This window comes from Equus przewalskii, chromosome 10, assembly GCF_037783145.1.
Source record: "Equus przewalskii isolate Varuska chromosome 10, EquPr2, whole genome shotgun sequence".
Taxonomy (NCBI): Eukaryota; Metazoa; Chordata; class Mammalia; order Perissodactyla; family Equidae; genus Equus; species Equus przewalskii.
In genome coordinates, this window is record NC_091840.1 from 56,170,041 (window position 1) to 56,314,219 (window position 144,179).

The 144,179-nt window shown below is 45.7% G+C and overlaps 1 protein-coding gene and 1 long non-coding RNA gene across 2 annotated transcripts; one reads left to right on the forward strand and one right to left on the reverse strand.

The window, feature by feature from the left end:
- Nucleotides 1-2,308: 2,308 nt before the first annotated feature.
- LOC139073970 (uncharacterized) lies at nucleotides 2,309-42,466 on the reverse strand. Its single transcript, XR_011523210.1, has 3 exons — nucleotides 42,338-42,466; nucleotides 3,307-3,371; nucleotides 2,309-2,491 (listed from the first exon to the last, which is right to left on the reverse strand). It is a non-coding gene; the product is annotated as an uncharacterized lncRNA (long non-coding RNA).
- On the forward strand, nucleotides 42,054-83,568 carry HS3ST3B1 (heparan sulfate-glucosamine 3-sulfotransferase 3B1). Its single transcript, XM_070561139.1, has 2 exons — nucleotides 42,054-44,562; nucleotides 79,611-83,568. Exons 1-2 carry the CDS (start codon nucleotides 44,009-44,011, stop codon nucleotides 80,227-80,229), a joined length of 1,173 nt encoding a protein of 390 aa, XP_070417240.1. The 5' UTR covers nucleotides 42,054-44,008; the 3' UTR covers nucleotides 80,230-83,568.
- The last annotated feature ends 60,611 nt before the right edge of the window (nucleotides 83,569-144,179 follow it).

Here is a 144,179-nt window from a genome sequence, read left to right on the forward strand (position 1 = left end):
CGCAGTGGGTGGGTGCTGGGGGCCAGTCATCTTCCTTGTTTCAGATCCAGGGCACATGTTCCCTCCTTACCGGGTTCACGCTGCAGCTTAACCATTGCCCACAATCCTGCCTGGGCCTGCATCCTGGCTCTCATGCTCACTTGGCGAAAATCTCAGTCCTGGTGAGAGCCGCCTTTCTGCCACACACACCTGCGCCTGGCCAGCTGGAGGCGCTGGAGAAAACACCAGAGAAAACACCAGCGGTGTGCATCACCGCCCTGAAGCTCCTGCTCAACAGCTTGCGTGTGGCCTTGATGCTCTGGTCCCCTGGCTCCCCTCTTAGCTGCGCATTCCACACATTCTCCCCTCTCCTCGAGCCCACACCTCCTCCCCTCTGCTCTCGATTGGCTGATGACACTGCCTCCTACTTCTCTGAGAAATGGAAGCAATCAAAAGCGAATTTCCACAGCCTTGTGACACGTCGCCCGCCTCCCGGCATCTGTCTGTTACCACAATGAGCTGCCCTGTTCCTGCCGAAAGCCAGACCGTCTCCATGTACGTTGAGTCCAGACTCCTCTCGTCTGCTCCCAGACATCACCCCGGCAAGTTTCCTCTCCCTTTCCTTCAACGCTAATTTCTTATTGCCTACTGGGTCTTTCCCACGAACGTACAAAAATGCTATGTCTCCCTTTTAGAAAGAAAGGAAAACAAAACAAAACCAAAAAAAGTCCCTCTGCCTCCACTTCCTGCGCTGGCTGCCACCCTATTTCTTTGATCCTCTTTGCAGTGCAATATGCGAGAGTTGTCTATACTTTCTATTTTCAATTGTCCTCCTCCCATGCCCCCTAAACCCACCAACCAGGCTTCCGCCCCTGGCACTCGGTGGTAACTGCTCTTGTCAAGGTCACCATGACCTCCACATTGCTAAATGCAGCAGACAATCCTCCACCCTCGCTTTACTTGACTCCTCAGCAGCATGTGACCCAGCTGTGTGCTTTCTCTCCCTCGATTCACTTTCTTCTCTTGGCTCCTAGCACACGGAGGCTCCTGGGTTTTCGTCCTACTTCACTGGTTGCCCCCATCAGCCTGTTTTGCTGGTTCTTCCTCTTCTCCCTTAATGTTGGAGGGCTCCAGGCTCAGTCCTTGATCCTCTTCTCCTTTTATCTCTACTCATCCCTTTGTCGATCCCATCCAGTCCCACGGCTGTAGACACCATCTGTGTGCTGGCCACTCCCAAATGTGTCTCCGCCTTGACTTTTCCGGCTAACCCCGGACTTGTCTATCCACCGGCCTTTCAGTGCTTCCACTCAGATGTCTGAAAGACACTGCAGACTCAACAAGCCCCACTGAGACTCCTGCTCTTCCTCCAAACCTTCTCTACCCAAAGCTTCCACATCTTGGCTGATAGCTACTCCATCCTTCATTTGCTCAGCCGAAAGCTTTACACCCTGCTCTCTTTCTCTCATACCCCTTGTCCAGCTTGTCAGACTGTACCTTCAGAATATATCCAGAATCCGGCCACCTCTCCCTGGCCAACCACCTTCATCTCTTGCATGGGTTGCTCCAACCGCTCTCTTTGCTTCCAGCCTTGCCCCTCTACGGGCTAAGTTGACACCACCACTGCAGAGATCATTTTAAATCGTAAGGCAGATCACTCCACTTCTCCACTCCTCGGATCTCCACCCTGCAGTGGTTCCCCAGCTCATTCAGAGTCAATGGCCTTCCAGCCCCACACGATTAGTACCCCGCGACCCCTCTGACCTCGCCTCCCAACACTCTCCCCATTGCTGTCTCTGCTTCAGCCACCCTGGCCGCCTTGCTGTTCCCCACAGGAACCAGGGTGGCTTCGGTCCGAGGTCTCTGCCTGATCCGCCCCTCTACCTGGCGCTCTCCTCCTCCGACCCCACACAACCAAGGAGCCCCTCCTCTCCTGCGGATCTCTCCTCAGTGAGTCCTGTGAGCTCTGCAGTCTGACCCTGCCCAGCTCCGTCACAGCGCCCCTCCCCTTGTTCTACTTCCTGCCACAGTGCTCAGCACTTTCTAACGTTCTGGATAACTGACTTGTGGATTATGCTCTTGGTTGTCTGTCTCCCTCACTCCCTCCTCTCCTCATTAGATTGTAAGCGCATTAGGCTATGAATCTTTGTCTGTTTGGTTCATTTTTCAATCTCAAGGTCCTAAAACAATGCCAGACCCATCGTAACCTCTCAACGAAGTGTTATTGCATGAAAGATGTTGAGAGAGCGGCGAGTCTTCTGACTAGAAAATGTTTTCATACAGCGCATTAGTCTTCTCTTACTGCCTAACAAATTACCACAGACTTGCAGCTTAAAATAACACACATTTATTATCTCAAATTTCTGTGGGTCAGGAGTCCAGGCACAGCATGGCTGGGTCCGCTGCTCAGGATGTCACAAGGCTGCCGGCAGGTGCTGGCTGGGGCTGCGGCCTCCTCAAAGTCTCCACTGGAGAGCCTTCCAAGCTCCTCCTGGTTGCTGGTAGGATTCACCTCCTGTGATCGAAGACCGGGGTCCTGTCGGTGGGGGCAGCTCTCAGCTCCTGGAGGCCACCCACACTTCCACTCCTCACATGGCCCTCTCCATAAACCCTCTCATAATGTGGCAGCTTGATTCCTCAAAGCCAGCAAGGGAGAATCCCTCCAGTGCAGGACACAATGTTTTCACGGGCATGACGGCTCATCACCTTGGCCGTAATCTGTTGTTCAGAAGCAAGTCACAAATCCTACCCACTTTTATGAAGGGGAGGCGATTAAATAGAGTGTGAACATGGAGACATGTAATTTTTCTCTCCCCTCCTCCAACCTTTTTTCCTCCCTGTATTGCATCCTTTGTCTGCCACACAAAGGACTTTAGAAGGTGTTTCAGCTAGGATGAGCTAGGTTATGCTATGCAAGAAGTAACCCCAAAATCTATTGGTTTATTATTTTTTAATGTACTTTTAAAAAATTTTTTGTTCAAACCACGTGTACCACAGGTCAGCTGGGGGCTCTGCCACATCTCTCTGGACTCTGTCACCCAGACCAATAGAGGAGCCATCATCTTAAACGTTGCTGATTACTGTGGCAAAGAGAAAGAAAGGCCTAGAAGGTCTCCCATTGGCAGCCAAGTGCTCCAGCTCACCAATGTTACACCTCACTTCTATTCAAAATGCCCCGCAAGGGGGCCGGCCTATACAATCTACTGTTTCTAAGGGCAAGAGCTGGAAGGGTTGGAGGACAGCACCCCTGTCGCCCCTAGAAAGCCTCTTTACTGAGATGTGGCCCACAGGGAGTTTGTCAATAAAGGAGGTTCAAAGAAGAACAGTTACCTGAAGGACGTTTCATGTCAAGCAGATAAGAGTTACAGAGCTCTCGGCAGTCTGCAGGGGTCCAACTTCAAGGTAAAATGTTCAAAATTAGTACTAGATCATTCACTGATTGGTAATAATGAAAAATTAATAAAGGATGGCTAATTGCACCTAAATGTGCTTGCTGCTTCTTTAGGGTTCTTGTTTTTCATTTGCGTTTGCACTTTGTTTTTTTAATGTACCACAGATGTCAAAACTTAGCTTCCAAAGTATCTTGTCATCATTGTTTCCTTAATAAATTCTGATTGCTCCTGAAGAAAGTACGTGGTACCCGGAATGAAATATTACAAATGACAGTCCTGCAATGTGAAATATCTGAGTCAAAGTGAGCAGGGGTCCTTCTATCTCTGGTTGGGACATTGGAAGTCTTTGTTACCTTGTACTGTAGTGGTTGGTTAAATGTTGGGTTAGGTATCTTGAAACTCAGCCCATAGGCTTTCTGGAAGCTACGAATTTTGGGCTACTTTCCAAAGACTTGCTAGACAGAGGAAAAACCTGATACAAAATCTAAAGTTCTTTTCAACTCTGATATTCTTAAATATTCTATTATGCTCATCCTTGAGCAACTCATTAATACATCATCAAGAGAACTGCCTTGTGAATTGCCCTAAGCTAGTTTTATTCATAACCAAATATTGCCATTGTGACTCAAACTTGTAAACTGTCTCGAACAAGATTCAACAGTGACAACAGACCTGGTTGTGAGTTATAACCCTGACTCTACTACTGACACACCAGGGAGGGCAACTTGGGTTTGCCAAAGGTCAGCATGTGCCTTGTACTACATAGGTACAGTGGTCACTAGGTAGACACCCTCTATCCGTTCTACTCCGAGGGCTTAGGCTCCCAACCCAACCATCGTGATCCCACTTCATTGATAAGGAGTTGGTTTAAGAATGGGCATGTGACTTGATGCTGGCCAATGAGATGTGAGGGGAGTGTGCTAGGTGGCTTCTGGGAAAGGTCTCCTCATTTGTAAGAAATGGGGCCCCTTCTCTTCCTCTAGGCATGTGGTACCGGGATGGGATGTCTGTAACTATTGCAGGGAGAGCAGAGCCAGGAAGCCTGCGTGAAGTAAAACTAGGACCTCTGGACCTACTGTTATTTGAGATAATAAATTGCCTATTGTTTAAAACAATTTCAGTCATTGGCAGTCAAAAGCATCCTAATTGACAACATGAAGGGAAATTGCACAGCCCCTTGCCTATCTTCATTTCCACACGGCGACTATTGGAGGCCCCAAGGAATGTGCTCCAGAAGCTCTGAGCCTGGTGCCACTTTACCAGCCAATATGGACAAAGGGACAACAAGGCAGATGGGTAGGCAGCTTCCTCCGAACACTGCATGGTAGAATTGAGAGACTACGCTGAGCCCCTTGGCCACTCTGCACCAAGATCACAGGCCAGTGCTCACCATCCGTTGTATTAACTATTGCCCATAATCTTGATCTGTAAGATGCCCACTAGGGGGGCTGGCCCCGTGGCCGAGTGGTTAAGTTCGCGCGCTCCGCTTCAGGCGGCCCAGTGTTTCGTCGGTTCGAATCCTGGGGGCGGACATGGCACTGCTCGTCAGACCACGCTGAGGCAGCGTCCCACATGCCACAACTAGAGGAACCCACAACGAAGAATACACAACTATGTACCGGGGGGCTTTGGGGAGAAAAAGGAAAAAATAAAATCTTTAAAAAAAAAAAAAAGATGCCCACTAGGATTTTCCCACCTAATTATTTTGGATCTCATATGGTCACTTGGATGATCACAATTCCTGATATATGGATGGATGGGGCTGGAAGGTTAGCTCAAGAGTTACAGGAAGCAGGGATGCATCTGGGGCCTCTTTTCCATCTTAAAGTGCCAACAGGGATTCATAAACTGCAAGGATGTGAACATGCTCAGCAGACATGGACAGAAAGCTTTTTCTCTTTTCTGCTGAGATGGGTCACAGCTTCCATGGCTACATTCTAGGTCTTAGAATAGGGTTTCTCATCCCCAGCACTACTGATGTTTTGGGCCAAATAATTCTTTGTTGTGGGGGCTCTCCTGTGTATCATAGGATTTTAGCAGCATCCCTGGCCTCCACCCACTAGACGCCAGTAGCATTACCCAGTTATGAAAACCAAAAATGTTTCCACACATTGCCAAATGTCCCCTGGGGACATAATCACCCTCCAGTGAGAACCACTGTCTTAGAATGACTCTTAAGTACCCATGGATAAAATATATCTATGTAGTGGACATCCTGTTATTTTCACCCTCAAACCATCCATTCACCTTTATTCTGTTAACAGCACCCTGACTTCTCTGTGCAGAACCACCCCTCTTCTGCTCTCAGCCCACTGGGCTTGGATGGGGCTGGCTCTAACCAGGTACTACAGGGGACTTGTTACCTGGGCTTGATCAGTGGGAGTATAGCATCCTCTTGGCCACAGTGATCTGTTCAGGACTGGTCATGTGGTCCAACTCACGACCCTGAGAGTCAGGTCCAGGACTTTGCCTTGAACTGTTGGACTTGCACTTAGGAGAATATAAGCCTAGAATTGCTGGCTGTCATCTTGTCACTCCAAAGAGAGGGCATCTCTGAGGAAGTAGCCACCACAGATGAAAGGAGAGCAAAGAGAAGGCGAGAGGCTAGTTCCTGACGACATTATCTGAGCCCCTGAATCCAGCAGTGTCTGATGCTAGGTGTCTCCCCTGGAACTTTCTTTTTCTTTTCTTCTTTTTTAATTGCAGTAACATTGATTTATAGTATTATATAAATTTCTGTGTACGTCACTATCCCCTGGACTTTCCACAATGTTCAGCCAATCGATTTCTGTTGGGCTTAAGCTGTTTGTGTTGTGTTTTCTATCACTCACAGGGGATCCTTCCTGCAGCATTTGGGGAGGTTTGATCCGCTTGCGATCTGTAATCTGGCTTCATCTTCCCAATATCCATGCCTTTTTCTGCATCAGGGTCATGGATTACCTGAAGATAGCGTGTCTCTCTTTGCTGGCTTCCCTACCTTTAGGCAATTCTCAAGGATTCTTAGGGGTTGAAAGACAAGCTTGAGGACAGGGAGAGGAGTTCACTTTAGAGGAAGCGGGACTCTCTCCCTCTGGGCCTAGAGAGAAGGGAAACCGATGGGTGAAGAAACAGAGGGTATGATGGTTAATTTTATGTGTCAACCTGACTGGGGCATGGGATGCCCAGAAGTGTGGTTAGATATTATTCTGAGTATGTCTGTGAGGACGTTTCTGGAGGAGATAAACATTTGAAGCAGTAGACTAAGTAAAGTGGATTCCCTCCCCAATGTGGGTGGGCCTCATCCAGTCTGTGGAAGGCCTGAACAGAACAAAAAGGTGGAGGAAGGGAGAATTCACTCTCTCTGCCTGACTATCTTCAAGCTGGGACACCAGTTTTCTTCTACCTTCAGACTGGAACTTAGACCAGCTCTTCTGCTTCTGTGGCCTCAGACTCAGACTGGAGCCACAGTCATGGGCCGCATAATGACGCTTCGGTCAATGATGGACCACATATATGACAGTGGTCCCATAAGATTAGTACCATATAGCCTAGGTATGTAGTAGGCTAGACTATCTAGGTTTGTGTGAGTACACTCTATGATGTTCCCACAATGACGAAATCACCTAACAACACATTTCTCAGAACGTGTCCCCGTCCTTAAGTGACACGTGACTTCGTAGTCTGAGCTCCCCTGCATCTCCAGCTTGCCAACTGCAGGTCTTGGGACTTCTTATCTTCCATAACCAAGTGAACCAATTCCTTCTCATCAATCAGTCAGTCTTATTGGTTCTGTTTCTCTAGAGAAGCCAGACCAATGCAGGGAGGTTTGGGCAGCACAGATGTGGGAGGAAGAAATCTGTGCCTTACTCTGACTCTGGTTCTCTTTCCCATACCTGTTTACACTTCTCTGTTGAAGATGAGGTCACCCTGGCTACTAGCCTTTGCCACTTCACCAAAGGGAGCCTAGTGCCTTAGAAAGAGTCAGTGGAATGAGTAGGGCATGCAGACACAAGGCTTTAAAGAATTTTTTTTTCCTCCCCAAAGCCCCAGTGCATGCTTGTATATCCTAGCTGTAAGTCCTTCTAGTTCGTCTGTGTGAGCCACTGCCACATTATGGCAGCTGACAGACAGATGGTGTGGTTCCACTACCGGGAAATGAACCTGGGCCATCGAAGCAGTAAGAGCACCAAACTTGAACTACTAGGCCAATAGGGCTGGCTCTAAAGAATTTTAATAAAGTCAGTACGTAGTTGGGAATGACTTGGTAGCTTCTACATTTGTTTTGGGGGACACCTTTTATGCCTTTATGTCATACCTACATGTGACCAGAACTGCCTGGACAGGAGTTGCCTAAGCTGAAAAATAAAACAAACATATTTATATGTAAATTTTATAGACTCCTCCCAAAGCACTGTCTTTATTTGTGGGTTATGGGCAGCTAGCATTATATCGAGAAAGACTGATGATTACTCATAAAACCTGGATGGTTTCCTATGTCTAGAGCAGGAAGATTAACAGATTTTGAGACTCCCATAAGAGATGAGGCCCTTACCACCTAGAATATGAACATAGGCCCACACAGGTTTGCAAACAATTTCAGAGCGCCCATGGATTCCCCAGAGAAATCAGGCTACGGGGAGAAATCAGACCGTCTCTGACATGGTGAGGTGGTTTCTTCACAGAATTTTGCCCTGTTCTTTTCAAGTGCCTTAGTTCCCCTGACACATGCTTTATCTCAGGCAGACTGCTTCAGAAGTTTCAAAGAGCACAGAGATTCCTTCAGTCCACGTACTGATGGAAAAATCATGCATTTAGGAGTCAGATCTGAATTCGAGCTCTGGTCTGCCGCTCAGCCGGGTGACTGTGGGCATGTGCACCACCTCTTTGAGCTCCAGCCTGTTTCCCCATCGGTACTGTGGTACAATTCCTAGCCATTTCAGAAGGTAAAGGAAGGATTGCAATACGGTCATGCACCACCCAACGACATTTCGGTCCATGATGGGTATACCACGGTGACCCACAAGACATAAGGCTACTACCATAGAGCCTAGGTGTGTAGTAGGCCATCCTGGCTACATCTGTGTAAGTACACTCTGTGATACTCATACTATGAAATCACCCGACAATGCATTTCTCAGCATGTGTCCCTGTCGTTAATCAACGCACGACTGTAAATATTTGTATTCTTTCCTCTATACTGTGCTGCCTCCCTGAACTTTAAGTTTGACTAATAATTTTGTCGAATTGCCCAATTGTTTTGGCCTCATGCAGACACAGCCAGAGGCTATGAAGTAGAACAAGATTGACAACAAAATCATAATGCCTTGAAGTGTAGGTGTAGGCGTGTGTGTGTTTGCATGTCAGTGTCTGGCTGGGTTTCCTTGTTTGCATCACCCACTCATGCTAGGCAGCTGGTGCTTTCTCCTTCTGCTTAGGTGCTGAGGTCACGATCTGCCCCCACTACTTCTGTCTTCACACAACAGGGCCTCCTGAAGAGGACCCAAATCTCCTCCACGCCCTGTTTCCTCCTAAAGGCTTCACTGTGGCCTTTAGTGTGCCGTATTTCTGTCCTCGTCTTTCAAGGGCACCAAACAACACCTGCTGACATTTATTGAATTGAATCTTCAGCTCTCCAGCTTTCCCTTTCTCTGTGCATGCCCCTAAATTCTCATGGCTCCCCCTTCATGCAGGAGTCATGGTTCAGGGTGCGTAGGCAGCCCTTGCTTCCTCCCCGTGTGTGTTAGTTTCCCGGGACTGCTGTGACAACACACCACAAACTGGGGGGCTTAAGCCCCAGAACTGTTCTCTCACAGCTCTCAGGGTCAGAAGGCCCCTGTCAGCATCCCTGGGCTGAAGTCGTGGTGTCGATAGAGCTGTGCTCCCTCTGGAGGCGCTAAGGGAGAATCCTTCCTGGCTTCTTCCAGCTTCTGCTGGCTGCCAGCATTCCTTGGTTTATGGCTTATGGCCATATCACTCCAAATTTTGCCTCCTTTGTCACATTGCCTTCTCCTTTGTGTATGTGTGTCTGAATTCTCCCTCCACCTCTCTCATACAAGGACATGTATCCTTAGTTAGCACTTCCCCAGATAACCTCCCCATGTCAAGATCCTTAATTTTATCACATCTTTTGCTATGGAAGGTAATATTCACAGTTTCCGCGGATTAGGGCCTGATATCTCTGGGGGAATTTTTCAGCCTACCACACTATAGACAGCCCCACTGAAGGGGTGTGCCCAGGGGGCTGTGTTATTCCAGGCGACCCTATCTACCTGGTCACGGCTGGCTGGGCAGAAGTGGACTCCTGACTCAGGAGAAAGAATCCACAGGCTGGATGGAGTTAATCAGATAGGGTGCCAGGGGCCCAGTTTCAAATTCCTGGGAAAAAGAGTGTCCCCAGCAGCTCAGACCCATGCATTAACATAGTATATGTAAGGTCAGGAGGTGGTAGGCCATGGTGGCAGCTTTACCCACCTGGGTGCCAGCTACAGGTAAGAGACAGCAAGGGCACGAGCAAGGGCTGGTCCTGAGTGGAGAAGGAGCAGGGAGGAAATGCACCCGATGGCTCAGACAAGAGAGCCCTCAGCCCCTGAGAAGTGAAAGCCTTCTTGGTTCTGGGCTTCTGGTTCTCGTCCCCTGTGTGAGCAGCCCACTTTTTGTCTCTGACACATGGACATCCATGAAGTTAGCTCTTGCATCCTTTAAAAAAAAACCCTGCTGTATTTGAAGTAGGTTAAGTTAGCTGCTGTTCTTCGCAATCCAAAGACCCCTAACCCAGGCTCTCCTCTCCATCTCTCGTGGCCTCGGTGGGGCCCCCTGTTTTGTTGAGGGGAAACTCTCTTTTACCTTAAACCTGTCTCTACCTCTTCTCACTTCTCGCTCTAACTGCAGCATCCCCAATGGCGTCGACCCACCACAGGCGCGCTGACGCTCTCTCACAGGGAGAACGGAAGGGTCTCCTTCTCCCCCTTCTGCCCCTTCTCCACATCTAGATCAGTCACTCCCGCCAGTTCCCCATTATTATCACCTGAAATTCAAGCCATTCATCTGTTCAATTCTTGCCAAATAATCACTGCTCACAGGCCCTTCCCACCAGAGCTCGTCTCCACCTCTTAGATCATTTCAACCCTGTGTTTATCCTTCTTTTTCTCTTTACATCCCCTGCCATAATCCGCATTGACAACAACATCCATCTTTAATGAACAGTAACCCCTTTGATCTCACGGCTCCCAGCCTCCCAGCCTTGCTTGATTTCCAGCTCCACTTCGCATCGCCACCCACAGGCAGGGCTGCGTCCTTAGATCTCGTTGCTCGCTCCGTACAGGTCCGGAAGAGGAGTCATATCCGACACACCTTTTGCCCACCTCTTACATCCTTACCTGCCCTCTCTCTTTCTCCCTTTCTGTGGACAGCTCCACCTGTGCCTAGCCAGCCCTTTTGTTCATTTCCTAGAGCTGCCATAACAAATTTCCACTAACTTGGTGGCTTAAAATGATGGAGTTTGTTCTCTCCCAGTTCTGCAGGTTGGAAGTGTGAAATCATCGTGTCGGCAGGGCCTCACTCCATCTGGAGCTTCTAGAGGAGGATCCGTTCCTCACCTCCTCCAGCTGCCCGTGGCTCCAGGCATTCCTTGGTTTGCGGCCGCATCACTCCACTCTCTGTCTCTGTCTTCACATGGCCTTCTCCTTTGAGTCTCCTCCCCTCCTCTTACCAGGGGAGGATTTAGGGCTCAATCCTAATCCAGGATGATCTCTTCTCAAGATCCTTAACTTCTGTAAAGACCCTTTTTGCAAATAAAGTCATGTTCACAGTTTCCAGCGGGCAATCTTTTGGGAGACTGCCATTCGAACCACTGCACCTCTCCCGTTTCAAATTTGAAAAACACGCCACACTGTAGGGCCTGGGATCTGGCTTCCTACAGCCAACAAGGGGACAGGCAAAGCAAGCTGGATGTGTGAGGAAGTAACTCCCAACTGACGAAGCTTGACCAATGGAAAACAAGAGAAAGAAGAAACCAGGGAGATGAATCTCGCCCTCCCTGGCCCTCCTCCCACCCCGCTGAAGAAGGCTTACATGTTCCAGCAAGCCTGCCAGCCAAGCTGCCCAGCTCTTCCAAGCTCTTCCTGAAGACAACCCCTTCACCCCCTTCTTCTTCCCTCACCTCGCTTCCCACTGCGGCTCATTCACACCTCCCAGGGCTTGTGCTCTCAAATAAATTGTTAGCACCTTATTCCCTGTCTCAAGCTTTGTTGTCTACAGGAATCAAGCTACAACTCTAGCCGCCTATGCCCTGAGTTTCCATTGAACGGGAAGTGGCACCCTGATCTCCTCAGATACGTTCTTGTTTCCTGTGCCCCTTGTTTCCCACCACAGCTGATTGAGTGAGAGGTCTGTAGGCTGCCTCCTGCCCTGTTGGAAGCTGTGTGATGGACACAGCCAGCAGAGTGAGGAGAAGCAGGAAGGCCGGGAGAGGAGGCAGGAGCAGAAACAGATACGAGAATGACACAACGCTGGCGTAGGATAATGGGGTAGACCACAGAAGAGATTACTGGGGGCTCGTGACTGGAGAGAGGCAAGAGGAGGAGGGGGACAGGTTGGGCAGCTGTCCCTAGACCTTGAGAGATATGAGGGTGACTGCAGAGTGCCTCCCGCACCTCCTTGGCCCTCGGAGTCCGTACGTGAACTCCTGCCACTTGAGCTAAGGAGGGCATCCTGACTCCCGCAGCCTAAAAGAGCTCACTTAACGCGATTTCCTTGGCCCTTACCCTAGCTGAAGGCCCACCAAACATGCTCTTGGCTCCACCAGATGTTTAATCATTGCGCCCTTCCCCAAATGAGCCACTTTCATTTTACCCAGTTCACCACTTCATGCCACCATCATTGCCATCCGAGGCTTTCTTCTCCTCTCAGCTTTTTTCTATGTCACTCTTCAGTCTTAGATTCATAGATATCTTCTTCCCTCTGCTTCTTTTTTATTGTACACACATAAAATTTAGCATTTTAACCATTTTAAGTGTATAGTTCAGTGGCATTGAGTACATTCACAATGTTGTGTAACCATCGCTACTATCTGTTTCCAGAACTTCTTTATCATCCCAAACAGAAAATCTATACCTGTTAAATAGTAACTCCCCCTTCTTCCCCACCCTCAACCCCTGGTAACCTCCATTCTACTTTCTGTCTCTTTGAATTTGCCTATTCTAGCTACTTTGTAGAAGGGGAATGATGCAATATTTGTCCTGTGGGGCCTGGCTTGTTGCACGTAGCACGTTTTCAGGTTCATCCATGTCGTAACACGTAACAGAACTTCTTTCCCTTTTATGACTGGATAACATTCCATTGCAGGTGTGTGCCACATTTTGTTCATCCATTCATCAGTTGATAGACACTTGGGTTGTTTCTACCTTTGGGCCATTGCGACTAACGTGGCTATGAACACTGGTGTACAAGCATCTGTTCAAGTCCCTGTCAGTTCTTTTGGGTATATAGCTAGGATTGGAATTGCTGAATCAGCCAGTAATTCTATGTTTAACTCTGTAAGGAACTGCCAAATTGTTTTCCCAAGCAGCTGCACCATTTTACACTCCCACCAGCTGTGCATGAGGGTTCTAATTTCTCCACATCCTCACCAACACTTATTTTTCATTTTATGTTTGTTTTTGTTTTATGCTAGCCATCATAATGTGTGTGAAGTGATATCTTATTGTGGTTTTGATTTGTACTTCCTCAGTGACTAATGATGATCTTTTCATTTGCTTATTGGCTATTTATATAACTTCTTCAGAGACATGTCGGTTCAAGTCCTTTGCCCATTTTTGAAGTGGGTTGTTTGTATTTTTGTTCTTGAGCTGTAGAAGTTCTTTATATATTCTAGGTGTTAATTCTTACCAGATAGATGATTTGCAAATATTTTCTGCCATTCTGTGGGTTGTCGTATTCTCTTGAGAGCGTCCTTTGATGCACAAAAGTTTTTAATTTTGATGAATTCCAATTTATCTATTTTTTCTTTTATTGTCTGTGCTTTTGGTGTCATATATAAGAACTCATTGCCAAATCCAATGTCATGAAGGTTTTCCCCTTGTATTTTCTTCTAAGAGCTTGATAGATTTAGCTCTTAAGTTTAGGTTTTTGACCTATTTTGAGTTAATTTTTGTGCATGACATAAGGTAAGGGTCCAACATCATTCTTTGCACGTGGTTATCCATTTTCCCGGAACTAATGTTGAAAAGACCGTCCTTTCCCATTGAATGGTGTGGAACTCATGTTGCAAATCAATTGACCACATAAGAGAGGGTTTATTTCTGGGCTCTCTATTCTATTCCATTGGTCTACATGTCTGTCTTTATGCCAGTACCACACTCTATTGATTACTGTAACTTTGTAGTAAATTTTGACATCAGAAAGTAGGAGTCCTCCAAGTTTGTTCTTCGTTTTCAAGATTGTTTTGGCTATTTAGGGTCTTTTGAGATTCCATATGAATTTTAAGATGGATTTTCCTATTTCTGCAAAAAATTCCCATTCGAACTTTGATAAAGGATTGCATTGAATCTGCAGAATGTTTGGGGTAGTATTATCATCTTTACAATATTGAGTCTTCCAATCCATGAACACAAAATGTCTATTTATATCTCCTTTAATTACTTTTAACACTGTTTTATAGTTTTCAGTGCACAAGTCTTTCACCTCCTTGGTGAAGTTTTCCTGTGTTTTATTCTTTTTAATGGTATTGCAAGTGGAATTGCTTTCTTAATTTCTTTTTTGGATTGCTCATTATTAGCATATAGAAATGCAACTGATTTTTGAGGGTTGATTATGTATCTTGCCACTTCGGTGAATCTGTTTATCAGCTCTAACAGGTTTTTGTGGAATCTTTAGGATTTTTCTACGTATAAGATTATGTTATCTGTGAACAGAAATCATTTTACTTCTTCCTTCCTAATTTGGATGCCTTTTATTTGTTTTTGCTATCTAGTTGCTCTGGAAAGAACTTTCAATACTGTGTTAAATAGAAGTGCTGAAAGTAGGTCTTTGTCTTGTTCCTGATCTTAGGGGAAAAGCTCTCAGCCTTTTGGCATCGGGTCTCATGTTAGCTGTGGCCTTGTCATATGTGGACTTAATTATGGTGAGGAAGCTCCCTTCTATTCCTAGTTTATTAAGTGTTTTTTTAATCATGAAAGGGTGTTGAATTTTGTCAAATACTTTTTTCGGCATCAATTGAGATGATTATGAAGGTTTTTTTTCTCCTTCATTATATTAATGTGTATTACATTGATTAATTTTCATATATCAAACTATCCTTTCATTCCAGGAATAAATCCCACTTGGTCGTGGTATATAGTCTTCTTATTATGCTGCTAAAGTCACTTTGCTATTATTTTATTGAGGATTTTTGCATCAATATTAATAAGGGATAATTTCATTACATCCCATAAGTTTTGGTATGTTGTTTTTTCATTTTCATTTGTCTCAAAGTATTTTTAAATTTCCCTTGTGATTTCTTATTTGCCTCATTGGCTGTTTAAGAATATGTTGCTTGAACCTGTTAGAATGGCAAAAAATATCCAAAACCAAGAGTGACAAATGTTGGAGAGGCTGTGGAGAAAAGGGAACCCTCATACACTGTTGGTGGGAATGCAAACTGGTGCAGCCACTATGGAAAACAGTATGGAGATTCCTCAAAAAGTTAAGAATAGAAATACCTTATGACCCAGCCATCCCACTACTGGGTATCTATCCTAAGAACCTGAAATCAGCAATTCCAAAAGTTCCATGCAGCCCTATGTTCATCGCAGCATTATTCACAATAGCCAAGTCATGGAACCAACCTAAGCGCCCAGCAACTGATGACTAGATAAAGAAGATGTGGCATATATATATACAATGGAATACTACTCAGCAACAAAAAAGGACAAAGTCATCCCATTCACAACAACATGGATAGACCTTGAGGGTATTATGTTGAGTGAAATAAGCCAGACAGAGAAAGACGAACTCTGTATGACTCCACTCATAGGTGGTAGTTAACATACGGACAAAGAGAACTGATCGGTGGTTGCCAGGGGAAAGGGGGGTGGGTGGAGGGCACTAGGGGTGAAGTGGTGTACCCACAACATGACTAATAATGATGTACAACTGTAATTTCACAAGGATGTTAACTTGCATAACCTTAATAAAACAACAACAACAACAACAACAGAATATGTTGTTTGATTTCCATGTATTTGTGAATTTTCCTATTTTCCTTCTGTTATAGATTTCTAGTTTCATTCCATTGTGATAAAAAGATATTTTGCATGATTTTGATCTTTTAAACTTATTAAGACTTGATTTGTGGCCTAACACATAATCTATCCTAGAGAATGTTCCATGTGCTCTTGAGAAAAATCTGTATTCTGCTGTTGTTGGGTGGAGTGTTCTGTATGCCTATTAGGTCTAATCGGTTTATACTGCTGTTCAAATCCCCTATTTCCTTATTGATCTTCTGTCTGGTTGTTCTATCCATTATTGAAAGTGAGATATTGAAGTCTCCAACTATCACCAGAATTATCTGTTTCTCCTGTCAATTCTGTTAATATTTGCTTTGTTAATTTTGGGAGTGGGTGTCTGTTGTCTGGTTTGTCTGTGTTTATAATTGTTATATCATCTTGACGAATTGACCCTTTTATCAATATATAACGTCCTTCTTTGTCTCTTATAATAGTTTTTGGTTTAAAGTCTATTTTATCTGATGATAGTATAGCCACCACAGCTCTCTTTTGGTTACTATTTGCATGAAATATCTTTTTCCATCCTTTCGCTTTCAACCAATTTGTGTCCTTAGATCTAATGTGAGTCTCTTATAGACAGCATATATTTGGATGATGTTTTCTTCATCTACTCTGCTTTTTGGTGAGTTTAGTCCACTCACATTTAAAGTAATTACAGGTACAAAAGGACATCTGCCATTTGCCATTTGTTTTCTGTATGTCTTATAGCTTTTTTGTCCCTCATTTCCTCCATTACTACCTTCTTTTTTATTTAGCTGATGTTTTTGTAGTGATATATTTTGCTTTCCTTCTCATTTCCTTTTGTGTATGTTCTATAGATTTTTTTTGATTATCATGACATTAACATTTAAAATCTTAAAGTTATAACAATTTACTTTTAATTGCTATCAACTTGACTTCAATAGTATATAAAAACTGCTCCTATACAGCTGCTTCTCCACCTCTTTATGTTATTTCCGTTACAAATTACATTTTTATACATTGTGGTTCCAACAACATAAATATTTATTTTTATGCATTTGTCTTTTAAAACATGTAGAAAATTCTAAAAGTGGAATTAAAAACCAAAATTACCTTAATACTGGCTTTTATATTTGCCCACATATTTACTTTTATTGGAGATTTTTATTTCTCTACACAGCTTCAAGTTGCCCTGCAGCATCTTTTCATTTCACTCTGAATAAGTCCCTTCATTATTTCTTGTAGGGCAGGTCTGGTGGTAATGAACTCCGTCAGCTTTTGTTATATAGGAATGTTTTAATTTCTTGCTCATTTTTTTTTTGGGGGGAGGGGAAGATTAGCCCTGAGCTAACTACTGCCAGTCCTCCTCTTTTTTGCTGAGGAAGCCTGGCCCTGAGCTAACATCATGCGCATCTTCCTCTACTTTATACGTTGGACGCCTACCACAGCATGGCATGCCAAGCAGTGCCATGTCCACACCCGGGATCCAATCCAGCGAACCCCGGGCCGCCAAGAAGCGGAACTTGCGAACTTAACCACTGTGCCACCAGGCCGGCCCCAATTTCTTCCTCATTTCTGAAGAACAGTCTTGCCAGATATAGAACTCTTGGTGGACAGTTTTTCTTTTAGCACTTTAAACATATTGTTCCTTTGCCTTCTGGCCTCCAAAGTTTCTGATGAGAACTCAGCAGATGATCTCATTGAGGATTGCTTGTATGTGTTGTCGCTTCTCTCTTGCTGCTTTCAAGATTCTCTCTGTCTTTGTCTTTTGACAGGTTAATTATAATGTGTCTTGGTGCCAATCCCTTTGAATTTATCCTACTTCAAATTTATTGAGCTTCCTGGATTTGTATGTTCATGTTTTTCATCAAATTTGAACTGTTTTTGGCCATTATTTCTCCAAATAATCTTTCTGCTCATTCTTGGACTCACATAATGCAGTGTTGGCCCATGCATCTGATGGTATCCCACAGGTCCCTTAGGCTCTATTCATTTTTCATCATTCTTTTTTATTTCTACTTCATACTCAGGAATTTCAGTTGTTCTATCTTCAAGTTTGCTGATTCTCTTTTTCTGGTTCTTCACATCTGCTGTTTAACCCCTCTACTGAGTTCTTAATTTCAATTATTTTACTTTTCAGCTCTAGAATTTGGGTTTGATTCTTTTTAATAATTTCTGTCTCTTTAATGATATTCTCACTTTGTTTATACACCATTTTCCTGATTTCCTTTAGTTCTTTGTCTGTATTTTCCTTTAATTCTTTGAGCATATTTAAGATAACTGTTTCAAACTATTTTCCTAGAAAGTCTGATGTCTGCCATTTTGCAGAGACAGTTTCTGTCAGTTTATTTTATTCCTTTGAGTGAGCTATATTTTACTGTTTCTTTGTATTCCTTGTGAATTTTTGTTTTTTAAAAAAAACTATTATAGTGTAACTCTGAAGATCAGATTCTCTCTCTTCCACTGGGTTTGCTAGGATTTTTTGTTTGTTTTTTGTTTTGTTTTGTTTTATTGTTGAAGGATTTTTTGTTTGTTTTTTGTTTTGTTTTGTTTTATTGTTGAAGGGTATGATAGCCCATCTTCCACTGGGTTTGCTAGGATTTTTTGTTTGTTTTTTGTTTTGTTTTGTTTTATTGTTGAAGGGTATGATAGCCCATCTGTTTTGAGACTTTTCTAAACTATTTTTGCAAGGACTATTCCTTGTCGTGTATGGTCGCTGAAGTCTCTGTTCCTTTTTGCTGATGATTTGACAGAGATTTCCTTGGGTATCAGGAACTAAAACACACACACTCACACAAAAACAAAACATCTCTCCTTGTCTTTGCAGATGGGCTCTGTGCTGGGCGCTCCTTCAGCTCTCAGCTAGGCTCACACTGAGCCCAGGGATCAGCCCAAGGTGAACTCTTAAGGTCTTTGTAGGTCTTTTCTGAGCATGTGTCTTGCCCTGGGCATGTGCATGGCTCTCTAAATCCCTCCACATATATGGCAGTTTTTGAATGCCCTAGTTTCCCAAAGAATCTCACCCTAGCTTTCCCTCCAGATCCTGGTAATCCATTGTTTGTCTCAACCCATCTCTTGCCACAGACATCTGTGGGTCTTTAGTCCACCTTTTGGTTTTTATGAGCAGTGTCCACCATTCATCTTACCTGAGCTCCAAGTTAAGTGAAACAAAGATGAGTGCCTTGCATCAGGTCCTTCAAGTATCCCCCAGACAGGTTTAGAACAGACATACACAAGAATTTGTGAATGAGATCTCCTCTGCAACCTCCAGTTTAAAAGATGGGGTATCGAATTGGGAATACAGGCTGCTGCTACTTCAAGACTAAAGCTGTGCTGGGCCAGGGAGGGACTGGGGTGAGGGCAAATAAAAATGCCACAAAACTTTCCTACCACCTTATAGATGGCTTTTCTTCTTTCTATTTTTGATTTAGTGTAAATATTTGACTTTTGTCCCAAGTTCTGACAAAGTTGATTCAGTCAGTTTCTGCTTTTTTTTTTTTTTTTGGTTTTTGTGGTAGAGCAAGAGCTTGGAGCTTCCTAGTCAGCCATTTTTCTCTGCCCTTCCCTCTAGTTTTAGCACTCTTTCATGTGAAAAAGACCAATCACATTTTCTGAGTACCTCCTATGTGACATAAGTACTAGGGAGATTACAGCAAACAAGGTGGACACAGTCCTTGCCCTCATATGGCAAGAGATCATAAAACAAATAACTGAGATAATTGCATTTCTAATGTGCACCATGAGCTGGGGGAAGGCTAATATAATATAGAGAATGACAGGACCTGGTGGGGTTTGGGAGTGTTGTTTTTCTAGTATGCCAGGGAAAGGCTCCTTGAATTGGGATATTGAAGTGAGAAAGCAGCCCACTCAGTAAAGAGTGGGGACAAAGAGGATGCCAGGCTAATGGGCAGCACTGGTCAAAGCCATGATGTAGAAACATGCTTGCAGGACTGAAAGGCAACCACTGAAATCGCAGGACCCTGAGTAAGGAGAGGAGGGCGCAACACGCAGCAGGGGAACAGGACAGCAGTTGAAGCCCACTGGAAGTTCAATGGGAAGCTGTATTTTAAGCAGAGGAGTGAGACAATTTGATTGACCTTTTAACATCCCTTGTTGCTGAGTTGAGAACTGAGTGGAGCATGGTTTTGTGGAAGCAGGGAGGCTAGCTGGGAGGATGTTTGTAACAGTCCCAGAGAGATGTTATGGTGGTGTGCACTGAGGCGGTGGCAGTGGAGATGCAGGGAAGAGGAAGATGTGGTTGTGTTGTGGTAGAGGATGTGGCAGGACTTCCTGACGGATTGATTGGATGGATGAGGGGATGGGCAAGGGAGAACTTAAGGACAATTCCTAGTTTTCTACAGGTGATGACTAGATGATGGTGCCACTTACTGTGGTGGGGGAAGTCTGAGAGAGAAAGAGTGCTCTCAATTTATCTTGAAATATCTATAAGACCTACAAGGGAAAATGTTGAGAAGGGAGTAGAACATTAAACTGTGGTTCAGAGATGAGAAGACTGGGCTAGAGATGTAAATTTGGAAGTCACCAAAATATAAATGATATTTAAACCCATGGGAATTAATGAGATCACCTAGGGAGAGCATGTAGAGAGAAAAGAGAAGGGACAGCTCAAACCTAACATTTAAAGGTCAAGCAGATGAGGTGAACCAGCAAAGGAACTGCCAAATGTTAGCAGGACCCTAAAAGGTGTCCAGAGCAGAGCCCCTGAGCCTGCATTCACTGAAACAGACTTGCTCTGGAATCACCCAATGGCGTCTAATTGCTCGAATTGCTTAGATCGTATCTGTGTTTACACTCAGGAATTATGGAAGGCGAAGGCAGATGGAAACGCTGCTTTAAAAGGTCAGTGAATCTTCCTGGGTGGGGCCAAGAGATCCCCAGAGCTTCTTCCAGATCTTTGCTGCTATAATGACAACCCGCTGTGCAGGAATTATTCAGGCTTCCTCAGGTGCTTTAGGAAGTAACTCTTTGTGTCTGAGCCACCAAAAAGGGAAAAGAGGGCTGGGGGAGCGGGAGAGAGGTTCCTTGTATACGGCTGTCTCAGTTTCCACCTGAGTTCACTTTTTGCATTTACGTACTAAATTAGTATGCCTTTTTCCCTTTTATAATGAATATATGCCTTTATAACATCCACATTTAATGCTGTCAAGATTGCTCTGGGGCCAGCCCAGTGGCATAGCGGTTAAGTGCACACATTCCGCTTCAGCGGCCTGGGGTTCACTGGTTTGGATCCCGGGTACGGACATGGCACCACTTGGCAAGCCATGCTGTGGTAGGCGTCCCACATAGAAAGTAGAGGAAGATGGGCACGGATGTGAGCTCAGGGCCAGTCTTCCTCAGCAAAAAGAGGAGGATTGGTGGCAGATGTTAGCTCAGGGCTAATCTTCCTCAAAAAAAAAAGATTGTCCTGTAGATTGTGAGCTATGTGAATGCCTGGACTGTTTCCTAGCACAGTGCCTACACCTAGCCCAGGGGGTAGCTCAAGAAAGGCCACGTGAATGAAAGAATAAACAAATGAATAAAGGCTCTGAGCCAGAGGAGGATCCTAAACTCATTTGCTTTAGAATCTAGAGGGTCTAAAGCAGACCACAAACTGACATTTTCCATAAGTATTTAAATTGTTGTTACTCTGATGCAATAATCCAGCATGTTTAATTACATTAATTACTTTGAACAACAACAATTTGTTGGCCACTTAGTGTAGGTCTAGGATGTGCGAGGCACCAGGGCTGGGGTTGGAGGAGGGTTTACACAGACGGAGAAGGGTTGGCCCCTGGGTGGTGAGCTAAGACACGCACAAACAGAAGAAAAGGAACAATGCAGGAGCGGTCTGGGCATCTCCCTAAGGGGAGTCCTGGGTCCAGAGGCTCTCGGGTGGTAGAACAGAGACATGGGCGAGAAAGCTCTGCGCGGCCTCTTTTGCTGAAGTCTTCAGTACATAGCTGTATATTCTTCATTGTGGGTCCTTCTAGTTGTGGCATGTGGGACGCTGCCTCAGCGTGGTTTGATGAGCAGTGCCATGTCCGCGCCCAGGATTCGAACCAACGAAACACTGGGCCGCCTGCAGCGGAGCGCGCGAACTTAACCACTCGGCCACGGGGCCAGCCCCCGAAAAGGAGCGTTTTGACTCAGTGCACACAGAAGTCCTTTTGACTCTAACATTGTTATTTTCCTTGTCTTCAGGAACCATCTGGAAGGCACGGGGGTCTGCACGGGCCAGAGGTCAGAAGGTGGAGCCCCACAGGCCTCATCTACTTGTGTTTGGCTCAGATGTTAATAGCCCTCAGGGCTCTTTTTAAATTCTATTTCAAATTTGTAACATTTAAAATCACCTCATATTTAAAATGCAGGAAATTTCGCATAAAAATCCAGTTTTCCAGGTTTGCTGGGAATCAGATCTAACACCACCAGGAAATGCTAGCTCAGAGGTGGTGGGTGCTGCTTTCTTATTTACTTTGTGCCTCTCGATGGTTTCTTACCTGGCCTGGCTTGGTCTAACTGTCCAGCAAATTTCAGAACAGGTATCTGGAACAGGAGGAGTGCAAATTTATCGGGCAGGCAAGCGATTCTCATGGGGTACGTGCGTCGGGTGGAGAATGGGAGAGTGCTCCCTGGTGGAGTAGATCAGAATGTCAGAGCATGTCTTCAATCCCAGAGATTCTGCAGGCGCCCTCTTCCCACTCGTGGGGCACCATGAGCCTCAGCACAGATGAGAGCATCCAGGTAGGGGGAGGTATGCAATGATCATTTACGTAACGATGAGAAGAGCTGGCATCCATTGAATGCCGGCACAGGCGTGGCACTGCCCTAAGCCCTTACCCCATTTTAAAGATGGAAACTGAGGCACAGAGATTAATAACTTTCCAAAGAATCCTGGGATAGCAGGTGACAGAGCCAGACAGTCTCACTCCAGATGAACTCAAGTTGAGAGCCACAGGTATACACAACCAAGAACCATGGGAAGTCGCTGGGTGGGAAGGTGATGGGTAGAAATTGTGTTGGTGAGCAAGATGAATCTGGGTGGACAGAGCAGAGCCTGGGGGCTAAATACCAGTCGAACTGACAGTAATGGCTAGAAAAGCAATTTCCAGCAGAGAGCTTTTACTCCACTACAGTGTGTTACACACTGTTAACCTCCTCGAGACAAATTCTTCAGGAAACCAAGTAAGAGGCAGCCCTGGGTTTTATAAACCAATTTCATTTTGGGTAGATTTATATTTGTGCTTTTGTGCCTACCATATGGAATGGAGTTGAAAGTCTGATAATGGCCTCTGGAAGTTTAAAAGCTGAGTGGAACACTCTGGAGACAAAGCCCACTATTCAGTAACGTAACTGATTTTCATGGATGGCATATGAAAGCATCTTTATTTTATACTCACACTCTTTAATTCACAAAAAGTACCAGGCGTCCCTATTTCAAACAGGTTTCCCAAAAACTCAAAGTTAAGAAACTCATAAAGTGCTAATGGAAGTCAACAGGAAGATAATATTCCTTGTATGGCCGATTTTCCCTTAATGCACTTAGCAAAGCGAGGGAGACGGCCGTAGCATTTATGACGACAGGAAGCTCACTCATCTATCACTTCAGCCTGTTTGGTGACTGTTGGGAATTGAAAATGAGGAATAGGTTACAAAGGTGATTTCCAGAGGGAGAAAGAGTGGAAAACAGAGAAGAGTGCTCAGCAATGAAAGAGGGAAACGCACTGACAGTGAAGTGGGTGTGGAGTGACAGCAGCAGGGAGAGTAAAGGGACGGCGAGGCATAGTGTGGAAACCTCCGGGATCAGCAGCCTTTGGGATGAGAGAAAGTGAAGGATAGTGTACATGTGCATTGTTTAAAAGCAGGCTGGAGAACCTGCTGACTATTCACAAAAACAGGGTAGCAAACCCCTGGCTGCAGGGAAAATTCCAGGGTGAACATGTTTCAAGATTCAGAAAGGATCACAAGTTACATTTCAATGGATTTGGTTTGAGAAAAATCCCCATATGACTTCAGCAACTGTAGCTGTTGGTCAGTAAAACACTGTGGCCAACAACGTCCTGCTGCTTTCAGAGGAACTGGATGGGAATATCTGGTAACTATATGCAGACCTTCAGGACAGAGCATAGAAGAACCACCGATGCTCACAGACACAACTGAAATTTTCCTTTCAATTAAAACAAGATTCCTTTTTAGCCAATAAGTACGTAGAACCTGGTTCACAGGCTCTCAAACTGCCACCTGTGACTTCAAAAGCTCCTTCAACTCCCTGAGCAATTTACTGAAGGGTGTCTGCACTCCTAGGTGTGGTTCCTGCCATTTCCAGCCATGCTCTCTCTCCTGGAAGGAGGGGTCAGTCAGTGAAGGTGGGTTTTCAGAATGGACCTGTCCACATAGGTATCTCTCAGGCCTTGTGGCTGTGATAGGGGAAGTGCGGAAAACGTCCTATTTTGATGGCTGAAAAATACTGATAGGTCAGGATTTTAAGGGCATAGATAGGAAATCTGAATTTTGGTTCAATTTTTAAAATTAAATATTGATGTGACTGAAAATTCTTCATCTGTGTTGCTGCAGATAAGTCTGCTATCCTATAACTGGGCCCAAGTATACTCTAAGGCACACTAATTATTAGGGAAATGAAAACCAAAAAAACCACAATAAGATACCACCTCACACTGATTAGGATGGCCACTATCAAAGTAACAAGTGTTGAAAGGATGTGGAGAAAGCAGAACCCTTGTGCACTTTTGCTGGAAATGTAAAATGGTACAGCGGCTATGGAAAACAGTATGGTGGTTCATCAAAAAGTTAAATATAGAATTACCATATGATCCGGCTATTCCAAAAGAATTGAAAAAAGAGTCTTGAAGAGATATTCGTGTGCACCCTTGCTCATGGCAGCATTATTCACAATAGCCAGACAATGGAAGCAATCCACATATCTATCGATGGATGAATGGATAAACAAGATGTGGTCTACAAATACAATGGAATATTATTCAGCCTTAAAAAGGAAGGAAATTCTGACACATGCTGCTACAACATGGATGAACCTTGAAGACATTATACTGAGTGAGATAAGTCAGACACAAAAGGACAAATACTGTGTGATTCTACATACATGGTCCCTAGAGCAGTCAAATTCATAGAGACAGAAAGTAGGATGGTGATTGCGAGGGACTGGGAGAGAGAGAATGAGGAGTTATTGTTTAATAAGTATAGAGTTTCACTTTTGCAAGATGAAAAGAGTTCTAAAGATTGGCTGCACAACAATGTGAATGTACTTCACAATAGTGAACTGTACATTTAGAAATGGTTAAGATGGTAAATTTTGTGTTATGTATATTTTGCCACAATTGAGACAAAAACAAAACCCTAAAGCAGTGGTTCTCAAACTCAGGCACACATCAGAAGCTACCTAGAGGTCTTGTTACAACACAGACTACTGGGCCCAGCCCGCAGAGTTTCTGCCTGTTTTTTTCAGCAAGTTCCCACATGATGCTGATGCTGCTGGACCAAGGACCACACTTTGAGAAGCACTGCTCCAAAGGTTCCATAAAATACATCTATTTTTTCTTTCAAAAATAATGGGACTTTGGGGGCTGGCCCCGTGGCCGAGTGGTTAAGTTCGCGCGCTCCGCTGCAGGCAGCCCAGTGTTTCGTTGGTTCGAATCCTGGGCGCGGACATGACACTTCTCATCAAACCACGCTGAGGCAGCGTCCCACATGCCACAACTAGAAGGACCCACAACGAAGAATATACAACTATGTACCGGGGGGCTTTGGGGAGAAAAAGGAAAAAATAAAATCTTTAAAAAATAATAATAATAATGGGACTTTGAATAGGAGAGTGAGGTCAGCATCATGGCAGAGTGAGATTTTCCCTTAGTCTCTCCCCACTAAGATACAATGAAAAGGACACTATAAACCAACAGAGGACATTCACACAAAATAATAGATGGCTAAGAGATACACACAGCCATACGTCTGAAGGTGGGGGTGCTGGACACCCCCAGGAGGAGTGGAAGGAGGTAAGCAGATCTCCTTTCCCTCCCCAGCAGCAGCAATCTAGGGTATGGGACCTCTCGTGGTGGCCAGTGCATGACTCCAAGAGGAGAGAGGGGAAAACGCAGTCCTCTGCAGGAATGCTTTCTCTCTCAAAGGTGCCTCCCAGCCCCTGGGAACACTCCACACCGAGGCAGCTAAGCAACTGTGGGAGCATCTCCAGTAAGCTGAACAGCCCAGGCTGGCAGACAGTGAGTGCAGAGTGGGATCGTGCACATGAAAGAAAGCACCCATCCCCCCTTCCTGCCTGGTGCACCAGCTCAGCCCATGGGCCAGAGCAGGGGATCCCTGCCAGAGTGCCTGCACTATGTGTGTAAAGCAGGGGAAGCCAGTGGGCAAACAGAGATGGACCCTAACAGCACAACTGCCAATGGACAGACACAACTGCTCGGGGGCAATGGGCTCAGAAATCACAGTTCCTGCTCCCACCAGTGGTGGCAGGTGGAATCTATGACCAGATACCATCACTGTGCGATGGCAAAAGTCCAACCCATCCAACAGCATGAAGAATTATATTAACACTCCAGACTAGAAGGAAAATGACAAGTACCTGAAGTCACAGTAATTTACAATCAAAATGACAGAGAATTCAAAATAGTTATCATAAAGAAACTCAATGAGTTACAAGAAAACTCAGAAAGACAATTCAATGAACTCAGGAATAAAATTAATGAACAGAGGGAAATCTTCACAAAACAGATTGAAACTATTTTAAAAAAAGATCATAAATGTTGGAGATGAAGAACACAATGAATGAGAGAAAGAAAAATCTAGGATCCTTAAAAAATAGAGCTGATATTATGGAGAACAGAATTAGTAATTTAGAGAACATAAATATAGAAACACTTCAGATGAAGGAGGAGAGAGAACTAAGACTAAAAAGAAATGAAGAAATTCTCTGAGAAATACCAACTCAATTAGGAAATGCAACATAAGGATTATAGTATTCTAGAAGGAGAAGATAGGGAGAAAGGAGCAGAGAGCTTGTTCAAAGAAATAATAGCTGAGAACTTCCCAAAACTGTGGAAGGAGCTGGAATTACATGTAAATGAAGCTAATAGCACTCCTAATTACATCAGTGTAAACGGACCTCCAAGGCATATATTGGTAAAACTGGCAAAAGTCAATGACAAAGAAAAAACATTAAGGGCAGCAAGACAGAATAAAATAACCTAGAAAGGAACCCTATCAGACTTTCAGTGGATTTCTCAGCAGAAATGTTACAGGCTAGGAGAGAGTGGAATCATATATTCAAACTTCTGAAAGACAAAAACTTTCAGCCAAGAATACTCTATCCAGCAAAACTATCCTTCAGATACAATGGAGAAATAAAAACTTTCCCAGCTGAACAAAAGCTGAGGGAGTTCATCGCCACAAGACCCCCACACACAAGAAGTGATCAAGAAGGCCTTCACACCTGAAAAAAAAGAGGGTTTACAAAGCCTTGAACAAGGAGATAAATAGACAAAATCAGAAAATTGCAGCCCTCTATCAGAACAGGTTAGCAAACACTTAATTATAACATTAAAGATAAAGGAAAGGAAAGCATCCAAAATAACTATAATCACTTCATTTTAATCACAAACTCACAACACAAAACAGAATAAGTTATGACAACAATAACTTAGACAGGGAAGAGGAAAGGAATGGAACCTGCTTAGACTAAGGAAATAAGAAGCTTTCAGAAAATGGACTATCTCATCTACAAGGTCTTTTATATAAACCTCATAGTAACCACTAAATAAAAAATCAGAACAGAGACACAAATGATAAATAGAAAACTGAGAAAACCATCACAGAGAATCGCCAAACTGAATTGGCAGTCAGAAATACCTGGAGCCAGAAACAAGGGAAATACAGAACAACTGGAAAACAAGCGATAAAATGGCAGTAGTGAGCCCTCATATATCAATAATTACCCTAAATATAGATGGATTGAATTCGCCAATAAAAAGACACAGAGTGGCTGGATGGATTAAGAAACAATACCCAGGAATATGCTGTCTCCAGGAAACACATCTCAGCTCCAACAACAAACACAGGCTTAGAGTAAAGGGATGGAAGATGATACTCCAAGCTAATGGCAAATAAAAGACAGCAAGTGTTGCCATACTTGTATCAGACAAACCAGACTCAAGATAAAAAAGGCAATGAGAGATAAAGAGAGGCAGTATATAATGGTGAAAGGGATGCTCCACTAAAAGGACATAACACTTATAAATATATATGCACCTAACACAGAAGCACTAAAGTACACAAAGCAACCATTAATAGACCTAAAAGGAGAAATTAACAGCAACACAATAATAGTAGGGGACCTCAACACCCTACTTACATCAATGGATAGATCATCCAAACAGAAGTCAACAAGAAATAGTGGATTTAAATGAAACACTAGATTAGATGGACTTAATAGATATATAGAGAACATTCCATGCAAAAACAATGAAGACACATTCTTCTCAAGTGCATATGGAACATTCTCAAATACAGACCATATGTTGGGGAACAAGGCAAGCCTCAATAAATTTAAGAAGATTGAAACCCTGTCAAGCATCTTTTCTGACCACAATGCTGTGAAATTAGAAATCAACCACAAGAAAAAAGCTGGGGAAGTGACAAATATGTGGAGACTAACCAACATGCTACTGAACAACTGATGGATAAATGGAGAAATAAAAAAAATCTGGAGACAAATGAAAATGAAAATACACCATACCAACTCATATGGGATGCAGCAAAAGCAGTCCTAAGAGGAAAATTCATAGCAATACAAGCCCACCTTACAAATAAGGAAAATCTCAAATCTAAACTACACCTAGCAGAAATAGAAAAAGAAGAACAAACAAAGCCCAAAGTCAGCAGAAGGAGGGAAATAATAAAAATTAGAGCAGAAATAGATGAAATAGAAACCAAAACAACGGAAGAAAGGATCAATGAAACTAAGAGCTGGTTCTTTGAGAAGATAAACAAAATTGACAAACCCTTAGCCAGACTCACTAAGAAAAAAAGAGAGAAGCCTCAAATAAATAAAATTAGAAATGAAAGAGGAGAAATTACAATGGACACCATAGAAATACAAAGGATTATAAGAGAATACTATGAGAAAATATATGCCAACAAATTGGACAATCCTAAGAAATGGATAAAGTCTTAGACTCATGCAACCTGCCAAAACTGAATCAAGAATAAACAGAGAATCTGATTAGACCAATCACCAGTAAAGAGATTGCAACAGTAATCAAAAACCTCCCAAAAAATAAAAGCCCAGGACAAGATGGCTGATTTGGAGAATTCTACCAAACATTCAAAGATTTAATACCTATCCTTATCAAACTATTCCAAAAAATCAAAGAAGATGGAATGTTTCCTAACTCATTCTATGAAGCCAACATCAGCCAGATCGCAAAGCCAGACAAGGACACCACAAAGAAGGAAAATTACAGGCCAAAATTGCTGATGAACATAGATGCAAAAGTCCACAAGAAAATATTGGCAAACCAAATACAGCAGTACATTAAAAGGATCATACACCATGATCAAGTGGGATTTATACTAGGGAAGCAGAGATGGTTCAACATCTGCAAATCAATCAACATGATACACCACGTTAACAAAATGAGGAATGTGTGATCATCTCAACAGATACAGAGAAAGGATTTGACAAGATCCAACATCCATTCATGATAAAAATAAATAAAATGGGTATAGAAAGAATGTACCTCAACACAATAAAGGCCATATATGACAAACCCACAGACAATATCATACTCAATGGGGAAAGACTAAAAGCCATCCCTCTGAGAACAGAAACAAGACAAGGGTGCCCACTCTCACCACTCTTATTCAACACAGTACTGGAGGTTTTGGCCAGAGCAATTAGACAAGATAAAGAAATAAAAGCCATGCAAATTGGCAAGGAAGAAGTGAAACTCTCACTGTTTGCAGGCTACATGATTCTATGTACAGAAAACTCTAACGAATCCATCAGAAAACTATTAAAAATAATCAACAACTACAGCAAATTTGCAGGGTACAAAATCAACTTATAAAAATCAGTTGCATTTCTATCTCTAATAACAAACTAACAGAAAGAGAACTCCAGAATACAATCCCATTTACAATCACAACAAAAAGGATAAAATATCTAGGAATAAATTTAACCAAGGAGGTAAAAGACCTATACAATGAAAACTATAAGACATTATTGAAAGAAATTGATGCTGACATAAAGGACTGGAAAGATATTCCATGCACATGGATTAGAAGAATAAACATAGTTAAAATGTCCGTACTACTTAGAGCAATCTACAGATTCAATGCAATCCCAATCAGAATCCCAATGACATTCTTCCCAGAAATAGAACAAAGAATCCTAAAATTCATATGAGACAAGAAAAGACCCTAAATAGCTAAAGCAATTCTGAGAAAAAAGAACAAAGCTAGAGGCATCACAATCCCTGACTTCAAAATATACTACAAAGCTACAGTAATCAAAACAGCACGGTACTGTTACAAAAACAGGCACACAGATCAAGGGAACAGAACTGAAAGCCCAGAAATAAACCCACACATCTATGGACAGCTAATCTTCGACAAACGAGCCAAGTGTCTACAATGGAGAAAGGAAAGTCTCTTCAATAAATGGTGTTGGGAAACCTAGACAGCCACATGCAAAAAAGAATGAAAGTAGACCATTATCTTTTGCCGTACACAAAAATTAACTCAAAATGGATTAAAGACTTGAGGGTAAGACATGAAACCGTAAAACTCCTAGAAGAAAATGTAGACAGTACACTCTTTGACATCAATCTTAGAAGCATCTTTTTGAATACCATGTCTACTCAGGCAAGGGAAACAAAAGAAAAAATAAACAAATGGGATGACATCAGACAAAAGAGCTTCTCCAAGGCAAAGGAAACCAGCAACAAAACGAAAAGACAACTCACCAACTTGGAGAAAATATTTGCAAATCATATATCTGACAAGGGGTTAATCTCTAAAATACATAAAGAACTCATACAACTCAATGACTTAGCCATAAAAAAAGACAAAATTGTCCCATTTGCAACATGGATGGATCTTGATGGCATTATGTTAAGTGAAATAAGCCAGACAGAGAAAGACAAACATGGCATGATTTCACTCATATGTGGAAGATACACAAAGACATGGACAGAGAGAACAGATTAGATTAGTGGTTACCAGAGGGGAAGTCAGTTGAGGGGTGGGCATAAGGGGTAAAGTGGCACATATATATGGTGACTGACAAATAATAATATACAACTGAAATTTCACAATGTTATAAACTATTATGACATTAATAAAATAAATAAATAAATAAAAATTTTAAAAAACAATGGGACTTTGCTGGAATTTTCACAAACAATCCATAGTACCTTCGTAGAAATAGCCTCATTCTCAATGAGGTGGAATTTAATTATTGCTAAACCTGTACAATGTGTCAGGCGTATTATTAGGCACCTTATTTTAATTTAATTCTTACAAACTATTTCATTTATTCAACAAATATACATTGAGAGCCTATGCTATCCAGGGCACCATGCCGGGTATTCAATGATAAACAAAGCAGGATTATTTCTAATGGGGGAGAATAATGACACAACATGTGAACAAACAAAATAGCAACATAGTTATAAATTGCCAAAAGTACTGGGAAGAAAAATAGTGGAGTTGAGCTAGAGAAGATAAACTTTTGATAAAAAGATCAAAAAGGAAATCTAAAGAAGTAACATTTAAATTGAAAATTGAAAACTAAAGATTAGAAAGAACTAGTTATTCAAGAGTGACCAAGAAAGCAATTATAAGGAGAGAAATCAGCACGTGCAAAGGGCCTGTGGTGGGGGAAAAATTGGGGATATTTAAGAAACTAAAAAAAGGCCAGTGTAGCTGGACTGTAGTGATTAACTGGAGTGTATAACAAGGTGAGTTGGGAAGGTCAGTAGAGCTGGAGCAGGCAGGAGTTTGTAAGCTGTGGTAAAGAGTGGGGATTTTACTTTGAGTATGTTGGGAAGACACTGGTGGCTTGTAATCGAGCCAAGATTAACAACCTTGCCTCATTTGCGGGCTCATAGGGACACAGGCTGCTGTCCCTCCGTCCATCACAGGATGGCCATCACCTTTAGTACCACAGAAGCAGGAACTGAGCCCCACTGAATGGATGTGAAAAGAGAGCAACACACCAAGGGGACTCAGCTGGAGAGAGAAGGAACAAGCAGAACCCCCACGAGAGACCCTTAGCACAACAAAACCATGGGGAGGACAGACAGACTTCAGTGAAGGAGAGCAATTTAGGACATGTAAGCACAGCACAAACAAGGCAGTGTGGGTTTTTAAAACCAACGATTTTGAACTAAAAATTCTGTAGATGAAGGAGAAGATGGACACTGGGAGTTCCAAACGAGTTGCTCGGATGACCAAGTGAAAGAAATATCTCAAAGAGTAAAGCAAAAATCCAAAGGAAAAGAAAAGAGGAAGGGAAGATGGATAGTTGGAGTTAGACCCATGAGATACAACAAGCCTAGCACAGGCGTGCCAAAGGGAGTGAAATAAAGGGAGGGAGAGGCAAGAACTCACCTAATAAAGGAAAATTGCCTTCGCGGAAGATCTGACTCTCCCCTGAGGAGCTTTACTAAGCTCCTGACAGGATTGTTGAGAAAGTTTCCTATCCTCAGACAAGTCTACAACTCCCGGAATAAAGAGAAATACTTCCAGCTTTTAGACAACACAGTTACTTAAAAGGAGGAAAAGAATCAGAATGGCACAGAAGTCAAAAGTTTCTGAAAACATATCTACAGACAAATGAGCTCTTTGAAAAAAAATAAGACTTTCCTGCATCTGAACATAACGAATTTAAGGATATCCATGGTTTCTGTTGTCAATTGCTGCATAACAAATCAGCTCAAAACTTCGAGACTTAAAATGACATTTTAATATTCCTCATGATTCCGTTGGTTAGCTGGGTAGTTTCTTTACTAGTCATACCTGTGTGGCTTGCATTAACTATATTTTCTTTTTTTTTGGTGAGGAAGATTGTCCCTCAACTAACGTCTGTGCCAATCTTCCTCTGTTTTGTATGTGGCACGCCTGCCACAGCATGGCTTGATGAGCAGTATGTAGGTCCGCCCCTGGGATCTGAACCTGTGAACCCTGGGCCGCCAAAGCACAGCACGGGAGCTTAATCACTATGTCACCAGGCCAGCCCCTTAACTATATTTTCTTATTTTCTGTCTTCTGGATACTCTGGCATCTGGGACCTCACTGAGCTGACTGGGGAGAGATTGCTCCTCCCTGGGCTAGCCATTTCTTGGAGACGGCAAAAGACTGCCCAGGAGGGTGCCTATCATATGCAAACCAACCCAGCCACCTCCTCTCTCTGGCTCTTACACTGCAGGAGGCAATATTCCTCTGTCCTAATCACCCAGGGCCAGGTACCAGACTACAAGGGACAGTCCCTATGCCCCAGAGCCCCCTGAGATTATTCAAACTAGCCACTCCTAAGCCTGCTTCCTTGCCTTGCATGACCTTTCCTGCAGAAACCACAATAAAGGCTCTTAATCAAGCTTTCTCTCACTCCCGGTACCTCCTGACCCACACTGGTGCTCTGTCATGTGCCTCCTGCTTCTAATGAACTGTGGGTAAGAACTTCCTCCTCCATGGCCATCATTCGCATGTCTGCAGGTCTTATAGATCCCGGATATACTTTAAAACATGGCGTCTTCCGTTGGAGGGTCAGCTGGGGGTTGAGCTCAGCTGAGTCTCAGGGCAGCTGGGATGGTTGGCTCTCTCTCTCTATGTGACCTTTCATTATTAGGAGGGTGATGCCAACATTCCAACATGCCCTAATGTGCTAACACTTCTCAAGCCTCCGCTTGAGTCATGTTTGCAGTTGTCTCATTGGTCAAAACAAGTCACATGGCCAAACACAGACTCAGTATAAGAGACGACTACATAAGGGCCCAGATTCCAAGTGGCAGGCTTTATGGAGGACCATTAGTGCAACAGTCTGCCACAACCATACAACACATGTATTCCATCTGGAATTTCCAAATCAGTAAAGCAATAAGGGGAGGAAACAGAGAAGCACAGTCCAACAGAAGATCACAAATGAGAACAAAGAAGCAAAGATAACGGATGGTAAACAGAATCTAGAATAAAATAGAAAAATGAGTCTGTGTCATTAATTAAAATAAAAAGGCAGACTCAACTGTCTCTAGAATATTTTATTAAAAAAAGAAATTGTGGGGGCTGGCCCCGTGGCCGAGTGGTTAAGTTCGCGCGCTACGCTGCAGGCGGCCCAGTGTTTCGTTGGTTCGGATCCTGGGCGCGGACATGGCACTGCTCGTCGGACCACGCTGGGGCAGCGTCCCACATGCCGCAACTAGAAGGACCCACAGCAAAGAATACACAACTATGTACCGGGGGGCTTTGGGGAGAAAAAGGAAAAAATAAAAAAATCTTTAAAAAAAAAAAAAAGAAATTGTGCTAAAACTTATGGATAGTGGAGTCACAGATGTTTCTTATATTATTTTCTTTGTTTTTCTATATGTTTGAGATATTTCCTAATTTAAAAAATATATATTTAAAAAAGAGTAAGAGAAAAAAGCATACCTCACAAGAGGAATGAGTTTAAAAATCTTATAACGGAGTGAGGAGTAGATAACACACCACATGCTAGTGAGGATGTCAAGCAACAGGAACTCATTCATTGCTGGTGAAAATGCAAAATGGCGCATCCTCTTTGGGAGACACAATGGTCGTTTCTTACAAAAATAAACATATTCTTACCATATGACACAGCAATTGCACTGCTTTGTAGTTACCCGAATGAGTTGAAAACTTATGTCCACACAAAACCTGCACGCACATGTTTATAGCAGCCTCATTCACAATTGCCAAAACTTGGAAGCAACCAAGATGTCCTTCGGTAGGTGAACAGATAAATAAACAGTGATACATCCAGACAATAGACTATTATTCAGCAATAAAACGAAATGAACCATCAAGCCATGAAAAGACATGGAGGAACATTAAATGTGTCTTGCTAAGTGAAAGAACCAGTCTAAAATGGCAACATTCTGTATGATTCCAACTATCTGACATTCTGGAAAAGGCAAAACTGTGGAGACAGTAAAAAGATCAGTGGTCGCCAGGGGCTTGAGGGGAGGAAGGAATGAATAGATGGGTATGTTTAAGGCAGTGAAATATTGTGTACGGTACTGTAATGGTGGATACACGTCACTACACGTGTCGAAACTCTCTGCATGTATAACCCAACGGGTGAACCCTAATGTAAACTCTAGACTTTAGTTAATCACAATGTATCAATATTGGCTGATCAACTGTAACCAATGTACCACCCTAATGCAAGATGTTACTAACGGGGACCTGTGTGTGGGAGTGGTAGTGGGGGCGATATGTGGGAACGCTGTATTTTCCACTCAGTTTTTCTGTAAACCCAAAACTGCTCTAAAAAATAAAGCCTATTAATTAAATAAAAGTTAGGAATAAGAATAATAATTCTCTAAACTGTCAAAAAATTATAAGTAATACAATCCTTCTGAAAACAAAGTCAAAGAATAGATTCAAGGGGCCAGCCCAGTGGCTCAGCGGTTAAGTGCGCACATTCCGCTTCGGTGGCCCGGGGTTCGCCGGTTCAGATCCTGGGTGCGGACATGGCACCTGGTGGCATGCCATGCTGTGGCAGGCGTCCCACATAGAAAGTAGAGGAAGATGGGCACGGATGTTAGCTCAGGGCCAGCCTTCCTCAGCAAACAGGGGAGGATTGGCGGCAGTTAGCTCAGGGCTAATCTTCCTCAAAAAAAAAAAAAAGAAGAAAGAAAAAGAAAAGAAAGAAAAGAAAAGCAGCCTGCTGATAGAGACCAGGAAAGAGTGAAGAAGGAAGAACAAAGTGAAGAAATAACAAAAAGGAAAACAATTGAATTTATTTTCAAGGCTCTAGTAGATAGGCTAACAGCAATTATACACACATAAAACCTGGAAAAAATCTAAGATTTAAAATCATCATAGAGAGAAGGATAGGTATGAACAACAAAGATATAATGTATGCATAATTAGTATTCTTGAAAAAATAGAACAAAACAGCAGAATACAAAGAATGCTCAATGTTACAAAACAAAGATATGTTCCTGAGAAGATGAAATAAACTGTAAAGCTGAAAAGTTCTGTTTCAATTAGAATTGATAGAGAAAAGCCACTATCAAGATGCAGGCTGGTGACGTTATTCAACTTTGGAAGTAGTCGGTAATTGGAATCCAGGTTTTGGACAAGCACGTGTTCCAGACTTTCTCCCTTGAATGAATTCAACCCTGAATATGCCACAGAAGCAAGAGATGCCAGTACATGGGGTGGAGGAAACATGAGAAAGCCTTAGGAAGGTAGAAGGCTTTTAGGTTTCACTGTGGGGGAGGAAGATGGGAGCCTAGAGTGGAGGAGGGACAGGTGCCTCAGGTGGGCCGGAGGGGGGCTCCTTCCCCCGTGTCTGTCCTCCACCAGCTCTCTTGACAAGGTAGGCAAGCAGCAGTCAGAAACACCCCAAGCTCAGGTCCCTGCAGTTCCCCTGAGAGGTGGACGATCTGAAGCTGGGAGGGCAGGAGGCTACGCAGGTGGTAGTTGAGTCCTGTTTATAACAGCAGAGCTGCTTTTCCACCCTGAAAAACACATGGAGGGGCCCAGGCTAGGGCCTGGGGTCCTGTCTTTCCCCAGCTACTTATTATCAGCTGATAGCCCCAAGAAGCATGAGCTCACTGAGAAAAATTAGACAATTGAGGCATGCAAACAAGCAGCTAAAAATAATAGACGCCAGATATAACATATACGATGATTGAAATATCGTACTCAGTAGATGTGCTGAGTCGCAGAATGGATGCCATCAAAGGATGAACTAGCAGCCTTCTATGCCGGGAGAAAGCAAAATAAGTTTCACAGGCTGCTAAGTGGAAAAAAGTGTAACCCAGGAATTTTATACTCAGCCAAATTTTTCTTCAAGTCTAAAAAGGCAACAGACAGACATTCTCAAGCATGCAAGATATCAAGAGGTACAGCATCCATAAACACTTCTCAAAACAATATCAACGATAGCCATTTATTCCATAATTCCAGCCAACTACAATATGTATCAAAGATGAAGCTCTCAGATGTCTTGGTTCCCTTGAGTCACATAAAAATAAAACTAAGAGTAGACAACTCATGGAATTGTGGCCAAGAGTGTAAATATTATCAACCTTAAAGTGAAATAAAGTATACACTAGTTAATTTCTTTAAGGTTAGAGGGGTGAAAACAAGTAAAATAAGTGTGCTACTTGATCCACTTTTCAAAGCAAGGAGCGAATAAAAACTATCTAACGGTAAAATATGTAGTTTAAAAAAATATGACTCCAAACTCATGCATTTTATTTTCTTCCTTAAAGGTACCTTTTAGGAAACCATACTCCCAAGGATAAAGAGACATTTATTACTTCAATAATTCCCTCTTTTTTTGTGTGTGAGGAAGATTGTGGCTGAGCTAACATCTGTGCCAATCTTCCTCTATTTTGTATGCAGGATGCCCCCACCGCATGGCCTGATGAGCAGTGTGTAGGTCCACGCCTGGGATCCGAACCCATGAACCCCAGGCCACTGAAGTGGAGGGCACGAACTTAACCACCATGCCACTGGACCAGCCTCTATAATTCCTTCATTTTTAAATTGAAGTTATATATAAGTTAGCATTTTTAAACACACCCACACACTGATATAGAATGGTCATGGCAGAATGTTACTATTTACTGCTCCCATTAGAAAAAATATATACTTGTTTTTGCATGAAATATTCAGCAACAGTGGTTGCCTCTGGAGAGAGTGACTTGGGGGTTGGGGTCAGAGAGTCATATTCAATTCTGCCTTTCTGACAAATTTGATATTTTCAGTGTTTGTATAAATTTTTCCTTCACTGAAGAAAAAGAAGAAAAAAAACTAGCATAATAAAGAGGAAATGAAAAGAAAGTAGAAACTATACATGTGTTTGGCTATGAAGAGGAGCGAAAAAATCGGACTGTGTTTGGATGCTGATGCAAACCACACCATAGAGAGGGAGAGTCAGGGTGGGTTCCCAGGCAAGGGTACAGGATGTTTGTGAGGGAGCGCCCTTGGGACCAACACCTGCAGGAGGGAGGAGGAGGAAGCAGTGGCAGAGCGAGAAGGCCAGCTGTGATGCAGGCCCAACATCATTTGCCAACCCCGAAGGAGACTTTGGAGCCGGACTGCCCTTCAGAGATGTCTGGAGTTGGCTGGGATGACCAGCCTTTACCACGCCCCCCCAGCCAGTCATTGGATGAGGACCACCTGGGGGAGGGGCATGACCTTCAGCTGCTGTCTGCAGCAACACTCAGCAACTGTGGAGGGGCTGACAGTGGAGGCTGTGCGCTGACAGCACATCAGCAGCTGGGGCAGCATGTCCTTCACTGACGGGGTCTGGGTGGCACATCAGTGTCCACCACAGGGAGAGAATGATGGCTCAGAGGCCAGGAGATGGGAAAAGAGACATCCTTGAGGTGGGAATGGCTGACATCCAGAGCACCACTGGCGGTCAGGCTGGCCTGCAGCCTCCTCCAGTGTGGCAGAGGGAAGAAGGGGATGGGGAGTGGGTGGAGGTCAGCATGGAAGTTTGGTGGTGGGAAGGTGTGACAATCCCATGTCAGCATCTACCTTCTCAGAGAAGCTTTGAGAAATGCTGTCTCTTGTGGGAGAGAAGGAAAAAATGCTTGTCTCGGGGATTCAGAAAGTGGGCCTCCTGGAGATGCGTGGGAGAGTTGCAGGGCGCCTTTCTGTGCCCAGAGGAAGTTTGTGGTGGGAAAATTGAAGCGGACCAGTCATCTCTAGAGTGTGACTTCCTCCCTCAATGCAGCGGCTCGGGCCAGGAAGGGTGAAGACAGAGTGGGCTTTGGAGGATCTCCATTGCCAGGAGAGTGTGATGGAGGAGGGGCGGGGCTGCAGGCATTTGCCAAAGAGGAGCACGATGATAGACAGGGGTACTGAGGCTCAGAAGGGTTGTGTTTCTTATTCAAAGTCACACAGCCAGGAAGTGGTTGGGAACCAGATGAGGAAAAGTAATGCAGCTCTGCTGAGTCACATGTCAAGGTTCCGGCTTAGGGCACACTCTGGGGAATTTGGGGAGAGTGTTATGAAAGGACTACTTACAAAGGAGCTGGAGGAGGACAGAACGCACAGGAACAGCATAGGACCTTGGCGCTCTAAAGGGAGCCGCCTTTACGGCCCTGGCCCTGAAGAGGTGAGGGGGACAGCCATTGCAGAGCCTGGTGACAGCAAGGCTGTGTGGACAGGACTCCCTGACACGAGCTGTGTCTTCCAGGAAAGGGAAGCAGCCAACCTTTGATGACCCAGCCAAGTGGGCGCCTGGGGCATAAATACCTCTCCCTCAGTCTCCCACCCCCTTCTCTGCCCATTTCCCAGAGGGCGAGGCAACCTTCGGCCCAGAGCAGGGCGCAGCGTGGAGGAAGGATTAGGAGTCAGCGCACAGCCTGGACTCCTCAGCACGCAAGTCTCCAAACCAATTTGGGCATCACACTTCTTTTACTTCCAAGACAAGAGCGATCACCCCTCTCGTGTGATTTGCAGAGGGCTCCCCGTACATGGCAGCCTCACTGTGAGGACCGCTGCCCGAAGCCCGGGCCGCGGGGCGCCGGGTCCATCTGCGGCCGCTCCAGACACGTTCCCTCGGGCGCAGATGGAGCTCGGCGCAGGGAAGCGGCTCCTTCCTCGGAGTGGAGCCTCCAGCCACCCCTACGAGGAATTTCTAATCCCCCGTCTGCGTGTGCGGGGCCCACCTCGGGTCGGGAGCTCCCCGTGCGGGCGGCGCCCTCGACCCCGGAAGAGAAGCGGGTACCGCGCGCGGAGACACCCCAACCTTGAGCGGCCGCAGGGGTCCGGAGAGCGCGGAGGCGCCGCAGGAGCCCGAGCTGAGGGTCGAGTCGCCTCCCCCGCGTGCCGGGGAGCCCGGCGGGCCCCGCCTCCCGCCGGCCGGCAGCTGCCGGAGCGCTCCCTGGCGGGCGGGCGTTGGAGCGGCGCCCGGCCCGGCGCCTTTGACCCCGACGCGGGGAGGAGGCTCGCGAGCTCGCAGCTGTGAACCCCCGAGGGACGGCCTCGCTGGCGGGGGGCTGCGGGCGGGAAGAGGGTACGGGTTCCGGTGACAGGAACCAGGCTGCGGCCACCGGCTCCGGCAGCCCCAGGAAAGGCATCCTCTGCAGCCCGGCATGGAGGCCCCGGGTCAGGAGGCGGAGCCGGCGGTGCTTGAGCAGCTGGGGGCGCTCCCCTCCCGAGCCCGGAATCAGAGACCCTTCAGGCGGAAAATATCCCGGGGATCTTTTGGCTCAAGTCCCCTCTTTTACAGATGGGGAATTTTAGGGCCAGAGAGTGACACGACTGGGGTCACACAGCGGGTCGTTGGCAGCAGGACCTGGGGGAAGAGGAAAAGGAGATGGCCCCTTTCTAAAGGAGAGGGGCTGCCTGCCAGATTAGAACCCTCAGAGGCCCTAGGTGAGCACCCCCATTAGGTAATCCCACACAAACCAGCCAAAAGAAAACATAAAGCTAGAGGCCGCCTGTGGCCAAGTGGTTAAGTTCGCACGCTCCGCTTCGATGGCCCGGCGTTTCGCCAGTTTGGATCCTGGGAGCGGACCTAGCACCACTCATCAAGCCACTCTGAGGCGGCGTCCCACATGCCACACTAGAATGACCCACAAGTAGAATATACAACTATGTACTGGGGAGCTTTGGGGAGAAGAAGGAAAAAAACAGAAGATTGGAAACAGATGTTAGCTCAGGTGCCAATCTTTAAAAAAAAAAAAAAGAAAATATAAACCTAACAGGTGTGCTGAAATTAAATTCGCTCCTTTCTAGATTTTCCGAGTAAAAAGAATCTGAAAAGTTTATCAAAGGTAAACCTTGCTCCCCGTTTGGGTGGCCGCGCTTTGCTGATGGCCAGGCTCTGGCGTGGGGGGACCCGGTACCGCTGAGCAATGGTTAAGGGCAGAGGTGCAAACTGGGTTCACAGTCAGCTTCGCCACCCGCTCGGTGCAGGGCTGGGCCGGGCCTCGGGTTCCGCATCCGCAGAATGGAACGATGCGGGAGAGGGCGTTTGCCAAAGACTGCGCCTGTAGCAGCAGCCGTGCGTGGGGATTTCGGGGCCCATCCCCAGCGCAGCGGGCGGAGCAGCCAAGCGGGCGAAAGGGCCACAGCGTCGGGTGGCGGCCCAGACCCTGTTGTGCCTGCCGCTTCAAAGCCCGCCCGGGCGCTGCTGGGGCCCCAGATGAGCAGCCGACCTGGGGCCGCAGAAACCCGGGCGGCGCTGCGCACCCCGGGCTACCGCATTGTTCCTCGTGGTGGCGACTGAACGCGCGCCGGCTCGACTCGGACGACGACTCGGCTCTGGGGTGCTCAGTCCTGCGGAACACTCCGGGCAATTTCCGACGCCCACATCTTAGCTTCCACTTCCTCCCTCCCTTCACCCCCGGAAAAAAAAAATCCTAAAATACCCAGCAGCCTCGATTTGTAATCGCTCACTTTTCTTTTGCACAGGACTTTGCTAACCCTTGGGACAGAAACCATTTTTATTCGGATTATCAAAATCTTTTTTGAAAAACAACTATAAGATTCCCACCCATCCAGGCCTGAAGTTAGCCACATGGGAGCTACGATTCGCCTGAACACACACAAATCATAAACCACCACCAACCTCCGCACAAAATCCACCAAAGTCAGCACACTCGTAGCAACCTAAACATCAAAGACAGTAACTTCATTTCCCCCCGAAATAACGTGAATTTGAAGACACACCCTTCGGAGACACTAACGTTTCCCCTCTCACATATCCAAAATAAAGGGTCGAGTAAGGCTCAGAAATACATTCTCATGTTTTAGAAGTTTAAAAAAAGCAATTAATTAATTAAATTTTAAAAACTAAGGGTGAATAAGTCACTCCGAAGAACAAACACAACATCCAGCGAAAGGGGAAAAGAAAAGCTGAAAGAAATTCCTCCTGCGAATACAAAAGGGGGAGGAAAATCCTCTGCCTAAATTATTTCCCCCTCAATAGTTTTGTAGGAAAATGTCTTGGGCTCAAGGTAGTGACAAGGAGGTCGCGCAGAGCACATCCCCGGCGTGTCGGTACCTCGGTGGCCGCTGAGTTATCTGAACCCTCCCGGGTCATCGCCGCCTCTCTCGGCACATTTTCGAACCCGAGGCCCTAAAGGCAGACTGACTTTCTCAGTTTGCTCCCGACAGAGGGGAACCGACCCCGGGTTAGGGCTGCGGGGACTCTGGACACTTGGGGATATTTACTTAGCAGGAAAGTGAGAGCGCGCGGGGCTGGCGGCCGGTGGCCAGTCCGGGACAGCGCGGCAGAGCGACCAGGGCTCAGGTCGGTTCCGCCGCGCCCAACTGCGCGGTCGGTGAACTCCAGCGCGGGCGGCGGCTCTCGGTGAGTCACCTGGTGGGCGACACTCAGCTCCGGGGGCCACAGTGGGGTTGGAGTCGGAGGGAACTTTCTGTCCCGGGATGGCGCGCAGCCGGGGGTTGGAGGCCGGTTGCCCCGCAGGGGACAGGTTGCAGGCATCGAAAACTGTCTGAACACCACCAGGATGAACTTGAGCATCCCGAGCTTCCTACCTCCAAACGCCGGGCAAGAACGCAGCAGGGGGCGGCACCGCTCGCCGCGCTTCCCCAGCAGCTCCTTGGAAGCTCAGATCCTCCGCCCTCGCCCCTGCCCGGGGCCGGCAGGTCATTTTACGAAAGGGAACAGGGGAGAGCGGCTTTCAGTGGACCTTTGACTATTCAATAAGTGCAGCTCAGTGATCGATTTGCTCCAAGTTGACGTTTGACTTAAAAAAAAATATCGGTGACCAAAATCAACACCTATTAGAGTAACAGGTCAGCAAACCAAACTGTCCGAAATGAAGGCAAATGTTGGCTTTAATATTTATTAAGGGAAAAGGCAAGATAGAATTTTTTCTTAAACCTAACGTCCCCAACAAACCCATGTCGGGACAAAACTTTCTACATGTGACTTTCACAATCACTTTTCGACCGTGAAACTTTACCAGTCTCCATCTCCCAGTTAATTCCTCCCTTCGCTCTCCCGACCTTTCCCCAGCAGTTTGGGAAGCTAAGGAAGATTTTTCCTGAGGACAGTTTACACCGATCACAGTTAACCGGCAGCCCGAGAGAGATCAAGTCCTTGCAAGGAATAAGAAGGAAAGACTTAAAATTAAAAAAAAAAAAAAAAAGTTGACAGTGATTTCCAAACATGTTTTCTTTCCATTTAAACTTCCTAAACCGGTGTCTGTCCGGGAACGGCCCCTCTCTGAGTCCCAGCGTGGGATGGGGGAGTTCGGGGGCTGCATACATCTCCGCGTGACTCTCGCTTCTCCAGCCCCCTCCCTACTTCACTACACACACACACATATCACGAGCCCGCCCGCGAAACATCTGGATGGGGATTCGCGTTCCGAAATCAGGGCAACTACAGCCAAGGCTGGTTCCCGGGGAACGAGCGCGGAAATGCGCGCGGGTGCCGGAGCGCACCACTCGGTAGGGGCAGAACTCTCCCAGCACTGGGTCACTCCAGCATCCTTCCCACCGTCTGCTCCTGTCAGCAGCCTCTGGCTCCGCCCCTCTGAGCCCGTCTCTTGTCCTGCAGCCAATAGCAATCCCGAATCGCTCTCTACCGCCCCAAACTCTTTCCACACCCCCACATACCGGGAGCCGGTTGGCTGCTGAACCCGCAGCGAAGCGCCCGTATTTGCATGGGGCTCTGGGTTTCTGGTAGGTGGAGCGACCCGTCACTCCGGAAGGCCGGGCCCGCCCACTCCAGCTCGCCCCGCGGCTCTGTTCCTGCGCAGTTTTCCTTCGCAGCCAGCGCCGGAAAGTGCCGGGGCTGCTCTTCAGGCTCAGTTCGCAGGACGGCGAAGGGGCAGCCCCGGAGAGCGGCCGTGCGCACTGTCTGGAGCGGCCAGGGCGCAGAAGTGCAGCCTTCTCCTGGCCCCGAGCGGGGCGTCGCGCCGCAAGAGCCGCCCCTCGGCCAGCAGTTGCCGCCACCCAGACTTTCGTTCCAGTTGCCGCTCCTCCCGGGCAACATGTCAAAAGCCGCCGCCGCTACGGCTGCCGCCGCCACCTGGGGAAGAGCAGCAGCAGCAGCAGCGGCCGCCGCGGGCGCGCGGGGGCAATAAACCGAACCACCCGGGCGTCCACCCGGCCAGGGAACTCTCTCCGCACTGACTACTCCGGCGGGACCCGCGCCATGTGCTGAGCCATGCCCCTCGCCGCGCCTGCGGGCAGCGCATGGGGCAGCTCCTGAGCGGCAGCCGATCCTGCCTCGATGTCCCCGGCCGGCTCCTGCCGCAGCCGCCGCCGCCCCCGCCACCGGTGAGGAGGAAGCTCGCGCTGCTCTTCGCCATGCTCTGCATCTGGCTCTACATGTTCCTGTACTCGTGCGCCAGCTCCTGCGCCGCCGCGCCCGGGCTGCTGCTGCTGGGCTCGGGGTCCCGCGCCGCCCACGCCCCGCCAGCCCTGGCCTCGGCTCCGGACGGGACTCCCCTCAGGCTGCCGTTCCAAGCGGCACCGGCCACCCCGTTGACTGCGGGCAAGGAGACGGCCGAGGGCGCCGCAAGCCAGGAGGAGCAGAGTCCCGAGGCGCCGGACTCTCCCAGCCCCATCTCCAGCTTCTTTAGTGGGTCCGGGAGCAAGCAGCTACCGCAGGCCATCATCATCGGCGTGAAGAAGGGCGGCACGCGGGCGCTGCTGGAGTTCCTGCGCGTGCACCCCGACGTGCGCGCCGTGGGCGCCGAGCCCCACTTCTTCGACCGCAGCTACGACAAGGGCCTGGCCTGGTACCGGTGAGTTTGCCCGCCAGGGTCAGGGGCGCCAGCTGCGCGATCCTGCCCGGGAGAGAAGAGAGACGTGGCGTGTGCTGGGGAAGTGACATGGGTACAGCCTGGGACCACCGGGGGAGGGAAGGGAAGCGCGGAGGAACGACCGCGCGGTGCTGGCCGGCGGCGCCCAGGATCCTGCCCCAGCCCGGTACCGGGTGCGCCGGGCTTCGCTCTCGCCGCAACCCGTAGAAACTTCTCGAGGTGTTCTGGCGGCTCAGCGGTCCACGGTGCCCTAGAATTCATCAGGCGAGCTCTCCTCAAAAGAGGGGGTGGGGGGGCCAGCGACTGAGACGGCGCTCAGGGAAGGGCGCAACCCTCTAACTGTGGTCGTGTCCCAAACGAAATCAATCCAGTATTGCTCGTATTATATTTTTCCTCTCGGAGCCCGGGACGTTGTGCGCCCCGCCGGTCGCGGTCTCCGCCCTAGACCGACTTCCAGAGCAGCTTCTGCTCCCCAGATGGGGATGGGGGATGGGAGCGACGCAGTCTGCGAGGTCGCGGGGAGGCTGTTAACTTTTTCGTTACAGTCCTTCTCCTTGCTGGAACCCGAAGAGGGTCAGACCGGCTTCGCGGGTGAGCAGCCTGGGCTCGGGAGGGTGAGCTGGGCGAGCGGCCGGCGCCTCCGCCTGGCGCGCGGGTGGCGCGCGGAGCGTGGAGCGGTGCTGGTCCCTGTCGGGCAAAGGCGCGCACTGCAGCCGGCGCGGGCGGCGCGCGGCTTTGAAGGCTTCGCGGCGCCCCGGGCGCGACCGGTCCCTTTCCGCCTTCTGCGCCCGGGCGCCGGGAGAACGAGGGCAGGGACGCGTGTGCCCGCAGGCCCTTTACACGTCCGGGCTCAGAGTATTCGGGGGCCCTTTGATTGAGAAATGCGGGTTGCCAGGAGGTCGGGGCTTCCGGAAACTTGGTTTTGGGGTCGTATTTTGGGTCCGGTTCCAAAGGGACAGCAGCTCCCGGGGTCATAATCGCGACCTCTGCCCAACGCTTCCCGCAGCTACTGGTGTTTGGGGTGAGCTGTGGGATGACCGAGCTTCCAGTGAGGTGCGAGTGGGCAGGGGGTCCAGACTCCGGCCTTGGGAAACCTCGTCGCTAACCAGGGGCCTGGCCAGCGGCTCCCACCCCTTCTTTCCGGTCATCACCCCCCAACCCCTACAAGCGCGACTCCCTCGAGTCCTCAGTACCCCCCCAGGTCCAGTTAGCCTCCAAAAGGCTTGAGACTATGGAAAACAAAAGGGAGAGTCGAACCGAGCCCCACTGCCTGCCCCCGTCCCCCCTTTCCCCCTTTCAGGACCCGGAGAGGCTGGCAGATAAAAGGGGGCTGACCCGGCGGATTAAAACCGCTGTCTTCCCAGCCTCGCCCCCACTTTTGTCCTCAATGTTTTCATTATTGTCAGGAGTTGCCCAAGTCTCGAAGTTAAGCCAGCCGTGACAGTCACCCTTCCCGCCGTCCCGGGCGGTGGACACCGGTGGTGGAGAATCGGGGCTCTGGAGTCCGACGCCTGCACTCCCGTCCTGGCTCTGGCAGCTCGCTAGAGGCGTGAGCCTCAGTGCTCTGTTCTCCGCAGTGGGTTCTCCACAGGGCGGGAAGGAGCGAACGCGCGGGTGCGCTAAGGTGCCGCCGGCCTGGCACAGGGGGTTCTCTCTAATTGTCAGCTGTTGTCTTTATCGATTGTATTGTTATTATTACTTCTACCCCCACGCCTCCTGCTCCTTCTGGGATGGTGATTCCGGGTGGCTGGGATGGCAGGCTATCGCTAGCTCCCTTGTAGTTGGAACCCACCAGAGGCCGGAGGCAGCCCGAGATTTTCTGAGATCAGACACATTGGGGGCCGGATTGGGAGGAACTGGCAGGAAAATAAGGGACTCCTTAATGTCGGGCGGCTTCAGAGGCACCTGGGGCAGGCTGTGGAAATCCCCACAGGAAGATGCGCGCAGTCTCTTAGGCGGCCGCCCTCCACCTGCCACGTTCCTTTTGATTGACTCGAAAACGCCCAATAAAGAGCCGAGGCGCCCTGGAAACCCTCACCGCGCCTGCAGCGGGGAGCGCAGCCCGGGGCCTCGTGCCGGACAGGCGTCCGGGGCGCCATGCGAGCGGCCGCGCGGGGCAGCTGGTCTGGGGGACCGCGGGGGCTGGGCCGGGCCGCGGGAGGTAGGAAGTTCATCATCCCCCCCCCCCCCCCCGAGCCATCGCTCTAAACTGAGGAGCTGGACCGTCGGGGCCCAGAGGCCCGGGGTCCGCGGCGCTGACCCCGCGGACCGGGCGGCAGGAGGAGCCAACTGCGGACACAGCGGCTCGCCCCGAACGCTGCGTTCCCGGGGCTGCTCCATCAGCGCCGGGCGTGGCCGCTGGATCAGTGTTTTTTTTAAGGGAAAAAAGTATTTTAAATACCATTTGCTTAATTAAAAATTTTAAATTAATGAATATTCTTGGATGTCTGGGCAGATGTGTGGACTTAATTATTTTAAAAGCTGCCGTTTTAACTTTAAACAGACACACGGGGAGGAGACGCTTGATCGAGAACGCTTTTCCTGAAATCCGGTGCCCAGGGAGCGCCCTGCCCCTCGCTGGAGTTCTGGCCGCTCGGCCAAGCCCTGGTGCTCGCCGGAGGTGCGCTCCATGGTGTCTCCCGCTCGTCCTACAATCAGGCAGCAGATTGCAGAAGAGTATAAATAATAATTACCCAGAGAGAGCTGCAGTTCAGAAACGTGGTTAAAACAAGTCCTCAAAACTAGAAAATAAGAGAGAAGGGGAGACATTTTGAAGGCATTAAAAAACTGTGGGCACGGATGGTTGAATGCGAGGGTCATCGTCCTAATGGACTGGAGAACGAGATCTTGGCTGTGTCCGAGCAAGTCGTTAATGGGTCTAATTGGTTGTTACACAGTCTTGGTAGTGGCCTAACCAGTAGCCCAGGGCCTGGACGGATTTGCATGAAGTCTCGGAATTTGATTGCAGTTCCTTCCACTTGACATAACCAGATACCCTCAGCTCCAACAGGGGAGATCACGGTGGGATGGAGCCCACCGTGCTTGCCACGCAGAGCTGACCTTCCCCCGCCCACAGAGAGTGGGAGATTTCTGCTCCCTTATCTGCTGCAGAAGTCCAACGTGCGAGTCCTGGCCCCTGCCGTCCATCTGCCCTGGAACCCAAGTTTGTTTCAGTCTGGGAGTAAGACTCTTGTGGGTTTAGTTGCCAGTTCACTGTCCAATTCTCTCTCTGAATCTGGCCTCCCCAGTTTAGCAGGTGCTGGTGAGCACCTCAAGAGTGGTTTCTCAGGACTTTTGTGAAACTGGCCTTTCTCTTATGCCACGGATGACACCAGCATTTGAGAAATCGGGGTTGTGGCTCAGGAGGACCTCACATATACGAGGGGAGAGAAGGAGTACCCTGTACGTTCATGCTCTTGAATATTGATTTAAACTTTGAATGGTCTCAAATTAAACATATACATTCTTTAGTAAGTTTCTCTTTTTGATTTGGCTTTAGTTTGGTAGATTTTCATGAATTTTAATGACCTCAGTTTGGGAATTAAGTTAGCCAAATGTCGTATGATTATTATTTTTTTTTTTATAGAAATATGCCCTGGATTTTACAGTGGCAGAGACCCCTTCCTCACCTTGACTCCTCTTTCCATTTTTGGTTGTATAAAATAAGCTGACACTTCAATGCTGTGGCCACATTAAAAAAAGTGTAGCGTGTGTGTGGTTTAATAATGTTGGTAGCTAACACTTACTGAATGTTTTCCCTCTGTGCCAGGCACTGTTTCAAGTTTTACAGGATTAGCAAATTTAATCCTCATTACAATCCTGTGAAGTAGGTACTTTTACAGATGAGGAAACACAGGCACAGAGATGTTAGGCAACTGGCTCCAGGTCTCACAGCTGGAAAATGGCAAAGCTGAAATGCCAACCCAGGCAGTCCGGCTCCAGAGGTCACTCTGTGCCACATTCCCTCGCTTAAGTGACCAAAACATAATGTTGGTCATATACGATGAGTTCAAAACTGGGTTTGCTTTAAAAGAGTTGGAGTTTCCTGATGTGCCTCCAGTGACCTCAGTGTGAATTGCTCACTTGGTCATTCGCTTTAAAAGACGGTATCAGCTCCAGGACAGGCCAGTTCCTCCACCAAAGTGGGTTTATAACTAGAGTGAGGCAAATTTCATCACTGTGGCAGTTTCATTTCTCCGCCAGCTCAGGACAGTTGCAGTCAAAGGAGTCAATAAAATGACAAAAATATCCCTCGAGTAGAAAAGCTGAGAAAACATAGCGAGTGTCCCCACTGAGTAGGTTTATTCTCTTCCATTTGCCCTTTTTTAAGGCTGGGAGGTGAGGGAGGCCATAGGGTTAAATGAGATGTTTCAACTCCTAGGAATGAATTCATTCATTTAAAAAAAGCACAGTGCCCTACTCCAAGACTGAAAACTTGTACTTAGTAACCAGAAGGCAATTATAGTAGATTTCTTTGCAATTAGATTCTAAAACCCAGTAAGTTCAGAAAATCCCCTTTTGGAAGCTAATAGCTGAAAATAGCAACTTTACATTTTTAACAAATGCTGAGAAAACTAATTTCTCCCCTATTTTCCTAGTCTGTTTCTACAAACTTGGTGGCAAAGCCTGTTTCTGTCTTCACTAAGGGGAATTTTAGATAAGATCTGATTGGGGATAATCCTTTTCAAAGTAATTGCACTTTCTCAGTCCTGGAGTTTAAGCCAAGTATGTCACTCACTTCAGGCTGCTGGGCGAAGATCAAAACTCTACATTTATATGCAACAATTTGAAATACCAACCATCGTGTTACAAAGCTGTCAAGATTTATTAGCAGGACAGAGTAGCATGTGTGGAACTCTGTTTTTAATTAGGCACCTAAATTAGACCATAAAATGGTTGATTAATCTTTTACAAGTTGAGGGGGAAATATAACATAAATTAACCTAATCATAAGTGTTTTCCCAGATGCTCTGAGTTAATAAAGTAATCAATATTTAATAGCAACCTATTGTTTAGATAAATAAAATGCTGAAATGTATGAATTAAATTACACTTCTTATCTTCCAAATGATACGTTAGAATTGAAGAGGTCTTTAAAAATTAGGTTGCAGCCCATGTGTTAAAAAATATTTATCAAAATGGTACCATTTGACTAAGCTGATTAGAGTTTCCTTTTTAATGGAGGCTGATTATTGAAAATTTACGATTTAATATAGACTAATATTTTTATAAAAGACATCTTCCCAGCTAAAGTTGTATTATTTGAAACTTTAAAATGAACTATCACAGCTTCTGTTTTTCTAGTTTGGTGTTTTCTTTTGTTTGAAGAAAAACTTTTAGATATTTTGGAAAATCAATCATGTCAGAACCTCATTCTGAATGTGTATGTTGATTTATCTTCTTGTTTAGAACATGTTGTAGGACATAAGCTTTTCTGATTATATAAGATGACTCTTTGAATCACTAAAATTATTTAGAATTTAAAAGCACACCAGGAATTTAAAAAAACAACCCACCAGCCAGCTAGTGTTATGAATCAGAGCAGTCGCATTTACTTAAAGCTTCAGAACTGAAATACGTGACCAAGACTGCTCGCCGACTGCTCTGTCAGTAGTTTTTGAATACTTTATGTTCTCACTCTATGAACATGGAAATTAAGTTGATTGACAGAAACACAAAATGTCCACTCTAAAGGCAGAGCATAATGAGCATTTCTTTTGCTGTGAATAGAGTTAGTTTCCAAATAGGGTGCTGCCTCTCTCATTTACCAGTCGGTGATCTCAGACAGTCAGGGAAATTTCAGTCCTGGCCGGTTATGATGGTCAGGAACCCCAGCAAAATGAATTTGCCAAGTATGGGGCATATTTTCAAGGGTAATGAATACAATATGCTGCCTAACTCAAATGAAAACATTTACCGTGACCAAAAAGAAATGAGATACTGATATCTTTGAAAACTACTTGTAAGTGGAGCATGAAACTTTTTTTTAATATTTAAGACATTTCATTGTTAGAATTCTCATATTCCTGTCAAACTATACCAAAATAAAAGTAGCATCCAATAGCATTGACGTTAATGGATATTGATTTTTCTTTCTGATTTTAGATTTGGGGAAAAGTTTAGGATGTGAGAAGCAATTACCAGCTTAATAATATGATAATAAATAATTTTCATTGCAGCCAAGAGGCCATGTGTTACAATACTGCTAATGCTAATAAAGCCCCCCATTAATTTTCTTTGCACATAGATGAGCGATATTTAATTTTCTTTATATTATTTCTATATCTTAAATTCTTCCTTTAAATACACATTACCGTGACTTGAAAAATATTAAAAATAGCATAGGTTACTGGGTCATTCAAAAAATGTACTTCATTGTGTCATGGATGAAACATGTTTAAATAGCAAAGCTATTTAAGAGTTTGTTGGCCTCCCAAAGAGAGCTGTGTTTGAAATTTATGAGTCCAGATCGGTGGAGACAGAGCTGGTTAAAGAGTGCTGCCAGAGAGGAATTTATGTTTTCTACCTGCATTATAAAATTGTGTGTATACACGCACATACACTTACACATGTTCACTGTGACTTTAAGTTGATAAATTTGTAACGGAAGAGAGAAACTCTTGGAACAAAATATTTTTCTTCTAAATACAGCAGAGGTGTTAAAATAAGACTTGGGGTTTAACATCAAGTTGACTCTCTCAGCCGAGGCTAGACTATCTCTTGCCAAGGAGTGAGTACTTTTAACCTCTTTTGACTAGGCTGTGAATGATTGGGGGCGGGTGATTCAGAATCCCTGTTTTCTCCCAAATCTTTGTCCCACACTCCGTAACATGGTTACACTTGCTTAGAACCCCATAAAATGCTGAAAGATTGTTCTGGGTAATATGAGGCTTGGGCAACAAATGGAGAGTGAAAAAAATAACTCTGGGAAGGGAAGTGAGAAGCGGCAGATTTTTCACGCACACTCTTGATTTAGTGAGTGGGGGCAGGAGCAAAGGTCTGGTGACAGAAGCGTCCGACATGGCCCCAGACAGGGCCACGTGGCTCTCCTTCGGGCAGCCTCCGTTCTGGAAGGGCGGCCGAGCGCCTCCGAGGCCAGAGAAAATGGCTCCGCCGCTGGGCCTCGGGAGCCAGTCGGCCCGGCCCCCGTGTGCGTGGGATCACTGCATCTGGTCCCTGGACTGCTGAGCCCCGGAGCCAGATGGCGGAGCGTCCAGCGCTGGGGCGGGGCTGGCGGCCGGGCTGTGCCTCCGCCCGCGCCCACGTGACCGGCCTGCGCTCGGCTCTCCGGCCTCACCTGTTGGGCTGAGCCTGGCCGAGCGGCCCGCGCTCGCGGTGGGCGGTGCCGGCGGACCCGGCCCCGCGCTGATTGGCCCGAGGAGCTGCCGGCACACCAATGGCGTCCCGCCTGGGCATAGCCCCGCCCAGAGGGGCGGGCGGAGCAGCCCCGGCCCGACCAGGCCCTGCTTCCCCGCTGCTCCGTGCTCTCTCCCGCGGGCCCGGTCCAGAGCCGCCGTCTCTTTCAGAGCCGAGTTATCAGCTGATCTACTGTGCTTCCTTCCTTTTTTCCTGTCTCTTTGTCTTTTGCAAGCCCTCCTGCACAAGTGTCCCTGCCTTCTGGAGGGGAGGTGTTTGCCTCTGTTGGGTAGAGCAGTGGGGACAGAGGCGACTCGCCCTCCCTGCCTCCGTGGCGTTGGGACGTGGGCCTGAATGAATGAATGGATGAATTCTTCAGAGCCAGACGAACGAAGTTTGTCCTTAGAGGTCTTATTTTGAGGCGGGGAGAGGGTGAGCTTGCTCGCAAGGAAGTGTAGCAATGGAGTCAGTTTTCAACCAGCACATTTCTTTCCTTTCTCTCTCCCCTCCACCCTTTTTCTTTGGGGGAAAGAAATATATAATCGTCAATTCACCGACTTCTGTAATGGGTGCCTGTAATGCGACCCACCAAATTCAGTAGAGAACCATACATAGCTTTATTTCCATAATGTGGGCCGTTAAATGACAGGATGAAGAGAAAAAGTAGGAAAGACTCGGATGGAGAGGAGAGTAGGGAAAGGAAAAGGCAAATAACTCAAGCCCCCTTCCAATTCCCGAATCCCGCTGGACTGGGGCAGAGTAGCCCACTCTCCCCGCTGCTCCCAGGTGCCCTTGAGGTCACACACTCCCGTGCGCCCCCTTCCGCCGCCCATGTGCCCGCAGTCTGTAGCTGCCCCTACCCGGAGCGGGAAGGAATGGCTCCGCCTGGGTGACCTGGAAGCGCCTTTCTGCTCCCCTACCTGCAGGGTGGCCGAGAAGGGGTCTCTGGGCTTACCCTCCTCTAGTGCTGTCGGAGGTGGAATCATGACCCGAAACAGCCACCACTGAGGATGGGATGTACACAGTGGCCCTGAGAACTCTGTTGTGGGTTTGGTTGCGGCAGCCTCTTTTTCTGGACGTTTTTACGAAGGTGCAGGAGATGGCCTCTATTAAAAGGGCAGGAAGCTCACGGAGGACATTGCTCATTATTGCAGGAGATGTTGAAGAAACACAGGATTTTGTCCATACTCCATTAAAGTCATCTCCCCTGGGGAAGAGGCCACGCTGAGCCAACAATTAGAGAACAGTAATTCACCCCCAGATCGCGCCGGGTGCCTTCCCCCGCTGAAAGCCCTCCCCTCCCACCCCCCTCCTCGCCGCTCTGGCTGGAAACTCGTCCTGGCTCAGCCCGGCCATTCCTCTTGATGTGTGTTGTTCGGTCCCTGGTGCCCTCCCGTCTGATTGTTCCCGAGTCTCCAGGCACTTAGCATATGCTAGTGCTGCCAGTTAACACAGATACACAAAGAAGTAAACATCCTGTTCCCAGCGAAGAGCTTTTACAGAAGCCCCAAGCGGGTGAGTGGGTGTGTTGGGAGGGGTTGGAGCCAGAGGGTAAGGTAGGGAAGCTGATCGCTACTTTGTCATTGACTCGAAATACTTAATGGAGGAAACAAAAGGTGACCATTTTAAGTCTTTTTTTATAATAATATGTTCTTATAAGTCATATTGACCTATTTTTTTCCACTTATCTAACAAGGATTTATTGAGCACTTACCTTTTTTTAAATATATAGACTTTATTTTTTAGAGCAGTTTTAGGTTCACAGCAAAGTTGAGTGAATAGACTGATTACATATCCGCCTGCCCTCGCACATGCACAACCTCCCCGCTGTCAACATGCAGTGTCAGAGTAGGACATTGTCACTGTCCAGGAACCTACCCTGACACATCGGTATCATCCAAAGTCCATACTTTACATTAGGGTCCACTCTTGATGATGTACATTTGGTGGCTTTTGACAAATGGATAATGACATGCATCCATCATTACAGTCTCGTACAGAATAACATCCCTGCCCTACAGATGTCCTGTTTGAGCACTTCCGTTTATCAAGTGCTGCCCCAGGCCACCCTTGTGGTGCTGAGGAAGTGCTGGAGACACGCACTTGTCCTTCAGGGGCTGGTTTTAGTCAGTGAACTAAAATCTACAGGCTCACACAGGTCTCAAAGCAATTTAAGCACTGATTTAAAAAAATCGTTAGTCCTGCCCAATCACGAATAAACCTAAAAACCATTTGAAGGAGAAGAGGAAGCATATAATAAAATAGTACAAATTAAGAAATAGGATTTTGTATTTTACTTTTCTAGGAGCTTTCCAAAGAGAGCTAAGGTGATAAGAAGGTGAGGGGGTGTCTGCTACCATGTGATGCCATGAGAAAGAGTGAGGGCCTGGGCTCATTTCCGCTTAGTGTGACACTTCTGTGTGATGGTCCCCGTTTCCCAGAGGAGGAAAGGGAAGCTGGCAAGGTCGCCTGAGGTCATACAGCTGGACCTGTAGGTGGCTCAGCCTCTTGAACTCAGCGCCTCCCTGAGGGCCCTTCAGACTCCACAACTCCTAGCTTCTGTACTCGGCTGACATTCAACACGATGTTCCTTCTAGACCAGTTTAAGACATCTCTTTTGTCGTTTCTTTCCCCTGAAAGACGCAGACTTTTCCACATAAAAGTCTCCCCAAGGGCCTGCCCGGTGGCACATTGGTTAAGTTCGCACATTCCTCTTCGGCAGCCTGGGGTTTGCCTGTTCGGATCCTGGGCGTGGACCTACACACCACTTGGCAAGCCATGCTGTGGCAGGCATCCCACATATAAAGTAGAGGAAGATGGGCACGGATGTGAGCTCAGGGCCAGTCTTCCTCAGCACAAAGAGGAGGATTGGTGGCAGATGTTAGCTCAGGGCTAATCTTCCTCAAAAAAAGAGAAAGTCTCCCCAGTATTATATTTTTTCCTCTCTTTTTCTGTCACTATACCTGCTTTTTCCTTTGCTCTCCACACTCAATCCTCAGGCCCATCTCTGTTCAACGACATCTGTGTTGATGGTGGCAGTCTCCATGCATGTCATCCTTGCACCAACCTGTCACTTTCACAGCATCCCTGTCACCCTTGCTCCACTGGTGAGATCTGTCTATTTGACGCCCCTTTGCTGAGCACCGCCTCCTTTCATTTCTTCATTTGCCAGCCCATCTCTTCTCTCTCACCTGTTCCTTGAAGCAGCCCACCACGACCACACCGCTCAGATTCTTGGTTCTCAGGATGACACCGAAACCCTCCCCACGCCCTACTATGGCCTGTTGCTTCCCTGCCGCATTACCTGACACCCTAAACACCTTTGCCCCTACGGGGCAGATATGCTGTTTAGTACCATCCCGGGCAGCCGTGCAGGAGGTCTGATCATAGAGCAGACCTGGCCCACCCTGACTTACGTCTTTGCCCAAGAACTTGGCCCCCACTCTGCAGCTAGCTCGCCCGCTGGTCACTACCCCTCACCCATGCCAGGACCCACTGTGTGCACTGGCCCTTCTGGATGGCATCCTCTCCCTTCAGGCACCGGTTCATACAGCTCCCCCACACAGGAAGAAGCTCCTGAGAGACTGTGACCTGCAGAGAAACACCACTCTCTTCGCCACTTCTTCTCAAAGTGGCTTTATTCTCTACTTTTCCCAAGACTTCCCTCCATCATTTCTAAGTGTCATGTGCTTTCTTTACTGTATCATTTGAAGAAAATCTCAGGCTCCATATTAGTTTATCTATAAATCTGGCCTATGGGGGTTTTTTTAGTCAAATGTTTATTTCACATATCTATAAAAAAGTTTACAAATCAGGAGTGTGCAGCCTGATGATTTTCACAAAGTCAACATACCTGTCTAATGGTGGTTCACGAACCCCCAAAGCCACCTTCCTGCTCCCTTCCTGTCACTGTCCCTGGCCTAAGGATAACCACTCTCCTACCTTTTACCACTGCAGTGAAGTTTTTGTTTTTTTTTAAAGATTTTATTTTTTTCCTTTTTTCTCCCCAAAGCCCCTTGGCACATAGTTGTACATTCTTCGTTGTGGGTCCTTCTGGTTGTGGCATGTGGGACGCCGCCTCAGCGTGGTTTGATGAGCAGTGCCATGTCCGCGCCCAGGATTCAAACTGACGAAACACTGGTCCGCCTGCAGCGGAGCGCGAGAACTTAACCACTCGGCCACGGCCACGGGGCCAGCCCCTGCAGTGAAGTTTTACCTGTTGTTGAACTTAATGTAAATGAAATCCTAGAGCAAATATTTGCAGATTTTAAAACCATGTAAATTCATTGCCTATATTGACAAGATTCAGAGATTTCACATACAAATCCACATTTTCTGCTTCTTTTATAAGGATGCTGACAGTACTAGGCCTGCCTTTCTCATGGCAATAATGAACTGGAACTGGAGAGCAGCTAGCCTGTGAATGGGAACACGTTCTCTTCCATTTGCCATGGTCCCCACTGCTCCTTATTGTCTCATACTTGGCCAGCTTCACTTAGTTGTTACCTGTCTGGTCCGAGGACTAGATCAATGCTAGACAGAGTGGGGAGCTACACAGTTGCCCCCCTTTTTTCTCAGGTATGCACTATTTCAGGATTGAATTTCCTCAATCCAGGTCACCATGGGCATTCTTGTTAGATTTTGGCATTAGCATTTTTCTATTTGACTTAGTTTTTATTTTACACCTCTCTGGGGATCCTGGAAGAGGCTGCATGGAGGTCTTTTAAAATTCTTCTGTTTCTTTAACTGGTTCTTCTTCCATGTGGCCCCCCAATTGGGGTCAGCCTTTTGCTACAGACATTTTGTGACCTTGAGCAAGTCATTTTATCTCTCTGGTGTCAACATCCCCAAGTGTACAATGGAGATGGGCCCACCCATGCTTCCTAAACCTGTGCTCAGCAGACTCTGGTGCAGGACCACATTTGTTCCCAATCCGTTGTGGACTGATATGCTGTCCTACTGTGCATGACTAGTACACACCCTATGCTATATGCCTCCTGCCACACGATTTGTAACGCCCATGCTGGTCTGTACCCTGTCCCATAATCTCATTCATCAGGGCCTTAGACGTTGTAGCAATGTCAAATTACTTAATAGGTTTAAACGCTTACTCTCAGATTTTATGTTTATCTCCTTGAGGACAGTTTGCAGGTAGTCTGAGGACCACGCTTCTGAGAAGTACTATCTCAGGTTTTCCTACTGAATAGAAAGTTCTGGAAAGATTAATGGGTGACGTGTAGAAAAAAAAATGGTTCCATGTTAGCATATTAAAGGCCTTGAGAAGTACTATAGCTCAAAACAAAAAATAACAAAAATTTGCTTAATTTTCTTGAACCCAGTATTTCCTCTTGAGTACAGAATCCTCTTCATTCCATAGCTACCGATAGCCTGAGGAGTCGTGTTCGTCCAGATGCGAATTTGGGGCATGTTACTGGAGCAGGTCTCCAGGGTTCCTTGCAGTTTGAAGAGTTCGACCCCTGACCCCGTGTTTGTCCACCTTTCTCTGGGGGAGCAGGCCGCCCCATCTTACCACGTGTAAGACTCCGTGCTCCTCCGGCTCGGGGTGTCATCTCAAACTTCATGTTTCTGCTGCCCCCTTTGCTCCCAGGACGATTGTGCAGAAAGAGTAGAGGAGCGAGAGTGGAGTCGCAGTGATCGGGGACCCCGGGCAGAAGGGGGCCGAGGCAGGGCAGGGCCGCAGACCTGCGGAGGAGGATTTCAAGTCGGGTCTTGCCGCGAGCCGCTTGAGCCGGCTTCTCCTCCCTCCTCTTCCTCAGGCAGGCTAATTGCCGGTTCAGCTTTCCAAGAAGCTTAGGGCTGTTTTCAAAGGTAAGTGCTCGTCTCCCGTCTCCGCGCTGTTTACAGACAAGATGTTTGATGGCGCTGGGAAGGCACCGTGTGGCCGGGTCCGGCCTGCTTAGCGGTGACCCGGAGGGCTGCTCACCCCGGACCCCGCGGGACTGAGCTCCCTGCCAGCTGAGGATCGGATGGAGAGCCGGGCCACGCTGGCAGCCTCCAGCTGCTCACAAAGCCAATCCCTTTTCCGAAACGTGGATTTCCCCTTTTGTTATCTGGGGCCAAGAGGGAACACGTTAAAGTGTTCTTTCGTCACGCCGCGCGGGAAACGAAGGAAACCTGCAGATTAGGTGTCTCTGGGAAAGGACGCGAGGGGCACCTTGAACAGAGAGACGGGGATCCGTTTACCTGTTTGTACAAAACTTAAGTTACAAGAGGATCTGGCTTTCCCCTCTGAGCGCTCTAAACTTGCTCCGAAGATCTCATTTTCTCCCGATGTGTTGGCCGTGGGCTCCTCCTGTTTGGTGAAACTCGAGCCCCTACTTGGCCCGCCCTCGCCTCTGCCCTGAGCCCCGCGTGCATCCGGGGAGGCGGCTGGCGGGGGTGTTTCACACGGGCTGAAGGCGGGTGGTTTCACGCCAGAATGGGGTCTCTGTGGCACGGTCCCTGACTAGCTTTTCATTCTTATCACACTTCCCTGCCTATAAAGTTACGTATCTCTTAACGGGACATTTAATACCCACCTTCTCTTTCTGCGGGACCTTGTGAAAATCGGGCTGTAACGACACAGCCTTATCGCCAAGTCATGAGCAGGATGTGTAGATGGCAGTACTAGTGCAATAATGCCGTGTCTACCATTCGTTCGTTCATGATTTGATTTCAGCCCCTGGACAGTTTTGGAACACCTAGAGTGGGTCAAGTGGTATGAAAGCATTTGGGAAGACAGCCTGTTAAGCCATTGTGGGAAGCCTCAAGGAGCAGGAGCTCACCCTCTTGGTCAGGGCGCCATGGTGAGAGGCTATATAGAACAAGGTGAGAAATGCTGTGGGAGCAGAGAGAAGGGGGCCAAAGCAGAGGCCTCAGCCGAGCCGGGCTTTGATGCATGGATAGGAGTTTGCCAGCTGATTGTCCCAGAAAGCCAATAAAGGCGTTCAGGGCAGGGCAGCACTGTGTGGGAAAGGCCCAGAGAGAGGCATGGCGGAGTGCAGGGCTGCGTGGAGCAGAGCAAGTGTGGGGATTGGGGGGTGGGGAGCCCAGAGGCTGGCTGAGAGGGGGATGTTTCCTTGAGTTGGGGCCGTCATCTCACTGGCCACTGGGAGCTTTCCAGGCCCGCGGAAACTTCCATACCAGGGAATTCACAGACTTCACACGTGCTGTGCTTTTCAATTCTTTTCATGTATTTTTGAGGAAAATGAAATAATTTGGTATTTCAGGGCAGAGAAAGCAAGGAAACGTATGGAGAATTTTCCAAGATGAACAACCCTCAGCCCCGCTGGATGATTCGTATGTGGCTCTCAGAATTCCAGAACAAGCATCTGTCCTGATGGTGCTCATGGGAAGGGACGGGACACACCTCCTCTCGTCACAGACCCCACGGCTCCTCCCCCTGTTGCCTCCCTGGGTAGCCTGGGTGACTGCTCCAAGGGCTTCCCTTTGTGGTTTGACGTTTTCGGGGAAAGAGAGCCATTTTTCCCCAACTCCCAGCTAAGCTCCAAACACCAGCTTCCCCAGCGCGGCCCCGTGGAGAGACAGGCAGTCCGGAGCCTGCAGCAGGCCTGCCACCGTCCCAACTCCCCAGATATGCTGTCACTCCTCAGCAGGGCTGCTGAGTGAGCAGAGGAAGCAGGCAGAGAGGGCCCGCCACCGGGCATCTCAGGAGCTCGAGCAGGGAGAGGGCAGCCCTGTTTGTTCTTGGTTGCCAGCGCTCCCAAAGCACTTTAGTCCTGTCCCCCTGTTCCTGTCATGTGTTGTGGAGGGGCTGCATTAAGTTTGGGAGCCTTGCATGTTAGCATATAAAAGTGATCACAGTTAGTGATCGAGTCTGGCTTAGAATTGCGTCTCCCTGATTCAGGTGCCGTTTCTGTTGAGAACAGACCAGATGAGAGGCGGAGAGCTGAGGTGCTCTCATCAGATTCACATCAGCAAGAACCGTGCTCAGGAGAGCACAGCCGGAGGCTCCTGGGGAGGTGGGCCCTGGCAGTGGCCCTGTCCCCTCCCCATCTCTGTCCCCTGGTGGAATGTCTACTGATTCACAGGTATTTCTAGGGCTGTGTTTTCTTCCAGTCCCAGCTGGAAACAGAAGTGCAGAACAAGCTCGTAGAGTTCTTGTGTTCCGTAAAAAGAGCATTTGCCAGGGAGCACGTGCACCAGCCTCCCTTGAGACTTCAGCTGTCATTCATTTTGAGGACTTTGACCAAAGCCACCTCATCTTAACCAGCTGGTGTCTTTGGGGAGGTCAGTTTGAGCGGTGAGAAGTGCAAGAGCATGTCACCTGTTGGTGTGCATCATCATCTGTGGTTGCTCAGCCCCCAGGTGTGGCAGTGGATCTCAGGTCCCAGAAGCTCGCGGTGGGGCCTCAGCCCAGCAGAGAGCAGGGCTGGGCTGGGGTCAGGATCCTCCCCAGGGACTGTGCCGTTCACCTTTCCAATGGGCTTAGTGTCTAAATGTTGGCACCGCCCATGTTTAACGTGTGACCTCCATAAAGAAGTTTCCAGCTGCAGGTGGCTTGTCAGTTATACTCTAATCTGGATGTGGTGCTGCTCTGCCTCACGTGTAAAGTCATTTGGCTTCTCTCTAACTGGTGTGTATGGAGACACAGTCCAGAGGGAACTGGCCTTAGGGGCGTCCTGGAGCATTAGGTCCATGGGAAACCAGCAACGGGGACAGAGAATTGGGGAGAAATCCAGTCAATTTCACTTAGCTCCTGGTGTCCCTGTATTTGAATGTCCCCTGATGTCAGTTTTGTTCCTTATAGGTGCATATTGATTTTATTAATTTATCGAGCATCTATTCTGTGGCAGGCTCTGGGGATGCAAAGATTCATTTCATGAGTATTATTGAGTGCCTATTTTATTAGCACTGGTCCTGCCCTCGTGTAGCTTATGTTCTACTAGGGAGAGATGGGCAGTAAATAAATAACAAGTAAACTAAGAATAGAAGGCCACTTGGTGACAAGAGCCATGAAGAGAAATAAAACAGAGGGAAGGGATGGAGACATATGGGGGAGAGGGTGATGGGAGGAAGGGCTATTTTAGGTGGGAGATCTTTTTAAAGAAGTGATGCTGAGCAGAGGCCTGAATGAAGAGAAGGGATCTCTGGGGGTCCAGGGGGTAGGAAACTGTCCCCCTGAGAAGACACAGTGACCAGAGTGAAGAGATCAAAAGAAGAGGGAGGGGTGGGGGTGGAGAGGAAGCTCTTTATGTTCTTACTGTGTTTTTCCTGTGAAGGGATGCCAGTGGTGGGCTCTGTGAATGGGAGGGACAGGGCCTGACCTACTTTTTAGGAAAACCCTGACCTCTTTGTGGAGGTTGACTCTAGAGAGTGAGAGTGAAGGTGGGGGTGGGATGGCTAAATACAGCAGGGTATGAGACACACAAAAAGAGAAGGATGCTCAAGCCATAAAAATACTGCGGAGGAAGAAGTGATCTCTCTAGGGGAGGGAGGATCTTCACTGGGAAGACTTCAGAGAGGAGGTGCCACCCAAGCAAGGTTTTGACGGATGAATAGGAGTTCATGTGCAGACCATGTGGGGAAGGAGGACTTCTTGGCAGAAGAAATAAATGTGAAAAGGCGAGGAGGTCTACATGAGAAAGCGTGGTGGATGCGGGGAAGGACCAGCAGAGGAGAAATGAAGGCGAGGTAGGACAGCATTGGGGGATTGGTATCTTTCATGAGTCAGCCTTGACATCGTGACTTCAAAGAATAACTAGGACAGTTTATCCTGCACCTTTTTCTTCCTTCTCTCTCACTCAAGTATTTTACTTGGAAGTGGGATTTACAAGATGCTGTTGAACAGTGTCAAGTAGGAATTGCTTCTGCTGGCGATCAGAAAAGATGCCACCCAGAAAACAAGGCAAGTGCTGGAGCTCCTCTTGGGCTGTGTTCCGGGCCCGCGTCCTCTGAGCTGCTTGCTTTCAGCTTACCTGGATGCAGCCTTTCATTAGGGTAAAGCCTAGAGCCATGTAATTAGAAATTCCACTTCGCAGCTCCTCGGCCCACAACAGGAACAGCCCGTGGACGCTCAGTTCTAGCATTCTTAGAAGCTGAGCAGGGCCAGGCTGCCAGTGCCAAAATGCCCAACCTGGTAATTAAGAGGGGGCTTTACAGGCACACACCTGCTCTAAGTGTGCAATTAATGCCTGCCACCCTTCTTACTGCAGCTTAGAGCTCTGCACAGACCGTGGGCAGGGATGGGGGCGTGTACGTGTGTGTCTGTCCCCCCCCAGACCCTCCATCCTCTCGCTTCGCTGTCACCTCTTTCCTTCCTTTCTTTCTAATCTGAACATTTCTTACTCTGGTTTTTTCTGATGCCAAATTTCTGACCATTTAGTTTCATGAAGCCATCTCTCTGGATGTTTTACCAGGAGTAACCCCGGTGGACCATAAACCAAAGCAAGAAAGTCAGGCCCCTTTTGCAGTGTTGTGTTTCTCGTCGAGGAGAGAAACTGCGGAGAAGGGGCCAGCCTGGAGGAGCAGAGAGGGTGCTCCGGAGGCGTTGGTGGTGGAGCTTCTCCCCAGTATTGCTCATCAGATACTTTCCACTCTGCTCTCCTGGTTTATAGCCAGGCTAATTTAATTTCCAGCTGAGAGGCGACTCCCCATATGATGGTAATCTCAAATAGTTAATGAGCTAGAAGAGGAGGCAGCCTATTAGATTGCTTCTTGGGGCTCGGCTCGGTGGCTTGGCAGCACTAATTCATCAGCCTGTTTGTTGGTTTGAGAGGCTCTTTCAGCCTGGCACAGCTTCACAAATCTCCCGCTCTAAAGATGGATGGAGCTGTGACTTCGGGCCTCTAGACGTCTAGAACCAGCTCGCTTTGCCTTTTACACGCCTGGTTTCTTTAAAGGGAAGAAGGAGAGCACAGGGGATAGCCTCAGATCAGCTCATCTGTCTAAGATTCCTGAAAGCACTTTGTGAAAAATTCAGATTCCTTCCTTTGCCCCACCCGGGTGTGGATGACGGCGGGGCCTTTTGGACCCATCATGCTGGTCCGTGCAAGTGTTTTCCTCCTGCGGGACGCTGACACCGTTGGAAAAATAGGGGCTGAAGTGCGCAACACAGAGTGGGAATAGTGCCAGGAATCAGGGCTGTGCTTGCAGAAGGCTAACCCGATTATTTTCAGTTTTGTGATTGTTTGTTTCAGTAGGGCTGAGTGAAAAATGAACTCCCCAAATAAAGGCCTTGGGGCAGAAGTGCAGGCGACCAGCAAGAGACTGAGCTCCCACCTTCTGAATTAATCTCTCTCTCTCTCTCTCATATATGTATATTTATTTATTTATCTGTGTGTCTCTTTCATTATAATTTATACCCCATGTAATTCCAAAAATTAATTTAAAACCAGACCTTTTTAGTTTTTATTGTCAGAAAGGGAGGGAAGGTGGCCACCTCTTTAGAAAGGGGTGGTTGGTAAAAGGTGGGTCAGGTGGCTCTGGCAGGAGGGATGATGGCTGTAGTTGAGCGTTTTAATCTTGGAGGCTCTTAGAAATATCGAGAAGTAGGATAAACCTGAGCTCCAGAGTTGAGCGTCCTGAGTCCGAGTCCCTGCTTTGCCGTTGCCCAGTGGTTGGTTGGGAGCAACTCCGTTGAACTTCCCTCAGCCTCGCTCTCCCATCTGTAAAATGGAGCAAACACCCATTGAGAGGTTGTTCCAGTGAAGCAGCGAGGTCCTGGCTGCCCAGTCCTTTCTCGTGTGCTAGGCAGGTCTTCGAGTTGACTTTATAATGGCCAACAAAGAGAGAGAGCCATCTTCTGATAAAAAGGAGCCCATTTATTCTTTCCCAGAGGCAGACTTATTTTTCTGTTGCATGAACATTGAGTATCAGAGCGGGCAGTGTCTTTGTGGCTTTACAAGACCACGTGCAGGCCCATTATTTTGCTAGCTCATCATGTCAATGCTTACTCAAATAGAGAGGCCCATCCTATTTGTAGGCAGTTCAGGCAAAGCATTTGGGGGTGAGCAAAGCTTGTGGGGCCTAAATGTGGTGCTGACCTCACACATGGGTGGAGAATGGGTGTCCGCTCTGCTCTGTACACTGCCCTCCTAATCAACCATCAGGCCAGGTTTTGACGGTAGAGCAGCTCACGTGGCTGGCGGGTTGCTGGTGGGCTGTGTCAGGACTCTCATCCTGGGCACATGGATGGGTCTCAAGGTTCTGTGAACCCCCTGAAGCTGAATCCCGAGGTCCAGGTATGTGTCATGTGTATGCATTTGTGGCACAGAGGGTCCATCCCTTTTCTCAGATTCTCTGCAACCCCTAAAAGCCGAAGAACCCAGCTCCATGGGCACCACTCTGGGATTTGCATGCCTGCTTTGCCATCCCCAAGGGTAGCGTTCTATGGTGATATTTAGCAAGCTCCTTTCTGTTCTGAGTAAGAGGAGAACCATCTCTCTTCTGAGGAGGAGGGGAGCCCGGGAAGGGTCCTTCCTTGGACAGGCACCATATTCATCTCATAAAGAAATCTCTCGGAATTCCAGATTCATGGAGACATCTTAGGAAGATCGTTGGGCACCCACTTTAGGGCATCTTCATTCTGTCAATTGATTCCATTGCTGAGTTTGTTAGCCAATAGTCTTGTCTGCCTCCAAGTGACAAGTTAATCTATGTGCATTTAGCGAGCCCAGGAAAACAGTGTCCTTGCAGGGGTTTGATCTAGATTAATTTCCCAGCCGTGCTAATGGGGCAGCAGAGAGTGCGTCTCTTGTTCTCTCCTTTAGGTGCTGTTTGCTCATGGGCTTAGTACTGTGAGTGCCCAGCCCTGGGATTTGGAAGTGGATTCTTTTGGAAAAGCAGCAGCTTAAAGGTCTTTATTTGGTTTTGTCAGCGAATGGAGAACACCCCTGAGCATTTCAGGGAGAGGTGCCATTATTCTCAGTGCCCGGCCTCCCGGAGAGACCCCCACCCCACCCCAAGCTGACCCATCTGCCCACAATTGGCCTTTCTGGACCCAGGCAACCTTTTCTAGCCTAGAATCTGGAGTGATGCTCACCTCTCAATTTCTGTTTTTACACATGGACACAAAAACCTAAATCCTCATTTATTTATAACATTTCTTGGATGAACACCTAAATCCTGCTGCTGACTCCCGCCCCGAGAACTGTGTGGGGCTCCACAACTTACGTGGGTGAATTCAGGACCCAGAGGCCTCGGCCTCGGTCCGTCCTGCTTCACAACCGAAGGTGGTCCTTGCTCTTGCGTCCTTCCTTATCTCTAACCCGTTACCAGCTTTTCTTTTTTCCTTCCTTCGAAGCGGTTTTGAATTAGCTGCTCTGTCTTTTTCATTCCCACTACCTCCATCCCATTCAGATCAACAGAATCTCGTTTATTTTGTATCTACCTTTTGAAAACATACTTAAGACAGTTTTTAAATGATACCTAAAGGGCTACAAACACATGCAATGTGAGCGTGAAGAAGAGAATCAGTAGCGGCTCGTAAAATGGAGCCGGGCACTGGCCTGAGAAAGGCCTGTCAGATGACTGTGGGCGTGATCCCCAGCTCCCCACAGCCTTCACTAAAAGACAACCTCAGTCACACAAATCACAAAAATGTGCCATTTCCTCTAAAGAAAGTGTGACTGTTGTTGGTACTAAGATGGGAGGTTGCATAAAGAAGACCCAATGGGGTAACGGCCACGGGGGTGGATAACAGCCTAAGAGGAAGCACACGGTTAATCCAGCCTCTTTCGTTAAGGATTATGTTTCCTTAATGATCATGTTGAGGATTTTATTTCACTCATTATTAATGAGAGAACCAGGCAGATGTTGCCATTGGTTCAAGGAAAAGTCACAAGAACAAAAATTTACTTGGAATAAAGGAATGCTGAGATGAACTTAGGAATTGGCAGGAAAGGAACTTTTCCCTGTGGTGGGAGGTGGAAAGGAAAATCCACAGAACCTCCACCAGAAAGCATTTATTCACATGCCCATGGTCAAGAATTATATTGCGTTGCTATGTTGTTATCTGCGATTTCCAGAGCTGCAAAATATCCCAAAGGTGATAGAAGGCGAGAGTCAGGTGACCAGAAGGCTGTGCTCTCCACAGTGCTCAGCTTTCCATGGGAGACACCTCCTAATCTATTATACTTATTCCAAATTTCTTGACATTTCTTCTGTCCGTCTTCAATAGGGTCACGGAGTCTATCATCAGCTAAAAGCCCAAATCTGTTTCATAGATGCTGCTGGGAAGCCCTGTCTCCCCGACTCCTGATGCATCTTCCTGCCACTCACCTCCTACGTGTGATGTGGCTTCTCATTGCCTCTGAGATCGAATCCCAATCCTGTCTAGCATTTGTTCATTTATGCATTGACCCTTCATTCATCTAACAACCATTTACTTTTGGCACAGTGCCAGTGAGGCACAGTCCAGTGCTCAGCCCCCTCCAGGACCGTGATAGCAGACAGATAAAGGCTATGCTACCTCTGTGTATGTGTGTATGCACATGTGTGTATTGGTGGGGAGAAGACTAGGAGGGGGGTGCTCGTGAGAAGCGAGCAAGGATTTTTATCCCAGACTGGAGAAGGGATGAGTGTCATAGAAATTTATTACAGAGAGGAGAGCTAGAAAGAATATTCCAGGAGGAGGGGAGTCCATGGGGGCAAGAACTTCATGACCCATTTGAGGAACTTCACAGCTGGAGTGAAGCAAATTTGGGCGGAGCAGTGAGAAAGGGAGGCAGGAACATAGGATGCACTTAGAGAAAGTCCGGGACCCTGCCAGGGAGCTGGAATGTCATGTTCAACATTATGAGAGACTGTGAAAGCTTCTAGATTTAGCTTTTGGAAATATGCTTGGCGAAAGAGTCAGGGGAAGGCTGGGCAGGGTGGATGGGAGGACCCCAGCCCATTTTCCAATCTTGCTACCTTTATTTCTCACTATTCCTCAAAAACAAAATCTTCAGTCCAGGCTAAAGGGCCCAATTATCTTGTGTTCCTAAACTTAGGTATCTTTTGTTCTTAACTTCTTCACTCCCACCTACCCTTGGGAGTTACTCAAGGAAGATTTGGTTGTCCCAAAGGGCACAACTTCTGGATGCTTCTTTTCCACGTTTCTCATTTTGCATCAAGTATACAATATCTGTTGGTAAACTTCCTGTGTGTATAATTTCTCTCCTAATACACAGTAAGCCCCTGGAGAGCAAGAACCATCCCCAGAAACGATGCCTGCCTGCCATATCGCTGATGCCTTGATCCTCCTTGATACATATGACGTTTATTTTTCTAGTCTGCTTTCTTCCTGCTACCTAGGAGAGAGATGTTTGGGATATCTCAAGCCCCTATCACTTGATGGATGCCTGGGAATGCAAATGAATTTTAATAACATTAAATCAAAACAATAAGCAAAATAACAATTAATATAAATCAGCTAATTAGAGTCATTTTTCTCATTGTTATTAACTTCAGCCACTTATTAGACTGAAGAGAGAAGATGATTTATTGCCGGCCAGCAGAGGTGGGCCTCCAGATTTTGCTGGTGAGATGTGCTCACGACTTGCTCTGTCCCAAAGGTGAAACGAGGAGCTCTGCTCCTATGCCACACCTGTTCTTTGCTTTAGCTGAGCATTCAAGTTCAAGACCTTCTTTATGTGTATGGCCTCTTAATGTAAGCGTGTCACTTAATGTAATAGATGTGATGATACATAAACGTTGCTCTAGAGTTAACTTCCTTTGACGTCAGGATACTGAGATTATCACCACGTTCAAATCTGGCCTAAATGGTAATTTATGATTCCAGGTTGCCCCCAGTTCTCTTTACCGTGTTTGCACTGCGACCTCCAGCCATTAGCTTTAAGCATGGCCAGCTCATTCCCTTTCACTCATTCATTTCTGGGTTCATTCAGCGAATTGTTTTCAAGCACTTCCTATGCCCCGTGTTTTGTGGTTTTCTTGTGTTTCTTTTGAACCTAAAAATCTTTAAAATCCACCATCTAAACAAACACCAAATGAAACATGGAAGGCAGTAAGGTTCAACCAAACATTTTGTTCTTAGAAATAGTCGTTAGGCTTGAAAATAGTTACAGGGTGAGTTTTTCACCCGGGCTAATGCAGGGGAGCAGGCTCCTCTCACCTGCCCTTCCTGGCAGGCAGCTCTCTCACTAACCGTGTGGTTATTTGATCCCCTTGCGGGAGTCATGGGCTGGGGGAGGGAACGCTTTGTCTAAAGTACGGAAGAATTGCTGGAAATTCTAGGACTCACCAGTCGGGCAGCATCATCGACAAAAAAGTTCTCATACCATGTAAAACATAATGAGGGGACTCGCTCAAAGAATACAGAACATTTGGGCACAGCTTCAGCCTCCAACACTTTCCATCTTTCCTAAGTTTGAACATGAAATACACAAGGCAGGTAGGACTCTGTACAGTAACCTGTTGCAAATTTATTGAGTTTTTATGAAAAGTGGTTGACCATGACAATGTGTGGATGAGAATTTGGGGAGGTTGGACTTACTTTCCTTCTGCTGAAAATGGACTCTGGGAAGCTTCCATACTTCCCAAGCTGAGAATTCCAAAGAGTGGGAGCAGGAGGGACTTTGATGGGTATCTTTAGAGTTTCCATTGGCATTGCCGTGTCACTTATGTTTTTGAGACACCTTTTGGTCGGCTTCAAGACTAGGTCAGACTGACTAGGAAGAAGGACGTACCGATGACCATCAGGATCTCAGGGTAAGAAACAGCAGGTTTTTCTTTGTCAGCAGTTTCTCCAAGTTTATACACTCCTTTCGATGTTCTTTCTGGGTAAAAAAGTACTTCTTTCCTTCTCTAAAATGTTCTTGAGCTATTTAAAGCCTGTGATAAGGGAAGTTTATTTGCACTCATTTCCCTTTATTTTAGCTTAACTCAAACTTCTGTCTCAAGATTTTTATTGACGTAATTTCTTTTATACTGTTTTCAGTTGATAACCATAAAATGGGGTTCTGTTTGTCAAGGAGAAGGGAAGTGGAGAGCAGGATGGAGCCGTTGTCTTGGACTTAAGTCAAGAGTTGATGAGGATTTCTCTCATCCCCAGCTCCTACTCGCCCCACAGTCAAGGAGGCAGGAAGGTAACTGATTATATCAAGTCTTCTCTATGTGGATCTGGTTTCAGCATTTGAGTTTCTTTTCATCAGCCTCAGATGGACCCCTGCCCCTAAGCTGTGGCTGTTTCTCTCCTTGTAAACCTCATTCTGTGCCATGAGAAAGAAAGAGAGAGAGAGAGAGAGAGAAAGACAGAATCCTCCAAAGGAGGTTGTGTTTGTATTAAAGACTGCCTTGTTTCCCCTTTCTCTTTGGCCTGGGTCATCACATTCATTCAGTGATGTCAGCCCAAGAAGGGGAGTTCTGTTTTCCTTTGTCTCCAACATCCTACCAGGGGACTAAGAAGGAAGATTGAAACATGGGATACTTCCTAGCACAAATGAAGAGTTACAGGAAACCAAGACTCTTTCAAATACTTGTTTTTACATGACCCTTTGAATTTATTTTTTTTTTAAAGATTTTATTTTTTTCCTTTTTCTCCCCAAAGCCCCCTGGTACATAGTTGTATATTCTTCGTTGTGGGTCCTTCTAGTTGTGGCATGTGGGACGCTGCCTCAGCGTGGTTTGATGAGCAGTGCCATGTCTGCGCCCAGGATTCGAACCAACCACTTGGCCGCCTGCAGCGGAGCGCGCGAACTTAACCACTCAGCCACGGGGCCAGCTCCAACCCTTTGAACTGAAGAACCAATTTGGTGTTTCTTTTTCCTTAGCAGTATTTCCCTAGAAATATCGCTACTATCTAGAGCCGTATGCCAAAGGAGATAATCAAGAGGAGGGGGTATGAGTAGGGTGCCTTCCAGCTTACCCTTAGGTAGGGTTTTTGCTGCTTTAAGAGCTATTCACCTACAAACTACATTTGAGTCTCAAAAATTTCTTTTGTCAAATATTTCCATTTTACAGATGAGGAAAGACAGCTCAGAGATGTTAGGCAGCTTGCCCAAAACCACATAGCCTGATGCTGAAACCGCATTTTTCTTTCTACTCCACCAAGCACCAGGCTGCCTAACAAGTGGGTGCCTGGTTTTAGGGTGCAGTTGGCATTGACCTCCATCTGAATTGCACTCTTGGGCTTGATTTATACCAAGGCCCCTGAGGTACATTTTGTACACATTCAACCATGAAATATTTATATAGGTTCTAGCTTACCAACTTGTACCAATCTGATGTTGGCTGGAGGAGGAGGTAGAATGGGGTTGAGGTGGGAGAGATGAGATTCTAAGAATCATCTTACAGAATTTTAGAGCCAAGAACGCCCTTTAAACCAATCGATTAATTTTTATATGCAGGGAAACTGAGCCCGATGCTTTGAATGCCTCATCCAAGGTCTTAGGCTCTTGTCAGTGGCAGGGCAGGAACCAGCACCCAGGGCTTCACGTGCCCAGTGCCCGTTGTGCTTTCACTGTACCGGGGAGCCCTGTCCCCCACCCCTGTTTGTTCTCTCCTGGCTTCCCTGGGGTGGGGAGGTAGCGATTTTCATCCACTCTCTGTTGACTGGGGGTGCTCAGTGGTTCAGAAGCTCTTGGGTGAGGAACTGTTTACAAACATTTGCACCATGTTACCAAGGACATGAAAGAAGGCAGCTTTTCTGGGGATGAAGTGGGAGCTGGGAGAGGATTCCCGGAGCATGTGAAATACACAAGAGAGTGCAACTGCCTGAGGGCTGGCCCTTCCTTGCCAGGAAAGTAACCCACCCAGAGCTGGGGCTCCCACCGCCCCAGGGAGAAGGAGCTGCTCCTCACGGGGAAGCCAGCACTGATCAGAGATGAAAAGCTTGGCAAGGCTACTCAGAAGAGAATCTGTCAAAAGTGCAGAACCGCTTCAACTGTGGCCTTTCTGCATCCGGACTCTGGTGCCCTACTCTTCTTCTTTCTAGGCCCTCTGCTCCGCCCCCTTGCCCAATGGCAGGGCTAATTTTACTTTCTAAAAAGTCTACGTCCCAGAAAACTTTTTTCTTTCTTTCCAATGATCAAAAAAATATTTTTTTTTCAGGAAATGGGCCACAGATTACTCTGATTTCACATGATTTGTTCTGGCACACAGTGAGGTCCAATAAACAGGAGCAATGCCCCAGAGAGCTCATCCACAAAAGGCTATTAGCTTTTAATTGAAACCCTCCCTCCAACCCCGACCCCCCAGCCCTTTCCAGGAACAGGAACTCAGGCCTTTGTGAAGCAGGGTCTATAACAGAGGATTCTGCCAAAATGAAAGGAATCTTGAGTTGACCCAGAGGAGCGAGATGCTCTTTTGCACCCCACCCCCTTATGGCATTCAAAGGCTTTTCATTTTCTGAGCAGTATTGAAATTCTAGGACAATGGAGGCCAAATCCTTGTGGTGGGAGTTGGGGGCTGGGAGTAGAGAAAGGAGAGAGGCTTGGAAGAGGAGGCGGCCTGGGGGAGTCCATCCTTTGTTATTCTTCTTTCCTACCCATTACCTTAAAAAAAGGGGGAAAGCAAAAAAGACCGGGTAAACTTTATAATGAATAATGACATCACTTCCGGTAGCCCCACTGCTCCAGCTTCATGACCACAGAGACACTGAGAACAGCCGACTATTTACAATTTCATTTTAAATTATTTTAAACCCTCCCAAAGGAGTTCTTTGATATGCAAACATCTCCCCCAAATGGAGATAATTATTTATGGAGATGTGGCCCTTTGAAGGGGAGCTCAGAACTGGTGGGCTTTGAGGCTTCCTATGAAAGGAAGAAGGTTCCAGATAAGGAGGGGCTGAGCTGATACACATCTTCCTCCCACCCCTCCTCCCGCCTCCCCTGGGAAGAAAGCCGCTTTAAAGAAGAAACTTCCCAGAGTTACAACTTACAGTTCGCGTTTCAGCTCAGGAGCAGGCCTCTGGCTCCTCCATCATTGTCCACAGCCAAGTTTTCCAGGAAAAGTTCCTTTCTCGTCCCTGCGGTCTCATCTTTGTGTAGGAAATGAAAGGGGAGAGAAAGGCTGTAGCTGTTGTCTTTTTGACCCCTGAAGTCCACTGTAATTTATAAGGTCATGAGGTAGAAAGACACCAGGAGTTTTTCCGGTGGATGTTTGCGGTTGGTAGGCTGGCCTTCAGAGGAGGTAAGAAAGGCTTGGTCCACCCTTGCTACTCCGCAAACTCCTGTGACTAGGACTGTGATGACCGTGGGGCCTCCTCTTGCTATCCCCCTGGTTCTTCTTTTGAAAATGCTTTAACTCTTCGGCCTGGAGTACTAAGCGCCCACTGAAACCAGGGGGAGACATCCCCTCCCCGCAACCTGCCGCTTCTTTCACCTCCAGGACTTATCTGGAAACTTGGACATTCACTTCTTGGAAGGCTCACCTCCCCTCCACGCTCCCAGCTGCCCTTTCAAGTTGGCCAGCTGAGTGGGTTCCCTCGAACTCGCTGTGCTGGAGAGATGGTGGCATTCAGCTAATGCTGAGCCTGAAGTAAAGCCTCCCCGCCCCCGCCCCGGCTTCCATTGCCCCGGTTCCAGGTCCCTCACTTCCTTCTCTGGGGAGTAGACAGGGTGGGCCCCAGGGCCTCTGTGCCAAGGAGGAGAGGGTGAGTGAGGGACCTGGGTAGCCCCAATTCTAGCAAGACAAGGGTGCAGAGTTCCTGGTAACCCAAGGGCATCCTTTTGTATTGTAAGACATTTTTTTTTTAAAGATTTTATTTTTCCTTTTTCTCCCAAAGCCCCCCAGTACATAATTGTATATTTTTAGTTGTGGGTCCTTCCAGTTGTGGCATGTGGGACACTGCCTCAGCATGGCCTGATGAGCGGTGCCATGTCCGCGCCCAGGATCCGAACTGGAGAAGCCCCGGGCCGCCGAAGCAGAGCACGCAAACCCAACCACTCGGCCACGGGGCTGGCCCTCATAAGACATTTTTATTTTGCATTTATTTTTGAGGCAGAAAGTTTGATATTTGGTCCCTTGTCTTGCACATCTTAGGTGAAGACATGCTACCTTTTATAAATCTCAGCTTGACCCAGGAGGAAAGGGTTTTCTTTTCTCCTGAGTGGTTGGGCTGAAGGAGCCAGTGCGGATGAGGCAAAGCTGCTGTGCTCCTGCGTCCCAGGAAGAGCTCTCAGCCTGGCGTCGCACAGGAAGAAGTAAGAAATGATGGCCTAGGCTCAGGGAGGGAGGGTGTGAGCCCCATTCTTCCCCAAGGAGAAAACCATAGTTCATAGAAAAGAAACCAAGGAGAGACAGCACCTCAGTGTTGTTGTTTTTAAACAGATTTTCTTTTTTAGAGAGTTTTAGATTCACAGCAAAATTGAGGGGAAGGTACAGAGATTTCCAATAGACCTCCCCTCACCCACAAGCACAGCCTCCCCCGCCATCAACATCCCCCACCAGAGCGGTCCATCTGTCCCAACTGATGAAGCTCCATTGACACATCCCCGTCACCCAGAGTCTCTAGTTTACATTAGGCTTCCCTCTCGCTGTTGTACCTTCTGTGAGTTTGGACACTTGTATAAGGACAAGTATTCACCATTATAGTGTCACACACAGTATCTTCACCGCCCTAAACATCCTCTGTGCTCCACCTGTCCTTCCCTCCCTCTCCCCTAACCCATGCGGATCCCAGTGTTTTAGGGTTTAGCTGCTGCTATTTGTGAGTCTTCAGGTACTCAAAAAACGGCACTTTATTTGTTTTACCCTTTCTAAGGGGGCATCCTTATTTCCTAGACAGATGTGGGGTGGTGCAGATGCTAGGAATGAGGAATTCCTTTTAGTGAAAGGGACATAGTGTTCCTAGAAATCTTGATTCTTCTGTTTGTAAAGATTTCTCCTTGTTGCACTTCTGCTTTTTGCATTCTCAAAGGCTGGACTTGGGCTTTGTGGAGAAGCCAACGATGATGCCGAATTACCGTTTCCTGGCCTGCGCCCTGGGGATTATCATCAGAGGAGTTTATCAGAGTGGGAGACCACTGCAGCCTCTGCTCTGCTCATTTGCAGACCAGGGAGCTGAGGCCCCGCAAGGCAGGAATGTGGCCAAGAGGACATGCCAATTAGGAGCAGAGTTAGAAGTGCAAGACGAGCGAGACCTTCATGAACACAGCTTGTCTTTTTATTTTTTAAAGCAACAGTAAATGCATCTATGTCAAATCTTATAAGTCCCTAATTTTCTCTGTCTTCTAATTTTCTCACTTCATTCAATATTTTCCTCAAAATAGTATCAAAACAAGCATTTGGGCAGCCTCTGGACATTCGCACAGGGACTCGTCCTGTGAAAACAGCTTGCCTTAAGATCTTTGCTGGAAAGAGGCAGCGTGGGGAAAGATTTTGGGATGATGGAACTCTTCTATACCTTGATTGTGGTGGTGGTGGTTACACAATTCTATGCATCTGTCAAAATTCATAGAACTGGACACCAAAAAGTGGTATTTTTACTGTCTGTAGGTTAAAAGGTAAATTTAAAAAAGAAGAAAAAAAAATCTTTGTTGGACTTCAGAAAATGGGGGGTATTTCTGTAACCAAGCAAGGAAGTCGTCCTCCCAGTGGGAGAGGAGAAGGGACGGGCCGAGTGTCCCCTGGCTCTCCCCAGCTCTCCTCGGCCAAGTGGCAGATGGGCCTGCCCCGCCGCATGGCCTGCAGCTTGCGTCCTCTCTGAAGCGCCGGCTCCTCCGTCGTCTGCCTTGCATCAGTATCTCGGCATCTGTTCGGGCTCAGTGGGTGAGGTTACACCCATTTCAGCAATCCTTCTTTTTATTGTTGTGTAATTTGCCAGTTCAAACAATAAGTTCAGTTGCCGGACCACGGGAGCAGGCGTGTCACCCGGGGAAAGAAAGAAGCAGAAAAAGAAAATTAGGACAACACGTGCTGCTGGGGGACATCAGAATAAGAGGGCTTTATAGGACTTCTCTGGTTCACTCAAATTTCCTACGCGTTTAAGGCATGAGCTTTCTTTTTCACAGTCTGCTTCTAGCAGGAACACCTAGGAGCCCACCGAGACTTGGGATGTTCCGTTGTAAACTCTGGGCTTCTCCAGGGCCCCATGACAGCCAGTCCCCGGTGGGGAGCTGACTCCGCACACAGGGAGTCGGCCCCCCCAGCTGACGTCTCCAGCTTGGTGAGAGCGCAGGGAGAGGCGAGCGCTGGGACGTGAGGGTGTGATTCTAAATCCTCACGTCTGACCCCAGCCCTTCTCCTCGTCCACCTGCCTCACGACTAGAAAGAGGAAACGGGTCCGGTGGTCATTTTTGACATTGACTCATCTTAGTTTCGTGGGATTTTTTTGAAAAGGAGAATGTAGTTTCATTTTAAGCCAAGAGCTTTGCCAAAGCATAAATCAGATAATCTAGTTCTAGTCCTGTTCTTCACGTGTTTGTTTTCCTTTCCTCTGTTTATGTTGATATTATCTAACTTTTGATGATGAAAGAATTAGATGCATCTGTTCGCCTTTATTATCACACGAGTGAGTAGAGATGGCCTGGTCTTTCTTCTGGTTCCTTCAGTTTGCCTCATTTTGTTTCACTGGAGCCCGATTTGTATGGGATAACTGTGTGTGTGTGTATCTCTGTGTGTGTGTACTCACATGTGTGTTTAGGGGCAACAAACATCCTTTTCTTCTATTTGCGTTAAACCTGACTGCATTTTGTTTGTTCTGACTGTCCTATTTGCTGTCTGCAGTTGGTAGACTCACTCTGGGACCGGGGCTGCTGAGAGAGGATGACCCTGAGTTCTCTAGACTTTACTCTAGGCCTTTGACTCAAATAATGTCTTGGATTAGCTAAACAACTTGCAGTTCCATTGCAATGTTATTCTCTCAGTTTTTCCCCCCACAGTGGCCTTCTATACCCACACAGTGGTGCACGCAAGTATCAGTGGATAAGATAAATGGCTGAAGTGGATGACAGGCTCCAGGCCCACAGAGACCCCAGAATCATGGTCCAATCCTGGCTGCACGTTGGAATCATCTAAAAGACTCCCGTGTTGGGGCCCCACCTTAGAGGTCTATCGTTTCGAAATCTGACTCATATTTGAACAATTATAATCACAGTCATCTGAGCCTAGCACTGAAATACCTATTATTCAGATCCTAATCTATGAACGAGAGAAAAAAGCCCAGGTATCTGTTGAAAGAGAGCACAGATGTGTGGCCGTATGTGGTCTTCATTGTATTAGGAAGAAACGAAGGCAGGTGATGGGAGACAGTGGCGATGGCGGGAAGGAGAAGCCTCAGAGGGCTGACACTGAGTCCCACTCTCCACCCACAGGCCCATGACCCCCTCCGAGCGAGCCACCTGCTCTCCTTTAGCCTCAGTTTAATTGTTAGTAAATTGGGGATTGCAAGACCTACCTCAAAGGCTTGTTGTGAGGGATGAAATCAGATAATGTGTGTGAACGTTCTCTGCAGGCTTCAGGGCACTATGTAATTATTAGCTGTGACTATCAGTTTAAGAAACTGGCTTTCACAATGAGCAGCTCATTAACCTGCAGCCTCCCTGCTGCTCGGGCTGCAAGGGTTCCTGGGATGGGCAGGTAGGGCCCCCTTGAGGGGTTCTTGCCATCGGCCCCATCCGCATCCTTTCTCTGAGCCACTGTTGTGCTCCAAGAGATTTCGAGGGTCAGGACAGGAGGGTACAGTGAGTAAAGGGGGAGGGAAGAGGCAGGTGAGACCCGGGAGAGAACCGAAAGGGCTTTTCTCCAGGACCAGGTGGTGGCAGTGGGGGTGCGGGTGGGGGGAAGAAGAGCAGCTGAAAGAAAGAAAAGGGACTTGCCTGTAACTGCCCAGAAGGTTCTGGGCCAGGAGCTCTTCACATAATTCTCAGGTTGAGCTGTGTTCCCCTCTAGCTGGACCCATAGGGGTGTCCTGGGGAGATGCCCAGCTCCATCTGAGCCCAGTATCTGCCTTCGAAGTGCCCCTGGAAGCCAGTGGAGAGGGCTCAGGAGGTCTTTGCAGAAATGATGGAGAACCCAGTTTTGCATCTCAGCCTTCAGCTACTCAGTGTCTGAAACCAAGCGCTCCCAGGGGCCCGTGGCCCTGGAGCCTCCAGTGCACAAGGCCTGAGAAGTCTCTGTCACAGCATTAGTTCCCCTGGCTCTTATTTTGATAATCAAAGAGAGTACTGAGGCCCTTTGAGCCTTCTGACATATGTGTCCAAACTCCAGACCGTCCTGGGGAGAGGGGTCACATGGTGCGGTGACCACAATGGCTTGGGTGACCAGCAGGCATCGGGTACAGGAACTCTGCCCGAAGCTCAGAGACTCTTCATTTACGGCCGAGGAGGCTCTCCCACTTCCTCTGTACTAGCCCCATTCTGTGGGTTCTTATTCGCAGTCGCCCACTGCACCATGTTGTTTGGTTACCACCAGGCCCCTCTTGAAGGATATTGAGGAAATGCAGGCAGCAGAGGTTCAGAGATGGGTCTGAACCCCAGGCAGGCTGAGAACAGAGTCCGGTGTTCCCGCCTCTTCGCCTCTCACACTCTCACAGGCACCGAGCCTTCCCCATTGCCCTTCTGTGGGGTCAAACCGGGTGAGTGACCAGTCTGCTGTGCACAGACCATACTTCCTTACATCCTTGCCAAGATCCTGTCAACAGAAGACAATTGATAGCATTTTCTTAATACCAGCTAGCTCCCAGGCTTGGTACCAAGGTTAGCTTCACAGTCCTTTCAAAAACCCTGGGTTGTGGACATTGTCATTTTTCTCGTGGTTCAAATGAGAAAACTGGGGCATGGGCAGGTTAAGTGACCTGTGACCTATCCAGGGGTGGGGATGCTGAGAGTCAGACCAATGGCCTGACTTCAAAGCCTGTGCGAGGTCAGATGGACTGTCCGAGGACCGACGCCAAGCCCATGCCTCTGCAGTGGCCCTGGAGAACTTTCGGGGTTGGCTCTCCTTCAGTCATGGTGCTAGCACTTCGGTTCTGAATAGTTTACTCTTGAAAACTGCCTGGTTGCCGAGTGTCCCGTTAACACAGGAAAAAAACCTGGACTTTATCAGACTCAGCCTGCTTTTGAGTGAAATGCAAAATAAGTTGAGAGCCAGGCTCTCTTTAAGCCTTGATCACATTAGCCTGACGACACTGCTACATTAATCTAAGTGGTTAATGGGCAAAGTGGGTCAATCCAGCGTTAGCGTAAGCCCGGCTGGCTGCCGTGCTGGAGCAGTCTTCCAGGGAGAGGCTCCTTCCTCTGACTCCCTGTGAAGAAGGAGCTGTCCCCAGGGGGTGGCCCTTGCTGCTCCTGCGAGAGACAGTTTATATCATCATTTCTATAAGTGAGGAGGTGGTCTCAGTAGATTCGGGATGGCTTGAAGCTGGAAGTTTACAATGTCCTACTGAGAGGTAAATATTTAGTCAGAAATGATGTGGAAATTGTCTTTTTTAAAATTCTTGGGCCCAGGTGGGAATCAATCATAAATCTCTATCCCATAGATAATGGAAAATTGTACGTTTGTGACCAGAACTTAGTGTCTGATTACCTAACACATCTCCTTTTGATGTATACACACGAGCCTGTCCACACACATGCTAGACTTTGGTGCCACCATGTCCTGTAAGCTGTGTATAGAACACTATAATAATGATGATAATAACGACGGTAGTAATAGTAGCTAGTATATATCAAGTATATGCTGTTTGTCAGGCGTGTTCAAAGCATGTTATGATCGTTAATTGTTGTAATCCTCATTAAACTCCCAGAGATGGGTATTAGCATCTTTGTTTTTGCAGATGAGGAAAAGAAGTCCAGAAAAGTAAGTTGTTGCAGGTGACACAGCTTCTAAGTGGCAGAGCTGGGACGTGAAGCCAGGAGGCCTGACTTGCGAGCCCACATTCTTTGACTGTTAAGCTAAACTGCTTCGGTTTTACAAACCTCATAACAACTGAATGAAGTTGGTGAAAATCGTTCCAGTTTCACATATGAAGATGCTGAGGCTCAGAGAGCAAATAAGGCACAGTCTTATGTCATTGACTGGTGTTATTTTTTGTCCTAATCACTACCACAAGACTGCTTTTTGGTCCAAATGCATGGCCTGTATCTCCCGTAGGTTCTGACAGTTTTGTCTACATACTTTTGTTTCAATTGTTGCTGTGATACATATCATGCAAGGTTTTTATATGATTTTTGGCTGCTGTGTGCTTTGTGGCCTTCAGGCATGCTTTTCACAGTAAAGGCATTTTGTCAGTGGTCACTGCGGGGAAGCTGGTACATCCTGACTTGGCTAGGGGGCGTGTCCCACAGCACACCCGCCCCAGCTTGGTGAGCACCTGAAGGCAGTCTAGCGAGGGCCCCTGGGTGGCGAAATCTCCAGGAGCCCCACGTGCTATGGTTCAGGAAGGGCGCATGTCCAGAGGCCAAAGGCCTGTGTGTTCTGACATCAGATGTTTGGGGCAGTCTAAAAGCTAGATGCCCTGAAAAATAAGGGCGAGGTCTCTTCTGTGGGAGGGTCTCTCACAAGAGGATCGGAGAGAAACGCATGTCTTACTCAAATTTTTCCCTTGAAGAAAGGTGCCTTCACATTTCAGCTGGGTAGGTCTGGTCTCCAAACTTGAGAGGGGACTTTCATGTGCCGCTCAGCCCTGAAATTCTGCTTGTGGTTTTTCACGTTTCTACAACTAGTCCCAGTAAAGAGGGTGCAAGGATTAGAAGTGACGACAGTGAGACGTGTGGCCAAAGACGTGTCACCTTCTGACTGGAGTTTGGTCTGTTTGCTTTGCTCAGGGACCTGATGCCGAGAACCCTGGACGGGCAGATCACCATGGAGAAGACGCCCAGTTACTTTGTCACCCGGGAAGCGCCCGCGCGCATCTCGGCCATGTCCAAGGACACCAAGCTCATCGTGGTGGTGCGGGACCCGGTGACCAGAGCCATCTCGGACTACACGCAGACGCTCTCCAAGCGGCCGGACATCCCCACCTTCGAGAGCTTGACGTTCAAAAACAGAACTACGGGCGTCATCGACACGTCGTGGAGCGCCATCCAGATCGGCATCTACGCCAAGCACCTGGAGCACTGGCTGCGCCACTTCCCCATCGGCCAGATGCTCTTCGTGAGCGGCGAGCGGCTCATCAGCGACCCGGCCGGCGAGCTGGGCCGCGTGCAGGACTTCCTGGGCCTCAAGAGGATCATCACGGACAAGCACTTCTACTTCAACAAGACCAAGGGCTTCCCCTGCCTGAAGAAGGCCGAGGGCAGCAGCAATCCCCACTGCCTGGGCAAGACCAAGGGCAGGACCCACCCCGAGATCGACCGCGAGGTGGTGCAGAGGCTGCGCGCCTTCTACCGGCCCTTCAACCTCAAGTTCTACCAGATGACCGGGCACGACTTTGGCTGGGATTGAAGGGACAGGACTGTGTAACCTACCACTTGGCTTATATATTGAGAGAGATTATATGTATGTAAAATGTACAGAAATCTATTTTATAATAATTTATTTTTAATTCATAAGCAATTAATTCACTAAGCTGCCTAGCCACACTCTTTATAGAGTTAGCTTCATAATCTGTTAACATTCCAAAGTGTTTGACTCTAATATTTTGTTCTTTTCCTCACAATTGATGGTGCTTCCATTTTTTTTTCCCTACCCATTATATTTAAAAAGAAGAAAAGCACAACTTGAGATTTTTGTTGTTACGGGTATGCAGCCTTCCATCACCGTCTGGACTCGCTTGCTGTCTCCTTCCAGCTTCCGTTCTCTTCTTGCCCGTGTGCCTCGTAGGGGTGCTGCGCAGCCTCTGCAGTGCTGCTCTCGGGAGGGGAGACCTCACGTAGCAGCTTCCTCGTTCACGTGGTGACATTTCCCAGGATGTAGACGCCAAGCCACAGCGCTGGGTCTTCCCCCAAGTCCGCTCAGCACATGAGGGACTCACCACCTTTGCAGGGACATCCACATCCGTTAGAGTCTGCATGCCAGGGTCCATTTACTTCAGCTTTTGATTTTGATTTTGAAGGATGACCCTGCATCCTCTTCTGGCCCAGCCCCTGGCTCATTAACCAGCCTGAAGTGTATGCCAATGTTAGCCTCCTCTTTCCAAGGTCACGTGTGTGAGCTGCTTGGGTGCTGCTTTAGAAATAAAGATGATCTCTTCTCCTCTGCAAGAGAGCACACCATGCACTGTTCTCCAGGCAGACAGCTCTGCTTGGACACACCAAAGAATCCCTTAGGCTAGCAGAGCCACCCACATAAACCAAGGGTGCCGGGTGTCAAGACCCAAAGGGGTCAGGTGCATCCCAGGCCATCTGCATCTACTGAGATGCTGCTAGATGCAGAGCCAGCCTGTGTAGTGCACATCCCAGTAGGCTGGCCACTTCCATGGGGAGAAAACACGAAGACCCCCAAAAGGACAGGTGGGATCCCTGGCCCCCTGCTGGATGTCTGGAACTCCTCTCCTTGGAATTCCTAGCTCATCTCAGATCGACAGCCTGGTCTGTTGTAGCCAGCAGCCAAACAGCGAGAGCCAGGAGTGGCCCTTGTAAGGACCGGCTTGGAAAGCTGGCCCCACGTGGCCTGTGAGCACTGAAGGCTGCCCTTGTGCAGCTCTCCCTTGTCCAAGCCAGGTCTTGGCAGAAGGGTTGCCAACCTTGTGGCTGCTGATGCTGAATGCTCTCCTCATCCCTCTCTGTCAAGATAGTAGTTGAGGATCATTTATGATGACCAGCTAGTGGCAGCTGGGTAACCACAGAGCAATATCACATAATGACATATTCACTTTATCCTCAGTTTTCTAAACCAGAATGCTTCGACCGTAAAAGACTTGTCATTTGACTTATACTTTCATGCAGGAATATGTGGGAAGATAGACATATTTGTCAAAATGGTTGGGTTGTGATATTTACAAAGGACACTTTTATATGTTGTATGGGATATCTTACCTAATAGAGTAACAAAACTTGTATGAAAAGATAAAAAGGTAATTCATCTTTAGAAACTGATCAGAGGTGTTACTGGTCTTTAAGTGATGTCTTGTCGATAATCTGGTTTGTAGTCGCCCACAAGTTTGAGCCCAGATGACGCTCAGCAGCCAAACTCATGTAGCAGCCTACGTCATGTAGGTTCTATGCAGGAGGCTGGGCATCGGGGGCCCAGTGCCTTCCTGAGACATGATATTCATTTCATAGCTTTGCTCCTGCCTCTACCAAGTAGAGTAGAAGCTGCACTTGGGGGAGCACCATGATCACAGCATGGTCTCCCCTCTTGCTGTTTAGGAGTCAAAGACACCTGCATAAGGGTGCTAGTTGGCTGTGCATTTTTCCAATCAGAATGCGCCTTTGAAATAAGACTAAGAACATCTATTTTCAGTTACAGCATAACACTGCGTAAAATAAAAGTCAGTAGTCCACCAGCTGATCCTGCCCGGTCCTCGTTCTGGCCACTCTCTTGCTCTGACGTGGCTCATGATGTAGAATTGCAGGGAGGTTCAGAGCAGGGTTTGCAACACAGTAGGAGAGAAATATGCCTGTGCTTTTCCTTCCCCTTCAGGTCCCCACCATCTCTGCAAGCTGGACAGTTTTGATTAAGTTGTTTATTCCCTGCCTTAAAACTGAAACAGGAAATTTTCAGATAGAAGGAGGGTCCTTTAGTCACGAACACTGAAGTGGGTCAAGATTCTATGCCAGGTCAAATCCTTGAATCCAAACAGATGTCGATAATTAGCACTGATGGACCAGAGCAAATTTTCCTATGGAAGACAAATAAATCCAGCTTCCTGTGCATCTCCTCCTAGGGGTCTGATAGCTTCTAGTTCCTGCCTGATCCGGACACAGCGTCTGCCCCAAGGTTACAGCCCCTCATGTGATAGTTATTAGAAAGCCTGAGCCTGCACGTCCTGCTCCTGGAGAAGTTAGGCAACACGTAAAATTAAGCCTTGAGTTTCTTCCCGTTCTAGCCATCTGCAAGGCCACCAGCTTAACTTGTTAGCTGCTAGAAGACAAACATCATTTCTGTTTTGGCAATTTGTCCTACCACGTGTTTTGGGTTTCTTCCAGTTTACAGGAAAGGCTCTGATATCCCTTGGAGTATTTATTCCTCTGTTTTGTTTTTCTCATTAAAAACAAACAAAAAGGTTAACAAAAAGATTGAAGGTTTTTATTGCTCTTATCTATCCCATGCTTTCTTGCTGGGTAGTCCCTGGAAAGGTATTTAGGTATAGTGACTGAGTAATAAATACTTAATTGGAAGATGGAGGAGGAGAAATTGTCTTGATGGGATTCTCTTTGGAAGTCGTTTTGAGTGACATATATTTTAGACCTTTGGAGAAACACAGTTTCAGGTCCCGCCAGGATATTTTCATAAGAAAGGAAAATGGAAGGTTCCAGTAAACTAGGAACAGTATGTATCTAAAATGCTGACACAGAAGTCAATGTCATTTTTTGGTTTATCAAGAAAGATGGTCAATAAAACGTAAAGGTGTGGTTAGATTTTTTTTTTCACTTTTGTAACATTAATTTATGAGTGAGTTTCATTCAGCCCAGTAATCTGAAATACTGTGCAAATTCTAGCAGTGTGTCTTCTGTAACCTGGGTGTTAGAATAGCCAATATGTACAAAAAAAAAAAATCAAGTATTTTGTCCTATGTATAACACAAATTAATTTTACACGGAGAGAGATGTTTCTAGGAAAACAAAATTCTGGTAATTCATACTATTTCTTTGTATGAACAAATAAAATATATTTTACCAATTTGTGAGTACTTTTATGTTTATGTGTTGCAGATGGACAAGGAAACGCTACTTTATTCAGTAACTGATCACACGGGTACGCACACAGACACGAGCATTCTGACGGCAGGTGGTTTCAGATTGTAAAGGGTTCAGTCCAAAATCCAACCAATCCACAGATATTTGGAGTGGATTTTTGTGTAAATGACTCTGAAAGCTACGAGATGGGTGAGAGAGCTCCTGTCCCCTGGAGAACACACCCCTGGAGGAAGGCCTGCCCATTGCCCGGGTCCCAAGAGCACCACAGCCCTGGGTGCTGCAGCCTCGCGGTGCCTCGGTTTCCAGCCGGGTGGTACGTCGGGGCTGCCATGTGCACACCTGTCACGCGACAGGTGCAGTGTAAGTGGAGCATGATGAGGATGGGTGATTTGGATAATGGGAGCGTTCCCTTTGCACACTGCACATTCGCAGCGTAGTCTCATGTCAGTGGTTTGGAGATCCTTATTCGTAAGACAGAAGCAGCAAAGGCCTTGGACAAGACAGCATTTCTGTCTTTAACCCGTCTCAAATGACCTTCTGTTTTCTTTTGACACAGCACACCATCTGTATGACTATTATCTACTGTTTTAAACATTTGATTCATTCCTTTATTTTACTTAATTTTTTTTCAATTTTTAATTGATTTTAATTTGGTATACCTCTGAGTTTTTTTTTTTTTTTTTGAGGAAGATTAGCCCTGAGCTAACATCTACCACCAATCCTCCTCTTTTTGCAGAGGAAGACTGGCCCTGACCTAACATCCGTGCCCATCTTCCTCTACTTTATATGTGGGACGCCTACCACAGCATGGTTTGACAAGCGGTGCATAAGTCCACACCCAGGATCCAAACCGGTGAACCCCAGACTGCCGACGTAGAAAGTGTGAACTTAACCGCTGCACTACCGGACCAGCCCTTCTCTGGTTGCGTTTTAAAGTAGCTGACACTAAATTGACAAATTAAGGCTTGAACTCAACAATTCTGACTTTCGTTTTTTAAACCACTTTATTGAGGTATGATTGACATACACAAAGCTGTACAGGGCCAGCCCCAGTGACCTAATGGTTAAGTTTGGTGCACTCTGCTTCCATAGCCCAGGTTTGGTTCCCAGGCACAGACCTACAGCACTCGTCTGTCAGTGGCCATGCCATGGTGGCAGCTCATGTGCAAAAAGAGGAAAATTGGCAGAGGATGTCAGCTCAGGGTATATCTTCCTCAGCAGAAAAAAAGAAAAGAAAAAAAAAGCTGTACATAATGTTTACAACTTGATGAGTTTAGAGATAAGTATACACCCGTGAAACCATCGTCACAATCAATGCCATAAACATATCCATCACCTCCAAAAGTTTGCTTCACCCTCTCTCTTTTTTTTATGATAAGAACACTTAACATAAGATCCACCCTCTTAGCAAATTTTTGAGTATTCAATATAGTATTGATAACCATAGGCACAATATAGGTAGAGTAGATCTCTAGGACTTAATTCGTTTTGTATAGCTGAAACTTTTATTTTACTTAATTTCAAAGGGAAACATCACAATCTTGGGTAAAAAGTTACCTCTTGCCATAAAGAGGAGGTAATCATGAGAAAATGAATACAATGAAAACAAAGCCATGCTAGTAATTTCCAGCTATGTATAAATCAAGCCGTGCACGCCATCTCACCTGCTGCTCCCCGGAAAGCTCTCTCCTGTTGAAGACTCGCACGTAACTGAGGTTTGCATCTTGCCATGAGGGATGGAAGAGAATTGAAGAGGGCATGACTTGCCCAATGCTATTTGGTGTTGAGTCCACAAATGCCCAAAATACGAACACCGCCCCCAAATCCTCTGGTATTTGGTATACCTCTGAGGTTTTTTTTTTTTGAGGAAGATTAGCCCTGAGCTAACATCTACCACCAATCCTCCTCTTTTTGCAGAGGAAGACTGCACTGCTGGCACTCTGGGCTTCCTCGCACTTTGGGCAACACCAGGATTCACACTAAGAAAACGCAGAGAATTGGAAACCAGCCTCGCATTTTGGGAAGACAGTGAAAAGAACACGCTGCCATGGCGGAGGATGCACGACGGGCAGGTGGGAAACAAGTTTTCCTTAACACTCGGTTTTCAAAGGCCAGCATTAGAGAGAGACGCGTTCCTTCAAACCTGCGAACATATCACTAGGTGAAATATGTGTGGGCCTTGAGTGCTGACCTGACTTTGCACCCCATCCCATCAATTTTATGCTTTTTCTACAGCACGGTAATAAAATGGACCTAAAATCTACACATTAACCTGATGGCACAGTTTAGAGCAGTAGTTCTCAAGCTTGGGCAAATATTCGAATGACCTAGAGAGGTCTTAAAAAATACTGAAGCCCTAACACACCTCAAACCAATCCCAGGAGAATCTCTAGGGGATGAGGCCCCAGCATTCGTCTGTTTAAAAAGCTCCGAGCATGGACCTTGAGGGTCTTACACTGAATGAAATAAGTCAGACTGAGAAAGACAGCTACTATATGATCTCACTTACATGTGGAATCTAAAAAGGACAAAGTCAGAGAAACAGAGGAGAGTAGTTCCCAGGGGCTGGGGGTGGGAGAAGTGGGAGATGTTGGTCAGAGGGTACAAACTCCCAGTTGTAAGATTAACAAATTTGGGGATCTACTCTACAGCGTGGCAATTAAAGCTAATGAGGCTGTATCATATACTTGAAGTGGCTAGGAGAGTAGATCTTAAATGTTCTCACCACAAAAAAGAAATGCTAATTACGGGATGGGATGGCAGAGGCAGCTAATACTATCATGGTAATCATTTTGCAATATATAAATATATCCAGTCAACGCCTTGAACTTACATTATGTTATGTGTCAATTCTATCTCGATAAAGCTGGAAAAAAATTTAAAAATAAAATAAAAAGCTCCCCAAGTGATTCTAACATGTAGCCAAGATGGAGAGCCATGGTTCTCAAGGTGTGGTCCCTGGACCACGTCAACATCCCCAGGGAACCCGATCGAATGCAAATGCTCAGGCCCTGCCTCAGACCTACTGAATCAGAGACTCAAGGTATAAGAAGCCCTCTAGCTGATTCTGATTCATGCTAAAGTTTGAGAACACCATGTTAGAGCATAGGCATCATATCATCTTAAAATGAGAGAGCTTGGATTCCTAATCAGACACATTTTCCTCTGTACCATACTCTTCACCACTGAAGTCAATTACTAAGCAGTCACTCCTTGTAATTCTGGATCTCCTTTAAGAGAAACCCTGACACAGTCAATCCCACAGCATTTCAAATAGTGGCCATGTCTGCCCAGCTTCCCTCAGTCCACTGGGCCCTCTTTTATCAGGCAGCCCCCAAGCTGTCATCTATAATATGTGCCTGAAACGGCCTGAAAGTGGAACAACAGACTTATATATCATAAGGGATTTTCTTAAGAGAGCTAAAAATCCTTTAAATCCCCAATTCCATCCTACCTTCTCGATTCAGTCTTCAACAATGTATTTCCAGCACTTTGTATATGATCAATAATTATTTCTTCTTATCTTTCACAACTGAGTATACAATTGACTCCCCGAAGTCCACTGATGGGCCGTTCAAGGTGAAAGTTTCTGCCTGGCCATGGCGTTCTCCATTATAATCAGCTCCTCTAAGCCTGCAGCTCCTGTCACCACCGTCTAGTTTCATTTGTCCATCCTCACTCATTTTTATTATTACTAGGTGCAAAAGATGATAAAATAGTCATGTTATTGCACAAAGTCTGCCGTAGCAACGCATCTGTGGGCTCAAAGCCTGCATTCCTCATTTGAGAGCTTGGGATGTTTCTGTTCCCATCCAACAGTCTATTTTTGTGTGAACTAAAAGCGGCTTTAGGACCCCAGAGCATAGTTTCCGGAGAAAGGTGACTAGCAGGCATTGAACACCCTCCCCGACCTTCACACCCGTGCGGAGTATCAGGAACTCCTTCCTATCTTCCCTTTCAGCCCCAGGGCTCCCCGAGCGTCCCCCTTGCTGTGTGGAAGCTGTTATAATCCCTTGGGAGTCCTGACCTCAAGACGTCTTGACCTTGTGTGCTTTCTCTTTAGATATACTCAGCAGAAGAGATAACAGGGGACACCCAGTCTCCACTGGAAGCAGTAAACAACAGGACGGCTCCGGAACTTCTTGAGAAGGGGAGTCATCTGATGGGAGCGGTGTTCAGGAAAGTTTATTTTGGATATGATATTCCATATGAATTGGAGCAAGAAGAAGCTGGAGTCGGAGATAGGTTCATTCATTCAATAAATATTTATTGAGTACCTACTGCTGCTGGGGCTCAACCCTAAACAAGACACACTTCCTGCTGCAAGGAAGTCACATTCCATGGGGGAGCTGAAGGTGCAACTCACATGCAGTGTGACAAGCAAGATGACAAGGTGCTGTGGGCAGCCAGGACAGGAGTACCTAGCCTGATCTGGGGCAGGTAGGGTAAGGGTCTGCAAGCCTGTAGCCATGTGATTGGGTGGCAGGGAGACAGAGGGAAAGAATCATGTAGCAGGGAGTGTGGGGGGGGGGGGAGGATGGTTCTGGAGGGATCAGCATCAGATTGCATTGCAGGCAAATTAGCAGCAGTCCAGCTGTTTTTGAGCTCAGACTCCTCTGTCCATTCGCCTACCCGACACCTCTATCTAGACAACTCTACAAGCATCTCAAAGCAAAACATCTTCCAAATTGAACTCTTGGTTCTCCTTCCTAAATCTTCTCCCCTAGTCTTGCCCGCTTTGGCGTGCTCAAGCTAGAAAACTTGGAGTCATTCTTGGCATCTTCACATTCTTCACATCTAATCCATTACTAAGTACTGTCAAGACAACTTCCAGAAAGTCCGCCAAGTCCATTCACTTCTTTCTGTCTCCTCTGACACCATCACCTGGTACAAGCTGCCATGCTCTCTCGCTGGACTCCTGCAGTAGCCTTCCACCTTCCCTCCCACACTTTTCCCCGCTCTCTGCAGTCCATTCTGCTCATGACAGTTTGAGGCATCTTTTAAAAACTCACATTAGACTGTGTACTCCTCCAGCTAAAAGCCTTTAAATAGCCTCCCATTATGTTTTAGATAAATCCCCACTCTTAATTTGTCTTGGAAGTCCCTACTTAGTCTCATTTTATACCCTCTCCTCCTTGGTGGCCACATTCCATCCACAGTAGACTTCTTTCTCTTTGTGGATGCCTTTCTCCCAACTCCTTGCCTGGCTAACTTAGACTCATTTTTCAGATCTCCCCCTCCCCCCACCATCTGCATGAATTCCTTAGCGAGGTTCTCTCTAACTGCCCGTGGTAGATGGTTACCCCGTGAACCACACCTCCTAGTATTTGTACCCTTGGGTAGCCCTTTCCCACATTGACTGGGTGCTGGGCCTGTGACTGCTTTATCCAACAGATGCAGTCTGTGCCCATTCCAGGACAAGCCTTTCATTGGCCTGGCCACTTGGCTTCCTCTTTCTTAGGGCACTCACTCTTGGGATGCTCCCTCTTGGAACCCAGCTGCCACGCTATGAGTAGCCCAACACACATGGAAATACCATGTGTAGGCATTTTGGTTAACAGTCTCAGCAGAGCTCCAGCAGACACCCAGCCTCAAATGCCATCTTGGGTGTTCCAGCCACTTGAGCCTGGAGCTGACTGTAGCTACAGCTGACGTCATGTGAAACAGAAGAACCAGTCAGCTAAGCCCAGTCAACCAGCAAAATCGAAAGAGATCATAACTGCTTTTTGTCTTAAGCCGCTAAGTTTTGGGGTGGTTTGATGTTTAAAAATAGATAATTGGAATAATACTCAATCTAAATGAACTCCTGCTCTTCTTTTAGCTCAGAGAATCCTCTTCCATCCTAGCACTTGCCACAGTTGATACTCGTGTATGTATCTGTGCTTGCTTGTTGCCTTTCTCCAGCACCGGGCTGCCATCTCCATGACAGCAGAGACTATGGCCTCTCATCCCCCAGCAACGGATCTTCAAGGCAACTAAGAGTTACTTAATTGTCTATTGAATGAAAGAATAAGGGGTTTGGATTATATCCTGAGGGCGAAAGGATAAGAATTTTAAATAGTTGAGTGACAACATAGTTTTACATGGAGAAAAAAGGTGATATTTTAAAAGCTAGCTTTTAATGAGGACAGAATACTTCTTAGAGAAACTTGCTTATGGTTAAGACACAATAAAGACTTTGGGTTTTGAAAAGTGAAGGCTTTGGGCTTAGTCTGGTGGAGAGAGGATGAAACAAGAGAGGTTGAAAGTTACTGAAAAATAACTTAAAAGGTGACTTCCTTGGGCAGTGAAAAATAAATTAAGAGTTTTTAATCTTTTTGAGATAGGCTCTAGAGAGGGATTTAGAGAGACAGAAACCTGGGGGAAAAAGACATGGAGAGAAATTGGTTCTGCCAGTGTCCTCCAGGGACGTGGAGAGAGGCCAGGTCCCCAGGAGAGAGGGGCAGATCGCAGGGGTGAAGTGAGGAGCCAGGCCTGTGTGTTAGCTTCCTGGGGCTGCTGTGACAAAGCCCTGCAGACTGGTGCCTTCAAACAACAGAAATGCATTCTCTCCTGGTTCTGGAGGCCAGACACCTGAAGGCAAGTGTCGGCAGGGCCATGCACCCTGCTAAGCCTGTAGGGGAGGAGCCTTCCTTGCCTCCGCCAGCTTCTGGTAGCCCCAGCGTTCTGTTCCTCGGCTTGTGGCAGCAAAACTCTAGTCTCTGCCTCTGTCTTCACGTGGCATCTGCCTTCCGTGTCTCTGACTTCCCCAGGTGTTCTGTGTGTGTGTGTGTCTGTGTCCAAATTTCCCTCTTCTTATGAGGACATCAGCCATATTGGACTAGAGCTCACCCTAATGACCTCAATTTAACTTGACTACACTGCAAAGACCCTATTTCCAAAGAAGGCCACATTCACAGGTACTGGGGGTCAGGACTTTGACATAACTTTTTGGGGGATACAATTCAACCCATAATAGCTTGATACCCGATTTAAGTTGTTCTTGCGAGGCACTCTAATTCCCTCCAACATGCAACCCCAAAGCCTTTCCTAACCGCTACACGCTTTGTGAAACTTTGCAAAGGCACGTCGGAGACCACGGCTCTGCTTTGGAATGAAGGGAGGACGTGGGGAACTGAGTAAGAGAGAGACGGAGTACACCACAATGGACCCCCAGGACCCCTGAGCCTCAGAAGGATAAGACGAGAGTGTGGATTTCTTGCACTTAAACATTCTAATTATCTTATTTGGCCATGAAAGGAAAATGTGAGCTCAGAAGGCTGTGGAATTTGGGAGAAACTCATGTTGTGATCAGATTAGCACTTTAGAGAGATGGTGCTGGCTGCTGTGTGGAGTAGATTGAAAGAATCAGGAGTGGAGGCCAAGGGGTCAGTTAGGGGCTTTGCGGTGACCCAGATGAGACATGATGGTGGCCAGCAGTAGGGTAATGGATTGGGAAGGGAAAAGGAGGGAAGTCAGTGGGAACCACAGAGAGCCAACTGAAGGAATTTAGGGGTGAGGAGGCATCAAGGATGACAAACAGGCTTATGGTTTAAGCACCTGGGTGGATATCAACGCTAAAGCTTCGATGTGAAACTAGGGAGGAGCACGTTGCTGCAGTAACGCAGACGTTACAATGAGGGCCTGGATGGGGTGGCGGCTGGGGTAGGGCTCCGGCTTGCTGACTAACCCCTGCTTTTCCAGTTGGCCTGCCTCCCTAAATGTCACAACGTCAGAGTGAATGAACTCAAGCGTCTGGGAGCCTGGAAGGGCAGGTTGAACTGTTGGAAGTCAGAAAATCTTAGCCAAACTCGGGACGATGGGGAAAATTGTACCATTTTATGGAGTTTTTAATAATAATTATTGCTGTTTATAGGATTTTACTCTGATATAATGTCAGTTTAGCTTCTTTCCCGTAATAATCCGTGGATAGAAATATATGTCCATTGATAACTTGCTCAATAGTTGGAGAACGTTCTCACCTTAAGCGTTTGTTCTTCCAGAATTCTTGGGCTCCTAGGCATCCAGGTGTTTGCACAGCATCGAAAGGATATATTACAGGGGGTGTCAAGTGATGAGTGTTTTGAATTGGTGATTGATGCCTCGGCTCAGTGGAGTACTTCCTTAAATTCACTCTCCTCATAATGGGGTGATTCTAAAGCATCTAGTCGGTAACAATTAAAATCTGACAAGCTCTTCCAATGGGGGGGACTATCTTTTCTACCATGTGTATCACTAGTAATGAGCTCTATTTGAGGCTGTTTTAATGATCCTGAATGTGACTGTCCGTTTAGGCTTATGTCTTCTGCCTACGTGACCATTTACTGAGGTTTTGTGGGAGGGCTGATCATTGGTTCCATGAGGAGACAGGCGAAGAGGAGCCTGTAGGCTCGTGAGGTTGGAGACTGAGGCACAGTCTCAGACTATCAAGCCCTTCTTGCCTCAGTTCCCCCAACTTGAGATTCTTACGCCTTCTACCTATAGGCTCAGCCCATTTTCTCCAGATTGGCAGCTCTGCACCACCACTTACTAGCTCTGTTCTTTGGGAAAATTACTAAACCTCTCTGAACCCAAGATTTCTTAAGAGCCGATTGGAGTCTATGCTACTGGCCTAACAGGTTTATAAGGATTAAAAGAGATTTCATCCGTGAAACACTTTTCATACCATCTGGCGCATCTAATATTTGACAAACATTGCTTTCCTTCCCTCCTCGACCTGAGTTAATTTTGCTGAGGGTGGGATGGATATCTAAAGCCTCAGGTGCATTTTTGGTGGTACCTGAAAGTAATTCCATTTGTGTAAAGGCAGTATTTGGTGCTCCAGGGTAAGTCCTTCAAACCCCAGTGGCCTCAGAGCTGTGAGAGTCCCTCCTGCCTTAGCCCCATTGGCCTAGTCGGTGTGAATGGGATTCTGCCTCAGTTTACCTGCTTTAGGATTTCATATTTCCTCTGGAATTAGAGACTGCCCTGGACTGTGATCTGTTTGGGTCCCTAACACCCTGGGTAACTCTTACACTCGGCTCTGATCGCTGTTCCTCTCCAGCCAGGGGTGTGAGCCCAGCACTGACCAGGCCAGTCAGGACTCTAGAATGCTCATCCTGCTGCTTGACAGCTTTTGTGTGTCCTTGGGCTCTGCTCCCCACACAGTGCCTCTCTTGGGGACTAAACTCCCATGTGAGTTGGTGATTTCCTGACCCAGGCACCTAGGGGCCAGCTTGCAGCCAGGTGAATTTCCCCACCCCCCTCCCCATGTGCTGCTCAGCATCTCCCACTCCTGTTCTCACCTCTCAAGACTGACAGCCCGAGGGGATACTGTGGGCAGGAAGGTTGCACAGACAGCTAGGTGTGAAGAGATGATGCAAATGTTGACTCAATCTGTGCCGTGAGAGTGGGAAGATAGGTGCTAAATCTGAGATCACAAAGGAAAAGCTATTGACCTAAGTGACAAACAGGAGTCATTCTAACCCCTCACAGGCCACAGGCGGGCACCTTTCAAATGATCCCCCTCAGCCTGCAAGAGGAACCCCTTACCACCTCTCTCCATGCAATTTCTCTTCCTCCCCAGGCTGCCTGGAGCCCCAGTGATTCCCCTCTTTCTCCCAGTCCCTTCATCCATTACAGCCCAGGTCAAATCCCATCTTTCCTGAATCTGCTTTTGAAGATTGCAGGGCACACGCTGTCTTCTCCTTTCTCTGAACATCTGCTGCCTGGTTTCCCTATGACACACTCGTCAGCACTCTGTAGTGCGGTCCACTGCCTCTCCTTGGATCATAGCCATTAGTTTATTCTCTAGGATGAGTTCATCTTCTAAGGGTCCTTGTGGCTTCCCCACCGCTCTGTCGGCCAAGACCCGCATCATCTCACCTTGATTACAGAAAGAGCCTCCCTCCAGGCCTCTGCCCCTGGCCCCACCTTGCCGCAACCCACCCTCCACAGAGCACCTGGTGGGGTATTTCTGATTTGCTGTCAAAAGTGGTGGTGCCCCCCCATTTGCAGTAACCCATCTACATTCCTCGTCACATGATGGCACACAGTTTGTCACATTCTGGCCCCTGCCTGCCTCTTCTCCTTCTTTCCTCTCTTCCTCGACCTCCACCTCTGCTCATAATTGATGCTCCTGCTACATGGAGTTCTCAGGTGTTTCTCAGAGTACAGCATGTGTCTTTACAGCTCCTTGCCTTTTGTGAGCAATTCCATCTTTCTGGAATTCTTCTATGCCTTATCATTCTCTGTTTGCTTCTGCTTTTTTCTTTCTCTAAGTTTTAAAATCTGTGAAATATGTTTGCAGACAAATACATAAAACATCTATGGACGGTTTAACAACTGTCCCATTTAGATCTATTTAGATGGGGAAATAGACCTTTATCAGCACCCAGAGGCCCCTGCATGTCCCTCTCTGATGGAGTCCGTCACCCCCCCCCCCCCCCCCCCCCCCGCCTGGGGGCTTACCAATATCCTAACCATTGTGATGATCATTTCACGACTTTCTTGAGTTCCGCCCCAGTGAAAGAGGGCCCTAAACACCAGGGATTAGCTTTGCCCATTTTTCAACTGCATGTGGCTGGACTCAGATTGTCTTGAATCTGCTTCCTTCCCCGGCGTTGTCTGGCGAGCCTCACTCGTGTTGCGTGTGGCTGTGGTTCTTACTCTCCTGCGCAGCATTCCATTCCGTGAATGCGCATGCCTGTTTGATCCACACCATTATCAGTGGATATTTGCTTTTCCCTCTGGATTTCTTCTTCCTCACAGTATTTATCTACCACTAAGGATGTTATTGAAAATTCGTCTTCCCCTAATCGAGTGTAAGCGGCCTGAGCGCGGAGACTGCCTGTTTGGTGCTGGATTCCCGGAGCCTCACAGTGCCTGGAACCCAGTGGGCACCCAGAGCAGGTGCTGAACGTCTGTTTACTTCGCAAACTCTTCCCGGTCCTTTGAGGACTTCCTCAAGCATTGCCTCCTCTTGGAGGCCCTCACCAACTTCTCCAGGCACACTTTCAACAATAACAACAACAACAATAATAATAACTCTTGTTGAGCGCTTACTCTGTGTTAGGTAGTGTGCCGAACATGCATTGTCTCGCTCAATCCCGCGCACTCTTGCAAGGTGGGCAGTCCCATCCCGGTTCCGCAGAGGCAGACGCCGGAGCTGAGGAAAGCTGTCCCCCAGCCAGCATCACACAGCTCCGAAGGCGGGAGCCAAGTCAGCGGTTGACTTCTGGGCCGGGTTCTTAGTCCCAGTGACATACTGACTCCCACTAGACTAACTCTGTCCATAGATGTGTTCCTTTTGGCCCACTGGGGTTTTGACATTAAAAACAAAGATCGCTTGCCAATGTTAAAGACATTGGAGATTTTTCACAGGGCTGTTCTAAGAATCCTTGTCACCGCATCACAGACAGACTCAAGGCTCAGAGAGGCAAGGGAATACCCAAAGTCTGGACACAGCTTTCTGGTAACCAGCCGAGCCAGGACTTACACTCCAGTCTGACTCCGGAGTCTGCGTTCCTTCCAGCAGGATGGTCTGCCTCAGCTTTGACAGCAAATGTGAGCAAGAACAGTGCATCCCCAGCCAAGCGGCTTCCTCCTCGCCGGCAGTGATTTTGCCAGGTCCTGTTTCCTGCTCTTCTCTCTCCCGTGGCCCTGGGCTGGCTGCGGTTTTGAAATTCTGCTACAGATTAGGAAATCTATTCAAATTCTTCATGGGCCTTTAACATCTTTTCTTTTTCCATGGTGTTCTGTGAATGGACTGCACTGTTTTAGAGGAAAGAAACATAAATATGTCCCTGAAAAAATAAATTTTAACCTGAAGAGTTTGTAAAATTCAATTCTTTACCACCTTGATCATCTCCAGTCCCTAAGCTGGGGAAATAACATTTCAAAATGTCATAAAGAAAAGATCGGCCCAGATACACAGTGATTGATTTCGAGGGCCTGACAGCGCCAGTACTTAGCTTGGAATTTATGAATCAAAAGCTTTAAAACTTAACCCAAGAAAGTTTTTTTAAGTACTACTATTTCCAACTAATTAAGGACTGTCATACAAATATGATTTATTTACAGTTATCATTCATGTATAGAGTAGAATTATCCAAGTTTTTTTTTTTTTAAATTTCTAATGACTTCTGTGCATTAACTCAATCGAGACTTTCTAAAACTATTATATTTCCCCTTCTGGATACAGAAATTAATGCCTACTTACTGTATGAAATTTAGAAACTATAGGAAAGTATAATGAGAATATAAAAATCACTTGAATCCTACCGTGTGGAGTTAATCATGCTGAACACTTAATATTTTCAATTTATTCTGTGCACAGAAAAATGTACATGTATATTATAAAAACTGGATAAAAACTGTATAGTCTTGTTTCCTGCTTTCTTTATTTAACATCACATTCTTGCTCATTAAACATACTCCTAATAATACACATTGTTAGAAAATATAATTTTAATGACTTCAACGTAGTGCATCTTATGCGTTTACCATAATTTCTTTAGCCTTTCCTCTATTATTGGAAATTCTGCCTGTGTCCAATTTTTTACTTTTATTTTTTATTTTATTTTATTTTTTTTTCTCTCCTGCTTTATCTCCCCAACCCCCCCGTACATAGTTGTATATCTTAGTTGCAGGTCCTTCTAGTTGTGGGATGTGGGACGCCACCTCAACGTGGCCTGACGAGCAAGGCCATGTCCGCGCCCAGGATCTGAACCCTGGGCCGCCACAGCGGAGCACGCGAACTTAACCACTCGGCCACGGAGCCGGCCCCCAATTTTTTACTTTTAAAAATAGTGCTTTAATGAAAATTTTGTACATACATACTTTTCCATTTGGGGGTTATTTTCTTAGTCTAGAAGTGAACAGAATAATCAGGATGAATACAGAATGAAAGGTTATGACCTTTATTTAGACTTCAAGGAATTTCTCTTTTTTAGCAATAGTTATATGGGAAAAATGGTTCTTCCATAGTATCAGATGAAAAAAGCAGGATACGAAATTACATCCTCATTGTTAGCTCAATTATTTAAAACACATTAAAAATATGTCACATGCATAAGAAGGATATATCCTACTGATGGCCTCTAAGTAGTGAATTGTCTTTTTCCCTTTTTTAGACTTGTAAACTTTTATACAATAAGGATTCTTTTGGAGTCTTTCTGCCCCGTGCCCCCTCCCCCAACACATTTTTATGGGCCACCATAGTACACTGTCCTCATCTCTATCCACGCACTGGTTTCTCTTGCTTTTAATTCTCAGTTTACTTTTTTCAAGTTTTATTTGTGTGTGTGTGAGGAAGATTGTTGCTGAGCTAGCATCTGTGCCAATCTTCCTCTATTTTATGTGGGATGCCGCCCCAGCATGGCTTGATGAGCACTGCTAGGTCTGTGCCAGGGATCCGAATCTGTGAACCCTGGGCCACCAAAGTGGAGTGCACAAAATTAACCATGACACCAGTGGGCCAGCTCCAAGAACCATTTAGTTTTAAAAAGAAAAGCATGATGTTGTATGTAAGTACAATTACAGTTACTTAAAATTGTATATAAGTACTAAAGAGTTGCTGTGTATTGGTTTGATATGATTTCAGATCCACTTGTTTATGACTTCAATGAAGATGTTTTAATCCACTTGTTTATAAAAAAGACAAAAAAAAGGTTTTTTTTTGAGGAAGATGAGCCCTGAGCTAACATCTGCTGCCAATCCTCCTCTTTTTGCTGAGGAAAACTGTCCCTGAGCTAACAACCATGTCCATCTTCCTCTACTTTATACGTGGGACGCCTACCACAGCATGGCTTGACAAGTGGTGCCATGTCTGCACCCGGGAGCCAAACCGGCAAATACCAGGCCGCCGAAGTGGAACGCGCGCACTTACCCGCTGTACCACCAGGCTGGCCCCATTTGTTGCTTAGTATAAAAATGAAATAAGCTGTGTCAGGATGTCATCATCTCCTCTGCTGTCATTGATAAGAACCCAGTAGATCAGCTGACGACAAACGCTGCTGGAGACTGAGCAGTAAGGACATGTGGAGAAGCAACAATGGCAAGGGGACATTTAGACTCTAAATGCTCAGAGTTGGTGAGGATGATTTGAGTTTTGGTCTGGGCAAGGCACTCTTTGCTGACCTAAATAAACTCTCCCAAGACCTTGGGGCATTAGCCCCTACCGTCCAGGCGACAAAACCACACACTGGTCAGTGAAGGAGATCCGCCCACCCACCGATACTGGCACCATCGGTCCCCAGCAACGTGCTCTAGCGACAGGGGACTTTTCATTTTTGTTTTGCAAGGGCAGCTGGATGTCAGCTCTTGGTTGGTTAAGCCATCTCTCCTGAGCGCCTCCTCATAGAAAAGGGACACCTGGAACTAAATTTGGACTTTATTTGTTTTATCTTTCCTTATCGGAATAGTGTGATTGGTCTTTCATTGGTTTGGGGTATGTTATGTTATTTCTTTATTGGCTGATTAAGAGACATTATCTTGTGTGCTATTGGCTTGTGAAACTAATACAAATCCCAGTGAACCTGTGTTAAGTAAACTATTGGTAAGACAGTCAGTCTCAGAGCATAATTTTGTCCCTCCAAAACAAAACAAGAGTTTTTAATCATACTGCCTAAAATGTTTCAATTAATATATTTATTCAGAATATATTTATTGAAGACCAACCATATACCAGACAGCAAGTGTAGAGAGATGAGCAAACCTGGCGTGGTCTTTGACCTTGTTCAGGTGATACTCTGTTGGGAGGTAAATGATTCTTGTACCAATTCTGTGGATTTTCCGCCACCGCAAAGCAATTAACTCAATTCTGACACTATCTACCTGGAAATAGCATCAGATCCCACAGGTTAAGGGCTTGTCGGTTAAGTCTTACAAGACTGACACCCATCCCACCTTCTCAAGCTAATCATAAGTCCAGGTTGTCACCTGGGCTTCTGAGTGGCTATAGATTGGAGGTTCAAACGACCTCCTCCTCAGGTTCAATTAATTTGTCAGAGTGGCTCACAGAACTCAGAGACACATTTCACTTACTATATTGCCAGTTGATTATAAAAGGATATAACTCAGGAACAGCCATATGGAAGAGATACATGGGGAAAGGGCATGGGGCTTCTGTGCCCCGTCTAGGCATACCACTCTTCCAGACTATCCATGTGTTCACCAACTCGGGAACTCTACAATGCTGTCCTTTCAGGTTTTTAGTGAAACTTCATTACGAAGGGATGATTGATTAAATCATTGGCTGTTGGCAGTTGAACTCAACCTCAAGCCTCTCTCCCCTCCCGGAAGCCAGGGGTGCGGAGATGGGTGGGGGGGAATGGAGGGTGCTGAAAGTGTCAACCCTCTACTCACACACTTGTTTCCCCTGCCAACCAGCCCCTATCCTTAGGTGCTTTCCAAAAGTCATCTCATTAACATAACAAAAGACACCTTGATCGCTCTCATCACAGGAAATTCGAAGTCTGCTAAGAGCTCTGTGCCTTAGCTGGCCCAGTGGCGCAGCAGTTAAGTGTGCACGTTCCACTTCGGTTCAGATCCCGGGTGCGGACATGACACCGCTTGGCGCGCCATGCTGTGATAGGTGTCCCACATATAAAGTAGAGGAAGATGGGCACAGATGTTAGCTCAGGGCCGGTCTTCCTCAGCAAAAAGAGGAAGATGAGATATGGACAAAGACTAAATATATATTTCTTATTATAAATCATAATATCACAGGAGGAGACGGACATTTAGGAGATAACTACAAGTAATTACAAATAAATATACAATTACAAAATGTAGTTAAGTATTCGAAAAGAAAGCACGGGGCATTATGAATAGAGGGGCCTGATTTCGTCTGAAGTCCAGAGAATATTGTGAGCTACGCTCTGAACAAACAAAACAGATGAAGATGATAAGGGAAGGAAAAATGGAAAAGAGAAGGGTGCTGTGGATGGGTAAACAACATGCGCAAACGCCTTCGTGTCCAAATACGTCAGTCCCCCCTTATCTGCGCGGCGTACACGTTCCAAGACCCCCAGTGGATGCCTGAATTCGCAGATAGTACCCAACCCTATATATATCAGGTTTTTTCCTATATATACATACGTATGACAAAGTTTAACTTATAAATTAGGCACAGTAAGAGACTAATGACAAAAATTAATAAATAGAACAATTATAATAATATACCGTAATAAAAGTTACCGTAGATCTTAGCAAACTCAGCATATGATTTTTTTTCTTATAGAGTCCAGAACTTTCACCTTTTCACTTAAAGGAAGTACTTAACAGCTTCTCTTTGGCATATGCGAATTGCCAGCATCACTACTCTCATGCTTTGGGACTGTTATTAAGTAAAATAAGGGTTACTTAAACACAAGCACCGTGATACCCTGACAGTCGATCTGATGATCAAGAGGGCTACTAAGTGACTAACAGGTGGATAGTCTATGATGAGGATCAAGGCTGCCCCAGGGAGAGACGCCCAAGGCGTCCTGCCCTGCATACCAATCTATATCATCCTCTGGGAAGCATAGGACATCCTGACCTGATCCGATCTGATTCTTACCTAGAGTTATAGGACCACCCAATAACCAGACCCCACCTGCACTGATACCATTTTAATGGCTTTTTTACATAATCTTTCCTTTGTCTTGTAAAGAGGTAACTCACATATCTATGCCTAAAATTTAGCCCTACCCTCAACCCATGTTTGCAGCTCTCACTGCCCATGGGTCCTGTCCCCATGCCTGCAGCTCTTCATTGCCCATGGGTCCTGTCCCCTGCCTGCAGCCCTTCGCTGCCCATGGGTCCTGTCCTCATGCTATTCTCTGAATAAAGGAGCACTGCCACCAGACCTTGAGAGTCCAAGAAATCTTTCTTTCGACTCCTCGGCTCGCCGAGCCCCCATCAGCATACACAGTGTGGATGCATTGGACAGAGGGATGATTCTCGTCCTAGGCAGGATGGAGCGGGATGACTCAAGATTTCATCATGCTATTAAGATAGGCATGCATTTTAAAACTTATGAATTGTTTATTTCTGGAATTTTCCATTTAATATTTTCAGACCTCTGTTGACTGAGGATAACTGAAACCTCAGAAAGTAAAACCACAGATAAGGGGGACTACTGTAATATTGCGCAACTCATGATATTTTGACTCAAATAATCCATAACCAACCTATGAATAGAAATTGGGGTGAGTTGATTATGAGCCACAGTAAGGATTGTAAGCAGGGAAGGCCTTACAAGGCCTTCGGGAGAAACACGAGTTCCAGTACAGACTTCTGTCTTTTTAGAAGGAAGAAGATACATTAAACACACCCAGGATACTTTTTCAAGGAGGTATTCGGTTGCAAATTAGCAGGTCAACACCCACCCTGATGCCAGGAAAGGGACTAATCCGGGCGTTACCCTCAGGGCGTAGGAGGCGAAATATGCATTCTTATCTTAAGAGAGTGCATTCTTTACTTTAATGGTTAAGCAGATATACAACGTATGTTGGATAGGCCTTAAGTCAGGCTGTTAATTTTTTTTTAATTTTTTAATTTTTTTAAAGATTGGCACCTGAGCTAACAACAGTTGAGAATCTTTTTTTTTCTGCTTTTTCTCCCCAAGTCCCCCCAGTACATAGTTGTATATTTTAGTTGTGGGTCCTTCTAGTTGTGGCATGTGGGCCGCTGCCTCAAAATGGCCTTACGAGCAGTGCTGTGTCCACATCCAGGATCCGAACCAGAGAACCCCTGGGCTGGCGAAGTGGAGCGCGAGAACTTAACCACTCAGTCAGGGGTCCAGCCCAAGTCAGGCTTTTTAGTTCAAGCTGAATCAGTTTTGAATTCCAATACTTACCCCATATACCTCAATATGTGAAAATCTCTTGTCAACAGCTGTACTTACAGACTCATTTGTGTGCAAATGAGCAACCTTGGCTGGCGGTGCCTTATCCCATAGATGAATGATTTTGGAACATTCCTCACAATAATAGCTATACTTTTATCGAATGCTTGACATATGCCCAGCACATTACCTTATGTTTCTTATAAAAATGCTAGCATGCTGAGCTATATACTTTTATTACTATGCCTATTCTACAGACAAGGAAATAGAGGCTTGGAGAGTTGAAGCAACTTATCCAAAGACCTCTGGCTCATAGATAGAGTAGACAAGTCTTGAACCGGGTCATCTGATTCTAGAACCCACACTCATCCGCCTTGTTGCCCTGCCTCCCAGTCCTGGGCTGTGGTCCACCTTGGGCACATGTTCCTAAGCTACACAAATTGGTTAGCTGAGAATGCATATTATTAACTTTTTTCTACTCTATTGTCTTTTAAAAATAATATATTCTTGTGAAACCTACAAATGACATAATTTACCCCTATTAATATAGTGTTATTTATAAAAACAGCAGTGTACTTCTTAGGACTACCAATTAACCTTGAGTAGTCCCTTTGCTGACTCAGGGATGAAACGATGGGAGAAAAACAGGTTTCGGCACCTTGTTGGAAGCCTGCTCACGTCCTGAAATGGTCCTTTGCCGGTTGGTGAGAGTTTCACTTCAGCTTTATCCTCTCTGAACTTCCTCTTCCTGTCTGTCCTTCGCCCTTGAAATGCGTATAATCTGAGAAGTAAACCTGGGCCGTTTGGGGGATCCACAAGTCTTAAAGTGCGTTTTTCACTAGTTAGCTTTCTTCGGGAAGAGTTAAAGGCCATTCTCAGACATACATTTACAAATATATGATAAAAATAATATATATGTATACATAAGAACATCTGTACATTTCTAGAACATCTATTTACCAATGTGTTTCAACAGAATGTAGAAAGATATAGAAAAATTGCTATGTACTTTTTGTAAAAATTCAAACAGAAAAAAATAGTTTAATATACCCCCATGCTTACTGATACTTTTCTCTACATACATATGTAAGTGAAGTATGTACTGGTTGCTACATGCCATCAAACCAGTTCCAACTCCTGGCGACCCTATGAATGAATGCTGTCCGCAATGTCCTGTCCGCAACAGCCTGACTCAGCTTCTGTAGACTCAAGGCTACGGCTTCCTTGACGGATTCAATCCGTCTCATAGTTGGTCTTCCTCTTTTCCTGCTGCCTCGACTTCTTCCAGCATTACTGTCTTTTCCAGAGAATCTGCCTTCTCATGACGTGCCCAAAGTAGGACAGCCTCAGTTTTATCATTTTTGCTTCCAGCGATAGCTTAGGCTTACTTTGCTCTAGGACCCACTTGTTCATTTTCTGGCAGTCCAGGGTGTCTGTAGAGCTCTCCTCCAACATCATATTTCAAGTGAACCAATGTGTTTCCCGTCAGCCTTCTTCACTGTCCAGCTTTCGCACCTGTACATAGTAATCAGGAATCCGAGGGTGTGGATGATCTTGACCTTGGTCTCTAATGACACCTCCTTACACTTGATGATCTTTCCTAATTCTTTCATTGCTGGCCTTCCAAGTCTCAATCTTCTCTTGATTTCTTGGCTGCAGTCTCCATTTAACTTGATGAATGAACCAAGGTAAACAAAATCTTTAACAATTTCTATGTCTTCAATGTCTACATTAAAGTTGTGTAGTTCTTCTGTGGTCACGATTTTGTCTTCTTGATGTTCACATACAGTCCTGCTTTGGCACTTTCTTCTTCTGCTTTCATCAGAAGTCATTTCAAGTCATTGCTGCTCTCTGCCACTAAGATGGTGTCATCTGCATGTCTTAGATTGTGGATATTTCTTCCACCAGTTTTCACTCTTCTTTCATCTGAGTCTAGCCCAGTTTTCCATATGATATGTCTGTGTACAGAATAAACAAATAAGAAGATAAATTGCACCCTTATCTGACACTTCACCTATAGGAAACCAAACTGTCTCCATATTCTGTCCCGATAGTGGCTTCTTGTCCACAATACAGGTTATGCATCAGGACAATCAAGTACTGAGGCACACCCATTACTTTCAGAGCAGCCCAAAGCTTTTCATGCTTCACGCAGTCAAACACTTTACTGTTGTCTATAAAACATAGACTAACCTTCTTGCGAAATTCTTTGGAGTGCTCCAGTAGTCAGTGAATAATCGCAATTAGATCTTGTGTGCCTCTCCCTTTTTGAAATCCAGCTTGGACCTCAGGCATTTCTTGCTCCATATGAGGTAAAAGCCTGTGTTGCAGCGCCTTGAGCATCACTTTGCTTGCATGGGAATTTAGAGCAGTGGTCCTGTAGTTACCACGCTCCTTACTCCTTTCTTGGGAATTAGGATGCATGTTGAGAACTTCCAGTCTATAGGCCATTGTTTGTTCTCCATATTTGTTGGCATATTCTTGTTAAGATTTTGACAGATTCTGTAAAAGAGTGATTGATGCAGGCTCGGTGATTCAAGGAGTCGAAAGAAAGATTTCTTGGACTCTCAAGGTCTGGCAGCAGTGCTCTTTTATTCAGAGAATAGTATGGAATAGCATGGGGACAGGACCCATGGGCAGTAAGAGCTGCCAACATGGGTTGAGGGTAGGGCTAAATTTAAGGCATAGGTATGTGAGTTATCTCTTTACAAGACAAAGGAAAGAATATGTAAAAAAAGTCATTAAAATGGTATCAGTGCAGGTGGGGTCTGGTTATTGGGTGATCCTACAACTTTAGATAAGAATCAGATCAGGTTAAGTAAATGGCTGAAGCCACCACTTTGAATATTATCTTCAGCTAAAGACAAAGGAGGATGTTGGTGGAGGTGGGGGGGGGGGGGGAGTCAGTTACATGAGGTTACCAGACAAGTATGGTAAACAAGAGTAAGATTATTATGCAGACTTAAGTCCTTGCCTTCCCCACTAAGAGTTTCTAGAGATAAGGTCATCCCCTCTTCCTCCTGGTGCAGAGAGGGAGACATCCCCACAGATGGAGACTTCCTTCACAAATGCAAATGTCTCTCAACAAAAGGCAAGCAAATTCCACCCTTCAGGGTTTCTTTCCCGTCTGCAGTTTTTAAAAGTAACCAGCCCAAAATAATCCTCATCAGTGATCATTCCCTAAAAATTTCTCTACCAAATATTTACTTTTCTCTCAATAAAATATCATGAACATCTTCTCTATAACAATAGAATCATTTTTAATAATTACCTAGAATTCTATGCTTCGTGGTTTTACTTAACTATTCCCCCAGTGGTGAACTTTTGGTGGTTTCCAACATTTTACTAGTATAAAAAAATGCTGTGATGGATATGCCTATACATACATATTGCATAGTTTCCAATTATCTCCCTAGGGTAAATTCATCATATGAAATTTCTGATTAAAGGTGTAAACACATTGAACTGCTTGGTCTGTATAGCAAATCTTTCCTGTAAAGAGAGCACACTCATTTTCCACCAAGAGTGTAGGCAAGTACCTACCTGTTAACTCATCTTCACCAACACTGGGGTCCACCACTTTTTAAAATCTTTACCACTCTTATAGATTCAAAATGACGTGTTCACCTGTTGTTGGCCTGGTCCAGGTGGAAAGATTTTAGAGGAAACTTTCAGCCAAGGGAAAAGGCTGGATGGATGAAACTGACCCTCCTCTTTGAAGATCCAGAAGCTCACTCTTTTCTGGCCCTCACAATGATCAGACCCCAAGACTGACTCTCCCCAATTGAAATGCACAGGGGGCTGAGAGCGATACCTGAAGGCCCTTATTAATTGTCAATGAAAACTGCCATTGTCACAAAGCTCGGAAATTCATGTGTGAACAAGACCAGTACATTTGGTTTCAGAATGCTGTGCATGTTCCGAATCTTCATTGGAAAACTCTCTATTGATTTTGTATGATAAATCGTGGTCAAAGGGAGCAGAAAAACGTGAAATCCATATCATCAGCACATTTTCTCCATTTAAGCCTACTATGTAGGTTCAAAAAGTTGTTCGATGAACAAAGAATCAGAACAAAGACAAAGAGAATATTTAACTGCATCAGAGATGCCAATGGGGTTAGTTTGCCAGAAAGGACAGCATTTGAAGTCTATTGGCTATAATCTCCCTCCTTTAGCTCCATCCTAAGGACAGCCCTGCTACTGACACGAGCAATATTTGCGGTCGACTGTTACCCTGGGCAGCATCCCGATGGCACTGCAAACATGTACTTCTCAGTCACCTTTTTCTGTTCTTCCATTACTGACAATCCCTTCTAATCAACACATTCTTTGTTTTCTCTGTGTTGATCCATTGAGTTGTTGTGAAGTTTTGCTGGCCATCCTCCCTCCTTCAGGTGACTTTACATAGCTATTATCTGACCTATGAAGTGTTCGTTTTTATTCATCTTTTTTCATTCAGCAAATATAATGGGCCAGGCGAAAAAAAAATGATATGTTTATTTGCTATTATTAATCAGGACTCTAGTTATAAGTGACAGAACCCTGGCTTGACTTAGCTCAGAGAAAAGGAGGAATATTTAATGGCTCAAATATCAAAACCAAGGGAATGATGTAGACTGAGCTGGACTTGTAGACAACATGGAATCAGCAATACTAACACCATCCATTAATTCTCCAACTCTTCGTTTCTCAACGTGGCATGTAACTGTAATGGCTTCATTCTCTCCCACCGTTGGCCAGGGAGTAGGGTGTGAATGTGTGTGTGTCAGCAGGGAGGAGACAGCAGGTAGATGTGGCAGAGAGAAGTTCCAGACTCAAGACTTCCATGACATGAGCAGATATCAAACGGCTCTTCCCTTCCAGTTCCCATTAAAACAAAAATTCTTGCAAAAAATCTGATTCATCCAGCTTGGGTCCCATGCCCATCCTGGTGCCATGTGAAAGTCAGTAATATATACATTGTCAATACATGGTTGGGTGGAACATTTTTCAGTAGAATTTGGTTATTCTCTTGTGTAGGCAAAATGGTATGTGTCCACCATGTTTCCCTGTCATTGACAAATAGCGGGATAGAACATCTTTTAATCCCTTTATTGGCCATTTCTAGTTCATCTCTTGTGACTTGTCTCTTCAGATATTTTGTTCTTTTTGAAAATATGTGTTTTTTCATAGCTAGGTTTTTAAACAGAGCTATACATTGGCTTCCTTATGGTGTCTGATCACACAGCTTAGGCACAGTGACAAATCTGGAAACCAGTGCACTTGAACAAGGCATCCAGCTGTTTGTCAGTTTCAAGGGAATTCATACGTAACCTTCCAGAAGATCATTATGGAGGTTTCAAGGGCATCATTGGTGAGATCTCCTTACCCTCCCTGCTAAGGCAGAGAGTAAACCACAATTGTCCAAGTAACAGACTAGAAAGGATGCAGTAAACTACATGCATGTAAGCTCACCAGCAAGGGACTTTTGAGACCTTTCAGAGAAGAAAATTAAGATAGTGTGGTAGGAGGGGGTAATTATCCTCCATGAATCTCAGACAAAACTATCGAGGGAGGCATGCTTTGAGCCTTACATAGCTATTATCTGACCTGTTGTAATGACCAGGGAGATATTTATTATATGACAGCTAAGAATTCTGATGCCACCAGTTACTAGCAATATGATTTTTAGGAAATTACTCAACGTTTAAAGCCCCAGTCTCCTCATGTGAAAGATGAAGATGGCAAACATAATCACCTTAGCAGGTGTGTCCTCATTTAATATTAGAGAGAATGACTTTTCTTTTTGTTATTAGTTACTATCATTTGGAGAGGGTTTGAGTTTTTAGTTTGGATGCTCAAAACGTTTGTAGCAACAAAAAATTCTTTGGAAAATGATCTGCCCTCTACCACGCTGACTCTTACTGCAATGGAATCATAAAACCTCAGAGTGTTCCGTGGGGAGACAAAGGGTTCTGTGATCAAACTGGTCTGGAAAGCATTGAACTTAGCAGGTTAAATAGGGTTTTTAAAGCTTCTGTTCTGCTAAGATGTGTGTAATTGACACAACATAGCCACAGAGAATATTTTGGAAACAGAAATAAGCTCATGTCACTCTTTGACTTAAAACTTTGCAATGGCTTCCCATCGCACTTAGAATCAAACCTGAACCTTCTACTTTGACCTCTGCAGCCCTATGTAGCTGGTCCCTCAGCCTCTCCAGCCTTACTTTGTACCCCTCTCTCCCTTGCTCACTAATCACTTGCCACACACATCTTGATCCTTGAGCAGATCAAATCCTTTTCTGCCTCCAGGGTTTTGCACTCCCTCTGTGTTTTCTCTGGAGTGGTTTCCTTCCACCTCCTTCCAAAGCAGGCATATTCTCATTCTTTAGTCTCCAAGACTTCCCTCCCTGACCACCCCGTCTAGAGAAGGCCCCTCATCACCTAGTTTATTTTCCTCAAATGAGCTCTTGGTTCACATAGTTCAAATGGGGATTAGCTGAGTGCGTTGGAAAGGATACAAATTTTGACTTCTTTTCCAGATTTGTCTCAATTCTCTATTGTCAAAGACAATTGGTCTTCATTCATCAAGCTGATAATACCTTTGTGTTTTCTGCTGTAATGCAAAGCATCTAGAATTGACTGGAGTTGGAAAATGTATGATGCCTGCCTGGATATTTACAACAAAACGAGAGAATTATGTCGGACCAACCAGCTACCTGCTCTGCATTGCATCAAATGACTTGCTTCACTAATTTTCCCCCCTTGAATTCACTAAATGGGACCATGGGGCTGATTGATGGGATTTATTTGGAATTTAACAAGAACATCAGTTTCCCCCCAGAAGTGGGGAGTTGGAATGGGCTGAGCTGACTGGTTGTGACATTGTGCAGCCACAACTGAAGTGCTGCACTTTCTTGAGGCAGACCTTAACAATACCTTCATTTAAAATTCCTTGGATCTTCCTTCATGGGCTCTGTAAGTAAACTTTAGCCCATCAATCAATAAGTTGATGCCAACCATATGGGAATCTCTGAGGGGCTTACACAGAGGCACATGCTCCTGGTCATCCATTCAGGTGCACATTCCTTGGAAGAACAAGGCGGGATGTTAGGATGTTGGAACTTGAGCCCTCAGAGATCCCAGAGCCCATTCTTGATTTTGCAGATGGAGGAACTGAGGCCCAGAGATGTTACGGGAGAGGTGGATGGGGGGATGTGATGTCAGAGCTGTTGAAACACAGGCATCTTGATTCTTTGTCCAGAGAATTTTCCACCACAATGCAGAATCACAATACCAGAAATAAGTAGCACTCGGTACAACAGCGGGTCACTGTCACAGGGCGTACATAATCGATTGCCAAGCAAGAGGCACAGAGAATGAGGGCCGGGCAGTTGAGGGCTGGGTGCTCTGCCACAGTTGGGAGCAGGCAGGTGGCTTGGAGACCCTGGGAAGGTTATGCTCAGAAGGTAGGCTCTAAGCTGGTCTTGAATCAGAGCAGTGACAAGAAGCCGGGGCGTCACTGGTGGGAGGATTTCAGAGAGGGTCTCAAAGAATGAGGGAAAAATTGGGTGCATTCCTGATGCTCACTGATCCATCATGGCTTCCAGTAAGCTCTCTACCTGCTCCCTGTCTCAGGTCCTTTGGATGGCTTCTCGATTCTTGTTCGGCATCCTCCTGTCTAGATAGTATGGTCTCTATCTACTGCATTGACAGCCTCTCATGCACAATTAGAAGTCCCTAGCGCCTGCCCATCAAGCCTAACTCCTCAGCACAGCTTTTGAAGCTCTCTTATTGCAGATAATTTCTCAGTTTCACCTTTTCCTGTCTCAGCCTTCTCTGATTTTTCTTGCTGCTCCATATTTCCATGTACCAGATGCCTTTGGCACTTGCTGCCTTTGCCAGATGTTCAAACCCTTAATTGTTGGGTGACTCTGCTCTAAATTATCTGGGCTTCTCACACAGGGTTGTAAACAGTGACCATCTCTGAGGCCCTGGGCTGGCCACCCTGTGCAGGAGCAATTGCTTTCAAGCTACACTAGACAAGGTGTGTCTCTGCTCTCCAGTGGATACAGTGGCCTCTGCTATGGTCAGAATGTTTGTGTCCCCCCAAATTTCTTATGTCAAAATCCTGACCCCCAATGTGATGGCATGAGGAGGTAGGACTTTTGAGAGGTGCTTAGGTCATGAGGGTGGAGCCCTCATTAATAGGATTTGCATTCATTAATAGGATTAGACCCCATGGAGCTCCTTGCCCCTTCCACCAGTGAGGACTCTGCAAGAAGTCTGCGATCTGGAAGATGGTCCTCTCCTGACCATGCTGGCAGCCTGATCTGGGACTTCCAGCCTCCAGAATAAATTTCGGTCACTTATAAGATATCCAGTCTGTGGTATTTTGCTATAGCAGCCAGAAGACTAAGACAGCCTCTGTGAGTTTCATCATTGGAGATATCCACCTGGTGCCTGGAAGCATTGAGTTTCTAAACCCTAGTGTGAAGGCGTGTGCTTAAATATTCTTTTTTTTTAAAGTTGTGGTAAAATATACGTAAAATTTACCATGTTAATCATTTTCAAGTGTATTTTCAGTGGCATTAAATACATTCACCACCATCAACCATCGCCACCATCCATTTCCAGAACTTTCCTCATCATCCTAAATTGAAGCTCAGTACTCATTATACACTAACTCTCCATCCCCTGCTTGTGGATGTGGCTTACACTGGAGTGGACAACTCTGTACGGTCTATATGTATATTTGGCTCCCTGCTTGTAGGTACAGGCGGCAGGAGGGCCTTTTCCCCTAATGACTCTCAAGGGTGCAGACTGTTACAATCTACAGGGCAGTAATGGGAACTTTGGGCTGAATGTTATGGCTGACCTCTGCCACCTCCCCACTAAATGGTTGTAAAAATGGGGGAGTGTCTGGGTGAGGGATTTCTGTTACCTTAATTATTTTTGAGTCTTGAGAAATTAATCAGTGTCCCAATGATTGTTTATGTTAGGTCACACAAGAACGGATCCCAGCATAGCCAGCTCCTCCAGCTGTTCACAGATGTTGAAAGGGGCCATCAAGAAAATCTAGGAGACTCATGAAAAGTGAAGCTGAAGATATTTTCCTAATGATGTGTAACTAGTCAAAAATGACCTATTTAGTTTCTGCCCCAAATTTAATTTCATCCATGACCTTTATTTGCTCAGAAAGGAGGAAGTTTGAAAATATACTGTGACTACTGAACTCCTTTGAAAATGGTGGCTTTCTTTCTGGATGGAATAATTATTTCCAATACCTGAAAAATATGGCCGCAAAACAAAGGTTTGGATTTTGAGGATCTGGTTTATTTAGTAACATGAATCACTTGTAAATATCACCAAATTGTTTTATGGAAATAAAGGAGATGCAAGTATGTCCTCAGATTTCTTTTTATCAATTCCTCTTACAGGTTTGTCTATGCTAATAATTTCACACTCTTTATGAGAAAAGGGTTGGCTACACACTGTTAATCCCAGACTAGGCATAATGAGAATTTATTCACTGGTCTTTCCATTCAATGAATATTTATTGAAAACATACTGTGAGCCAAGTGTCTCAGTTGGGCTCACTTCAAGGTAGAGCCTGAGGCAAGGACGTGAGTGCAGGTGGTTTGCTTGTGAGATAATCCCAGGAAACGGGAAACCAGGTGGAGTATCAGAATTGTCCACGCATAGGACAAGAAGGCTGGGGCATTTATTCCTGTCCCTTATTGGTTGAAAATTACCCCTGGGGCTATTAATTTGATTGTATACCTCTAGCAAACTCCTAAATAGAAAGAAGCAGTTTCTTGAGATGGGGAGCTGTCAGCTTGCAGAAACCTGTATCCTCAAAGGTGGGCCCAGGTAATGTGGGGCGGCCAGTGACAGCGTCTGCTCTACCACTTGGGCTGGTGCTGGGGATACAGAGGCACAGAAACAAGGACCTTCTCTGCTCTCAGTTGTGAGGGAAGACAGACACTAAGCAAACACACAAAGTATGGTTATAATTGTGATAAACGCCTGCAGGAGAAGTCCAGGGGAAGTGCGTGATGGGGAGACTGACCTCATCTGGGGGTTAAGATGATTTCAATTTCCAGATAAATGGACTCTGAGTTAGTATGATTTATTGAGTATTTATTTGTATACTATAAGAAAAGTTTTAAATTTGGTGTTGTGACTGATTCCTATGAATTATTGTGATCATCCTAAGAGCTACCAATCTATACGGGATACCAGGTGACAAAATAATTCAGGAAACTTTGGGGATTCTGGAAGGCTGACTGAGCCTAGATTGGTCTCATTGGACTGACTGAGCAATGATGGTGGAATAGTTTACACATGGACACATTTTAAAAAATAATACTTATCTTCTAATTGCAAGAAGGGTATAGATTTACTAGTGAAAACAAGGAAATATATAGTGTATATATTATACACATAATATATAGTGATTACATATATAGCCTGTGTAATATTTATTACAAGTAATATACATATACTATATATATATATACACACACACGTAGTGATTTCATATATATAGTCACTCCAGAGTAAAATGCGTTGTTTAAGGGTAATTGCCTTCCAGTCTTTTTTATTCACAGGCATTTGGTAAGTCTTTGACAGTCATCAATTTAATATTCAATTTCCCTTATTCTTGGATGATCCTGAAAATCCATTGCATGTAGTAAATTGTAAAACAGTAGAGGTGTGCATTTGAATCATATACTAAATGAGTGAATGAGTCTAGCCAACCAACAAGCAGATTCATTTTATGGGAAAAGTTCTATTTTCTGGTGGTGGTTGTACATTTGGAGACAGACAAAAATTTCCAGGCCGCCTGTCCCTTGTGAATATAATAGACGTATCATTTGTGAATGTCAAGATCATGTGTGTGTGTGTGTGTATTTCTTATATATTCAGTTGAAATATGCAGTTTTACATCCTGTTTTAGTTAACGTTACTTTTTGAACATTGCAATTTTTTTCATCATGATAATTTTGATGGCCGAATGAGATTCTATAGCATTTGACAAGCCAAATTTCCTTTTGTGTCCAATTCTATTATCGGAATGTAAGTTACTTCCAGGTTTGTGTTATTATAATCAATACTGTTGTGGATATCTTCAGCACTAACCTGTCTGAATTTTTGACAATTTCTTAGTGTGGATTTCTAAAATTGCAATTTCTGGGTCAAAGAGTATGAATATATATTTTTTTTAAAGATTTTTTTAATTTTTTTCCTTTTTCTCCCCAAAGCCCCCCGGTACATAGTTGTATATTCTTTGTTGGGAGTCCTTCTAGTTGTGGCATGTGGGACGCTGCCTCAGCGTGGTTTGATGAGCAGTGCCATGTCCGCGCCCAGGATTTGAACTGACGAAACACTGGGCCGCCTGCAGTGCAGTGCGCGAACTTAAGCACTCAGCCACGGGGCCAACCCCGGAGTATGAATATTTTTAAGGTTTTTGATAAATATCAAATTACTTTCCAGAAAAATTGAAATATGGATATAAATTTTTAAAAAACTATGCAAACTCTTCAACTATATTAACTAACCTGTTTCGTCAAAATAATCAATCTGGTTCTGTATTCAGAGCTTTTAGATGCTTTTATTTTCATTTAAAAAGTAATAGGAATTCCTTAAATGATGTTGGGAAAAGACAGAATGAAGAACCTCACCTTAGCTCCACCCCACCAGGTACAACACCAAGGTTTTACTGTACATTTAATTAATATGTTATAGTTTTGAAGTATCTTCTGGTTTTCTTCTTTTTGGTAAGTCTCAATTTTTTTAGCTCATTCTCGCAAAAGCCTTGTTGGTGAGTCTATATGGGAAAGCGTGTACCTATGTGCACATGTGTGGGTGGCCAGGGTAATGCTGGACACTTCCTCCGTTGTTTTTTTTTAATGCCATTTTTATAGTAGGCAAGTTTACCACATTCTTCTAATAGACACTCAAGATAGTTCCCTTATTAATATAGTCATGCGCCATGTAACAACCTTCTGATCAACGACAGGATGCATGTATGAGGGTGCAGGACATTTCCTCAGTTTTTACCTTCCATTGTTCTTATATTTTTCTTTGATTATTTTTTAAAACCAAGATGTTAAAGGTAGTTTTGGAATGACCTTTTTCTATCCTCACTGAGATTATCTTTGAAGACCTGGTGTACCACCCGAAGCCTGGATGCCATGGGCAAGCATTTGTTTTTGTTTTCTAAAAGAGGCTTTCAGAATGTTTTGAAATTGCCAAAGATCAGTGTGGCATGAGAATTTGTGCTTCTTCAAACAAGGACTCTCTTTCGCGAAATAGAGACTACCCATTGACAACAGAGTTTGGAAACGTGGTTTCTTGGGTAGCAGTTTCTCTTGCTCTCAGGTCAGAAGGTGGAGGAAGGACGGGAGGCCTTGAGCCCTTCTGCTCTCATCTATTTGCCTGATTCTATCAGGTTGACCATTGGAACCGATGAGTCGATTAGGTCAAATGGTTGACCAATGCAAGTTAAACAAGTTCCTTGCTTTAAGAAAAAAAATAAAAGCAACCTTTTTTCCTTTTAACCACTCAATTGATCAAATGAAATTCTCTCCCTCTTTCCCTCTCATTCTGTTTGTGTGGTGTTGACGGCCAGTCGAGGCGGCCAGGACAGAGTGGTGACTAGGACAAAAGAACCTGATAACACTTGAGGTTCTGGCCGACAGAGAGGTCAGAGGCCAGAAAAGCAAGTGGAGATCAAGGGACACTGATAACTGGGGCAAAGCGCGTGCAAACACTTGGTCCCGGGAGAGTGAAGGGCTGGAGAGGCCGCACAGGCCGGCTGGGCCCAAGGCCGCCCGCCCGCCGGGAAACTGCCTGGAGGCAGCTGCTGGTCCAGCCCAGCTGTACTTCCTCCCTTTCACCCTGGTGAGAACCAGCCTCCTTGAGTTCTGCCTGGGGACCTGTAGGTGCTGAAAACTGAAAGCAGCTGGCAGGTGGAAGCCGGGGCAGAGAGATTGCAGGTCTTGGCGGAGGCGGTACGCTGGGGTTGCGTAGGGAAAGAATGGGCCTTATTGTTTCTTGTCCAGGCCACACTGTGTTTTAGGAACACTTTGAATCCCCCTAAGAGAAGGGGCAGGGTGCAGGGAGCAGCGTTCTCAGTTTGTGGGGGGCTGCCCACCCAAGTTTGACCTAATCTAAAAGGAACCAGCAAAAGAGAAAAGAGTCAATTGAAGCCTCAACTTTTGGCACGTGCTCCTTTAAATCAAGCTCTAGCTTGGGTTTCCCACAAGCAGCCCCCAGACAAAGATTTTGTGCAAGTAGTTAATTTGGGAGGTGATCCCAGGAAATACCAGGAGGGAAGTGGGAAATTGAGATGTCGAAGGAAACCAATACAGTGTGCGTTATTGAGCAGATTTCCAGGATGGGCAGCTGGGCTCTGTCTCTGGGGAACCCCAAGAGAGTACAGCAAACTCCAAAACTATCCCACCCAAGAGGAGTGGGAGCTGAGTTATTTATCCATCAACTCTTGCCAGTCATTGGTTGAGGATTTTCCCAGGATGCCTTATGTCCCTGGGTTGCCCTCACTCCAGCTGAAGGAGCTTCCAGTGGCCAGACCGAGGCCAAAGGCAAGGAGTCAGGATGTGAGCACTGGAAGCCATTCCAGTCAGTGTTCATGGCAATGGTGGGTGCTAAGGGATGTGGGCAGAGCTCCAAGAGTGTGTGCTCCAAGGTAAGTGGGTATGCGCAGTCATTAAGAAAACCCAACATTCTCCTCACAGAGGCATGCAAGACTCAGCCAGGAGAGTCCTCGCTGCTTACTCCCCGACTAATGGTCACTCTATCAATTTCATTGATCAAAAGTCAAGGCTGCTCTTCCCCGGCCAGCCTGTCCTCCATCCCTTCCATCTGTTTTGGTGGTTTTTGTTGTAAACCTCAGGAATGCGTCTCGAGTAAGGAGTTGTGTGTTTTTTGGTATGAATCACCCCTTTGTACAAATCCAGGATTAGAATGCAATGCAATGTGGATCACGGCAACTTCCAAGGCAGCACAAATCTGGATAAAGTGATCAAGGAGACAACTCAGTGGACAGCCATGGAACCACACATGTCTGTTTGCCAAGTTCGTAATTTGTGAGATAGCAGCCTTCTGACAATTTTGATTTATGTTTCACATAATCATCTATTATCTTAATTTGTACCATTTCTTTTAAACCCACCCGAGGGCATGTTCTTTCAGAAGCTCAATTATGTGCAGCTAGTTGTTTGACAACGCTTTTGGCAAATGGTTGTTCTGCGAGCAGGGGCTGTGTGTTTGACAGACAGCGGGACAGAGCGGGCTCCTCAGCAGGTGCCTCGAGGAGGGGCCCCGGGCTGTGAGAGGATCCTTGGGCGGATTTCCCACGAATCGCAATGTATTGATTAGCATGGAGACTGAGAAGTCCTGACTTCTTACTCAGCGCGCTCTCCCAACGAGGAGTGGGGAGGGAAGTGTCATTCAGCTGGAGCACTGACTCTGTGCTGAACCAGTGACTGCTTTGGTCTCAGAACCGTTTACACTACTTACCATTATTGAAGACCACAAAGAGCTTTGATTCATCCGGCTAAATGGATATGCTTTTATGGATACTATATGGATATTTATCAGATTAGAAATTAGAACATAAAAAATGTGAAAACTTTGTTAATTTATTCAAAAATAGTGATAATAAAACCATTACATGTTAACATAAATCATATATTTTTGGGGAAAATAACTGTATTTTCCCCAAACAAAAAAATGTATAGTGGGAAGAGTGGCATTACTTTACATTTTTGCAAATCTCTTTTAAGTCTGGCTGGTTGGAGACGGCTGGATTTTCACATCTGCCTCTGCATTCAATTTGTCGTAATATACTGTTCTGGTTGAAGGATCTGAAGAAACTCTGGCCTCACACAGATATATGGTTAGAAAAGGGAGGAGTGTCTTAATGGCCTTTCAGATAACCATGGATATTTTTCTTTGATACAATATCCAAACTTGACAAGTAGTAGTTTCTTTTTTTCTTCTCCTTTCTTGCTTTCATACAACTTTAGCCATATTTAAGTGTATGGCTCAGTAGCATTAAGTACTTTCACATTATCGTGCCAGTGTCACCACTGTCTATCTACAGAACCCTTTTCATCTTGCAAAACGGAAACTCTGTACCTGTTAAACAGCAGCTTCTCATTCCCCTCCCCCCAGTCTGTGGCAACCACCGGTCTACTTCCTGTCTTTATGAATTTGACTCCTTTAGGTACCTCATATAAGCAGAATCATACAGTATTTGTCCTTTTGTCTTTGGCTTATTTCACTCAGCACAACATCTGTGAGGTTCACCCATGTTGTAGCATGTGCCAGAATTTGCTTCCTTTTCCAGGCTGAATAATATCCTGCTGTGCGTCACATTTTGTTTTGCCATTCATCCATCGGTGGACACTTGGGTTACTCCTACCTGTTGGCCATCGTGAATAATGCTGCTATGAACATGGATGCGCAAATATCTGTTTGAGTCCTTGCTTTCGGTTCTTTTGGTGTAAACCCAGGAGTAGAATTGCTGCACTCGATGGTAATTCTATTTGCAATGTTTTGAGGGTCTGCCTCACTGTTAAGTAACAGTTTCTTAAAAGTTAGTTACAATGTGGAATCTGTAACTGTATCAATGTACTTTTTGTGATCTGTCACATTAAAATTTATGTGTCTGCCTTGCATTTTGAATGGCTCCTTAACCCATGCATGATTCTTAAAATAGGATGCGTGGGTCATTTGGAAAATATTGTTTCAATGAGTTTTGTGGATCTTCCAAACAATGTTCAGTTTTTTATTTTTTTAAGGATTGGCACCTGGGCTAACAACTGTTGCCAATTTTTTTTTTCTGCTTTATCTCCCCAACCCCCCTGCCCCCCCTGACCCCCGTACACAGTTGTATATCTTAGTTGCAGGTCCTTCTAGTTGTGGGATGTGGGACGCTGCCTCAACATGGCCTGACGAGCGGTGCCATGTCAGCGCCCAGGATCCAAACCCTGGGCTGCCACAGCGGAGCGCGCGAACTTAACCACTCGGCCATGGAGCCGGCCCCCAGTGTTCATTTTTGATACAATATAAAGCAATCACATTCATTAATATCACTGCTGATATCATCAGAAAAGTCCTTACAGTGTTTCAAAGCTGTCAAGTTCATGGTGATGGATACAAGTTTCTAAAATTCTAATTTTCCCTTGAAAGCTTTGTGTTTTATCATTGGCGACCAGCACTGTCAGTTGTTTTCCTTGAAGTGACGACAGGCTCCTTTGTTCACTTTCAGGAACAAGTCTATCAAATAGCCAAGTCTGAATCACTATTGCTTGTCATTCTTCAAGTAATAATGATATTCCACTGGGAGAAAAAGCTCTAGTTCAGTGTGCAATTCAAGCAACTGCCCAAGTACTTTTCTCTGAGACAACTTGTCCAGCAGAAGTGTTTCTGTGTACTTTCCATTTTGTTATGCAGAATTTTAAAAACACAGGCATTCAAGGATCACTTAGGATTCAATAAAATTAATCATAGTTACTGTTTCATCAAGGACACTCTTCAGTGACACTGCATTGTTTGACAGCCCGGGTGCCGGCAGTGAAAAATCAAATGTCTCCTGTTCACGTTTGGCTGCCGCTTCCGCTTGTGCTCAGGCTCCAGCAGGTTTAGCCATCAGTGCAAATATCACCACAGTGAAAAGGCAAATAACAGCTCAGGATTTTTGAGAATAGTTTGGATTTCACAGACTTCCTGAAAGTTGTCTCTGGGACGCTCTGGGTCAGTGGACTGTCCTTTGAGAACCATGGCGCTCAACACAGTATAATACAGTACTGCTTGGCCGAAAGTTCAAATACATATGGAACACATATGTGTAGTATGTACCTTCTTAATTTGTTAAAAAGATTATTTTTGCTTTTCAAAAATATCACAGATCTATAACAAAAATTAACTAAAGCAAATACATCACAATAAAAATGACCAGTAACCTCATCACCCACAACTATTATTAATAATTTGCTATTTGTGCTTTCAGATGAATACTTATCTCTCTATTATTTATCTACGTTTGTCCATTTTGGGTTTTTTTTTGCTTGAGGAAGATTCATCCTGAGCTAACATCTGTGCCAATCTTCCTCTAGTTTGTATGTGGGATGCTGCCACAGCATGGCCGATGACAAGTGACGTAGGTCCATGCCTGGGAACCAAACCCAGACTGCTGAAGCAGAGTGCACTGAACTTAACCACGAAGACATGGGGCCGGTCCCTATATTTGTACCTTTTAAAAATGGAATCATAGTAAACAAACTATTGTATAACTTGCTTTGTTTGTATAACAATATGGCATAAATATTTTTCCATGCCATTAAACATTCTTATATAAATATAAAACAAATGGTTGGCATCACATCCTATGGCTACACCAGAATTTATTTTAATCAAACCCACCTGTTGCAAATGTAGCTTATTTATTACTGCTTTGTTATCATAAACATTCTCTACCAACCATTCTTAGACTTGAAGTGTTAGATGTATATTTATATTTTCTTCCTTACTATAAATTTCTAAAAGTGGAGTTGATAAATCATGGAATCTTCATGTTTTAAAATAAAAATGGATTTTGTCTAATTGTCTTCTGAAAAGTTGGATCAGCCTCCCTTCTCTTGGGACTCTAGGAGACTGCCCAGTCGCCAGGTGCTGTCCTTTGACCTCTGACCTGGAGTACATCCTCCTTGTGCCTGTGTGGGAGGGTTTGTCTCTGCCCATCCTTTAAGGAGGGAGGATCTGTGCAGACCGCGTTTGCCGTTGGCTTATTCTCTGTCCAGTTGTCTAATATTCCCCCCACCCCTTTATAGCACACACACACACACACACACACCCCCTTCATCTACAGAGGGAGGGCAACGTTGATGTGCACATCTGCCAGGTCACCTCCTTGTAGGATTTCACTTATTCACTCTGTGTTGTTGAAATGTCATCTTCTACTTCTAGAGTCTAGGTTTCTGATACTCCAATCTGATGAAAGACACAGAAGGCTGAAATTCCAGTAGGTGTGGTGTCAGATTCTCTCCCTCCCTCTGGCCCATGAACATCCTCCGGTGCCAGGGCCCCACTCTTCAACTCACTGTAGGGCCTTGGGTCGGTCTGAGTGATAAGCTGGTGCGTAGGAGAACTGAGGTCATCCCACCTGAAGAAAATTAAACCCAACCAACTGCATCTAGCACTGTCAGGCTTGAACATTGACTATATTCTAAATTTTCAGAGAGAGAATAGAGTTCATTACGGCCCACTGATTTTTTTAAAAATTATCTTTAATTGTGATAAAATATATATAACATTAAATTTACCATTTTAATCATTTTTAAGTGTACAGTTCAGTGGCATTAGTACATTCAAGTTGTTGTGCAAGCGTCACACCGTCCATCCCCAAACTTTTTATCTTCCTCAACTGAAATTCTGCCCCCAGTAAACACTAACTCCCCATTCTCCCCTCTCCCACTGGAAACCACCATTCTACCTTCTGTCTTGGTGAACTTGCCCACTCTGGGTGTCTCATGTGAATGGAATCATACAGTGTTTGTCTTTTTGTGACTGGCTTATTTCACTCAGTGTAATTGCCCACCGATTTTGACAGCCTGCTTTTACGAGCCCTAACTGGCAGCACCAGGATGTTTTGATTCGAATGTATTTGCAAACGCGTAACGTCAGGATTTCCCTGTTCCTGAGCAAATGTGGTCAGGAAAGGGGATGTGTAAACACAATTCTTGTTCTTGAGATGGAGAACTCGTCCAAATGCACTTTCGGAAGAAATGGCACAGCATCGCTATTAACGAAGCTTCCAGTGAATGTCTGTTGATTTAAACAACAAAATTGGAATTTCAGGTGTGTATTTTCTTGCCATTTCTGTGGTGAGAAGCACACCATCCTGGATCAGTGAGATTTCAGAGTCGCTGGGACTTCTTTGTCTGTATCCTTCCTCTGAAAGGGAAGGACTCCTGCTTCCCAAGGCTGGTTTGCATCTACTGTTCCTGTTCCCCTGGGATGGCGCAGCGTTGCCTGTGTCCTTGTGGAAATTTGAGTGTAGCACAAGCATTCACACCTCAAAGCGCTGTGTCAGTGACATGCTGGTTCTTTGTTAAAATTAATTTAAGCTATCAGCAAAGTCTAAAGAATGCCAACACTCACAGGATTGCAGAGTCCGCCGTGCACAACATGAAGACCGTCCTTTTCAAAGAGGGCTGCCTTTAATGAATGGCAGTAGCCTCTGACTTCTCCTGAGGGCTGACTTTGGGCCACACATGCGATTACTGAGTGTATCAGTTCATTTCATTTTACAAAAATGCTATGAGGTGCTTACTCTTAATGCTATTTTTGCAAAATAAGAAATAGAAAATAGAGGGAATAAATAACTTCCTAACATTGCAGTACGCGGTGGAGAGGATTTGAATTCTGGATTGTGGGGCCTTCATAAACCCGTCCTAAGATTCCTGATCTCTCAACAGACTGCTGAGTAGTTATTAGATGGATCTGCTGAAGAAAACCCTTTTCAGAGTAACGTAACAATTTTATTACAAATATTAATAAAATATAAGGTGCTGGAAGTGATACTCTTTGCGATTATGTAAATGTATGATGAAAGTTTTTTTAATGTGTTCTTTGAAAATGTTTTGAGGGGCTCTGCAAGCAAAAACATCTGAAAACTCTTTAGTTTAAAAGTGATTTTGCAAGAGAATGATGGTAATAATCTAATTTGATTAGAAATTGAGAAAGGATAAAAAATTATTTAAATCTAATAGATGAAAAACAGTACTTTGACTCTCACTTTAACTCTCTGGAATATATCAATGCGATACTAGCCAGAGACTAAATAAGAGATTGTTTTCAATATCATCATGAAAATTACTTCCTTTATGAAATACAGAATCAGGAGTAATGTTGTTCTGAGAAAAATGTTATTAAACGAAGCAAGTGTGTAAGGCAGGCAAACGGGATTACACCTAAACGACCACAAACCCATCAAGTAGAAGTTAAAGTTTAATGTCCTTTTTTCCTTGTTAATAATGATATAGGAAGCTATGTACTACTTTTTAAACTAGCATAAAAGGCCTATCATTTCATCCAGGATTATGACAGTGGATTAGGCAAGGCCCACAGGGAGATGATGGATGGTGACATGACTCCCAACCATCTATTGAAAATTTAAAGAAGTTTTCTGCTTTCAGATCCCTATCAGGTCCTCTGCTTCACTGCAAGAGGCGGATTATTACAGTCCCCCAGGAACCCATCAGAGGGATCTCGGGGCAAAGAGGTTATGTGATTCGATTACAAGAATATTAGATGCTTATCCATAAGGAGCTCAGAGCTGTGGTCATTGAGGCCAGTTTTGGGGAGACAGAAAAGATGAGTAAGACATGTGCTAGTTCTTAAGGAGTTTATGGTCTTTTTAGGGAGAGAAGACAAAAGCACATGAAGTAAAGAGAAAGTGGGGAGTGAGAGAGGATGTTGTCACCACGTGGGTGCTGCAGTCAGTAAGTAATGAGTGAGTGCCTGGGCGAGAGCGAGAGTGGCAACAGTGGTGGGAAGTGTGAGACCAACGTGGTGCACGGATGGGAATCTAACGTAAGCATGCTAGTGCTCCCCCAAGAGGAAAGCAATGCGATGGAACAGAACTAAGAATGATAATTCAAGAGAACTTTCCTGAAATGCAAGAAGATTGAAAACCGCATATTGAAAGTTACCATGACCCTGAGAATATCAACCCAGAACAACCAACACCGAGACATATTCTAACAAAAGTTTTGGACTTAAAAAAAAGAAAAGCAATCTTCTGGACAAGAGGCAAAAGCAGCCATTGACTCAGAAAGGGAATTAGATTATCATCAGATTTTTGATAACACTGCTGAATGCTGGGAGAAAATGGAGTAGCATCTTTGAGATAGTCCCTTACTGAGGAATGTTCTAGAAGACTGAAATAGATAGAGAGAGCACCATTGGGGCTGGTGTTGAGCTTTCAATATCAAGTTACTGTAGAACTAAGATTAAACAAGGGTTAACAAGGAGACAGGACAGTCATATGATGGCTATATGATCTGACAATGCAGGGAGGGAACAACCATAAAAAGAAGGGGGAAATGGGGAAAGCATATTGGAAAAAAAATTTTAAACAACTCTCAGAAATTAGATTGGGTGGTAGAGTCTGGTATTGCCGCTCTGAGACTGTCGTGTGTAACGTGGACCGAGGAATCGCCTTTTCATAGTCTCCTCATTTTACTTACCCGCGGGATAGACCCCCCAGACACGACATTGGCCTTTTATATCTCTCTTTTATTAGTTTAAAAAAATTTACCAGTAGCCATGCTGGGAGGCTTATCTTACACTGTATGACACTACTGCTTCTTGAGCCCCAGGTTTCCAGTTCTGGCCTCTGCTCATTCCTGTTGTCATTCTCGCCGTATCCCTGGCTGTCGGGTTTAGAATGTTTTTAAATCTCAAAGATTATTTATCTTCAGACTGCAGATAAGGACTTTTCATTTGTTTTATTAATGTCTAAATGTCTGTCCTGGACCTCTGATAGCTAGTGTCCATTTCCGACCAGATTATGAACAGAATTAATCCATCATTCCACCGGGACACTCCCTTCTGTTGAAAACCCAGACTCCCCTCCCCACTATGAATTTATCAGTCGTGATAAATGTTCAGCGTGGTTTATTTAAGGTCATTGAATGGCCAGTGGCTTAGTTCCCTTCTCTCCTTTTTGTACTTTCTATGGCAGAAAGGAGAAAATGTTGGGGGCCCCTTACTCAGAAGCATGTATTTTATTTTTCTTCACAGCACTTACCGTCACGTAACTATTATTTACGTGTTCATCAGCTCTCTCCCCACGGCAGCAGGGTCCCTGTTTGTTTATTGCTGTTCCCTCAGCATCTGGCAGCAACGGTATCTTAAGAAATATCTGTTGAATGAATGAAATGCTTTCAGATATTCTGTATTTGCAATAAAGCAAATACGTATTTCCTAAGGGAATGTTCCACTCAGTGTCCTAGGCTTTATCACAGACATCTACAATAGAGGGGCGAGAAGGACGGGCAATTTTCTCAAATTCCAGAGAAACATTTCCAAAATGACTTCTGGTACCTCCTATTCTTCAGATTCTCTACACATCTTCCAGACTTGAGGAGGAAGCTTAATTGTTTTCCCACCAAATAGCTAGCTGTTGCATGATATTTCACCTACATAAATAAATGACAGCATAAAACAAATGCTAATATTTTAATAGATTGGGACAGGGTTACCATTCAACAATATTATATACCATCACAAAACATTATAGTTTTGGTAAGAAAGAAAATTATTTTTTTCAGCTAAAGGAGAGCTACTTTATGCATAAAAAAGCAAATGCATAGATAAATTTTTCCCTTAGAAAAATAAATGAATGTAAGCATGCTATATTTATTGTTTTCACCTCGACTTTTAAAAATTTCATATTATATCTAGAAGGTTGTTCCATATCAATGCATACAGTTTCCTCATTTGCTATGGCTGCGCATCATTTAATTGTGTGGATTTACAATAATATATTTTATCAGTCACCCGTTGATAGACATTTAGGTAGTTTCTATTCTCCTACTACTAGAGGTAAAGCTGCCATGATTTGTGGTGTATTTAGGTGATTCCAGAAATCTGAGAGTATGTGCATCTGTGGTACCAAGTCTGAGAAGTGGACTTTCTGGACAAAGGGGGTGTGTATTTGGATTTCTATAGATTTTGCCGAATTGCCTACTGTAGAAGTTGTATCAAGTTACACACGCCAGCAATTTATGAGAGAGCCCCAGAGCCACTCTTTAATGGGCACTTGGGACCTTATTTGTGGCCTGGAGGGGACTGTTAAAGGCACTGAAGCCTTGGATCCTTTCTGTAGTAAGGTGACCATAGTTTTGGAATAAAAAATGAGGATCTAGGCTTATGGAGGAAACAGGACAGAGTATTTGTACTTAAGGGAGTTGTGAATTTTCTGGAATGTGTGGCTACATTGCCAAGCTCAGATACACACATAAGTGTGTGTCGGGAGCTATAATTTACTGGGTAGGTGTCTATCATCTAAAGTAGACCTTGGCAGAATTTGTACTAAGATATTTCAGGAGTGGGAATGTGTTGTCCTTGGAGCTTCGGGCCAAGGCGCTCTTTGGCCACTGGACCAACTGATCCGTAGCTGGTTTTGTTTTTATTGAAAGAAAGTGAGGGAGACCACAGATCAGGGAGTGATTTCTGTACGATCGATGAGCTCAGTGGTGGCATGGGTCCAATTTCATCATTAAGGCCATGTGTACATGATGTGAAAACAACCTGTGAATTCCGTGCGTTCAGACATTTGGTCTGTTGAGTGGGGGGCCGGACCGCGGGGTGGGGGGACAATCGGTTAAAGTGATTGTTAGATTTAACTGACTGGCTGCTTGAATTGATGAGACAGTTCCATTAAAATGGTCGATCCAATCAGGCATGTAAGATGATTGAAAACACAGGATCAATCACTTCTGGTTTAGTGTTTCATTCAGTGCAGGCCTAGCGATGGGACCTACTGTGCAATCTTCATGCCAAGTCCCTCGTCCTAGCACCTGGGTGGCCCGAGCATGACTTGGGCTTCCAAAGCGTGCCATTTAATCCTGGGAAAGCCCAGGCGGTGCAAGCAATTTGCCTCAATAATAATCGTAATAAATGCAGTTTACTCCTGTTTTTATTGTATTTTGAATCACAAAGGGGTAGGGGTAGCATAATCGTTTTAAGAGTCGAGGTGCTCTAAGGGTCTTAGTCCTGCAGACACAGTGACGTAAATGTTTGTTGTCAGGATTTTACGGCGCATTCTCGTGTGCTCGTGGCCCAAGAAACTCTTGGTTAATTTCCTCAAAATTCAGTCAGAAACGACTGCCACGCATAAGACGGAGCCCTGCTATTGGTCGGCGGTTAAATAATGAGCATCGCATGATGATCTGAGGAACAGACCAGGGCTGCTTTTCCGCTGAAAATCTCTCCAATGGGAAATAGGGCCCTTTATAAAAACAGCTAAGCTTAGCAACGAGACATTTCATGTTATACATCACAGTAACGTTGTCTCATTGTGGAAGAAAATAGCCACACGAAATTTGGAAAGTAAAGAAAAAGAAAAAAAAAATCCCAAATCTATCCCTCTAGCCAAATTCTGATATTCTCCACTTGGAATTTTGGGGGTAAGAGGTAGGTAAAAATAAATCAAATGAACCTTGTATTTTAGGATTCTTTTCTTTTTATAAGATAAGAAAATTGTGAGGAAACTATCAAAAAGGCACTTAGGTACAAATGGTTGGTGCCTTTCCAATCCTAACTGTGTGCACAAATTTTATCAGAATCTTCTTTAATTTGGGGAAAAAGCTTTTCCATGCCTCTCATTCTTCAGATCAAAATCCTTCAGGTATCTGGGTCTTGATTCTCTCTCTTAGGAGGGAGAGTTGTCAGACTCTGCTTTTTGCAAACGTAAGGGAAAACACTACTTTCCTTGCTAATGTTTCCTGTTATCTCCTCAGCTTAAGAGAGACAGCAAGTTGTCTGTGTGTGACGGGAGTCTCTGTGAGACTGGGGGTCCAGGTTGTCTGCATGTGACAGGTGTCTCTGTGAGACAGGGGTCCAGGTTGTCCATGTGTGACGGGTGTCTCTGTGAGACGGGGTCCAGGTGTCTGCATGTGACGGGTGTCTCTGTGAGACAGGGGTCCAGGTTGTCCCCGTGTGACGGGTGTCTCTGTGTGACGGGGGGTCTGGTTTCAGTCATGGGGCCTTTGTGGCGATAATTGCCAATTAGAAGCTGCCCTGTCTTTGGGGCTGGGGGTGAAGTGAGCCGAGTCTCTTTTGGCTTTCTGCTGCTAGTTCTTAGGATCGGAATTCTAAATAAAAGCATCCTCTTAACCAGTGGCTATTTAAAAAGCCTGCTCCCAACACTGCACGTGCACTTAATGGAGTTCAGTGTGGGCCAAACAACGTGTTCTGGAAAAACCGGGCTCTCTCTCAGTCAAAATAATTTTAAACACCTTTCTTAAATGAAAAAATAAGCAAGATAAAAGGAGGGAGTGATCCCACACTTGTGCCACCACAGTCTCATTCACACAGCGAGTCACAGAGGGGAGACACCAACCATTCCATCCAGAACCCACTCTGAGCAGGCACTTCTCCTCGCCTCACCTTGTCTAAGGACGGGGTGGGAAACTGAGTCACCTGTGCCAGGAGGGAGAAACAGATCAGGGGAGAAGGGGTGAGGGAACAGAGGAGGACAGATTCAGAAAGGTCAGTTCCCCTTGATTTTTTTGGCATTTTTTTATCTTGGTAAAATATATAATAGACAACATACAATTTACCATTTTAACAACTCAGTGGTATTAATTATATTCACAATGTTGTACAACCATCGCCACTATCTATTTCCAAAACTTTTTCATGACCTCAACCAGAAACCTTATAACCATTAAGGAAGAACTCCCCCTTCCCCTCCCTCCAGGGCCTGGGAACCTCCATCTGACTTTCTGTCTCAGCGGATTTGTCTATTCGAGGGGCCTCATACAGTGGACTCAGATAATATCTGTCCCTCTGTGTCCGGGTTATTTCACTCAGCATGTCTTCAAGGCTCACCCATGTTGCAGCGTGTGTCGCAACATCACTCCTCTTTATGGCCGAGTAATATTCCATTGCGTGGATACATCATATTTTGTTTATCCTCTTGTCCATTGGTGGATGCTTGAGTTGCTTCCACTTTTTTCTATTGAAAGTGCTGCTACGAATATCAGCATACAAGTACATCTGTTCCAGTCCCTGCTTTCGATTCCTTGGGGTGTAAACCCTGGAGAAGCAGTTTGCCTTTTAACCCTGACCTTCCTGGGCTGTCTCTAGATAGATGGGCTCCACGGTGCCAAGGTGGACAGGAGAGTCGGAGTCAGGAAAGCAAAGCAGGAGTTAGCAACAAAGGGTTTTGATTTTGTGTTTTAAACTGGAAACAGACTTTAGGGGAAAAAAAGCAAATAAAATCAAGGGCTCCCATCCCCCCGTTCTCCTGCCTCCCCTCCCCCAGTGCGTCACAGCCACCCCCTCTTTCCTCTCAAGGATGTGAAGAGTGACTGGCCTCCTGTGTTTACAAGGCCGCTCTGCAATGCGATCACCCCTCCTGGACTTTATTAATGACGTTTATGGTTCCCATAATACCTGAACCACGTCGTTCTCTCAAGATCAGGCCTTGGAGAAGTCATTACCCTGGTGATCACAGCGAAACTGAATTCTGACGGGCTGCCCGCTGGTGCAATATGCTGTAAGTAACTCCCTGTGTTCTGGCAGTAAAAACAAATTAAATTAAAGATCCCTGTTCACCAAAGGCCTAATTCTAATTTTTGCAAAGTTTCCATTAAACAATATTGTCTACAGAAAGTACGCACTGTCATTCTCCCCCCGGGAACTAAATGGAAAGGAAATTCCAATAGGAGAATTATTAAATTTCCCCATTAATTTTGTGTTACACCCTCTAAGCGTTTATTAATAATATTAGGAAGATTTAAAGATTTGTCCTCTTTGAATTTGTAAAGCATTTATGGAAAGCAGATTTCACTGGGGAGATGTGAATTGCTGAAAATCAGAAATGAACAAAGCAATAGATTGAAAGAGAGTTGTTTCAGTAATAAATATGGTAATGGAGTTTCTCCCTTTTATTAATGGTGTGGAAACATTTCAGGGGATATTTTAATATTGTTTTCCCCTGTAAGAATCTCAGTCCAAGGGTTTGTTCTTCCAGCATTTAACGACAGTGATTTTCACCTTGCCTTTGGTTTAGCAGTTCTAGAAAACGGTGCATGGGATCTGGGAAAAAGAGGTGAGGAGTCCACACTGCTGGCGGCATGGATGAAATGACCACTCTGGGAGGGGGTGTGTGGGTGGGCTTCCCACGCCATTGGTTGGCTGGTTGGTTGTTACTTCGAGCTTACAGGGAATTGTTCTGTTTCTTCCTTTCCACTTTATTTGAGATGGATTCCAGGGTTCTCAGACAGGATTTCCTAGGTACGTGGGAGCTGTCCTGTGCTTAAACATGAGAGTGGAAAGGTTGGCAGAACAAGAGAGAAGAACGTTTTGAGCATCTATCAAGTACTGGGGACTGTACAAAAGATGCTTTTGTGTATCTCTTTTTTTATTTTGATTCTCACAGCACACTTTTCTTTTTTTTTTATTTTGGTGAGGAAGATTGGCCCTGAGCTAACATCTGTGCCAATCTTCCTCTATTTTGTATATGGGACGCTGCCACAACATGGCATGATGAGCGGTGTGTAGGTCTGTGCCTCTGATCTGAACCCACGAAACCCAGGCTGATGAAGTGGAGCACGTGAACTTAACCACTACACCGCCACGCCGGCCGCCACAGCAGACCTTGAAGGTAAGTATTTTTATTCTACATTATGGACAAGATAACTTGCCTTAGGTCACATAGCTTGTCAGTGGCAGAACTGTAATTCATTCATTCGTCCATTCGACATACTATTCTTTGGTACTGATTTTATGCTAAGCGTGGTGCTAGGCTCTGAGGTTAACAAGAGTGAACAAGGCAGATGTTTATTGTCTAGTGGGGGAGAAAAACAAAAGAAGCAACTATGATAGAGATGGAGAGCCTGTTGTGAGAGAACACGGGGGCACCTTACGTTGGGTGGCCAGTCTGGCTGGGCTGGGGCTTAAAATCCAGTAGCGACCAATTCTGAACCCCGTTCTCTTTCCCCTGCACCCTGCTGGATGTACTGAAGCAGACGGGAGAGCCCACGAATCGCTCAGGGACTCAGGCCCCAAACCACCTTAACCCACCGTTCCTACTGTGAGGCCTCGGAACGGACACTAGCCCCTCTGTCCTGCTGTTTCCAGGGTCACCCCTGCAGCGCCATTTAGCCTCTGGAGTCCACAAACCTGCAAGGGCCAGGTTTTAGGTGAATGGGGATCCTTAGGGGTAAGTGGGAGCTTAAATCAATCTGAGTGTTGCAGGGGTCGAGGAGAGTCCTCTCGAACTGTGAATTGTGAATCACAAGGATTGTGAATAAATCCTTGGCCAAACAGGCATTGTTTGCGCCCAGTATGGCTTGCCTACGTCTGAATGAAAAAAGAGCAAGCTGTCGTCCAGGTGTTCCTAGCTATCTAGAGGAAAAGCTGTCTGCACCCCTCAGAGCCGGCCAGAATCGGGGCTTAGTGATACATCATTGGGGCAAATGAACAAGGATATCCCACCCAGGGAAACTGTGCAGAGACGAATTTCCCTGGTGGGCCGCTAACATCAGTTTCTAGAAGCTTAGGACTCAGAACTGTTGAGGAGCTGACAGATCAAAGGACTTAATGGTGGGCTGGCAGGCCCACGGTCCAGGTGGGCGGGGGCGTTTGGCTGGGCCCTGTCACTTGATGCTCAGCTCAGATCCCACAGGCCCCTGGCCTTCCTCTTCAGTCCGCTTTCTTCCTCTCTCCCTGTGGGCATCTTCTTGCTTCCCTCTCTGAGTCCCTATGTGAGGGTATATCTCCATGTTCTGCTCTGATTCCCTTTGATTCCTTCTAGGGCCTCTTCCTTTCCTCTTCTGATTTATGGCTTTCCTTTATTGAATCACAGTCTGTGTCTTAGGTTGGGGCTCCTCAAAGTGGAGGGAGCTAAAGATTGGTGTAAAAGTGAATTATTTGAAAGTGCTCTTGGGGAAAACTTGTAGGGACCTGAGGAGATGGGACCAGGAAGGGAAGGGGACCACAGTGACGGCGCGAGGTCAAGCAAAGCCCCTTGGAGGGTTACGTCGGCTCAGTGTTTGCAGGGACAAGGTAGGTCACACCTGGCAGCCACCCCTAGGAGGGGCAAGGAGTAGGCATGTCTGTTTAGCTGCCTCCCTCAGTCACTGGTCAAGGGCTTAACCCAGGAACACAGAAGTTGCCAGGTGCTCCCAGCTCTTGGGGCACAAAGGCCATGTGGGCAAAGAGATCCAGGTGCTGGCCCTTGGGAGTGAAAGCACAGAGGCAGCTGGGGCACCAGAAATGGAAAAGGGCCCTGGTGGAGCAATGACAGTGTCTACTGCAGTGCAACAATGATATGCACACACGCTCTTTGTATTTGTGTCATTTATCGAGATGTTTTATTACCTTTTTTCCCTTAAAAAAGAGCAGTCAAAATCAGAAATCCCAAGAGTCCCTTGCACCCCTATGTTCATCGCAGCATTATTTACAATAGCCAAGATGTGGAACCAACCTAAATGCCCAGAAACTGATGATTAGATAAAGATATGGTATATATACACACGGGAATACTACTCAGCCATAAAAAAGGACAAAATTGGCCCATTCGCAGCAACATGGATGGACCTCGAGGGTATTATGTTAAGCGAAATAAGCCAGACAGAGAAAGACGAACTCTATATGACTCCACTCATAGATGGAAGTTAACATATTGACAAAGAGAACTGATCGGTGGTCACCAGGGAAAAGGGGGGTGGGGGGAGGGCACAAAGGGGGAAGTGGTGTACCCACAACATGACTAACAATAATGTACAACTGAAATCTCACAAGGTTGTAATCTATCATAACATTAATTTAAAAAAAACAAAAGAGCAGTCAACGTAGGGGTTGAATGTTTCATATGTCCTTTAAAAAACAAAGTTTATTGATGTGTACTAGTCTTTTGTCTCTAGCTTTCAGTGATTAGGTTTTCTTTTTGCTGTTCCTTTACAGCAGTGCTTCTCAATGTGTGGTCTCGGGCCCAGCAGAACCAGTATCATGGGGCACTTATTAGAAATGCAGATTCTCAGGTTTCACCCCAGATCTATCCACTCAGAAACTCTAGGGGTGGGACTCAGAAATTCAGATTTTAAAAAGACCTCCTGGTGATTCTGATATTTCTTAGCATTTGAGAATCATGGCTTTATGGACTGGGCAAGTGTCACAGAGATAGGAAAGGAAAGAGGGAAACACATTTATTCAGCATCTATTTTATACTAAATAGAGTCCTAAGTACTTTATGTTCATGACGAAGGTTATTACTCATGACTCGTACCTCCTGTGAAGTCAATGTTGTAAGCCACATTTTCACTAATTAATAAGCTGAAAGTCAAGAAGGTCAATTGATTTGCCTAAGCTAGAATCAAGGTCCGGATTTGAACCCAGGCCTGGCTTTAAAGCTCATGCTTTTTCCAGCGCATTGTGCTGCCTTGGGAAACCAGATGCCAGAGAGTGGTGTTCATGGTGAAATGTAGAGACAAGCACAGACCTATGAGCATGGCCTTGGGGAGGATGCAGTCCTACCTGGGGTGCTGGCTGTGGTCGGCACAAATGCAGGTGGCGTGCCACAGAGAGCAGCGAGTCCCAGTGGAGGAGCAGGGGCAGTGCGGATCAACATCGCAACGGGTGTGAGGCAAGAATCTCTTCCTCTCAAATATTCTGGAGAAAGCTGAGGCTGAAAGGGAGTAGGCAGAAGCTAACCAGCTTCTGCTAATATGAGAATAGGGGCTGTCCCAATGGCAGATATTTGGCTTTGTGATAACAACAAAGTAATAATTGCATAATTGTGTGCTAGCAATGGTGCTGGTGGTGTGTTCATGGTGGAGGTGGTGGCAGTGATGGTGGAGGTGGTGGTGGTGATGGTGGAGGTGGTGGTCATGGGGAGGTGGTGGTGGTGGTTGTAATGGTTATTGGGCGTACCATTTACCAAGCTCTCATTAAACATCAAGTATTGTATTATAATGAACTTTACGTGTATGTCTCATTTAATCCTCATATCAACCCAATGGGAGGTGGGAGATGGAGGGTGCCATTATCACCATTTTACAGATGAAGAAATGGAGGCTTCTGAAAGGTGCCTACTTTCCCAAATTGAAAGCACAAAAGCTAAAATGGGGACAATCTGTGCCCTGATAATAAGGGTCAGCCCTAAAAGAGCGTTTGCTCCATGCCAGGTACTCTGCTTAGCATTTTAGTTAATCCTCGTAAGCCCTTTATTAGGCAGATATCATTGCCTAATTTAGATAAAATAACAGAAGCACAAGAGTGAGGGTTGCATTGCTCGTAGATTTCTAAGCAGCAGAGGCAGGAACTGACCCAGAGCCCACATTTGACCACTAAACTGTACTCTCTCAGCAGATATTCAGTGGGGAGTTGAATCTTCAGAAGATGCCTGATTCTTTGCAAGACTTCACGATGACTTACTGGATTTTTCTGGTGCTTCCCTAGAGAAATTGTTGCAGTTCCTGACTTTACAAGCCCCTGGGAACTTCAGTTCCCAATTTTCAGTTGCATCAAAGAGTTGCATGTGTTCTCAGTTCTTTACCTTTCCACATTTGGCACATGAAATTGCACTCATCCAGTCCAAATGCCGTACTAATTGACTGATTGAAACAGGATTCCATTTCAAGTGCGCTTTGTAATTGAGCGCTGTTCTCTGGCTATAGCTTCAGGTCATCCATATAAAAGAAAAGACAAATCCTGAAGTCTTATCTCTTTCTGAGAGAGTAACCATAATTTGGCTTATTTTGCATCCTACTAAAGTGGGTTCAAAGCCAGCGAAATTACAAAGGGCTCTGGCTGTCACTCTGGAAGAAGCCTTTTTGTACGTCCGTCTGGAAAGGATTTGTTCCCAAGGAGGCTTCTGTACCTTACAGATATCTGATGCTGCTCGGATGGGTGGGCTGGGACTCAGAAATCCTTTCATCCCTTTAAGACTTTCTTTGTTATTGGAGTACCCTTTGATAGTGTTTGACCTGTACTGACTTCTCCGAACACCTTTGGTTAACAATCCTAGTCTCACGGAAGAAATGTGGATGCTGTCTGGCAGCTTGAGAGGCAGCATAGCATAATGGGTTGGCTGTACTACTCAAAGTGTGGTCTGCCCATGAGTGTTGGTCTAGAACTCATGGAGAGTTCCCAGGAGATCCAGACCTCACACCAGAACGTAAGTCAGGTAGGAAATAAGCACACTGTTTAGCTGAGCTGATGTTTTCATAGCAAGACTTTCTCGATGAAGGAAGCACTGTGTAGATCTACAATCTGGTGTGAACACCTTATCTTCTCACAGAGCGGTATAAAAAAGTTTGAAGTCTAGCTACTTTATTTAGCTGTAGTTTAGAGCACAAATTCTAGAACCAAACGGCCTGGGTTCAAATCTTAGCTCTGCCACTTATTTATTAGCTGGGTGATTTGACGTGGGTTACATAAGTTCTTTGTGACTCAGTTTCCTCACCTATTAACTGAGAATAATATAAGTGCCTACTACTATTAAATACGTGTATATATATGATATATACCACATAGTAAGTACTACGCAAGTGTCAACAATAACAACAACAATGATATGAGTAAAACAAGCAGCGTGGTCCCGCAGGGACAGCTGGGTACGTCGCTCCTTTGAACCAAGATGATTGCAGGATGGTTGAGCTGGTGAGTTGGAGAAAGGAGACGCTGGGCTGAGCTTTGTAATTGATAAGGATTTGCTCTCCGGGGTGTTATTTGCTGACTCTCCAAATTGCGGGCCCTGCCCTCTTCTATCTCTGAACCAAGATGAGTTGGGTCCCAATTAAGAAGCTGACTGGGGCTGCGGAGAAGGAAAATGCTTGTCGCCTGTTGCGATGATTTGCTCAGTTGAGCGCAGGTGCCACAGTTGAGGCCTCCGGGAAGACCGTACTTGTTATGTAGCAGGCACTCTATAAATATTTGTTGAATGAATAAATGAATGACTGTGAATGTCACCAGCAACGCAAAATGGTTCACGCTGCGGATGATTTAAAGTCTATAAATTAGCATGCTTAAGATATAAAACAAAGAAAGTGACTTTACAAAGGTTCTCCCTTCATATTTGTCACTGTCTTAGCACTGGCTCAACACAGCTGCCAGGATTCTCTCTAGCTTTTTGTCCTTTTGTTTAAAACACCAGGTGAAAACTGAGCTCCAAGCAATTCACCTTTGATGTATCATGGTTACACTCTTATTACATTGTGAACAGAACTGGAAGTGTATCTTACAAGTTTTGTTTTGTGTCCTAGAATGAAAACTTCAACCTTTCTCCATGCTGAATACCGTTTACCTACGATGTTGGAAAGTCATGGCCTTCAGAAGCCCTGAGGGAGAAATTCTAAAGACCCCTAAAACCGAGAATTCCAGGAATATTGTATTTAATAAAGAGAGGCGGGAGGGGAAGCAGGCCTGTTGTTTTTATTTCCTCTCCTTTCCCCACTGGGTAAATTGAAGATTGGCAGAAAATACCGGACTGAACCAGACACTGGATCCAGAGAACTTAGGTCAAGGAATCAGGCTACCTTTTGGAAAGCTGATTTTGATTTTAGTTATTTTTTAAAATTAGTTTTAATTGTATTAAAATATGCATAGCATAAAACTTACCATCTTACCCATTTTTAAATATACAGTTCAATAGCACTAAGTACATTCTCATTGTTGTGCAACTGTGCCCACCATTCATCTCCAGAACTCTTTTCATCTGGCAAAACTGAAACGCTGTCCCCATTAGACAATAACTCCCCATTCTCCTCCCCTCGGCCCCTGGAACCACCATTTCACATCCCATGTCTGTGAATTCAACTATCCTGGATGTCTCATATAAGTGGAATCATACAGTATTTGTCCTTTTGTGTCTGGCTTATTTCACTCAGAATAATGTCCTCAAGGTTCGTCCATGGTGGAGCGTGTGTCAGTACTTCTATCCTGTTTAAGGCTGAAAAATATCCCATTGTATTTATAGATCACATTTTGTTTATCATTCATCTGTGGATAGACACTTGAATTGCTTCCACCTTTTGGCTATTGTGAAAAACGCTGCTATGAACGTGGTGTGCAAACATCTCTTTGAACCCTGTTGTTTTTAAAATGAGTCCTGATATTTTAATCTGAGGACCAGAGTACCAGTAGCCTAAGATAGTGACTTACAGTAGCTTCCCAGGTCTTTGTAATAGACCAATTTTGTCTTCTTTCTCTTCTCTCACCCTCTCTGTCTTTGTCTCTCCCTGTCTCTGTCTCTCTCTCTGTCTCTGTCTCTCTGCGTTTATGGGGGACATACAGGGAGAGACAACCCCTCCTACCCTCACAACTCCTTGCAAGGTGTGTAGATTTACCAGAGAACAAATAGGAGGGTTACCAGACATAACTGCGGAGAAATGGACCAGGTGGAAATAATGGATGAAGCTTTAGATTTAAGGTAGATCTACTGTAAATGTTAATGTCTTCACATGGGTAATGCTCTGACTTAAAGATAGATACCCCGGATTTAATGGTTATTTTCATAAAATGAACTTACTGTCAGAGTGCAAGTCAGCATTGGTGGGTAAAGTAATCTGAAACAACGTGTTGTCCGGTCAAAAGAGGGAAAGGTGAGATTCGGACAACGGAGCATGACACGCTAAGGGCATCTTTGTAGAGCTGTGGGATTCTGATTTCACTTAAGAGAGAGAAAAGGCATGAAGTAAAGCTGGCCAAGGAAAAGAGAAAAGTGCATGTGTGTGCTGGAGCTCCACGGCTGCCCTGCCGGCCTCCCCGGGCGGGTAGGGCTTCCGGGGCTGGGTGACACCCGTGATTTTGGAGTGAAGCTAAGGTGAAGGCAATGCTGGCAAATTTCTGGAGCCTGGAGGAAGCTCCCAGCAGTTGCAACTGTGCAATCTTTTCTCCCACTGACAACTTGCCTGGTCCGGGCATGCATGTCCTCAACTAGTGGGCAGTGATGTTGAAATGGAAATGGTTGTGTTTATAATTATGAAAAAATATGCAGAAGTAAAAAAAAGGCTGAAAAGAATTACGCCAAAATGCTCAAATTTGGTTTGGGCTGGTGATGCTTTTTCTTTTTTTAGTGAAAACTTTTTTTGTGTGTAATGGAAAGCACTGTATTTGGTAAATTAGAAAAAAAAAAAGACATGTCCATTTGACTTGATATTCTTAGACGACTACTGCTACTGCTAGTGCCAAGTCAAGGCCCATGCCCCTGGCTCTGGGCCTTCCCTGCAGCCCCCTTGCTCCTGCCCGGCCTGTTGGAGACTTTTGTCCTGAATGCACACTGACATTCGTTCTCTTTTCCTGAAAGGATCCAGGCTTCCTTTTGGGGAATCGCTTCTCCACCTCTGGATGCTCTCTTGGCATAATGGTGAGTAGCACCTGCCAAGAAGCCAAAGGGGCCTGGGGAATCTGCTACTGCTGTCCTCCCTCTCTTCCCTCTGCTTCAGAAAAGGGGCAGACCTGGGGCTTGAGTCCAGCCATGTCGCTGGAGCCAAGCGGGAGCCTGGAGCCGTGGAGCTGCGGAAGGGGGGCTGCCCCACGGGGGCTCACTCCAAGACAGGGCTTCTTTTTCTTTTCTTTTCTTTTTTTTTTTTTTACAGGTTTATTGAGATATAAGTCACGAGTATACAATTCACCCATTTAAAGTGTGCAATGGTTCTTAATATATTCACAGAGTCGTACAACGATTAGTTTGAAACATTCTCATTACTCCAAAAAACAACACTGCACTCATTAACAGTCACTCCCCATTTCCCTCCGCCTCTCCCTCCCCCGACTAAGCTACTTTCTGTCTTCATCAATTTGGGTGTTCTGGACATTTCACGTGCAGTTGATTCTCATTATCCGCGGTAGTTAGCTTCCACAAAGTTGCCGCAAATACTGAATTAGTGAAGACTGAACCAGTGCCCTCCTGGGGGATGTACAAGTTCAGGTTCCTGTGAGCCTCTGGTCACAAGATTTTCATCAACAGATCAAATAGATAACCATGTTTTACGTGTGTTTCTGTTTAAAGACACCTTATTTCATATCTATTGTCCATTCACTAATATTCAGCCTCCAGTCAACAGCACTGCAGCTCATGCCTGAACAAAGCTTGGCCCACACCGTTGTTTCTGTAAGGCATGGCCCGGCCTTCTTGCAGTAGAGACACTAGACGGCACCTCAGGGCTTCACTTAGAAGTCGTTTTAAGCAGCAAAATCAGCAATAAAAAACATAAAACCATGAACCGTGACAATGTGACACCAAAAAGACCATGAAAAGGACACTTGTTTCCAATACGAGAGCTGGACCAAGCAGGGAGTCGCCTGATCATCTTCAGTTGGGAAAGTGCGTGTGAGGCAACTCAAACTTTTTGCCACTCTGCGTGTCTGTGAATGACCACGAAAGTGCCCCAAGCGCTCATTTTGGGGTTACAAATAAAATTTTAGTGAGTTGGCGAATTTGCAAAAATGGAACCTGAAAACAATGAGGATCAGTCGTAAAGGATATCATACGATATGTGGGCTCTCGAATGGCTTCTTTCACTTAGCAGAACGTTTTCAAGGTTCATCCACGTGTGGCACGTGTAGAGCTTCATTCCTTCTTCTTGGCAAATAATATTCCGTTGGCTATTCTGAATAACGCTGTTATGTAAATTTCTGTACAAGAGCCTGTGTACATATGTTTTCACTTCTCTCGGATATGTAACTAGGAGTGGAATTTCTGGATCGTATGGTAACTCTAGGTTTAAACTTTTAAGGAACCGCTAAGCTGTTTCCCAAAACAGTTGTGCCATTTTGCATTCCCGATAGAGCTGTAAGAAGGTTCCAGTTTCTGCACATCCTTGCTAACACTTCTTACTATCTGACATTTTGCCTGTAGCCATCCTACTGAGCATGAAATGGTATCTCATCGTGGTTTTAATTTGCATTTCCCTAATAACTAATGAGTTCTGGGCTGCCCGTGCGTGCGTACGTGTGCTTATTGACCATTTGTACGTCTTCTTTGGAGAAACGCCTATTCAGATCCTTTAGACAGGGGTTCTAAACCTTTTTTGTGCCATGTACCCCTCACGCAGCCTAGAGAAAATCGTGGGTCCCTTCTTGGAATAAAACTAATGGATTTACAAAGAAAACCAATTACAATGTAATAAAGCTATTAAAAATATTTTAAAAGCCAAATGTGTCATATAGTCATTTTAAACCTCCTTACACATTAAACACAATTGAGAGGCAGATTTGTTACTGCCATAGTCTGAAGGTAGTGATGAGCGTTAATAATATTTGGAGATATCCACAACTGTAACAAATACAAACGTGTATTTAATGTTGATTGGTGTCAGAATCACAGCGCTAACCTTACTAATCAGTATTAGTCACTAATATTACTAAGGTTTGTTGCCTACACTCATAACTGAAAGAAATGCTAAATTTCAGTCAAAATGTAACGAAAAAATGGTGTAATTTTTTTCCCTTCCAAGGTCACAGACCCTTAGAATTCTATTTATGTCTCCCTTGGTGGGGTCCATAAATCCTGTGTTAAGAAGCTGTCATAGAAGGACACAGCCCCTTCCAGAACCATGAGGCCCATCCAAGGATGGATCGGGGAAGAAATACCCGAGCCCGTCCCTCCCGTCACCCTCCAGTCTCCTGCCGTGTCTTCCATCGCCTGCACCCAACTGGAAGCCAAGGGCCAGGGAGTCGGGAGGGTGCAGTCCACAGGGGGCAGGGTCCTGTGGCGCGGGAGGCATAGATCAGGGGCTGGAAAGGCCATGGGAAGGGAGCGAGGGTGAGGTGAAGCGGTGGCGGTGGCACACTGAGATGAAGCAGCATAAAGCCCGAAAGACTCGCAACGTCCTGCTCTCTGTTGAGCTTCTACACCAGGAAACGAAAGAGAGGAGGAGGCTGCCTGCCAGGTGGAGTTGGGTGGAGAGCGGGGTTCCTCGCGTGCCTTTCTCCGAGATACCCTGGGAAACATCGCACCATCTATCCCTCATTCTGGTTTTGGACACTCACAATGCATACTAGCCTGTTAAAGGTTCTGAGAAGAGCTGAGCCATGAGACTTTTTTGAAAGTCTAATTTCCTCAACTTGTGGGAGCACAGAAACGTTCCTCACAGCCCTCCTGCTAGCAGCGCTCTGCAGAACACCAGCTTGGGACGTGCTGGTGCAGAGTCCCGTGATTTATACTCCTAGGTAGCTAGCTGGCAAGAATCTTTTACATCCCTTGTCTCATTTAACCTTCACAGCATCCCTGTGACTTAGAATCTTGAGATTCAGAGAGGGTGAGTGACTTACCCAAGATCACACAGCCAGTGGAACAGGAAATAGAAAAACCAGTTCTCCTGATGCCCTATAGTATAATAAATATCTTCCCCCATACCTTTCTCTCTTTTTCTTTTTTATTTTTTTGCTAATGCTTCATTTGTTTTCCAGACGTCACCCAAATGAACCCAGTTGCCAACTTTGCCCCCTTGTGGGGCAGCTCTGAAGATAATCAAGCCAACAGCTTTCTACCTCTGTGGCCTTGTTGTGTCTTCTGGCTCAGCTGCATCAGGAAGCTTCCAGTTTTTGATATGAGCCCAGAAAACGATTTTAAGAGGGAAAGATAAGGATTATCCTGCAGTTTTTCTTACTTGAAACTACTTCCACAGACAGTGTAAGGGAGAGGTTTCACCCCCATGCCGTCTTTCAGAGCACCTTCCTGCTTTTAAAAAGTGACTATTCTAGAAGGAGAGAAAGATGCCCAATGTAGCACTCAGATCGCGGGCTCACCAGTCTTTGCCCTCAGTAATAACGGGCTTTCCCTAAGGGGAATGTTCACAGGAAACGCTGTGTCCTGAAACGCACGGAACACTTTCATATTTGATTCTCTTAACAGTCTTGTGAGGTGGGTGGAACGACCCGGCTGAGCGAGGTCGCACCGGCTGCCCAGCCAGCAAGAACTAAAGCCAGGGCGTGTCGTGGGAAGACCTGGCCATTCTGGTTCAGGCTCTCTCCACCTGCGCAAGCCTGCTGTGAACTGTGCGCAATAATGACGCGTCATGGTTGTGCAGAAGCTGTGAGGAGTGGCAGGTGGGGAGCTGGGAAGTTTTGAGCTGTGTTTTGAAGAGAGGGAGAGGTGTGGACTAATAGAAAAAGGAAGTTAGGCATGCGTCCTGAGGGGCACTTGGGGCACCACATTGCTAGTGGGGGAGAAAGATTTGCTTGGCTATCAATTAAAGAATAAGCAGGCCACCAAGTGGTGCCGGGGAAAGGACAGTGCAGTGCTAAGAGATGGAGGGCCCCAATCCCTGCTCCGCCACAAAGAGCGGTAAGAGCTCAGGCTGGGGACGTGGCCCCTTGTTGCCTACTTCTCCAGCCATTAAATCAAGGAGGGGGCTGGGCCTATAGAATGAATACAAGATAAGGTACGTAGGAGCAGCTGCTAAGTTAGGGCGACTCCATCTTCAAGTGGCTTAGAGTCTAGTGGGGGCAGCAGCCTGTGGCATGTAGGGGAATGCAGCAGGTAAATGCGGTGCGCTCTGAGGCCTCTCGCCTCATTTCCCAGAGATGAGGAAGGATTCCCAAAGAACTTGACGTGGAAGCTGGGACCTGAAGGATGAACAGGAGGTAGCTAGGTGCAAGAATGATGACGGGGAGTGTGGGGAGCAGTGTTCCAGGGAAAAGGAGCAGAATGCGCAAGTGCACAGAGGCATAACTCTTTTGAAGAATTAGAAGGAATTGACTTGAGACTAGGTGGGACAGGATTAGTGGAAGGTTTTGTTTTCAGCTCTCTTCTTTTGGTTTGTGTATTATTTTATTGAATTTTATAAATATGCAATTTATGAACATATAACATCCCAAAGGTATAAAAGAGTATAAAATGAAAAGTATGTCCTTTGCGCCCTAGACTTCCATTTCTGCTTCTGAGAGACAACCATGGGTGTCAGTTTCCTATCAATATTTTCGGAGAAATTTTATGAATTTACATGCATATAAATGTGTTTCTCTATGAATGGGAATATTTTACACACCATTATTACTTTTATTACTTAGCTATGTACTTTGATTTTATTACTTAATCACATTCCTTCAAAGTCTTTCCATTCCTTTCAATGGCCACTCTGACAGGGGACAAAGTTGTCTCTCATAATTTTAGTCCCTGTTATCAGCAAGGTTAAGCTTCCTTTGGTATGCTTCAGAGCATCTCCACTTTAAATTCTGTGGACAATCTGTTTATATATTTGCCCTTTTTTAATTGATTTGCCAGAACTTTTTACATATTGGGGAAACCAGCCCCTGTGATATGACTTGCAAATATGTTTTCCTTGGTTTGACATTTTTCTTTTGGCTTTCCATTATTTTTTTGTTTTGTTTTGATATTTTGTCATGCAGAGTGTTCCAATTTTTTGGTAGTTAAGTTTATTAATAATTTCTTAATGGCTTCTGGATTATATGTAATATTTTTAGGAAGATCTTATTCTAAGAAAAAGTCTCATTTTATTTTAGTACATTTATGGGTTCATTTTACATATTTCAAATTTTTACTTATCCGTAATTTCCTTTTATTGTAAGGTATGAGTTAGAGACCTCAATTTCTTTCTTGTTTCCAGATGGCTGTGTATTTTCCCAACATGACTTACTTTATAAGCTGTCTTTTTTCCTCATTGATCTAAAGTGCCACCTTTATCATACACTAAATTTCCAGATGAGTTTGGATTTATTTTCAGACTTTCCATTTGATCTCATTTATCTGTCTGTCTATTCCTGTCCTGGTACCACACAATTTAAATTTAATTTCGGTCACACGTATGTATCTAATATCTGGAACAGCCGGCACGTTCTCTCACAAGTCTCCTGCCCACCGCCCTGAGGGAGGCGCCGCAGGGACCCATAGCTAGACAGCATCATTAGTCTTTCGCTCCGTTCGCAGGTCCTGAGGTCTAACTTTTCCTTCGGTTCTGTCTTCCACCGGCTGCTTCAAGGAATTACTGGATTACTAGCAATGAGCGATCTACCCTGTTTTTGATCTGCTTTCCCAGTGTCTTTATTGCTCCTTCCTGGACTCTGGGATGTGGGATGGAGAGGTTCCTGGTGGTGGAGCTAGGACTGGAGCCTAGGATTTCCTGACTCAGTTCTGGACTTACTGCTATTACTACTACTATGATGACGACTTTTATTACTACTAATGTCATCACCCTCCCAACCCCCACTGGTCCTATTAAAATACAATGTGCCGGGCTCTGTGCTAAGTTCTTTACTGTCTTGGCTGTTTCATCCTTACCCAGTGCTCAGAGGAGATGGAGTGTATTTCTCTATCCACACCTAGCTGTTGGTGGTCACTACAGCATGCATTCCACCCTCAAACACGTTCCCTTTATTGGCCACTTTCCAGCCTCTGACCAGGAGCCCAGGCATCCAGACTTCCTAGTGCGACAGCAGACAAATTGCTGTATGAGTGTGTTTTTATTTCCAAAGTTGTAAATTGCACCAAAATAGTTTTTATACAATTTACAACGTGTCTGACAAGAAAACAGGTTGTTGCTGCCAAACCCTGATTGTTAATTGAACCTCTATTTGAGTGTGGGGCACAATAAATAGGTCTGCCCATGGGGGGCATAAGGCAACAGTAGAGGCATTTGAGAATGTCTCCTGGGAAAGCCAGAGGGCAAAGAGTCTGCAGTTTTCTGGATGCTTTGCTTACATTGGTTATTTTTGAAATATCTCTTAAAGGGCCCTTGCAGGGGAGTCAGTGAACTCACGGCTGCCATTTTGACAGCAGTCAAGTAACAAAGCAGTTCTCTTGAGCCACAGGGGCCGAGTTTGGGTTTGATTTGACATTAATAGGGTTTGGTAATCCCTAGGTCACCCAGGTTTGTCATCCCCATGCCTGAAAAGTCATTTTGCAAAAAAGAGAGGACTTCCCCATCTTGTTGGGCCCTTTGCTCAGTGGTAGCTTGTTGGAGAATAAGGATGTTTAGCATTTTCACTGATGCAGTGAAAGAAGCCCCCACGGGCAGCTGTGGTCTGAGTCTTGGGTCGCTCTACCAGTGACATGATGTCAGAAGCCAATGGCAGTTGGGCAGTTGATCCACAGCGTCCCTAGGTCAGTGGGGCCGAGGCTGCCCGGAGTTCCCAGCAGGGATGTGGGAGCTGGTGTGTCTGTGAGGAAGAGCATCATGGCTGGTGTGCCGTGTTAGTTGTGAGAAGAGACAGGAGCCAGGAGAGACCAGGAGACACTGGCCTGAGTCATGAGCCCTGTAGGCCCTCAGGATGTGGATGGCCACTGTGAGCCCTGAAGGCTGGTGTCCACGCAGCTGTGGGCTCAGTGCTGTGGACACCCCAAAATGTTCACCATTTCTTACATTTGTCCACGATCTCCCCTGAAATTCCAACGGTCCTGCCGTCTGGGTGTTACCATTCCTTACTTGCCGATACAGAAATTGAGACCCGGAGAGGCTGGCTCGCTCAGAGCTGGGGGACGGTAGGCGAGGCATGCCTACTGAGCTGTTTTTCTGACCTTCACTGTCAGAATTCAATATGAAGATAATCCTCTAGATGAGAAAACAAGAAGGGATTTTTTTTCTAAATAAATCTAAATGTTTTGCCTTTTAGAAAGTCTGTTCCTCCAGCCCGATGTCTCCCACAGATTCCACGCATGCCTTCTGAAAACGTGAACTCTCTAGGAGCGCTGGGAGGGAATACTCCTCCTCTTTTATTTTTCCACAATTAATACAAGACTCTCTTTAACACACATTTCCCATCACCGCCCGGGCGCTGGCACTGTGTAAATTATAGGACGTGAGGACACAAAACGTGACATGTTTTTAAGATGTTTCTATGTGGAGACTTTGCAAGCAATACATTAAAATATCCGATAGGGCTGTCCTCCAATTATTGCTCACATATTCATTTAAAAAAAAACTTTCCCTGCCCAGAAAATTACTGAAACTCTTCTTTGTGATCTTCAGAGTCTGTGGTCCACTCTTCGGAATTACCTCATTAATAGCAGATTTTAGGCTTTTGAGGATAGATTGACTTTTGGAAGCTGGAAAAATCATTTAGAGCTAAGTCTGGTAAATAAAGG

Coding starts and splice junctions, on each gene's coding strand:
- HS3ST3B1 (XM_070561139.1), top strand. CDS start 44,009: ATGGGGCAGCTCCTGAGCGGCAGCCGATCCTGCCTCGATGTCCCCGGC. Junction 44,563..79,610: donor AAGGGCCTGGCCTGGTACCG/GTGAGTTTGCCC, acceptor TGCTTTGCTCAG/GGACCTGATGCCGAGAACCC.